At 39.1% G+C, this 144179-nt stretch overlaps 4 protein-coding genes across 6 annotated transcripts in view; 2 read left to right on the forward strand and 2 right to left on the reverse strand.

The window, feature by feature from the left end:
• The first annotated feature begins 1263 nt into the window (after window positions 1-1263).
• Window positions 1264-60649, forward strand: dgkb (diacylglycerol kinase, beta). Its single transcript, XM_036538644.1, has 25 exons — window positions 1264-1533; window positions 5388-5509; window positions 9437-9513; window positions 9766-9786; window positions 9881-10028; window positions 11325-11468; window positions 16101-16150; window positions 16758-16832; window positions 16996-17115; window positions 18706-18823; window positions 19432-19520; window positions 19826-19942; window positions 21217-21315; window positions 21484-21588; window positions 22634-22707; window positions 24666-24740; window positions 27502-27587; window positions 28815-28904; window positions 29255-29415; window positions 34699-34763; window positions 47210-47300; window positions 49439-49634; window positions 55922-56042; window positions 56485-56545; window positions 60321-60649. The coding sequence occupies exons 2-25, from the start codon at window positions 5440-5442 to the stop codon at window positions 60426-60428; spliced, it is 2361 nt and encodes a 786-aa protein (XP_036394537.1). The 5' UTR covers window positions 1264-1533; window positions 5388-5439; the 3' UTR covers window positions 60429-60649.
• Window positions 60650-65580: 4931 nt separating this feature from the next.
• On the forward strand, window positions 65581-85667 carry etv1 (ETS variant transcription factor 1). 3 transcript variants are annotated; one of them, XM_036539482.1, is made up of 13 exons: window positions 65581-65704; window positions 66118-66238; window positions 66673-66760; window positions 67103-67150; window positions 72890-72943; window positions 78242-78371; window positions 80092-80277; window positions 80589-80836; window positions 82901-82972; window positions 83147-83215; window positions 83491-83660; window positions 85003-85104; window positions 85219-85667. In XM_036539482.1, the coding sequence occupies exons 2-13, from the start codon at window positions 66194-66196 to the stop codon at window positions 85438-85440; spliced, it is 1434 nt and encodes a 477-aa protein (XP_036395375.1). In that variant the 5' UTR covers window positions 65581-65704; window positions 66118-66193; the 3' UTR covers window positions 85441-85667. The 3 variants fall into 3 exon arrangements, with proteins under 3 accessions (XP_036395375.1, XP_036395376.1, XP_036395377.1); XM_036539483.1 differs by having other exon boundaries at window positions 82904-82972; XM_036539484.1 differs by lacking the exons at window positions 65581-65704; window positions 66118-66238; window positions 66673-66760; window positions 67103-67150 and adding an exon at window positions 71458-71497 and having other exon boundaries at window positions 85219-85666.
• Window positions 85668-137159: 51492 nt separating this feature from the next.
• On the reverse strand, window positions 137160-139050 carry arl4aa (ADP-ribosylation factor-like 4aa). The gene is made up of 2 exons (XM_036539036.1): window positions 138907-139050; window positions 137160-138157 (listed from the first exon to the last, which is right to left on the reverse strand). Exon 2 carries the CDS (start codon window positions 138057-138059, stop codon window positions 137457-137459), a length of 603 nt encoding a protein of 200 aa, XP_036394929.1. The 5' UTR covers window positions 138060-138157; window positions 138907-139050; the 3' UTR covers window positions 137160-137456.
• A 1381-nt stretch (window positions 139051-140431) lies between these two features.
• Window positions 140432-144179, reverse strand: part of LOC118784478 (adseverin-like) — an 11815-nt gene continuing 8067 nt past the window's right edge. Inside the window, exons 9-16 of the mRNA XM_036538720.1 lie at window positions 143977-144098; window positions 143278-143368; window positions 142500-142670; window positions 142046-142223; window positions 141537-141658; window positions 140995-141072; window positions 140835-140895; window positions 140432-140604 (exon numbers count right to left, since the gene is read on the reverse strand). Coding sequence (XP_036394613.1) covers window positions 140432-140604; window positions 140835-140895; window positions 140995-141072; window positions 141537-141658; window positions 142046-142223; window positions 142500-142670; window positions 143278-143368; window positions 143977-144098 — 996 coding nt within the window. The remainder of the gene's footprint in view (window positions 140605-140834; window positions 140896-140994; window positions 141073-141536; window positions 141659-142045; window positions 142224-142499; window positions 142671-143277; window positions 143369-143976; window positions 144099-144179) is intronic.

The raw sequence follows: 144179 nt of genomic DNA on the forward strand, positions 1-144179 counted from the left end.
TTCCATGATGTTTAATGTTGAACAAACCCAGACCATTGAACTGATTGAATTCATTCACTTTGGTTTGATACACATATTGTCTGGAAGCAGATTGTTTTGTTCTCTTTTAACAGACTGTCCCTCTGGCTCTGCCGGCTCCAAGTGTTGTTGTGGTATTGTAATTCTACCAAAACCTTCAGGCTCCTTCGCTGCATTCACTGCCTGCTTTTGTGACTTGATCTTTCTGTCATCAGTGTTTGAACATGGATTTATTGTTTTTGTTGTTAGCTCAGAGGGACTCGCTTTCTTGCTTCTTGCTTTTTGTTTGTTGTTTTGTTCTCCCTGCCCAAACCATTTCTGGAAATTTTGCTTTGTCTGTGCTTAGAATTGTGTGAGTCTGCAGAGAAAAAGACATTTAGGCAGTCCTTTTTAGCTGGTACACTGACACGACAACAATATTCTTGTAGCAACATCAAAATCACCCTAATTCAACTCTCATCATTTCAGAAATCCAAATTCTTGTGCCTCTCATAAGGAGCACGATAGAGAGATAGATCCCAGGTGACATAAATGCTTTCATTGGGTGCACTGGTTCAGGGTTACCCTAATTAACTCAAGGCAGGAAAGACGTATATGCTCTCTCAAGGGTAAAGGAAAATATATTCAATTTATATTTGCAGGTGGAATCCACACATCTGTGTTCAGCCTGAATAATACATTTTGTTGAATATGGCAATTATTATAAAACTATTTTTAATGAACTGAGCCATATTTATCACTATTTTTGACTGTACAAAATGTTGCTGGAAATTACATATTCATAATTGCCAACATTTTAGTGAGAAATGTGCGGAAATTGCCTATGCTGTGGCTTGTAAGCACGTAAATGTGCTCTTTGGTGTGGGATTCAGGTTGGAGCAGGATTCATGCCCGGATGCAGCCCTGACTCAGATCTGGTCGATCTGGTGTGTAATTTGATGTGCTGTGGCCACAGCCTGTCGTGTGGCATGTTAATAGGGATGCTCTGGGATCAGGATCAGGAAGTGTTGGAGCTCAGGACATCAGTGATGAGGAGAGAGGGGCCTCCAGGAGGGAGGGAGGGAGGGAGAGAGGGAGGTTGCGTGTATATGTGAGTGTCAGTGATCGTGTGTGTATGTGTGTGTGTGTGTGTGTGTGTGTGTGTGAGAGAGAGAGAAAGAGAGAGAGGGAGGAGGGGGGAGTGACGTCAGTCGGAGTGTGGGAAATGATCGTTGCAGAAGAGCAGAGGAGAAGAGTGCTCCTCTCCTCTGGCTCTGACTGCCTCTGTGTACACATGCTGTCTGCAGTGGAGGCTGCCATCGACACCGCATCTGCTGACACACGCACACACACACACACACGCGCACGCGCATGTTGTGCTCGGGCTTCAGGACTAACAGGGAGATCACAACGTGTGGTGTGAGCACGAGTTGGTGTGCGCGTGTAGCCCATGTGGGCGTGTGTGAGCAACATCTGTAAACATCTGCCTGGAGGACAACCCTACCTTGCCTGCAGCTTGTCTTGGTTTGACAAGAGGTGAGTGTTAATCTGCTGTTTCATGGGTCGGGTGAGAAAACCCTCTAATTCATTCCTAGTGCCAACGCACAGCAGCTTCAGATGGCTTTTTAGTAGCTGTGGAACTAGTGGGACTGCAGCATGCTTCCCTGCTGGGATAAATATTGCAGTTAAATTCATTGAGAGGGAGCACAACAGTACAAAAAACCTGCTGTTGATTCTCCCCATCGCACCAGCACCATTAGGGATTATACAGCTTGTGGAAGTATTTTGTGTACGTGTTTATGTAATTGCTCCAATCTGAATCTCTTGTGGATACACTTTCACAGAATTAATATAGCCATTAAGACTGCGCTATAATTCAACTGTAATAAAACTGCTACTGTAAAGGATGGATAGATAATTCATCAAATAAATGCACTTGATTGTCCTTATTTTGATTGTTGTTATTTTTTACAGTCTGTATGCATTATGTACTGTATATAAAACAGAAATGTCAAACCTAAGAAAAAATGAATGTGATTATTACACTACATTGTAAAATAGACAACTCAGATAGCAAGGCGATCCTTGTAAGTTTCCTGTTTGTGTTAACATTTCTCTTGCTAGAATTGTTTGTACATTTTGTGAGAGCAGCAGTCCGAACTTTCCAAAAGGGAATACCAAAACATTAGATTCTTTGTGCATCCACTTGTGTGATTTTGCGCAGTGCCAACTCACTGTACCCAGAAACAGAGAGCAGAGCAGGACTGAAGTAATCTGTGCATATTGTCCCGTGAGAAAATCATTCTCTGTTGTGTTCATCTTTCTTTTTCGTGATCAAATAATTGAGCAGTTCGCTCAAGAGCAAGAGACTAAAACAAGGTACAATAATTCTGATAGGGATTTTGCATTCTCTCTAATGTTTTGAACTAATGTTTTATGATGTGTAAAGAACACAAGCACACATGCACACAGAATGGAATGCTTAGAACTGAACTGGCAAACTAGAGCATAAAAATTGCCTGAATACACTTGTTGCAGTGTTCCTTTGTTGCGCACTAATTGGGTTAGAAAATTTGGATGGAGTACGTGAGACTCACACAAAACAAACACAGGTGTGGTGCAAAGGTAGAGCAGGAATTTTTGGTAGCATTTTCAGAAGTAGATCACAATACACAGAAGGCACAAGTCACATATGACATCAAACAATCAAACTATGTGAACCTTAATAACGCTAATGAAAACATACACACACGCTACATAGCATAATATAAGTCACGTACAAAAGGGTTCATTTAATCGGTCTTGATGCCTTTTATTTCAGAAGAAAAACTATAAGATACGGCAAAGCAGAAATACTTCTGGGTGACTTACAAGGCAGTACAGAATATAACAACAAAATGACAATTTAAATTCAGTTTGCAAAGTGCCAGCACAATACACAGTCAAGAAGTCACCCTAACTACAATTATTAAGGAATGCTTATACATCTCTAATGCTAATTACACTGACTGTTATAGTGTGAGAGTTATAGTTCAACAGTGCAGATAAAAGACAGATCCAATTTTGTGAAACCCAGACATTGTCTGATTTGTGAAGCTTCGGAAGGCAAATGTAGACTCTGCTGTTATGATTGTGGGTTTTTGTGTCTCCACTGTGGGGCCAGAGATGAGCATTATAAGGTTTTTTTCTTTGGTAGACAAATGACAGAGATGCATGGAGAGATGAGAGTTTGTAGACACATGGGACCAGTGTTGTTTCAGAGATGATACTGGGAGAAATGAGGGAGACATCTAGTCTTCTGGTCATATTGATGAATAATCGGTAGCGGAGTTCTGGATGAATGATGGGGAGCAGATCACACTGACAGGGAGGCCAGCCAGGAGGGACATATCAGACAGCCAGATTAACAGATTAACCCAGAGCTAGATTCTATCAACGCTGGACAAGAAGAATTGACAGGTGCTTCTTTGTATTACAATGGTATGGAGGAAAATGAGCATACTATTAAGGGATGTATGTTTCTCTTTGGTCAAGGAGGGGTCAGTGTGGTGGTCTTCAGGGAACTGAAGACTTCTGTACAGGGATGTACAGAAGTCCACCTTGAGATAATGCTTGAGGGTTAACAGAAACAATAAAACACTAGGTGATATAGTGGTTTTGCACATATCAGTGTGTTGGCTTTATTGGCATAAAGAAGCAGCCAGTGTTAATATTTGTAATCAACCTGTCAAAGAGTCTAAAGGAAAATAAATTGCTTCCTACCTGAGCCCACTAGACCTCTGTAGCCATAAGTGTAAATTTGTTTGATTGGTCTGAGTAATTTGTCACTATGGAACCTGTACACAGTATCAGACTGTGCTGTACTTTATTATAGACAGAGAATCCTTGTTCAGTTAGGTGGAGATCTAAAACCACACCAATTTCCCATCCTGCTTTGGAATAATGTAATAGGTCAATGAACTATATTTGGATAGTGTCCAGTATTTACTATATGCCCCACCAGCCTATAATTCAACAGATGGTCTACCTTTCACCCAAAGAGCAGATGCATTCCACAAAGAAAACTAGGTCTCATAGAAGTTTGTGACTGTGTCTGATCTTGTATATGTGATATAAGTGATAATGCATTGTATTCATTACATGTTTCCATAGTGACATAATAAATACAGTAGAATGTATTACCAGCGGTCAGTTATCCCTGCCAGGTTATATGTCATGCACACCTGCAGTTGGAGGTGCTAAGAGGGACTGTTCACTGACCCTGGACCTGTGAAATGATATGGACGTGTGGTTGTGGCTGCCCATCCCCCACCTCACATACACTTTTTCTAAAACAGAGTTACCATCTGAGAAGGATTTTGGGAGGCAATATACTGTGATCCAAACTCCATCACAAGGTTGGTTGAAACCAGTAATACATGGCAAACAATGTATGGCAGAAGAAGAGTGCAGCATACCTGTTCGCAATATAGGAAAGCGTTGCAGTGCAGTCTAACTTAGAAACATGGGAAAAATCCTTTTATAAGACTCTAGATTTCTAGAATCATAAATATATCTAGTAGAAATTGCAGAGGTTTAGAGCATCTATAAAGCATTATGCTGAGTTATTTGCATAAAGATTTTCCCCCACTCAAACTACTTTGCATCAGTAATACTACATTAGCTTGCTAATGTACGGTACCTCACTGCTTGCTCATATGCTATCTATCACATTTAGCTAGCTAAAAGTCTAGCATTTTTGGCTAAAATGAGAGCCAGTGAAAGTAGTCTAGCTAGCTAGGTTAGTCTAATTGAGATAATTGAGTTTACGACGGAGATCCTTGTCTCAGAACATCCGATTGTATCCTCCAGCATCTGTTCTGTATATGTTTTAGATGTGACCATTAGCTAGTTAGAAATAACCAAACAGGTGAAGCCTTGTATCAATGTATCGTTTGACTTACCAGATATTATTATGACATTATTATATCAATAATTATATTATTATTATAAATACGATCTGTAGTAGTAGTATTGGAGCATGAACAGAAAAATTCTGTCATTTGCAGTGACAATGACTTAAAGGAAAGGAATGTCGTCAGAAACGACCTAAAAGCCATTTTTTAAAAATACAAAAACAAAACACACAATAATCACTATTTAGAGTTGTCCTTTCTTTTGTCCCTTTCATGACCATGATATTTTTTCCACATCAACTTCAACAAGTCTAATGATTTTTTTGAACAACAAAAACAATCATTACACTGCTTTATCCTTGCTTTATTCTGTGTTGATTTTTCTTCATTTTCACAACACTGCTTTGGCCACATCACCATCATTCTGAGAAATGCAGCTGGTATGCGGAAGATCGATGCTTCTCAGTGTTGGACCGCTGTCACTTGTCTTTCCAGGATCTGATCCAGTGTGGATTTATGGGATGTGACAAGAGAGGGTCCCTCCATCATGACAAACCAAGACAAATGGGTCACACTGAGCCCGGCAGAGTTCTCCCAGCTCCAGGAGTATGCACAGTGTAAGTGTGGTCTTCATCATCCTCTTCCTCACTTTCCACTATTCTAATGAACCTCACTGAACTTAACTAACGGAAAATCTGTCTTCATTTGAATGTGGTGAATCTTCGGTCTAAACCTGATTCGTTAATAATGTTGACCGACAACCCCGTCTTTTCGTTGTGTCTTACTGTACTATTACTGACAAGTGGAACTCTACCTGTGTAACTCCTCTTTTTGAATCCATCATTAATCATTAACTTCCTGTATCAAATACAAGTATTTTGTCCCTGAATGAAAATGATACTTTTAACAGCCTCAGGATTTTATGACGTAAATAAGCTCTGATAAATATTTCCTCTTCCTCTCAGACATTAAATTGAGGGATGTCTGTTAAAGTTGAGCTCCCAGAACGAATGTATTATGTCACTCGGCAAAATGTGACAGCCCTGGATAATGTCATCTGTTGATGAGGAGTGGTTCCTCAAGCCAGAACACCTCATAGAGAATGTGTACATCAAAGAGGCAGCAGCCTGCCATGACAAACTATCTGAGCTGCTGATCCGAATGAATGTCATCTATACAAGTTAAAAGTGTTTTTAAAATGGAATTATATAGCATAGTATATTTGAATTAATATAGTTGATCATTTATTGTGGAATCTAAGCAGGGCCACATCGATACTACATGTATCTGAATGGAGACTTACCTTAAGCAGGATGCTAATGTTAGCCAACACCATGCAGAGATGTTAATGGTACTAAATAGAGTCATCTAATATAATTGTCTCAAGCCTCTAGGTAGAGCCCTGAAATAGTTCAGCTGCTTAGTCATCAGTCACAGTGTGGACTTGAACTTCCCATCTGGTAGCAGCACACACACACACACACGCACACACACACACACACACACACACACACACACACACACACACACACACACACACACACACACACACACACACACACACACACACACACACACACACACACACACACACACACACACACACACACGCAGAGCCTGACTCTGGACACTTTCCTGGTTTATGACATCTCTCTTATCACATCAGTGCTGGACATGTTTAATAGATTCTCCAAACCTCTGCATTTTGGACATGCTTCACATTTCATGTAATGGGCTAAGGAGCAGCACCCTCTCATCTCCTTTTCGGGTCCATCAGGGTATTCCTCTCCATACTGAACTCCTCTATGGCTCTGAGCCCTCATCCCTCTGCCTCAACAACATCTGCAGTCATATATCAGCGTAACAGTAATGATTGGGACTAATGTTTACTGCAGAGGCTATTACATCTCCGATGCAAGCACATTTCCCTTATTAGACATACAAAGAGCACAAAGAACATCTGAATAATTAGTAGTCCCTGGTCGGACTATCTTATACAAGGGAAATGTTAAGTTGGTGGTGACATTGCTCATGCTAATTGCTCTGTGCATTGTGACAATGCGGTCTGTCTGCCTGTGAACAGCTCTCCAGCTGCATCGTATTGTGTCTGCTGGAGAGAGTGAGAGAGAGATGCTTGTGTAATTGCGTTTCAATGAGCTCAGTGAGCATTATTGTGCGGTGCGCAGGTAGCGAAATGCCCACATCTGAGTGCCGTAACAAACAGCTCCCTGCTGCGCCTTCTTTCTCTCTCTCCTTTCTCTTTCTGTCGCTCTCCGTTCTCCCATTCTTACTCACATTCCCATTTTCTTTCTTCTTTCAATTCTGTTGCATTCCACTAAGGATTGCTCTCATGTCTAACTGGGAAGAATATTGTGTATTGAGGTGATCCACAGTATTGTTAACATGCACATGGGGTCAGAATCTGATCTCTGTTCAGAAGCAGAAGACCATGCAGATAGCTTATATACAGTGCATTGCAGCATCAAATCCTGCCTACTGTATGGTCACATGACTTCTGTAAAACCAATTTTTGATGTACATTGCTGCCTTTTCCAGGAAATATATGTATGGGCAATTATAAGTGGATCAATTTGACCAATGATGTAATATGGATTTCTGCAGTGCTGGCCAAACAGTATTGAAGTGTTTGCACACTTTTAATCAGCACTTCAGTGATCACCAGTTGGTGCTGTTAGATGCTGTTGATAAGCCGATGCCCTAATGACCGTACTCTCTGTAAAAAGGAGCAATTCCAGTGGGTCAGAGATGCCATTCCTTGGATAATGGTTGGTGTAATGCAGGATAAGGAATGGTAGTGGAAAAAAAAACAAGAAAAACAGTAAAAGAACTGGAGATGACTGAATAATGCACTGTCAATTTTTTTCATATTTTGTCATATTTACAGTATGCTTGAAAGTTTTATTTACTTCCCTCAGCTGTACTCACCAAATTATCTGCCTGGCCTTGAAATTGTGAGTTTTGAAATAGGTAGTCCATGTAAATGTATTACTTGTAGCATATTTCTGGCATACTTCTAGCATATCGATAAGGTGCTTGCCCTGCCTTGAGTTGATAAATACATTAATGTAATACTGTAGATGCTGAATCAAAGTGACAAGCTGATGTTGTGAATTATTAATGCATTACATCTTGTAATATTGGAAGCTTTGATGTCAGTCACTATAGATTGAGCATAGAACCTAGAAGGTTAACAATAAATTGCTATTCTGAAGAAACTGGTCCCCTTAGCATTTTCTCTGCCAGCATTTTAAAAGATCCTCTGGTATTTTTTGTTAATCAGATAAGCATCTTGCACCCCCCACAAAAAAGGTTGTATAAGTTATAGGGATGTTGTACTATGATATGGATGGATTCCAGAGTTTCTACAGGCGGTTTTCCATTGGACAGCTCTTCAAGGGCAGGTCCTTTGTTGTGGGGCGTGGTGTCATTGCTCTCTCTCTGCATTTATCTAGCTGTATCCAGCAGCCCAAGACAAAACTGACCCAGTGGACCTGCTTTACAACATCTCATTAGAGTGAGATTCATGGAGGAATGTGAGCCACATGGGTCTCAGAGCTGAGAAAATCAGCCCTTTTATCTCTTCTCAAAGGTCTGATGCACATTCAGCACTGTAGGCTAGATAATACATAATAGAGCTGCTGTGTTAAGCAAGCCTCTGACCCACAATCCAATCATGGATTACAAATCCAGTGCCTACCCTGGCTCAGTCAGGGAAGGGCCCTCTGGCTTGTGTGATCATGTATATTTGGGCAGAAATGTAGCGTAGTGTTAAGGAGCAGGACTCCTAACTGAAAGGTTGCCGGTTCGATACGTTGCTGCGGCACTGCTGTTGTACTCTTGGGAAAGATACCCAGAACTGCCTCAGTAAAGATCCTGCTGTATAAATGGGTAACATGCAAAACGTGTAACCTATGTAAATCCCTCTGGAAAAGAGCATCTGCTAAATGCCAATAATGTAATGTAATTAAGCACCGTGTTGATTGTGGCAATGCAGAACAGTGACTGGGGAACTGACCAAGGTCCAAATCTTGGGTGGAGCAAAGATGTTGTAGCCTTGAGCAAGTTACCTTGCCTGTCTTATGTCAACCATCTGGCTGCTACCTCACCTACCACTGTAGGTCAAATTCTGTTTGGTCTGGACTATTTGCAATCTCAACAGTCTTTCAAAGGACATCAGAAGCACATGCACATCATGCATTTCAAGTTATAAACTGTTATTTTGAACTGAAAGAATTGGGAAAGGATGTAGAACTAGCTCCTCTCTGTAAGAAGTTAATCTTATTTGCCTAAGAAATACTGAGCTTTGTTAGGGCCTTCACTAAAAAAATAAATATGACTAATAATTTGTCATTTCTGATTAATTGCGTTGTCATGAATTGTCCATGTGTTTATTTACAGTTCAGTTTTAAATGTTAAATATCAGACCTGGCTTTCATGCTTTAACCTAACTAAATTTGAGTTCATTAATGAATCAGATGCTAATGTATATCAACAGTAATACATTGCAAACAATGTTGTTTTAGACTCAAGCAAGAAACTGAAAGATGTGCTGCAGGAGTTTCACAAAGATGGGGTGCTGGCCAAATATAACCCAGAAGAGGTACGTCAGTTTCAAGACTTTTTTTTCCTTTCTGCTTTTACTTTTTTAAACTTTTAGTCAATTTCTTTTTACTCTTTGGAGTGTGGATTACTTCTTCTTCCAAAAGTATTCTGTGTGACAAAAAATGCCAGGGTTGAGACAGATCGATAATGTCTGTAATTCTAGAATCATGTGAAATTCATTCCAATGCTTCTTTATTTCCATCCATATTAATGATCACAACTCTTATGCTCTTTACTGAATGCTGCATAGAAGCAGGAAATTCTCAATCAGGTAATGTTCTTTCTGGAACTGATAGATTTATCATTAACTATGCACAGAGTGAATGGTAATTTCAACAATTATTGGCTTGATTTTTTTGCCTCAGGAAATTGACTTTGAGGGCTTCAAGCTCTTCATGAAGACGTTTCTGGAGAGCGAGCTGACTGACGAGTTCTGTCAGCACCTATTCCTGTCCTTTAGCAACAAGGGGCCCAAGCCCAGCCCCTCTGCGGCAGACAAGTCCCGCGTTGCTGGTGAGTACATATGTCCTCAAATCCCACATCTGTCCTGGAGGATTCTCATGTCATTTTAAAAATAATACCCTACTGTGGGCGTATCAGGAATCTTAGCCTTAAAGGTAGAGCTAGTACAAGAAAATACAGGAGAAAGAGATGCTCAAATGAATTGTGTGACTATGAATATGTCTACAGCACCAGTCACCTAGAGGCATCTACTCATAGAAGGTTTTTTCTTTTCATTTACTATTTTCCACATTTTAGAGTAATAGTGAAGACATCACAACACACATGGAATTATGGAGTGACCACAAAAGTGTTAAACAAAACCATGTTATATTTTAGATTGTTCAAAGTAGCCAAAAAGTATTTTTCAAAATTCATACATAGGTATCCACTTCACTACAAATTTCAAACATTTAAGCATAATTCTTTGGATAAAAATGTCTTAGAAAGTATGCTTCCCATTATTTTAATCCGGTGTGTACAATGGTGTTTTATTGTCTCTTGTTATTTTATGTTTGGGATTTGTGCAATGCCTCTAAGCTCTTTCTGCACCCAAGTTAGACCCGGTTTCACAAGGGAGTAATGTCATCTGTAATCTTCCTTAAATTGATTTATGCCTCTATACTCCATCTGGCAGAGCTCACATTTTTCCACCATATAGCAGTGTGTCCCAGCACTGGACCTGGGGGTACACCTTGTAAGCTGGTGTTCGTTCCAGCTAAGCTCTGTCTTTATTAGGCTTAATTGAGCTGTTCACTGAATACTGGTTTTCATTTGACATTGGATAAAAAAGTGCTGTTTGAAATGTGTTTGCATTTAGTAATGTAAAGGGTTTTTTGTATTTATGTGAATCTCTTGAACACATTTTAGGCTGTTGTTTTGACTCAGGTTTGAGCTTAATTGACTGTTATGGTTTCCATTTTTCATATTTTTACTCTTTATAAAGATGTATTGTTAATTTATTAGGGGGCCCAAGTGAGTAAAATTACTTAAAGAAGGTATTTTACTTATATCCCTCTGTTAAGACAAAAAGTTCATATCTGTAACAAAGAACCATCTATGGATACCTGTGCTGCGAATGTAATGCTTTGTTAAAATATTGGCTCAATGAAACCAGTACAGTCCCAATAATTAATTGGGAGCTTAGCTGAAAAATAAAAACCAGCTAGAGTGTATGGCTACCCTTTAAAGATTAAATTGATATAAATCCAAAGGTTTTTACTTTTTTCGCCAGTGGTGCAAACTTGTCACAGTTGGTCCTCCAGCAGAGAGTATTTATTTATTCTCTTGTTGATCTTCCTTTCTCAGGTCTCAAGCTGATCAAAGGAAGCTCAACCCCTCTGAAGGTCCCACACATCCCCAAAGTTGGGCCTCATGACATGGTCCAGCTGAAAGACATAGTCTGCTACCTGTCCCTTTTGGAGGGGGGCCGTCCTGAAGACAAACTCGAATGTAAGTGAAAGTTTGTTTTTCATGTTTGTTTTAATAATGAACTGGAATTACTTTATGTGTGACACAGCCATTTGAGGAGATATTTTCTTGGCTTAAAAGAAAAAAGGAAAAAAAAAAAAAAAAAAATATATATATATATATATATATATAATTTTTTTTTTTTTTCCCCTTTTTCTTTTAAGGCAAGACTGGAATAAAGTCTTGTCCCTTGACAAGCCCTTTCAATTATTAATGAAATGTTTTAGGCTCACAGCTGTATTATTATTTTCAAAGGGACTAATTGTTCTGTCCCAAGCCCTAACTCGTGATCACAAAATAATGCTACATTTGCAAATAGGTTTGATCTAAATTATGTGTGTTTTCTAATATGGAACACAGTGTATTTCTCTTGACAAGACTCATACACAAATTCTTATGTTGAGCATAGTATTTGTCATTCGTTATACAGTAGTTATTTATTTGTTCAGCAGAAGCCAATACCAAGTGTGGCTTGCAGTACAAATGTATTTATATGTTATGTATCCAGGTTGGTTTTAAAGGAGTGCCAGTATGTCATCCTCCTGGGTACAACAGCAATGTCCAACCCAGGATTAAAGTCCTTGATCCACTTGTCCAAAGCACAATATCCTAGACCTTACACCTAGGGATGCAAGATACTGGATTTTTTGACGATATTCGATATGCTGATATTTTCAAACTCATTTTGGCCGATTGCCGATGCCAATACCGATATAGTGTAGATATCTGTTCAAGTCCGCATTCTCTCCTTATGGAGCTGCAATATTTATTTTGAATGAACAGAGACACAATAAAGTTACAGTAAACTTTATGTGCTGTCCAGTGTCATTGTGTAAGTGTAGGCTACAAACACAAAAATTGCGCCCTCTGTTCGAGTCCCAGAAGCAGGAACTCAGCAATCGCGGGTTGTCTTGTTTTATTTCCCATTGCCGTCTCTGCTTCTGGAGCCCTGTTATTCAAAATTTTTCTCACTGCCCCTCCAGAAACAGAGAAAAGCTTAGCAACACACAGCTAGCATCATCCCAGGGTGAGAAACTTAGCTAGGGGTCAGTCGAAACCATTAGGACCTCCGTTCGAGTCCCAGAGCACGAGCTCAGTGATCGCGGGCTGTCTTTCATTTCAAATCGCGTTCTCTCCTTACGGAGCTGCGTTATTTAAAAAAGGTCTCACGGCCCTCCAGAAGCAGAGAAAAGCTTAGCAGCACACAGCTAGCATCCTCCCAGAGTGAGAAACTTAGCTATATATTTTACCCCTCCTCGCATCACTGGCGCTTTAGAAGCATTGCAAATAGCAGTTTTGTTATCTGTTTCAGATACTGCGAAATAGGGTATGTCCATACAGAGGACATGTTGAAGCTTGTTGCTGGCACTCATAATAAACATTTAGCATCATTGCGTGCGCATAGTTAACGCGTCACCTTATCAGCCAGGCACAGCGGCAGAAATTTTCATATCTTCCGATGCTGATAATTAACTTCTTTAGTTTTTATCGGCTGATACCGATGTTGTGCCAATATCATCGTGCATCCCTACTTACACCATATGTTAATATAAGAAGCAGTTGATTGCATGCTTTTCCTGAGCTTTCTCTCTGGATTCTTGTACTTGTCTCTCTATGCTGAGGCTGCTGTGCTCTGTCATATATCTCCATCCATTGCCTTAGCTCCTATTACCCCCATGATCCCCCATACCACATCCCTGCATTGGGTGTGTCCTCATCATTCCATGTGTAATTAACAGCTTTGTCATCCAAGTTTATCTGGAGCTTGCAACCAAATTAGATTTCAATCCCATGGATTCTGCATGAAACAGTAAAGTAAAATGAGGGGAATGCTGACATCCTGTATGTGTACTGAAAGGCAGATAGGGTACAAAGCTTATTGCTGCAAGAGCAAATGTTCAAAGCCCAACAGTAGTACCCTTGGTACTTTGCGGTACTTCTGACAACAGCCTGAAATAGAATCAGATGCTTTGTAAAATGGAAGCTATCTGTTCTGCTATCTGCTATCTGCTATCTGGAAGGTTTCTGTTCAGTAACAGTAACAATAACAGTAAGTAATGGTGTGTTTACATTTTTGTGAAGGTACAGTATACTGTATACTTGTTAAAAAGGGTGTATATCATTGAATTGAAACATATGAATATGTTTAATTTAATTAGTTAGACAAGAGTTTTATATTCTTGTGGTCCATTTTACACTCAGAAACTGTAGCTGAATTTATAAAATTCTACATGTAGTGGTGTATAATTTAAAAGAGAAAGTAGAGCGTAAAGCAGAGAAGGCATAAATAATTCTACTTGAATTAAGTGATTTCCCCATTTTAACCACTTAGCCTTCAATGTGATTCCTTGTGAAATGAAAATTCTACCTTGCAGAGCTGTGCCCTCAGTTACTGAAAACATTTCGAATGGGCAGACAGTGCCCTCTGCTGGACACATCCTTCCTATTTCCGTGATCGTTAAAAACTGCTCATGAAAAGCTCGGGACAAGAAGTCAGTGGTCTTATTGTCCTTGTAAACAGTAAATGAGCGTAGGTAGTCCGAACCTCCCTGTTAGAAAATGGGAAGTGGTTAGGGGTGTGTATTATTCCATTTGGAAGAACTTGCTGACATGTGTGAATTAGGCAGCTACTCATAATGAGCCAGGAGGGATCTAATTTTGCAGCGTTGCAATAAAAAAAGAATGCCAGGGCTTTCCTCTCCAGTGTAGGTCTGTGTGTCTTAATGATTTGTTCCCTCCCTCTACATGCTTTCATTTTTTTTTGCATACCATAAAAATGCAGGTGTTCTAAATGTCCTGAGTCCCTCATTACAAAACTTAAGTAGTAGGCTAAATTAAATGTGTGTGTAACTGAGAGGAAAAAGGTGGAATGCAAAGAATTTCATTCTTGGTCTGTTATTCTATAATGTTTATGATATCTTTCAGCTTTCTGCTTCTGCCTAGTGTAAAGAATTTTAAATCAGATATTTATGTCATCTTGGTTATAGTGTCTTGTACATGAACGGGGTATTTTACCAATACTTAAATATTTTGTCTGTAATAATAGGAAAGGAAGGAAAGTACATCCATGCCTATTTCTGAGGCAAAAGAAAAATACAAGCAGCATAAATGACAAAAAGAAATTACCCTCCTCTACTGGCAGCTTAACTTCAACTTTATTTAGGTTGATCATGCTTTCTTTTCACTTTCACCAAAATTAAAACCTGGTTTATTTTTCTTAAATAAAGGGGACAAATGGCAGACTGACTGTTGACCCAACTAACACTGGATTTTTTTGCACTCCAGCGCCCCCTGTGGCTGCTTTCATCACTGCGAGTTCTTCCTAATGACCTCAGAGCAACATCACTTCCTTTCACGCCTGCCCCAGAGGGCCGACCTCCTCTGGGAAATTGTCAATTAGCACCTAAGTGAAACCTGACAAACAGCAACTAGCCTTCAGATTCGTATGACACCAAATGCCTCCCTCTGTCTCTCTTTCCCTCCCTTTCTCTCTGTCTCTCTCTCTCTCTCTGTCTCTCTCTCTCTCTCTCTCACACACACACACACACACACACAGACTCACGCACACACAGACTCACACACAAAAGCACACAACACAGCTGGCTTTTCAACATCCCGCACATGTTGCATTACTGCATGTGCTAGAGAAGACACACTGCATAAAGAGATGCCTCTAAACTCTGCATCCCCCACAGAACACACCTCAATGCATGTGAGAGTCTCCTTCTCCCATGCTTTTTATTTGGTTATGGTGCTGGACTGAGCAGTATCAGCCTGTTATTTTTATATTCCATTTTATCCGCTCACTTTACCTGTATCTGAGCCGTCTGTTTCCATGGTGATACAGTAGATTTGCACGACAGCAGGAGCAGTGATTCAGAGCAGACTGAAGGCCTGTTCAGACTGCAGCTTGCTGTAAAATCAGATACTCTCCTCATGTTCATTTCCAAGAGATTTGACTTCTCGTCTTCCTTTTCATGCAGCACAGTACAGGATATTCTCATGCTACTCCAGGATAATGACAATACTAGTAATAGCAGAACTCACGGTATCTGCGTGAGAAGGAACCAGCAGGCAGTACAAATGCTAAAAGTGTTGCCCAAGGATATTCCACAGATTTTGTGCTGTCTTTAAGTTTTACTCGATAAATCTTTTCAAGGATAGAGCCACACATACAGTTTGTGTGAAATGGTGTAGGGAGATTTCAGGTCAGCCTCTCTTTTTTTGTTTTAATATTATTTTTTAAGACGGAAGTGAAGAAGACTGATTTTTAAATTTGTTTTATTATTATGAGGAACCCCCCCCCCCCACCAAAGTGAATCTTTAATTTTAAGAAATGCTGTATGTTAATCAAAAAAAATTCTTATACACAAAAATGCATATGCGTAAAAATAAGTGATAACAGAAATATGTTGCTAATATAAGAAAATGGATGACTTAATATTATATATCATTATTTCATATTAAAAATTGTAATTTTTGTTTGACATAGTATTATATTGCCTCTTTATGGATTCTCATAGGTTTGACAATAAGAAGATATTGTTCTTTTTTTGCACTTTGCATTTTGAAATACGTATTTAATTTTCTCTAATGCTTTTTTTATATTTTCAGTTATGTTTCGTCTGTACGATACTGATGGGAATGGGTGCCTGGACAGCTCGGTAATCCTTTTTCATTTCCTCATGTTATTCTGAATCTTAATGCATAACCACACAACCTAGATACATAGATAACACATCCTGGGCTTGGCAGTGAACTATGAGAGGACCTTTACAAAGCAATACAGGGAAGAATGCTAGGATTTCACAGGTTTTCACAACTTGATCACCACTCCAATGAAAACCTAGACCTAAGATGGCTTCCTTACATTGTGCCGTCCTTTCCAAACACAAAGTGCAACAGATAATGGAAAGGAAGGAGCAAGAGGTGCCTCATGTATTCCACTCAGCGATGGATGTCAGCAGCACGACGCTGCAGTTGAAACTAATTGAGCTCCTGCAGTGAACGAGATGTAATTAAATCATCAAACATGGATCTTTTGTTTTCATGCTGTTCTTCATTTTGTTTTGTTTTTTTTGTTTTTTGTTTTTTTACAAGTTTGTGTTGTTGGGCATTTGCATTTATTGTAGAGAGACCTGTTAAAGCTTTCATATCTGAAATGTATTTCATTTATAAAAAAATAATTTTGCAAAGTATGATATGACGCAAAAAAAATTCAAAACTGAAAGACTACTTGAAGTAATTTTGCAAAAATCATTTTTGTTTTAGGAACTGGAACAAATAATTTCCCAGATGATGCATGTTGCAGAATACCTTGAATGGGACGTCACAGAACTGAAGCCAGTAAATAAATCAATTCAATTAAAATTAATGTGATTTCGGAATTTTTGATAATGTGTTGTGTCTCGTGCTTTATGTCTTGGTGTTGTATTTGTATTCTGCCTAATATGATTTTGTAGTGGAATGAAGGACGTCATGCCTTCTTGTCTGTGATTGGTTGATATAGATTCTACAGGAAATGATGCAGGAAATCGACTATGACCATGATGGCACAGTGTCTTTGGAGGAATGGATCCAGGGTGGCATGACAACCATACCATTACTGGTGCTTCTGGGATTAGAGACAGTGAGCATTTGGAAAATTATTCCTAAAAAAAAAAGCCGTTTTGTGTTGGTCATCTGCATGCAAAGCATTTACATATATCACTAGGGACTGTAACTACGTCACATTTTGCACTTATGGGTGTATTTAGTATTGAACTCACCTAGAATGAATACATAAATCCAGGAAGCGTTTGGTTGATGTAGTAGGAATTTTTTCAAGAAACCTTGTTGTCCCCTGTATGTTCAACCAAGAATTTTCCCCTGGTGCAATTTTCAAATGCTTCTTTAAGTGTATTTTTATATAACACATAAAATGTTAAGCTTATTGCTTAGCTGATTAAATTTGGTTAGGTTTTTCTTTTCCCATTCTGGCCATATTGCTAAATATTTTAATAAGTGCAAATGTCATGTTAGTTTCAGTGAAACACTATACAAAACACCAAAAATTGATTAAGAAAATCAGTAATACAAAAGACTGGCGCATGAAATTCTAGCGGTTTTGAAATGCAATTGAACACTTCAACCACAGGAGGGCGTCTAGTGGTAGTTATTGTCATGGTTTTAAGTTGGTGTTCTCATTTAAGATGAACATAGTTTATCAGTGTGCTGTCTGAAGTACATCTGTTACGTTTTCTGGGAGTACAGGTGTTTCAGGTCAACAGTGTTTGATTATACATACATCTGAAATGATTTCTATAAAGATCAATCTTCATGATTTATTTATTTAGAAACTGATCCTATTAACGATGTTTTACATAGTGTAGTTTACACTGCACATAATCCATTCACACCAGACAATATTTTCCATGGATCAGTTCAGATTAAATATTCATTGAGTATCTTTACTCAATGGTAAAACTCTTGAAGCTGTACCCTTCTGTTCACAATTCTATTGACTGACCACTGCTCGACACAGCCACTATAATACTCATTGAATAATAATACTCATTGAATCCCCCTTAAATAAAATAAATAGCAGAGTAGAGTAAACAAAGTAGAGTATCAAAATACAGAAACTACACAGAAACTAGTCATGGTGTTAATCACATCTGTCACCAGAGCTTAGTCTATATGGTAAAAGCAACGGGGATTGCATGGGTTGTTGTTGTAATGCAAGATCACACTGAAGGGCTAGGATAAGAGTTAGGTTTAGGGTTAGGATAAGGGGTTTCGATCTGATCTGAACACAAGAATATTATCTACAACCTGTTAACTGTGTATACAGTTGGCAGGCTTCAGTTCTGCCCTGCAGTGAGACCAATCTCCCTTTAGTGGGGGAGAACAACCTCCACTAGATGGAGTCCTTTGCCTATGTGTTATTGGGATGCTTTTTCATTTCAGTCTTATTACAACATTATTTTTTTTTTTTCATTTTTACTTTGTATGCTTTCACAATTAACTTTTTCAAAGTCGTCACTATTGTTTAATGTAATGTTTCAGTCTCATGACGCGTTCCAGAAAAACAAACTAGGACTGATGACTGGCCTGTGTGATGTCAGCGGTTTGGCCGGACGGATAGAACGGCAGCTATAAACTGACCATTCTCTCCATCTCTCCCCTGAAATTAAGTTTTATACAGTCTCCTCAGCTGCTTTCTCTGGTCTGCCCTCAGAATGTGAAAGATGACGGCCAGCACGTGTGGAGACTGAAGCACTTCAACAAGCCGGCCTACTGCAATCTGTGCCTGAACATGCTGGTCGGACTGGGCAAGCAGGGCCTATGCTGTTCCTGTGGGTGTCACAGCATTTTCACAGCCAATATCCAACAAGGGTATTCAATCAAACCGGTATGACACTTTGCACTTAATGTCATGTAGAACATTTCAGCATATGTTACGCTATTTAGATTTATATACCTTACAATTTTTACATTTAGATTTGTACTTGTACAATTTTTATTCATGTCAGTAGTTCCTGATGAGGAGTAAATGGCCAATACTTGATACTGAAATTTAACAGCAAAGTGTCAAAGCAGTTAGATTGAATGCCCCCTTGTTCTGTCTGTTTGTGTGTCTATTTATTTCAAGCTGTTGTGTGGGTGTTTGGCCTTGTAGTTTTACATTAATGCAATATAGTCTTTTTTTCTTTTGCATATGAACAGTCATGTTTGGAAAATGTGAAAGTTGAGACATTGCTTAAGAAAATAAAACATGCAGGTATATTTTTCCATTTTATGATAATTGGATACTTTGTTCAGAAGACCTCATTCGAAGGCCACATTCAAAAACTTTAAGTCTCTGCCCTCACACCCACGGGCCAAAGCGGGCAGGCCCAGCAGCGCCGCTGGTTGAATTTTATTTGAAATGGAGTGCTGTATTAAGATGTGCATCCCTCTTTAGTCTGCAAGTACACCGTCCACGAGCGCTGCGTGGCACGAGCCCCTCCGTCATGCATCAAAACATACGTCAAGTCCAAGAAGAACATGGAGGTACGTCCGATTGAAGTGTTTATCAGTCCACACGCTCGGATCAGCGGCGTTCCACGGAGCTTAGACCAAGGGCTCCTTCTCAGCTAATGGAATTAGCAGCAAACGCTTGTATTAAGCAGAACTAATTACAAGATTAGGTAGGTTTAATAAGCAGATGCCCAGCCCGTCGACAGCATTTCCAACAAGTCTCTCTTTGCTTGATGTTTCTTTTGTTCTTATTTTATCCTCGCTCGTACCTCCCTTGTTCTGTTGGCATTGTCTTTCTTCCTGACATTCTTTCTTCATTATTTCCTTTCTTTATGCAGGTGATGCATCATTTCTGGGTGGAAGGGAACTGTCCGACCAAGTGTGATAAGTGTCACAAAACCATCAAGTGCTATCAGGGCCTGACGGGGCTTCATTGTGTGTGGTGCCAAATCACCGTAAGTCGGCTTGGGGAAATCAGAGTCTCACTTACCTGGATGAATAGGAAGTTGCATTTTGTAGGTTGTGTCAGTCCATCAGAATTTTGTATTTTGATACCTGGTTTAGTAGGAGGGGCTCTTTAATTACTGCAAAATATATTATTATTGAAATCACAACTCACAGCAGAGTATGTTGGTTCAGCCAATAAATATAATGAATTTAATGTTATTTAATCTAAAAATACTCAAGCAATGGTTTATTAGCATTTAATGAGTGTCCATTTTGTGTATCCTGTAAATGACCCCAGGTGGTGATTGCACCAACTAAATGAGCAACCTCAGACAGCAATGAAAAGCATATCATGTGCAATTGCAGACAACAATGAAAATACCCACGTTATTAAATTTCACTTTAAATTGACTTAGTTCTTTGTGTTGTTTCAATATTTCCATATCAAGTCCTGTGCCTCTTAGACTAGTTGTTCAAATTTAAGACTAAGCCTATGGCTAGGAGATTTGCTGGGAGGTGAAGCCTTTGTCTAACATGTATTCAGCAGGAAACACATACCTTTATTTCCCCCCATTCATGGCAACATGGCTGTGATTTTGATGAGAGACCTTACAGAGTAATAACGAGATTAAGCGCTTTTTTCCCTTCTCACAAACGTAAGCGTCGCTATGGAGGCGCACTGTTAATTATCAGAGCATTTCAAGCACTTATTCAGATATGTGTATTTAATGTTCCAGGGCCCGGTATGCATTCATTACTGAAGTAGTTGCCATGCTGCGAGAGGTGGGAATTAGCATGACAAGCGTGCAGATCGGCCTCTATTTAAATGATCTCAGTTCAGCTCTGACACCACACGAGTCAACCCCGGGAAGAGAAAACACCTTCCCTCCCAGTAAGCAACACGAATTAAGGCACAAAATAAGGCAGAGACCAATGCTGTGTGCTTTGGTTGCAAATGGCTGCTAAAAATATTGTTCAAGGTGTACTTCCATTGTATGAGTTGTGAAAAAAGTAGTCAAAATTAGAAAAAAACACCCAAAGAAACACATCAGTTTTAGAAAACTTAATGAGCTGAAGAAATCTCATTCTGTTATAATATACGATGTACAAAATATAATGAGAATGGGAATTTCTGGTGGACTGTTTGGTTCAACATGAATTAACACAAAAACCTTAGACAAGTAACTTAGGTGATATAAATCAGTTTGGGATATTAAGCAAATGTATTAAATATTCTATCTATGTTTAAGTGACCGGATATGATACTTAATCACTCTTTCAGCTTCACAACAAGTGTGCTTCTCACGTAAAACCTGAATGTGACTGTGGACCACTAAAGGACCACATACTGCCCCCCACCACAATCTGCCCCGTGGTGTTGGTGAGTGACCCCTCTGATACTGCCCCTCCCAACACAGTGTCCCCCCCAGTCTATTGGCTCAGTACTCCAATGCATTTAACTGCACTATAAGTGATTTTATGTGAATATCTGACTGTGGACATGTCTTCATTACAGTTGTATTAAATGATGTACCTTATGAACCTCCAGGAAAGACAGGCCACTGTAAGGAAAGATTCCAGAGCCAGTCAGTCAGGAGGCAGAGGGAAGATGCAGAGAGCCAACTCTGTCACTGTGGATGGACAAGGGTTACAGGTGAGTCAGGCTGTACACTGGGGCTCAGCCAGATGCAGCATTGTGCAGTACATATAAATAAAGCATTTCCTTGGTTACTTGAGCAAGGAAATGGGATATAGTGGATAGAGTTCTTGATTTGCCATACCAGACCATTGTTCGCTACTATGTTATCTCTTTTTTCTGGGATATTATTGTACATAGGTGGCACTGGATAGACTAATGCTGAATTACATTCAAACGAACTCCGTGTGGTAGCTAAAAAAATGAAAAGCAATCAGGTAAACTAAAGTTAACAATGGCAGTAATGGCTCATGTTCGGTGGCATTGAACCCGTTGTCTCAGTGACAGCACATCTGTGCATGACATGGAGAAAATGATGAATCATAGCCGAGGACATCCATCTCTCCTCTCTATGGCTAACCAGCAGAATAATCAGGATTATTATTTATAATTAGAGGAAGTAATAGATCACTCCTAACCTCTGGACAGGAGCTCATTAATTCACCTGGCTCTGCTGGGACGTTCAGACCAGGAGTTAAGCGCTTCATCTGTGTCGCGGAGAACATTGTCATCGTCATCGACATCCACAGAGTGCACGGGAAGGCCACTAACGTCTCGGATTAGGTGTGCTTATGTCTCATGTGATCGCGGTCTACAGAATAACATTTACTGGAAGTGTTTGGAAGGCTGGGGAGACATTTAATTGGTAGTCTGTCACGAAAGACAAATTGCCTTTCTTATTAGACCATAATGTTGTCTCAAATTACTACAATTAAGTTATGCAGTCAGGCTCTCGAAAAATGAATCATATTTCTGTTTTTCTGAAGCAAACAGAGCAAACAGCAAGATTTTCACATTAACATCCACATTAACATAGATACAGAGCGGCACAGACAAAGTGAACAATGTTTCTGTATTAGGGTCCTGTTAGCATCTATTGCTACTAATCCAAAGGACAATTGATAATATCATTGCAATAGTCATAAACTGCTGTGTTCACCTCAGTCAAAATACTCAGTCAAAAGGTTTCATTTGAAAATGTAGATTTTTATTTTTCATGCAGATCACAACCATAGAGGGCACTCATCCCCTGCTGGTTTTTGTGAATCCTAAAAGCGGCGGTAAGCAGGGAGAAAGGTAAGATTTATGGCAGCCATGTCATTTGGCCATAATCACTTCCCAGTGCTGTTTCGCTGCATTCAGTTAAAAGAATGGATTGTTCCCCTCAAGCACAAGTGTTTGCTCGGTGCACTCTGCTTATAAGAATCACATCCGTCCTGCACGGATTGTCTTGAAAAGTGGGGTTCGAAATAGAGTGGTAAAATATATAGTTTATGTTGTAAACAATGTTTTTTCTCTTCATCAGCTGAAGAATGTCTTTCAGACATGGAACACCTAATTGAGGACTTAAGTATTTTTATGCAATCCTTTATTAAATAACATAAAAATGATAATGTATCACGATTATAACTTGAGGTGGTGATGTTGTGCAAGCTACAATTCTGTAGCACAGTCAAAGTCCTTAACTGAGTTAAAACATAAAATAATAGCTTGACTCATGTTAATTATTTTTGAATATCTCCATGATAATTGGCACTGTGGTGCCTTGCTAGTTCGCATTTGTTTTAATGATGTGACACCTCCTTAATTCTTGATAGAGTCTTAGAAAGCGTAGTCTATGGAATACCTAGTTTCACAGCTGCATTTTTTTTTCATTGGCCATAACATTATCGAAGATGCAAGAAGGCACTGTTGTCTGTTGACAACGTCTCACCCGTTCCCGCCATGTCGACTGGTACCCAGGCACTTAGCTAAACTTCTTCAGAAATATTTGATGTGTTGGGTGCTTTGGTAATTAGTGTGAGATAGTAGATAGACTGTATTTAAATATACCTGCCTTATTCATTAATTATGCACTTTTTGCACTCCTATGGGTACCATATTACAAGAGCCAAGACTGATTTTTCTAAGCATATTCCTTGATTCTTTTTAAGCAACATTATCACAGGAATGCTTCTGTCAGTGGTGTTGGCCATTTTATGCAGCTGATTCCTATATTGGTATGTCTTATAGGCAGAGTGCACTGTAGAGCATGAGCTTGATTACACTGGCAAGCTAAGAACTCAGTTACAATGAAAACTAATTTACTACAACCCTTCAGGGCTGGGGTCATGCAGCCCTGACATTGGTTAGCATATCTGCCCAGCAGCCTTTGCCTGGCTCCTTATTGTGGCATCGCCCACGGTGACACAGTCCTATTGTCACTCCTCAGTGTGGCTATATACCAAGGCCTCTACCACCCTGCTCCTCTCATGGACTAATTGGGTTATTACTGAGCGTATTCATTCCCCTCCTTATTGCTTTATTACTCATCTGTTTAAATTATGGGATCAAAATATGACTTGACCCAGTTGTTATAATGAAATAGAAATTTGAATGAATTAGTCTTTCTAATGAGCTCTCCCTGGAGGGGGTGGGGGGTGGGGGGGGGGGGTGTATGGAGGATGACCGTCCCTTTTGCCTTGGCGCTGGACGCTGGGTGACAGGGAAGCTGGGCACAGACTGCCGTTTGCTTTTTTTCTAAGCTCATTTTAATATCCCTGTAGTTTCATGGATTCTGTTTGTATTTGTTGGCTTTTGGTGGTTGTTTGGTTGACAAGGATGCCATCAGATTAATTTATCATGAATTGTTACTACCTTTTAACACTGTCAACAGAATTGGCTCACATGCACTGTACACAATGTTCTAGCAAATAGAGATGCTGGGTAAGTACTTTATGGCTGCTTGGCAGGTGCCTTGGTCCAGGGTGACTCCTCTTCAATTTTCCATGTTGTTATTTGTATGTCTGAGCATATACTGAGGCAATCATAGCACAAAGGTGAAAATAGGGAGAAATGGCACTGTCCCATCCAAAATCCCATCATTCAACTACTGCCTTCCCTGACCACATCTCCACAGAAGAATCTTAAGCCTCAAAGGCTTCCAAAATCACTCAGTGGATTGGAATTGTTGCATTCCATTACATTGCGGAATGGGTTCCATGTGGTCTACCAGGTTGGGTAACCTTAGTTTTTCCTCTTCCTCGCTGATCTAGGATATACAGAAAATTCCAGTACCTTCTGAATCCTCGTCAGGTCTACAACCTTGCCAAAAGTGGGCCAATGCCAGGGTAAGTTCCATGCTGTCTCAATGGTCACAACCACTTACAGCTGGTTACAGTGCCTTCAGTCAAAAGCAGAGTCAACAGAGTGGATTCATCACTTATTTGGCATACAGGTGCAAGCCGCAATACAAATATGTTGCACTGTTGTCCAGCACTGATATTGTATATCTTATGCAAAAGGAAGTGCTTCAAATTGAATATCTCGACAAATCAGGAGATGATGCATGCATTATTAAAAGGTGACTTCGTACATCACAAACTCTTGGAGCAACAATTCAGTGCGGTGGTTAGGTGGGTGCGCGGAGATGGCGGTTGGAGCGAACGCGCGCATGCTGGGCGAGAGCGGGAGGCATTTGCTCCAGATGTATGTGTGATCGCGCATACCAACGACAGCCCCCACGCTACCTCAGTCAGAACAGCGTCGGGCAACCGGTCACTCCCATCTGTGATCGGGAAGAGGAGCAGGTCATTAATGCTCCGCAAAGCCAATATTTATTTCTTGAACGCATCATTCCTCAGAGAGTACACAAACTCGCGTGCGTTGAGATTTGGAAATATTAGAGTAATGCATTTTTTTAAAGGTGGAATTCAAATGATTTATTTGAGGGAGACTTCTCCTCTAAAGTATGGTGTGTATGGAATACATAACCTGAATAAAATTTTTGAACAAAATCTTGGGTTTAACCTTGGAGGTGTGTTATGCTGAACTATTGATTTCACTTAAGCTTTGTTGAGTTGTCATTGTCAGACGAGGTCACATGCGCAGTATCGACTGCTCTCTGTCTGAAGGTGAGTGACGGACTTGTTGCACGCGAGATCAGCGCAGCAGTGCTGTGGGTATTATTCCAGATGACCTTACCACTGAATAACCTTGTTAATAATTTGTGAAGTGTACGTAATGCAGCCCGCCCTGACAGGGTGACTGGTCACAGTGGTGCTTAAGGCAGAAACAGCCGCACCCTCTCCTGTCAATTAGTGGCCACTGTAACACAATTAGAGCAAATTAAGTGTTTGTTTTTTCATATTTGAATATCTCCAAAGTTGCCTTTCATGTTTGCGGCCGTCTGTTCTGCACCTAACTTGGTTAACGGTAGTTACAAATCCCAGTCGGAGAGTAATTGAGCGACTCATTTCTCCACCATATCATGATCCAAGGCTTCCTCATTCAGTTATTGGTTTATTATTGTGAAGGAACGGAAACATTTGGGCTGAACATTGCCTGCCTTGATCCGATTAGACTTTGAGCAGACTGGTTCTACGAATGCATAATTGTCAGTGCAATTCGAGTGTAATTTAGCAAGATTAGAGAGAGACCTTTGCTGAAACAATCAAAAACAGTCTGAATGGAAAGAAGCAGTAGTTGAAAAATATATTAGGATTAGTTCAAGATGTCAGAGTAAATACATCTGCAGTAGATTTTTTTTCCTCAAGATGTTTTGCTTATCGTCTTAATATAAAACATGCCCAAACAGCCCATGCAGGAAAAGTTGCCTAGTGAAAGGTTTCAATGACAAAAAGAAATGTTACTTAAATGTGAGCTGAAAAAAATAGAGATGTTTTATTTACAATAGTGCAACTCAGAGTATATTTTGAAAATGTAATTTTTAAAAATGTTTAAAAGTATGAAGTAAAAATATGAAGCGGACCAAAGGAAACATCAAATGATGGGATGCTATACATTACTGCTGCTAGATACTGACTAGGTTGTCACATGACAAAAAATAAGTTTCAGTGACTGAATGGTTTTTTTCCTGTATTTCATACTGTATGTAAACCTAAGTAACACAAACACAATCTCAAATAAATCAAAAAAGCGAATCATCACTGCTGAGCCATCACTCATTTAAACCTGATTGGAATATCTTATTAGCTGTTTTGGTACTTGCAAACCATGTGACAGAGGCATTGTTCATCATCATAAACATCATCATCATCCTCATCATCATCACCATCATCATTGTTATCAGTGTCATCTTCTTCTCATTGTTTGATTTTTATTTGTGTGCTGGTATAGCTAAGGGAGAATGCTGGTAAAGATGTGAACCTGGCTAATGAAAGCTGGTGGAGGTACGCCTCGAGGTGTGATAGTTCACACTATGTGGGTGGCATGGAAGCTCAGAGGGGGACACCTCAAGATATCGGCTGCTGTTAAATAAAACATGTTAGTTCAATTTGTTTTTGTTTTCGTAAAAACACCTGATAGTGATGTTTTATTTTCTTGGTTTTGTCTCACAGATTCCTTCATCACTTGACTCAGTTTAGCTCTCTGTGAAGCAGTTTGGGACAGTTTCTTTGTTAAGAGCTTTGTTAAATTTTAAATCAGATAAATTTGATTAGCTGATTGGTTTAAAACACGGCTAGAGGTAACAAGTTATTTGCTGTCACTACATAATCTGTGTCCACCACACCACACATTCCATAGAACTCAGCTCTGATTAAAATCAATCTTTATTCTTTTGTGTCGACTAGCAGGACAATTTATGTTGTAGGAGTTGTCACCGCAGGTATACTGTACAAACCTTGGTCCCTGCTGAAATATTTTACCTCTAAATCAATTTGAAAGCACACTCCTTTCAGTTTATTGTAACCCACTAATTGATAGGCACTAACATTAAGTAATAGGAAATTAATAGATGGTTTATATTCAAATAATCACATCTGGGAAAAATTAAATGAAACAGCAATAATGGTTTGTTACGGGAGCTTTCAGTGTTTTTCTGTTTGTTGGCTGTCATTGTATTTCCTTGTGGACTCTCTGGTGTTGCAGGCTCAATTTCTTCCGAGATGTCCCAGATTTCAGGGTGCTTGCCTGTGGTGGGGACGGCACTGTTGGCTGGATTCTCGACTTCATCGGTAAGCTGTCCAATTTGTCCAAAGTCTTTACCTTTTGTGTTATTATATGATTTGTACTATTATAACACCAAAAAAGTTTACTGCTTAGATTACTGTAAAGTTTTGATTATGCATGGCTGAAATACCGTGGTAAAGAGATGATTACCGTGATTTTATACAAGTGTTACTTTAAGCATAGCATAAAAGCATGTCTTTTTAAACATTAGTCTTTCCCATAATTACAGAATTAATGTTATTATGATCAGTGAAATGGTTTTAGAACTATAGAATTGTGAACTATTTGTATATTGTAACTGGTGCATTAGAATTAGATATAGAATTCAATAGCAATATGCCATTAACATTTTGAAATAGCAATGAGAAATTGTTTACCGAAATTGTTTAAATCTACACATTTAGGGCCAGCAAAATGTGCCATGAAAATGTCTTTTTAGATCTGTGTTTTAAGAAACTTTTTTTTTCATTAATTTCAGAGACTGAAAAATCCCATAATCATTTATAGGAAATTGAAAAAAGCATTATAATGCTTTCTTATAGCCATCATTCAAAGATCAAACCACTTTGTGATTAGATTAGATCAGGTCATATGTCTTATGTACTCTCATCCTCTTTGCTGGTTGGATGCAATCTGGTAAATCATATCAGCATGCTTTTTTTAGTTATCATTGGCATTTAACTGGTTTGCTTACTGTTCCTGAGTCAGTGCAGTAACCATGATGTTTTGAGTGAGCTGAACTGAAACCATTTCCAAATGTATTTATTTTTCTAAATTGCATTTATTCGTTTTACTCTTGCTTTTACTTTGTGAAACAAATTTGTGGTCTCGTTATTTTGGTAAAGTAATGTCAAATATAGTTTCTTGTATATAATCTTTACTGATTGAAAGAATCATTTCTATTAAATTCAAGCTTGTATTTATCCAAGGAGAAAAATAGCATTATTATGTCCTTACAAAAACAACGAAAATTGCTTCAATTTTTTTTTTTTTATCTATCATCACAAACCAAAATAAAATTGTAAACAGAAAGCTTCTTCTAGGTCTGGGTGTGGTATGGACAACAGTACAAAGCTGTGGCCAGAACCACAGTTTGGAGCAATGGTCAGGACAGCAGTGTGGAACAGTGGTCAGGGCAGCAATGTAGAGTCAGATTTGGAGTGCGTGTAGAGGTCAGATTTGGGGTCTGACCGAGGCATAGAGATTTGTGTCTGCCTGCCGTCTTTTAACAGATAAAGCCAACCTGGACAGGAACCCCCCTGTGTGCGTTCTTCCTCTCGGCACAGGAAATGACCTGGCCAGGTGTCTGCGATGGGGTGGAGGTATTATGAACACTCTCATGTATAATCATTTGCATAGGTCTGTATTCTAGTATCCACTTGAATGTGCGTCCTTACATGAATCTTATTTTGAAATGGTTTTTATATATACCATTACAGTCTATATTGCAACAATATATTCCCTCAGTGTCATGTTTTGTGTTGTAAGCTTTTAGATTCATAGCTCAATGGCCGATAAAGTCTGTGTTAGAATACCTAATTGGGGATTTTAATAAAATGATATTGTATAATTGGTAGGGATGTTACGGTAGATTAAAACACAGTTATGCTTTGCGGTCTGCAGCTGTGTGTGCATGTGTGTGGTGATCTAATCAGGGCTGTATGTGTGTGAGGTTACGAGGGAGAGTGCTTGCTGAAGATCCTAAAGGACATCGAGAACAGTACGGAGGTGATGCTGGACCGCTGGAAAGTTGAGGTGACTGCAAATGACAAAGAGGAGAAGGGGGACCCGGTGCCTTACAGCATCATCAACAATTACTTCTCAATTGGAGTGGTGAGTGTCTCGTTTCCAGTGAACCACTGGCCATTCATTTCACACACACACACACACACGCACAAACACACTGTTGTCTGTACATCTGGCTTTTCAAACACAGGGATACAGTGACCAAGCTCTCCCAGTCAAGCCAACAATTAGTTCAGTTATGACTTTAACCCTGCTCTTTGAGAAGCTGTCAGAAGTTCATTCAGAAGTTACATTCATTTATCATGCATAGACAAACTAGAGCCTGGAATAAAGGTGAAAATTTGTGGGAAAAGCTGACAGGTATTTAAAATTGAATGGCAGGGCAGGTGTTGACCCTGATGGTTTTTGCTTGATGTTGGTGCTCAAAGTCAGCAGTTGCACTCTGCTCTTTTGTATTGGGGACCTTTTGTTTTCTGCCTTCACCTAATTAAACAGGGAAATATACAAAGCACAGAGACAAAATGTATCCTAAATGCCAATAGTATTTATTCATTTATCATTATTATTAAGCCATTTTAGATATTTTAAATGTAATCTTTGGTTTCAGACTCAACACCATTAATATCTTTATTTATTGCAATTCCTCCACCGTTGAATAAAAGCCCAAAGGCCCTCGCCATCTCCATCTGCAAGCACCACACCACAGATCTCTGTGCATCTTAAGTCTAATGATGCCGATTACACCTTTCGCATGTTGGCCATTACTGACAAATGTCAGTGGAAATATGGTAATTGACATTTGCAGGTCTGAGGACAGCGCTGCCATCGCGCTGTGACATTACAGCATTATAGCGAGATGCGCGATGCATGTCTTCACAAATGTTAGTCGAATGATGCAGCTCTTTAATTCTCCGACCTGTGAGGACGCAAGGCCACTTACCAAGTCAGGGATGTGACGGCAATTTCAAACTATGGCTGATACACATTACTGCCGGTTCAGCACTTCATAAAAGTAGTAAGAGATTAATTTGCTAAGTAGACCTGAGAGGATACAAACCCACTTCTCAGGTTAGAGTTGTGATGGAAATTTAAAATTGTGCATGCATTAAGCATTATTGTGAATTCAAGCCATCATAAAGGTAATGAGAGATGTATTTGGTAAGTAGACATTGTGTAGTAGTACAAAGGAGTAGTACAAAGTGTAATCGTACAAAGGAAACATACACAAATCCCATTTTCTCAGGTACCATACAGAAAGCAACACATCAAAGACCAAAAATCTGCACACTTTTTCTTCCAAAATTTATTTCCTCCGATAATGTACACAGAAAAACATTTGACAACAAGGTGGATCATTGTCCTGTTTACCCTAAGAGAATACATTTATTTTGAAAGCAGATTTGCAGATTTTGGGTCTTTGGTATTGTGTAGACAGTTAACATTAAATATACAATATGCAAAATATTTTGCTCATGAATAACAATTGTGATATGTGGACAGGAACAGTATTTTGTGACATTGTTATGTGACAAATATGTTATGTGATGCATGGAAAATTTTGTATACATCCCTGAATCTTTTAAATGAAAGCAATATAGGAGCTGAAAACATTGAAGATCTGGTTTAGGTGACACAGAGTATACGCTTAGAATGATAATAATCATTTCACAAACTGTGCATACAGTGATACCCATAGAAACTTGTACATACATGTGTGTTGTGTTTCCTCAAATCGTGATAAGTTAAATGTATTCTGCTTCTTTGAGAGCCCATGACATTTTTACTCCCCTTGAGTAAAATCTGATCTTTAAGATCAAATCTATGATATATGTTCTATTAGGGGGATAGTATTGGGCCTGGCTATGTTTGCATCTGAATGTGTTCATTTTATTGTGTCTTGATACTTGTGACACGGTCACATTTTTTCACCAAAAATTAATGACAGTTTATGTCTGCGTCGAGTCATAGCATGTGTTGGGCAATGGATTTGCTTGTCAGGCAGAAGGTGATAGAATTAACCTTTTGCTTACTGGATAACATTGGAAGACATCAAGGCAAGGCAGAATTTGACAAAAGTCTGAGATGAAACGTTTGTCAAGTTTCATCCCAGCTAAAAGAAAAAATTAAATCTCCAACAGAGCTGCCGTGCTTTAGACTAAAGACATCACTGAATGCCTCTTACATGATGACTCTTTGTGTCTCCAGATTGTGTTTCAGTATATGAATTTTTTTGCTCCGTGCATTTATGTCCAAGTATGTTTAAATAGGCTGAATTATTGAAAGGAATAAAAGATTGGTATAACTACAGAATCTGTAGTTCAGATTTGCACAGTATCAATGAAATATCTCTATGTTTGATTTCTTGAAAACACAGTAATCACAGCATGGAGGCTACTTCAGGAGGACAGGGCATTTGGCCTGCTGTAAAAGGAGACACTGTGTTTCCTCTTGTGTAAATGCACTGCATCAGACAGCAGATTGGACAGATGAAGTTGTTTATTCCAGGATTACTGAAGATTCTGAAACCTCAGTGGAATAATGTGTGATATTTTGTGTTACATTTCACATCAAATTTTGTGATACGTTTCAAAAAACTAATATAATAAAGATTACAGAACAAGTCAAGCTGATAATTACTTCAGAGATTATGCAGATATATAAAGATTACATCTATAATAACAAATCTCACTGCTGAAGATCAGAAGTAAGTTAACATTGAAAGCGTGCAAATTATTTTAAAGGGATATAGATATGATGTACTTTATCTTTATATGTATAAAGCTTTTCACTTTTTATTAACTTTTGTTATTAGCTAGATTTTTTCAGATGATCAAATGAGGAATATTCTCCGTTAAGAGTCAAAACACTTGTAATAGGAACCATAAGCAAGAAGATAATTAGAATTACAGTAATTAGTTTGTGTGCTTTTATCTCTTTTAATGTAAATGGTCTGTACATAGCTGTCTGAGCGTGTGTAAATATTAACAGTATTTGGCAGCATTATTGTATATTGGCTGTCATGGGTACAAGTTAAATATTATCTTTTCCACTTTTGTTTAGTTTTTACATGTGGTATCTGTTTTGATGTATTTATTTCAGCTAGTAGTGGTAGTGAGTTGATAGCATACAAGGCTGATAATGTGGCAACAACAGAACATCTGTCAGATACACCGACCCAGTCTCCAAAAGTACAATAGGGCAGCGATTGCACTGAACCATCCTGGACACATGAATGTCGGTCTCAGTTGTGTCCAAACAGGTATGAAGGACATGAAAATGTATGCATGGATGCTGGAAGTGTGCAGAGTCCTGTCCAGCTTTTCCAAGCACAGCAAGGAAGGTGGATATTTCAGTGTGTCACAATGAAGATGCATTCACTTCCCAACTGGCAATGAGATCTAGTCTCATCAAAGAAGATTCTTCTCATCTCAAACAGGCTTTCGAGAGATTTTCCGATTTTTTTTGCTAATCATGTACCATTTAAATACTAATCCTGTTTTATCCAATTTAATGTAACTGGTTGAATAATCCCCCATGAGGTACCATAATGATCCCAATCAGCCAAGGAGTAAGAGACTGGGAGCTAATCACACGGGACGCCCTAAGATAATGTAGTCTGATTCCTAATGACCCTGTACTCATGTCAAAGTCATTACTCTCGCTGTGAAGGGACATCATCTGCCTGCCAAACTCATAATTGGACTAAACGTTGAGCTATGAGGGACATTACATATGTCCTTTATTAATTTGGGTGCTGAAGTTCTGCAATGGTAATTATTAGAGCCGTGCTGAGAATGGATGGTCAGTGAGCTGAGCTCCCTCCATCCTGGTCCCTGTTCAGGAGGGGAAGTTTGTCTTCGCACTGCAACATGACCAAACACACTGGAGAACTTTTGTACTTGCATCTCACTTTTATAAGTTAATACACACATACATACTCATGTGGAGTATGAACAGGGCTCATTGCACTAGTTGTACAATAAGATATTGTATGTTGTATAAATATATCTGTGTGTGTGCATGGGTGCATGTGCGTGTGTGTTGTTGTTGTACAGCAGTAGCAGGTTTCAGGACTGAAACCAATAGGGAAATGCATAGACTCTTATCTTTTTCTTTTGTGTTTATTGTACGGTTTTGTAAGAAATCAAGTAACACTCTTTTAGATGTATCCATCATTTCCCATTTTTTGAGTGTGTTGAGAAACACTGAATCATTGGGGAATCGCACAAACTCTTTTGGTCTATATCTAAGAGAGTCCTGAAAAGACATCAAGAGAAAGAGAATTGATTTTTTGCCCTCTCCTAAATTTGGTCCTGTGAACTAGCAGGGGGTCTTCCCTGTGGCTGGTGATTCAATAGCCGATTTCAAGAAGTAACTGGTCAAAACAGATTTCTTGGGAGTGAGAGGAAAAAAACAAGTAGATCATGAAAAAGTTTCTTTAACTTTTGTTTGTTTGTTTGTTTGTTCCAGCTCTTATGGGGCATGTGGCTCTATTTCTTTGAGTCTTTTTGTTTTACTTTAAACTCACAATCATACATATTTAGTTGACAGATTCACCTGAGGTGAGTGAGGCAAGTAGTGAGCTACTGCTACTGCTAAGGGATTCATGGCCTGTTCTCATTTTTATACCTGCGCATCTTCTGTGTTTCTTGGTCTTATGCCCCATGTATTGAATTTAGTTTTTGAAATCTGCCAGATTTTCTTGCAAGCAGTAGAACCCAGATGCTGTTAACGGTTGTGTATGCATGTTGAAACGTAATTAGATGCATCACCATTCTTTAGTTAACAGCATAATGTAATTTTTCAATTAATATTAGATGCCCAGATACAGCAGGAGCCTTGTCGTCACCCTTGCCACAGCAACACAGAGATACACACAAACATATGCATAAACACACACACACACACACACACATACACACACACGCACACACACGACTGCTCCTGTAGCCCGGGGGTCAGGGAGAGAAAACAGCTCATTGTTGCCAGGGGAGCCGGTAGCATCCTGTTTGGCTGCGTCCGTGATTACTCGCAATGTGTGTTTAATTAATTAGGCTGCGTGGAGAACCCGTGCTGTTCTGCCTTTTTGTCAATACTGCTAGTTCTGGATGAGAGTGCAGCCTTGAAATGGCTAAAAAAAAACAAGACATTATTTGTCTAGAAATTCATATGAATGTGCACTCTGCTGGTGCAATGTGCGATCAGTTGAGACAGACCGCCTCTGTGTTCTCAGAACGTTTTGGTAATGTTCGTCCAAAACCTCAGTCTTATGGGGGGAGGGGTATTATGACATCCATAAAAAGCATGTTGAGTGACTGACATTATTATTTTTTAGCCTAACTGTGTTTTATCTTCATTAATCCTTTCAAGGATGCCTCCATCGCACACAGATTCCACATCATGAGAGAGAAACATCCAGAGAAGTTCAACAGTAGGTGAGTTTCCTCAATTTCACAAATTTCTCCTCTTTTCGGCCACCACTCACGTGTTACACTCCTTACTGTATATAGTAGCTCTCGTCTCTTTGTACAATTTTACGGATCTCACACACTACATAGGTTTTCTAAAAATAAATTTAGATAAATAGAGTCCCCTGAAATCTGGATCATCTTTGAATGAACACATTTAAACAAGAGTCTTTTGTTCATTTATCACACAGGATTTCTCATGAATTTCAACACTTGTAACCATTATAATGTGTAACAAAAATCAAAGAAAAAGAAAATAAAGAAACAGAAAAATAAGAGTTTCTTAGTTAAATTCTAATCCAAATGTAATAGTCAACATTAAGGACGAAGCAGGTTGTAAATAGAGTGTAATGTAATAGGAAACAATATATGATACATGATTATTTAATGAGATACATTAAGTGATAGCACCATCAATTCATTGTACTAGTATGTCCATTGCGTAATATTCTCAATTTAATTTAGAATATTGGTAAAATTGTTCAGAAAACCGATGGAAACATAAAGAGTAATTTAAAGGGCAATGAGGAAATACAACCCAGGGAGTGTTTTATTGAATGTAACAAGCCTTCATAACAATTCCATAAATCAAAGGCCTGATGGCTAATTCTATGTTCAAAAACACTTACTCTTAGGTTCAGCTTCAACAGCTTATCGAATTTTAAAAAATAAAATAATGCTGCATGCGGTGAACTGGCCCAAGCATGGCCTCCAGATTAATGAGTGTGGTGGATTTGTGAAAGTTCACTGGAGTGATTGAGGAAGATACAAGACTGGCTCATGCAAACTTCCTCGTTGAGGACTGTGATTAATGAATGTGAATCATTTGCAAAGCACTGTAAACTGCCCTGCATCTCTCTTTTCTTCTCTCTCTCCTCTCTCTCTCTCCCTCTCTTTCTGTCTCTGTTTCTTTCTCTCTCTTTCTGTCTCTCTCTCTCTCTCTCTCTCTTTCTCTCTCATCTTAACCACATGTCCACAAAGACGCATCAAAAACAGGATACGTGAACATGATTCTTGGCACTGTTTTCTTTATCTAGTTTTAGATGTGTACCATTAAATACATTTCAGCGCGTTTTCTCATGGGCATGAAAAGAGCAGCCCCAGGAAATGCCAAGGTCTAAGAAGATGGATGAAGTATGGATTTAAATTGAGTGGAATTTTAAAGTAGTTTTTCAAAAGTGAACAAAAACAATAGGGTGCATTTCATCATAACAGCCCACTCTATATATTTCAGCCTCCAAATAGATATACACGATTGCGATTTTGATTGAAAGGTAAATTACCAGTACTATTTCAAGAGCAACTCTACTTTAGTGGCAGTTTTATGTTAATAATGCCCTCGAATGAGGTTGCCACAAAAAACAAGGAAAGCTTCATGCATCGGTCAGAAATGTCTCTCAGGCTGGATATTCAGCCCTTGTGTCCTGGCTTCCTTGTATAGATGCATCATAAACATATTCAGAAGTACAAGGAGAAATACAATAGTAGTTAATTGTTATGTGCTGTTGATTCTAACATTGCCTGCAGGAGGCTGCTTATAACTCTATAAGCCCTGGTGAGGAGCATGTCCTCACACTCGTCTCATTAAAAAAAAGACTGTGCAACAGATGATGTTTTAGGTGTTGTTGAGATATTTTCAGGAGGGTTATTTCTGCAGAATGTTGATGATTCACATTGTCCATCTGTGTGCAGCTCAAATTGTGTTCACCTTCTTGCAATGAACAAATTTGGCATCTTCATCTCCATCAATAATTAACATCCCAATAAGTCATTTCTAACAATAGGGAGTAATTGGTTTGGTAATTGAATTTGCTTGGGTAGTTAGACATCATTTATCTGTCAGCGTGATGACACAGGACCTTTAACAGAGACTCCTAATAATCATATTCATAATCATAATCATATTTTACATGACCAGGTTTATAGTTCAGCAATTTGCCTAGTAAATTCTCAATGTATTTTTCCACCATTGTAATGAAATTAATTTTTTAAGATACTCTGGTTCACTGTCGGTTCTCTTGTCAAGTGAAATATTGGCATATATAATGATAATAAAAAATGATTAAGGAATGCTTGTGTGTGTGTGTGTGTGTGTGTGTGTGTGTGTGTGTATATGTGTGTGTATGTGTGAGTGCACGTGTGTATGCGCCCATGTCTGTCTTTGTATTATAAAGCATAAATTAAGCATCCATGAAACACTGAATTCATGTTGCACCTGCATTTATAAATGAATCCTGTCCATATATACATTTTTATCCAAAATGATTTATTACTTAGGAATGGATTTGTATTAATTAGTGTAGTTTTGCTTTTTAATTGAACAGGCTGTGCTTACAGTATATAAAGAAATGAATTATATGTATATATAAATATATAAAACATTAATTAGCTAAAAGAATACAGACAAGGTACATAACTACTTTATGTGTGTAGATATTGTTTTATACCATCTTGAAAAATGATTGAGATATTTTAAGAAAATTATACCATCTGTTATTTGAATTCGATGAATAATTTACTGGAAGGAATGGGTTTAGGATCTTTCTATTACACACTATCCTTTCCATGTGAATAATGTATGATTATAGTTCTTCAAGGTATCGTAGCTTTTGCGGGATTTGTCCGAGGGGCCTCTGTCCCTTTTTGTAGACAAGCAGTGGCAGAGATGAAGCTTATTAACTGTCTTAACATCCTCTGTTTCCCTCTTTCTGCTCAAGCGACCAATGATCACAGTAAAACACATTGGACAAAGGTCTGGACTTTGTTTGGGGCACAGACATTTCTCCTGATACAAACTCAGAACAATATGATGAAAGCAAAATATGGGGGCAAAATATGGGGGCAAAATATGGGGTTGTCTTTCTGTTCTGTTCTGCTGCCGGGCGGCAGTGTAGCATAGTGGTTAAGGAGCAGGACTCGTAACCGAAAGGTTGCAGGTTCGATCCCCGCTGGGACACTGCTGCTGTACCCTTGGGCAAGGTACTTAACCCACAATTGCCTCAGTAAATATCAGTAAATTACTTTATTGTAAATATCCAGCTGTATAAATGGATAACATTGTTTAAAAAAAAAAAAATTGTAAGTCGCTTTGGATAAAAGCGTCTGCTAAATGAATAAATGTAAATGTAAATGTTGTTGGGGGGGGCGTACTGTGAGCTTTGACATTCCTCAATGCATCAGTGAGGAGCAGGTAGGCGACTGATGATCCATCCTTTGTTCCATCCGAGCTCTTAATTACACAATCAGAACAATTAAGTGACTAAAGTAATGCGGGTGGTCACATGATAGAGGTGCTCAAACTATGTAGAGGGACAATAGCCTAGACCCAATCAAACCCCAAAGAATTTTGCCCTGAGCTTTCATTCAGAAATGTATGCAACTGTTGTTTATTTTCATTTCTTACATTAATGACATTTGTCATTAATTTTGCCCTCTAACAAACTTGTGACATTGTATACAAAAAGTATGCAGACATATAGGTCTGCATAACAAAACCCGCAGCATTGCAGAAGTCCGGGAATAGGGCTGCCTTCCCCTGGTGGGGGCTGCGTCACACAGGACTTCCTTTTGCAGGAAGCTGAGCAAAAGCAGTATGCTGCACTTTTCTGTACTTGTTTCTCTCCATTTTTTGAAGCAGCATTAATTATATTTGTCATAGACTTGACCTTAAACAAGACATAAATATTTGATCAGTTTTAATTAACAACAAAATAATGGCATATTCGTTTTTAATTATGAAAAGAGAGGATCTTGTTGATGAATCCACAGGCCTGGCCCGGCTTTTTTTATTTGCACCTTGGGTGATTATGGGGGAGAAGGTGAGAAGATTTGACACTTTGCAGATAGATTAATTTACTGCTGTAGCCAGACCAGGAGGTGATAATGAGGTCGAGGATTAAAACCAGACAATCAGGCCGCTGACGACTCCTGCCTCGTTAAAATATACTGTTCAACTTGTCACTGATCTCCCATGTAATTACACACTAATCTCTGCCTCGGAGAGACTCTCTCATGCCTTTGTGTCAACCCTCGCTGCAGTTTGCTTATTTTGTCATTGCTGTGCACCTGTCAACATTATGCCAACAATGAATCACATTAATTATTTTAATGTTTGTGACAATCTATATTCACTTTTGACAAAAAAATTAGCATTGATTTCTTTCATAGTACAATTCCTTCTGTTTTCCTTTTCTCATAGTGGAAAGGGTAAGGTAGTGTAATAGCGCTCACATGAGGCCTTCACTGCTGTGCTGTTTCCAGAGAGGTATTTCTGCAAAGCTGCAACATATAGATGCTGAATTTCTGTATTATAGCTACTTCATTTCCGCCTCAGTAAGACAAAATAATTGTGATTTATCAATCTATGCATAGCGTCACTAAAAAAGTTCAAAAGGTGGTTGAAAAAACATATTGAGCTTCTCCAAGGTGATGCGCATGTACAACCCTTGGTAGCAGTCCAAAAGCAAGTGAACAAACAGAATGGTATTTATTAATAGAGTTGTCAGATTTTCTATAGCATTGTTGCTTTCTTGCTTATGTAAAGCAAGATCTTAGTCTTGATCTAAGATAGTCTAAATCTTAGTCATGATCTGGGAAAAATGAAATACAGAAGGAAGAAACATCTACCTAATCTGCTTTCCTCACACCCACTGTTTACATATCCTACAACATATAAAGTTCTGTCACTCTCTCCCATTTTCACACCAGCTCACTCAGAGTCTGCCTGAGCTTTAAGATATTCCTGAGTTAACCTTTCCCAAAGTCGGAGGGAGTCCAAAACGCGGAGGGGCGTTTAGCATAATGAGGATCGTCATCAAAGCGAGCCGTTGAGCTGGGCCCGATTTGACCCACCTCAGTGTTCAGTGTGAGTGCTCAGTCCTGCAGGAGTCCCGGACCCAGCCGGCAAAGTGCTCGCACCTAATTTGAGAAGAAATAATTTGTCTAAGCGGGCTGTCATGTATAATTAATGGCCACTTACGAGTGTAATTTACTGAGCTCTCACCTGTGGTCCTGTCTGTCCCCTGGCTGGAAGTCCCCATTTACACCCACTCCACCAGTTTAAACAACGCCGTGGCTTTCTGCCGCTCTGTAATTATGAGCATGAATACTGTAAATGAATAGAGGAACTAATGCATTGAAGTGCATGAGCAAGACGGCTCTGTGCAGGGAGGCGTCGGATAAAGAATGTGGAGCAAGTGAAGGAACTTTCTTATGGATGACCTGCTGTGCATGTGTGTGCATGCTGTGTGTCTTTAGATGGATCTTTATTGCCATTGTTAGTATACTTACTACTGGTTTTCCGCTTAGCATTCACTTTGACTTATACAGGTTACAATTTTTATGTTATCACTTCGTACATATGTTATCATTTCATGCAGGGTTTCAACTTAGTTAAGAGGCTCAAGAATACAAAACAGCCTAGGACTGGAGATGGCATCCATCTGGTTATGAGACCATTTCCCTCATTGCTATATCATAGTAATGTCTGTAAAGAGGCTTGGTGTGGGCATTTATTCTCATGGGCTCATTTAAGGCTGCCTCTGCTGGTGCCCATGTCAGTCTGCCCAATCTCCCTGGACCTGCCTCTGTCTCTGTGTTGCTCTCCTTCCACTGGAGCTACCATGGTGTCCACCGGTCCACAAGTGTCCCTCAAACCAGCTCCCACCAGCCTTTATCAAGCCACCAGCCCCTGTAGTGCCACCATCTCCTGTTGAGCCACCAGCTGCCAGCATGTACTGGTACCCCTCCCTGTCACCATCATTATTATTTACATGGTGGGAGGTGTAAACTGAACCTGTTCATAAACCGGAGCTCATTCTGTGGCCTCTTTTACTGTCTCTGTCATTACCACAGTGGAGGCACAATTCTGTCTGTGCATTTCATTCAGAAAGTTAAATGCACAGCCCAGCATGCTCCAGCCAGAAATGAAAATTGGTTCCTATTCTTATAACTTAATGTAAATGATAATAAGGCTTTTATAATATGTGGTTGTGACAGCATCTAAATGCTTTTCAGTATATAGAACACACATATAGCTCCATAACAAGTGAAAACAGCCATTGATATTCTGTATGTAGTTTCTGATGTGTGTCTTGTATATATATGTATGTGTGTATGTGTGTGTGTGCAAAAAATAATAGATGGATGGACATGAATCAAATAGAATAAAACTGTAGTGGACATATGTTTGAGAACATTTTTTTCTTGTAAGGACGAACTTGAGGTACATTTACCCACCACTAGGTGTAGCTATAAAACATACGTTTCTCAAAGTGCAGCAAATGGCAACAATAACGAAAACACTGCCACTCAGGTCTCACCTTCAAAGGTCAAAGTAATCTCATAGTCTTGTTTTTAAGAAATTCATATTTTTCCAAAATTAATGAAAGGGATATAATTTTAATGTATTCCTATGGAAATATAATTCACGGTAGGTTTTGCTGTAAACATCATATGGCATTAACAAGTATTTACTGGCCAGCCTCCTACTGAATAACTTTGGGAAAAAAAAAACTTTTGAAATCCCCCGCCACCCCCCCCCCCCCCCCCCCCCCCCCCCCGAAAGTGTTGATGTGGAAATACTCTTTCTCTGTTTTTTGCTTCCCCAAAGAAAAATAAAAACTGCCTTGTTAACTATATTAACTACAAACTACACTCACTGAGCACTTTATTAGGAACACTATACTAATACTGGGTAGGGCCTCCCTTTGCTCTCAGAACAGCCCCAATTCTTCATGGCATGGATTCCACAAGATGTTGGAAAGATTCCTTTGAGATTCTGGTCCATGTTGACATGATTGCACATGGTCAGCAACAATACTCAAGTAGGCTGTGGCATTCGAGCAATGATTGATTGGTAGTAACGGCCCCAAAGTGTTCCAAGAAAACATTCCCCACACCATTACACCACTGCCACCAGCCTGGACTGTTGACACAAGGCAGGTTGGGTCTATGGATTCATACTGCTGGCGCCAAATTCTGACCCTACCATCTGTGTGCCTCAGCAGAAATCTAGATTCATCAGACCAGGCTATGTTTTTCCAGTCTTCAACTGTCCAGTTTTGGTGAGCCTGTGCCCACTGCAGGCTCAGCTTTCTGTTCTTGGCTGACAGAAGTGGAACCCGACATGGTCTTCTGCTGTTGTAGCCCATCCGCCTGAAGGTTCGACGTGTTGTGCTTTCTGAGATGCTTTTCTGCTCACCACAGATGTACAAAGTGGTTATCTGAGTTACTGTAGCCTTTCTGTCAGCTCAGACCAGTCTGGCCATTCTCCATTGACCTCTCTCATCAACAAGGCGTTTCTGTCCGCAGAACTGCCGCTCACTGGATGTTTTTTGTTTCTGGCACCATCCTGAGTAAACTCTAAAGACTGTTGTGCGTGAAAATCCCAGGAGATCAGCAGTTACAGAAATACTTGAACCAGCCCGTCTGGCACCAACAATCATGCCACGGTCGAAATCACTGAGATCACATTTTTTCCCCATTCTGATGGTTGATGTGAACATTAACTGAAGCTCCTGACCTGTATCTGAATGATTTTATGCATTGCACTGCTGCCACACTATTGGCTGATTAGATAATTGCATGAATAAGTAGGTGTACAGGTGTTCTTAACAAAGTGCTCAGTGAGTGTATATCAAGAACATACTAAGTGTGGTCATTCGTACTAAGTCATTCATTCACGAATGGCCTGAAAAGAACCGAACTTTAATCCATGTGTTAACATATTCCTTGCATCCTGTTGAGGGAAGATAACAAACCGTACTTGGCCCTTTAAGAGCAATTTAATGGTGATGGAGCCCATGTTTTGCCCTGCTAGTCACTGTGCTCCTCAGGGTGGTGTCATGTTATACAAAACAGTGCACTGATGCAAAGCGCCGAAAAGCTAGTTATGTCAATGTGATATTTATCACCTCTTATCAAGACAAAATTAGTGTGAAAATAAGTTCATAGATCATCTCAGGTTAGATTAAGTGTCAAAAGAAAAATCAATGCCAGAACGCCTTTTTTCCTTCTAGGCTACAGGAGTGAGTATAAAAACAGTGCCGCCTGGGGACAGCAACGCTGTGCTGAAGCAGGTGCCTGCAACACTTTATTATTTGGTGCCGTGACAGTGTTTTAACGGTCAACACGCTGACTGATGAAGAACAAGCAGTCCCATATATCTTGTTCAGAAAAAAAAAAAAAAAACACCTGGCTGGTGCCCTGAGAAGCATCTGACGGTGACATTGAAAGTACATGGAAAATGGAATCCCTTGCATTCTTTTCTAAAAGCATGACTAGGTTGAAAGAACATCACTGAATCTGCAGCAAATGCTGACTGAGCCTTTCAGGTTTCCCTCTGCAGCACGGCTCCCCTGCTACTGCACCTTGTGGATGTGAGTATTCCATAAATGGCCGTCCTTTGCCCTGTAAACACACGCTCGGACACAGTAAACATGAAACGAAGAAAATGCTCTTGAGCTTATGATTTTGATTATTTATTGCTGGCAGAACACATAAAATGCTGCCTTCTCAAAAAAATGCCACAACATAAATTATATGTCAGCGTAATGAAGTGCTGTATACTTGCAGAATCACATGTGGTGCTGAGACAGTCCCCGTTTGTTTACATTCACAAGAGCAAGTCTCTAGCCTCTGGCTGTTGAAGCCATTTCCATGTGCAGCGTTGCCTGCCAGCTCCATCAGTGGGCCTGGAGCCCATGGCCAGTTTCAGCCTGGAGGCTACCAATGGCGAGCAGAATAAACAGACAAGACGCTCCCAATTACCTAATGAGAAATGAGAGCAGGGCCATGATTTGTCGCGGGAGCTCTTGTTAGGTTAAGTGGTGGGAATCGACTGGAAGACTAGGACTTGATCTGTTCATGTATACTGCATCGTGAAGCGCAACATAGAGCTATGTATTATTCTACATAGTATAAAATGTAGAGCTATGTATTATTGTATATAGTAGATTGATATTCTTTTTCCCCTGCAGACTATTGCTTAGTGTTTTGTAGTGTAGCATAGTGTAATGTGGAGTACCTTACAATGTTTGTTGACATGTCCTGTGCTATACTGTAGTCTAGTGCAGTGCTACTTTAGCATGTGCAGAGAGATACAGTGATAGATAGATGGTTAGGTAGATAGATACCAATTACAATGATGGAAAATAATTTACATGGATAATGGTCACTTTTACTTACTGTATGGCCAAGGGAACAGATACGCAAAGTGCTGTACACTAGAGTGTATAGTGCTGCAAAATGTGCTTACTTTTGTTCATGATACATATATATATATAAGAATGGGAATATGAGATTAAAGCAGAGTGTGGTGATGTGCTGAAATTGTCTGCATACAGTACTTAATAGGCCATTGAACCGCTGCCCTGACTGCTTTGTGGTCAAAACCAAAATTGTTTTGTACCTTGGGCCAAGGCATGTTAGTTGTTTTAGATAATATGTGTGATGTAAATCCAGTATTTCCATGTTAAAGCTGTGACCCCAGGATAATAATGTGGAGTAGAAGTTAATGTCTGAACTTGAAACTAAAATGTGCTGCCATTGTACTTCACCATCAGCGTACCAATTTTATCAAAAGAAATTACATATGCTGTGTAAGCCATTCTGGATAAGGGCATCTGCTAAGTGAATGAAAAATGTTCTGAAAACACAAATCCATTATGGGTCATATTTCCAGATGAATCCTGGAACAGGGGTTTGCTGTTCGTGTTTGAAAGCAGAGTGTTGTTGAGTTGGGAAGATGTCCTTAACGGGCTCTGTGTTTTCCCTCTCTGTGCTCTGCTCCACTATCTATTGACCATGTTGCACATGATAAATCAAACTGCTGCATTTCTCCTGGAAGTAGCTAATGAAAGCTCATTTTTAAAGTAGCTAAATGGTGCTGACAAAAACCCTAATGAGGAAATCAATAATTTAGTGATTGTTGCTCTGCTTATACTAATACATCCTGCTTGTAGAGGTTGATTCCAACACACAAAAAAGCTACTTCTTCTTACACTGTTTAGTTTCTCCTTGATTGTATTTTGGTTCTGCTTGTCAGCAACTTTTTGAGATTTTTTTTTCAAAATATAATGTTTTCGGTTGCTGTATTTCAAACAGAACTTAAATAACTGCATTGTGAAGTCTATGCTTCTTAACAAACTTGGTATGCGACATGAAGAACAGCTAAATATCAAGCCTTTTTCAAAAAATGTTGAACAACACAAAAAAAAAAATTCAGAAATCACATTTCCAATGCATAGTAGTTTGAGCCATTCCAGGTTTCGTCAGGAGGAAGAACTTCTTGAAGGGCCTGGATTGGGAAAAACTATACACTAAACTATGCACAGGAAGTTGTGGGGTGTTTTAGAAGTAAATGATGTCCTCAATATCTGTGCAGATAAAGCTGTGCAGATGAAATGACCTTTCATTGGATGGTCGACATCATGTTCTCTGCCAGTGTGCAGTCTGCCTTGATAATATAAGCATCAGTTCATTGATACAGGTCTTGTGCAGGCTTTGTATGCAAGTGGCAAAAAAGCAAGAGATCTACTTCACGTCCAGATTACCTGGTTCAGTTGGAGACAGAAGTTAGCAGTTATATTCCTTGGTGTCATTGTCCCCCTGATCATGTTGCTTAAACTAAATTGCTTAGGTAATAAGCTGTATAAATAAATTATGTAAAACAAATGTATTTTCTAATTCATCCTGGATGATGCTAATATTCAATAATATTAATACTAATATTGCCTTCTGACAGGAAAGTGAAAGACCACGTCCAAGGATTATCATAACTCAATTTGTATTACCAATTAAATTTAAAATGTCATTTAGAATACAATACTAACAGGTTTTAATAATACAGAATTCTTTTTCTATATTTATGATTTCCAAAAAGGGGGACTATTTCTTGTGTTGTTGCTAAAGCCATCTGTTGTGCAAAAAATTGCCTAACATAAGTCGGGACTTCTGTGCTCTGTACAATTTTGACAGAAATTTTCTATTTACACTTTATTTACCCTGAAAGAGACAAGCTATGAAAGTTATTATGAATCCTTCAAGGATCACTAACTCTCAACAGAGTGCAGTAAGTCAAGACATGTCATCTTCACTGGCTAAACAGTGGCTACCAGGCCGCCTGGAAATATTGATTTACCTCACAAGCCATTTAGACGGAAAGCACCCATCTTGATGAAGAGTTCTGCCCTGTGTTTTCAGGTGTATTTACCCCTCTGCTCCACAGAGAAAAATTGTCAGTAAATGGACATCATTCCAGACCCTTTATGTATTTCTTCTCCATTTTATAGACCATATTGAAATACACAATTTTGAGATATTTATATATACGGTTGCATCAAACATTCAAGGAAAATCAATAATGTGAGTGTGATTACTTTAAACAGGACTCTAAGAATATTAGAGTAGAACTGCTGTATATTACCAGTCTTAAAGGTTCATTGAATATTAAGTGTTAAGATTGTAAGGCATTTTTGTTTGCCTATTTATTTAGAGAAAATATTGTCATTATTTCCATTTACAATGAGATTTAAACAAATGAATTTGACCAGAAGAGAACAAACTCCCTCAAGAGCAAAGAAAAATACATCATATGTGTCCAAACTGTTACCTCCACATTCATTCATATTTGTTATAATGCTGAACATTTTTCCCCATCATAATCATATGTAATGTTGTTATTGATTGGCAATTATCTCATTGTTAATGATATTGTTGTGCAGTGCAACAGGCGTATAACAATACAAATGCAGCTGCAAGATGTTTTCTTAGATTGTTTTTTTATGTCTTTAGAAGATATCCACTCTAGATTGTTTTTTTTTATGTCTTTAGAAGATATCCACTCTGCTATTGAAGCATCCTTATTTCTTTTTAAATGTTTGATACCCCATCACAATAAGTTTATACCATACAGTTGTAATGCAGACAGATGTTCATTTTATAACAGGGTAGTCCATCATGCAGTATGTCTCAAAGAAAGCATGTGTTTAAGGAAGCCAGGGGTCTCTGACCCCGCCCCTGAGTTAATTGAAGGGCAGCGTGATTGGGTAATCTCATGCCCCTTGCTGTGCCATAATGGCGGGCACTCACACCGTGTGCTGTGGTTAACCTCTCTTAATGTGCCACCTGCAGGCATCTGCTTTGGCAAGCTTTAGCTTGCTTTGTGATCTGGTGACAGTGTAACTACACATAACTGGTAGTAAAGGGGTATAATTACATAGTGGTTTTATTATGTAATCACTGAACAGTTTTCCATTTTTGCTGCGTATTTGCGTATTTGACTAAAATTAGGAAGTGTTCCATTTTTGCCAAGTATTTGTAGACTAAAATTAGGAAATGTGTCAAATTCTCATTTATGTATTAAAATGCTTAAATGTTTCCATTTGGAGTATTTAATGTTTCTCTGCTTTCAGAATGAAGAATAAACTCTGGTACTTTGAGTTTGGCACCTCTGAGACCTTTTCTGCAACATGCAAGAAGCTTCACGACTTCCTGGAAGTGGAGGTAATCAGATCAAATAAGATCAAAATCAGACTTACTCAGTTTAACATGACGGATTCTGAACATCATTTTTCAAATATTTGATGCATTAATCTTTCTCAGTTGATTTGAGTTTATTCATAATGGTCAATGTAATCATAACAATGATGAATCTGCACTTGTTGAACTGATAATTATATTAAAGAAAAAAGGCATAACTCCCAACTTTTCATACCCCTAGACAGAATCGGTGTGAACAAACACACTTTTAACATTATCTGTATGGACGCACAGCTTCTATTTTTAAAATGCTTTTGATGGGCAGTTCCTAATCCATCCATACGTCTGTAATCCTTGTACTGAGGAGGAGACAGAGAGGGACAGTCAAAGGAAAGTGTGGCTTCTCCTCTCGGTGTCTCTCAGTTGAGCGCACGGGTAATTATCTCTGAACTACCTGCTGCTTGTGATATTGAGTGATAATGAAAGTGGCGCTGGTCCGATTGGTCTGCGTCGCGCAACCCTTGTTTGAGCAACTCAGAGACCGAAAGCCTTCATTAATTAGCTGCGGGGGTGGGGGGGGGGGGTGGCAGGCGTTAGGGGGGACACACCAAAGGTAGCAGGCTGGAGCTGCAGCTCTTGCTCAAACAGCAGCGCTCTTTAAAATGTGAATAAAGATGTGACGAACGGCGGCGAGGCGGATCTCAACAGCTGTGGGTCACGCCTGGCAGAGGACCCCCTCCCGGCTGACATTTCCAACTTGTCAAAGATCAAATCCCTTTCATTTAAACTGTAAATTATAAGGAGTTAATTCTGTCTGCTGGGGATTCCCACTGGGTATCAGTTTTTTATTCTCTTCTTGTTTTATGGTGGCAGCTGCCCGTCAGTCTTGAGCAGGCATTGTGTTTATGCAAGCGAGTGCAGGAATATGTAACATCTCATTACGCAAACAATACCCTCCTCACTGAGGCCAAAAGGGGAGGGGCCCGGGACTACTAGAGCCCTTTTGATCAAAACCTTAACCCAGCCACTTCATTTGCATGGGCAGTTTTTAATTATGTTATGAATTTCTCTCTCCCTTGTCAGACACATTGGTAACATATGTTTCAGTTTCAAAAGCAAATGCAATGTTGAATAAAGATCCTGACAGAGTTTAATCAGCCAAGCTGTACATAATCACAGTAGTGAGGAGAACCAAAGCCTGTCTCTTTTAATAGCACTCACATCCACACACACACACGACACTCACACACCCACACACATACACACACTCGTGCACAGAGACACACACATATGCTCATGCACACACATACACATATATATACATGTCCACACACACACCTGCACACACACACACACACACACACACACACACACACATACTCATGCACATGCACACACACTGATACACATACTCATGCACATGCGCGCACACACACACACACGCACACACACACACACACACCCAGACTCATGTGCTCATTTCTTTCATACACTGATACATAGATGCCCACACACAAACCTACACACACACATACACACACACCTGTATGCTCATGCATACCCACATGCACTTATTCCTTGTGATGGCTAAGAAATACTGGGAAGTGGATCAAAGTGCCTGAAAAATACTAACCAGGATGGTACAATAACACACAAGCACCCACTCATACACACATACTTGCTCATGCTCACCACTTGCCCATACACACCCACAAACATCCACACGCACCTGCCCATGCAGACCCACACCTACAGGCTTGCAGACATTTATGTGTACCATATTTCAGTTTTTTGTTTTTCTCATAAATATCTCTGAAACATAAAACCGATGTCACCTTAAAATAACTAATTTAGAGTTTTAGTGTTTTTAAATTTAAATCTGACAGAAGAAAATGTCAATGTATTTATTTGTAAGTCGGTAAAATGTGAGAATCTGTCAAGGGTCTGAATACTTTTTGAAGGCACTGTATGTGTATTTGCCCTGGCCATTTAAATCATTAACATTAGCTGTGAAATCAGTGAAATCAACTGCCCTGCATATTCAAGATAAGCCTGTTCTCATAGTCTAGCTTTACATGTGTTTTGAGGAGCCATTAGTGGAATGTTTAACAGAACACCTCTCCTCTCTCCACTGTTCTCCCCTGTCCTTCCATATCCTAAAGTGTGATGGCATCACCTTGGACCTCAGCAATATCTCCCTTGAGGGCATTGCTGTTCTAAACATTCCCAGCATGCATGGTGGCTCCAACCTGTGGGGAGAGACCAGGAAGAGGCGGAGCCATTGGCGAACTGGGAAGAAGAACACTGAGAAGCGGACCACATTGGTAGACCCCAAAGAGCTCATGTTTGCTGTTCAAGGTAACAGGAAAATGAAAGCATGGCTTGACAGTGTAGTATATATCATAGATTAATTAACCTATCTAGAAAGGGCAGTGATATGTATGCTTCTATGCGATCTATGAACTGGATGAGAACCTACATTTTGCACAGTTTTTTCTGAACAACAGAATGTGGAGCACACATTTTGGTTACTGAACTAACCAGAACTTGTGTGTTTGAACCCTGGGCAAGTCAGTTCCGAAGAGTTTCCTCATTGTGGTAATTACCCAGCTGTATGAATGGATAATTTAAGTATAGGTTCTGGAAGTTATTCTGCATAAGGTTGAAGAACACTAAGAGTGGGATATCCAGTTTAATTTTGGATCAACCACTATTACTTCAACATACCAAACAATATGACACCATTATTAAAATATTCATGGACTTTTTTCAACACTGTGTATGGTAATACCCAGGTGAACACTGACAAAAAGTGTAAACTTTTTTTTCCAGGAACCACAAAACAAACAAAAGCAAATGTCAAAATTCTTATGAATAAATCACTAAGAAACAACAATGCAGTACCTTATAAATAATATTCGGTAAAGCAATTAACCTTTTTTGAATACAATACAAATTGAAAATACAAATGAGCACACTCTCAACAAGTCATCACCCCTTTGTTTGTTTAAGAGGTATATATATGCTTTTGTCAGTAAATGTAGGCGAAAGCACGTACCCTGGCTCAAGCAGGAAGCTGGCAGCACAGATGCACCTGCGTTTCTTGGCGAGTTCAGAGGGAGCTGAGTCTAATTATTCCTTTATTGTTATCATTCATTCATTATTCTACTGTCTTTCTCCGTGACTGTGCCGTGTGAAAACAAATCACTAAACTGTTCTCATCTGCACTTGTACTGCAAGCAAAACACAAATAACTGTTTATTTTTACCAATACCGTTTAATGTCTTCTGCTGAATTCTAAGAGACCTTATATCTATACCTTATATATAAGATACTGCCTATGGTGAAAGCTGTGTCACAAAAATCTCTCACTGTGCCTAAACTAAAAACTCCTTAATCTAGCATTTCCAGAGCAGTATGAACACTGTGCCTGGTTTGATCATTTGTCTGACCATTAACATATTGTAACTGGAATATTTAGGAGGTAAAAACTGTCGCTAACTGGAGTTCTGCACATTTTCCCACATACGTATTTATAAAGTTGAAATTTAACTGTGAAATAAACTTTCTAAATTAGGCATGGGCTGTCACTATGCACAATCCACAATCAATGATGAACTATAGGTTTGTGACCAGTGTATTGGGTATTCAGTGCAAACCAATGAGAATCCACTGTCACTGACTGTAATTGCATACAAATGACAGTAAGCAGTCAGACACAGTTTTGAGAAACCCTGTAGCTATGCCAGAGCTACGATCCTCTGCAGCTTCTTTGCCAACGCATGTCAGTGCATTCTCAAAGCTCTTTTGTGACTGTCTACATGCAAGCTGAGTGAGTTGTTGTCATAACTAGCTATATTTTGGAACATTGTGTTACATTGTCATATCTCTTTTTCCACACAATACCAGTGTTTACAGGGTGCTCTAACTGTGAATTGAAATTCATAGAACGACTGGCCAATGGGCATGCATTATCTGTGTTGATCTAACACTGGCTAGGATCTGCAGTGCAAAATATGGAAAGGGGTACACTCAATACATGCTCAATACATCATTTTACACTACAAACATCAAAATGGTCTGAGGGATGACCCCCCCCCCCCAAAAAAAAAAATGCGTGTAGCCCGGGGCAGGTATACTTGTCCTTGTTCACGTCTGATGAATCAAAGAGGAACTTTTGGGAAAGTTTCTCTCCGCTGCCATTAATATTTCACCAATGACAAGCTGAATCACTGCTCTGAGGTTTTGTTTGGGGTGAAGCGGTAGAGTTTGATGTCACTGTTTCGCACTGTCACCTCTACGGTAATGGCTTCTCAGGCAGGCCTAACAGGGACAGACTGAAGTGATCCAATCTGATTTCTTCTGCCTCGGTACAATGCGCACCCATGAATGAATTTAGTTCACAACTGGTCTGTCAATGAGTATTAATCATTAAAGCCCACAGATGTCTTTTTTAAAGCCCAAGACACTCTGCATTATTTCAAACAATTTATGAAATGATTCACTTAATTTTCTGCTAGTTTTTGCAACATGCTACCAAGATTCAGAGTGTAATTGTTTTTGTTTACCATAATGTTATCAGAAATACTGTTCTTGTATTTATTGTGTTGTTCTTTATAAGAACATTGAGGTCCAGTAACTAAAGTGAACAATCACCTTCTCTTACTTTAACATTTTTTTCTTGACAGGGGTTCAATAGGAAGAGAACACCTCTCTTTACAGAGTCTCTGAATACAGCTGTTTCCAGACAATAAAAGGAAAAAAAATCTGGAGAGATTTCAGCATCACAGATATCTGACTCAAGCCTTAGACCTGTCGAGTGTTGGAAGATCCTTCACCTCCTTGTGATCCCTGATGAGATATCACAGGCATATAAGAACGGCTCTGAAAAACAGGATACCTTAAGCATTCTCTGGAGATCGAGCCACATACGCTATTTTACATCAGATACTCACTCTCTTTCAGAACCGTTTTAAAGGAGCACACACTGTTTTCCCTGCTTTCCTTTCTTATCCTGTGAAGAAGTTCAAAGATCACATTGCCAACTGATACCTAATTGAATTAGCTTTAGCTTAGACTTTGCTATCCTTGCACATATTGTGAAATTCTTGATTTGTAATAAACTCAGTGGTGTGTTGTGAGGACATCTTGCAATATGTTCACAGGACAGAAGCCACTATGTTGGAAGCTGCAGTCATCTAATGGGTACTAAGTCATCCATTTATTAAACGCTTTGATCCGTCCGTTTCAGTTAAAGCCACTGGATGGAATCCATTATCTGGCTCTGTGCCACTAGACTGTGGACATTTCAGGAGTTCCCTGCTCTTTCATCCCAGTCAATACAAGTCAAGCACTGATGAATGCACCCATTTGTATCATGCATGTTCTTTCTAATATCCTCCGGCATCATCCATTTCAGGATCTCTTCTTTTCAAGGACTGGATTAACCAAGCAGTGCTGGGGCGGGTAGGTTGGGGGGTGGGTTGGGGATGGGGGATGGGGGGGTGGATGCGTTTGTTCAGGGTTGACCGGGATTGCTTAGAAATTCTTCTACATTAAAAACAGCAAAATAAAAGCAGATCTGGGTGATCAATTAATACACTGCAACAGCAGTGAATCTAATCCATTAATCTCTCTCTCTCTAAAAAAAAAAATCAATTAACTGGTGTAAAAATTCTTCTGGCTGTCCCCGAGAAGGCACTTAGAGCACCCTGTCCTTGTATGAGGTGTGCTCAAGGTTAGAGCGTGACTTGTCCTATCAGAGAGTGGGGTATTACAGGGCCCAAAAAACACTGAGTGCATTAGCCTCGGGCTGCGAGCAGAGCACAGATCAAACCCTGAAAACTCTGACCTTTCCGGAGCTGTTAAGTCACCCGCTGGTGACGCCAGGAGACAAGCTCCTCGGGTGGAAAGGATTGGCTGGGGGTGAATTATTCAGCATGGGTGCAGAGTGCTAGGGACAGGGGGGGCACTGATGTCCTATGACAGCCCCTGTGGAACTCTGTCAGGAAAGAGCCCCTCTTTACCACGTAGCCCCCCTCCCCAATCCCCCCACCCCCGTCATTCTGGGTGAGTCTGGCACACAATGGACAGACACGACGTCTGCACAGGACAAATTCAAACCGAAACACGAAGGCACAATTGTCATGTGCGGACTTCTAAGAGAACCTTTTAAAAGTGCACAAAGAACTCGTAATATTCAGTCACTATTTCTTGAATTTAGAGAACAGTTTGGCTGCAATTCAGTCTGTGGACATTGCTGTGCATCAAATTAAGGAATATCAAAATGTGTTGTTACTCGCCGTGCTATTTCACACTCCTGATTCTGTGTGAGAAAGTACTAAAAATCATATTTGCTTAAAATCATTATTCAGAGCGATGCATGTATATGTGGCAGAGTGAGGAATTTGACTTGTTTTAGTTTCATAGTACCAGACACATGTTTATTGTTTGGAAACACCGGGTTGTTTATCCACTGTGAATGCCACAGCTGCAGAGTTCTTGATCCTGTCGCTCTGCTCATTCCCGTGCATGCAGAAAGAAAGCCTTATATGGGCATTTGTGTTGGGAGCCCCTTTCTGCATGTGAACACAGCCATCGGTCAGCCAAACCAGGGGAGAAAAAAAGTCACACTCAGAGTAGACTGCAGAGCAAAATGAAAGGGCTTAAATTTGCTGTTGGTTTAACTCGCCTCTCCTAAAGAGCGTGCCCTCTGGTTAAGCACTGTTTCACCATCGTCGACACGCTTCTGCTGTCAGTCGGCCCTCTGCTCTCATGCGTACATCACTCACAGTGCTGTTGTCCTTTCTTCTCTGGCTGCTGCAATTCCCCTATTTCTGGGGCAGCTGAAATCAAACCTTGGCAAATGTGTTCTATGATCCCCACTGCTACCCTCTTCTTCTCCTTCTCTCAGTCTATGTGCATATCCTAAGCTGCTTCGATGAGGTGTTCAGTATTTGTGTTACGTTTGTCTTTTGATATGTGTTTTCATGTATCTTCCAATGACGTGAGTCACTGTAAGGCCTTTGTTATGGCAGTATTGTCTTGTAATCTACACAGACCTCTTTGAAGGGAAATCGTCACTATGGCAGGTGTGCTACTGAATTCATTTTACAGTTTTGTTGTCTTGAAATATCAAGGGAAAACTGCTTACAGAGTATCGAGTAATACCTGAAATAATTTGCATGCAACAAAACGTAATTATGGAACACATTTGTGCATTCACGTCTACACCTGTAATTCTCAGGGGCCTGCATCCACATGGCACAAGTAGTGTATAGTTTCAGTAACTAGAAGCTTCATTGATTCAAGACATGCTTAAATACAAGAAATCACTGGGGCATACGATCTTTGTTCAGTGCCAGCTGGGTCTGAACCCAGGTACAGGGAAGGCTGGATTCCATGCTGTCCACTCACACTTATATACATACACACACACACACACACAAAATTTAAAGACTACAGTTAACCTTTTACCTCAACCCTCATGTGTTTCATGTGGGAGCAAACCAGAATAGCAGGAGTAAGGTCACATGGACTAGGTGAATATAACCTGGGCCAGGTACAAACCTGGGACCCCTGGAGCTGGTGGTATTAATGTTTCCAGCTATGTTATCCTGCTGGATATTGAGTAGAGGGATGCAGTACTCAGCAGGCTTGTTTCTAGTTTTGCACTCATCCATGGCCTTGACTAGCACCATGCAGGTCACTTCTGTTTAGACACTGTGCACGAGTACAGCCGTGTCCGTCCATTCAGCAGCACCGTCGTGTTGGCATTAGACTGTGTGTTCTGCTTGCACCCTGGGGAATCCCTCCATCACTTGCAGCAGAGCTAACACTGCCCAACACTCAGCAAGAGCTGGGTTGCGTTTCGGCGCTAACCTGAGGAGACACGCTGGGCGGGTCTGAGGAGTCAGGGACGCTGTGTACACATTCCCACAACGTGTGGCGGTTCCTTCTTTCGCAATGGGGGAGGGGCTCAACTCATCACCATGGTTACAGCTGGACACTAAGCCGTAGCAATATTTTGAGAAGCATTGCGATAATAGTTGTGCGTTTACAAGAAAATTATAGCTGGAAAGGACCCAAATTGATCTTTGTTTGATTCTGTACCTGGATACTGCCTGTCCTGGGTGGACTTATTAATTTGCTGAGATGAGTGGTGTATAATGTCTGTGAGGGAGGACTGGATGAAAAACAGGCCCTCTGAAACTCAGCGGAACAGATGGTCCCAGCGCGACACAAGGCCTCCAACAGGGGAAAAATCAATGCTCATAACTTCAAAATAAAAAGAAATTAATAATTATATATGAACACAAGATTGCTTAGCATCAGTGCGGCAATCTAATTAATAGGTGTTTTTTTTCCCTCAACGGGGAAGATTTGTGCTTTTAAGAAAGGAAGTCAGACTGCGAGTCTGCAACACAGCACTGTCCTCATCCACCACTTCTATCTTATTGTTGTTTTACTACTACCTCTAATACCAGTGCTATGTCTGAAACAGTAATGCTCTTGTGACAGTTATTTATTTAGGGTTGATTACTGTTGCAGAAGTAGCCAACGGGGCAGTTTGCTGGGAGGTGTATACGTGGATGTGGTCCCATTACGATGAGGTAAAGGGCAAGCTCTTTCTTGTGTGATTGCAGAACCATCAGACCAGCTCCTAGAAGTGGTTGGCTTGGAGGGAGCGATGGAGATGGGACAGATCTACACAGGCTTGAAGAGTGCTGGGAGACGCCTCGCTCAGTGTTCATCTGTCATCATCAGGTGACCAGACTCAGTCAGTCAATAACCCGGGACTGGCCTACCTATGAGTAGCCTTCTTAGGGAAGTCTCAGGGCCATTCACAAAACTGGAGTACATCGGGAAGGCAGAAGCATTCATTTGATCTGATATTAATTTGAAATTAAAAACAATGGAAGAGAGAAACAAATTTAAACAGCACTTAAAATCTCCTGTGAATAGCAAAAAAGTATTATGTTAAATACTTAAGATATATATATACAGTACATTTGTTGTATCCAGCCAACTACAGCATGTTGCCTGAGATCTGTGCTCTCATAGACCAAGTCAATTCCTAGCTGAAAACACAAAGTACAGATTTTTTTTCCCACTGTAGCTGTATATTCAAGCTATAAACTATACAATGAGGTAGATCTTCCCGTCACGTTGGGGTGATAATCACTGGTGTTTTCCTTTTTTGTGGCAGGACCAGCAAATCCCTTCCCATGCAGATAGATGGAGAGCCATGGATGCAAACTCCTTGCATTGTAAGTCCAGGAGCAGCACTAGGCCCACTATTTTGTGAAACATAATAACATGCGTCATTATACAGGAATGAAAGTGTTTCGTTATGTTTAAGGCTGATTTAAAAATGATTTAATGTTCCTTGGTCAAGAGCTAAAAATCCAACCAATGTTGCTGGATCTAAAGTCTGAAAATCTCAAAAGTCTAAAAACTTTCAACAGGCAATTATACAATTTAAAGCAAAGGAGGTACATTCATTAAGTTTTGATTTTTTTGTTTTCATATATTGTATGACGTTAATATTCACAAAGCATCATCTGATGTCAATCTTTGTTTACATTACATTTTTGTGGAGCTATAGGGAGCTTTACTGAAGTTTACATCACAATGTTATGTTGTCAACAACTGACTCTCAGCAACTCCGTTTTACAAGTTCAATAAGGCCCTAAAAACAGTGGTATATCATAAATATTCAAATAGTGTGTTGCTGGTACATGCATTGTACCTCAGAACATTATGTACATTTTCATCTTGTGCTACTGCATCTCCTACCTCATTGCTTAAATATAACAAAGTTGATAGTAACTCTATTATAGACCATCCTTCGTTACCAGTTATGAATATTTGATGGCAAGACCATACATCGTTGTCTGCAGCACACATTTTCTCTGTTAGCATAAACCACATTCATTCTTTCCTAAGCTTAATACTTTTAATTTTGTTTGTTTACTGATGCAAGATGTGCCATGACTTAATTCTAAGTTTACTTTTTTCTGAACATGTACTTTAAGCCTCTTTATACACAAGTGCTAACTTGCAAAGCAGCTTATTTTCTGTTACATTTCATTCACTTTTTAGAAATTGCACTTCATTTCTGATGATTAAGAGGTGTGTTTGATTTTAATTAGGATATATGTTCTCCTAGAGCATCACTTTTGAAGAGCGACAGAAATTTACATATGGTTTATTCAGTGCTTGTCTGAGAACCAAAGCATGTCAGCTCTATTAATTTAAAAGTGTACTTGTACCTGTTTGTAAAAACTCAACAAAGCACAATTAAGCAATGGCAGTGTGTAACTGCGGTTTTGTGATTTCCATGGTGACTTTAAAAAAGTGAAGATAAAGCTGAAACAATTGGCCTGTTAAACACTTACGAAAACACCAACATTGAAATAGGAAGTTATCAAACTAATTATTAGCTGCAGTGGTTATGCTGATTTCCCTATGCTAATCTCTCTGGCTCACTGTGTAGTTTCAATATCATTCTGCTCATTCACACTTAGGATTTCTGCCACTGTTTTCAAAAGGGAATTTTGAATGTGAACTGGATACAAGGCATTCGTTTCTATGTCAAGTTTATAAGTAGAGCAATTGGCACAGCACAACACAACAATGTTCTATGATTTTTAGATAGCTGGGTCCTCTGCATTTCAGCTGCTGATGTGGAAAATCCTGGTCTCTGTTGAAAAATATGTTTTGGAATCTGTAGATCATAAACAAATTACATTCACATTGCTGAGGACTCTGCAAGAAAAAAAACTTTTTCTAGAAGAGAATTTAACTCATTTAACTTGAATGGATACACTTATGTTGTATTGTGCTGGAAATCACTCTGGATAAGTGCATCTGCTAAATGCATGTAATGTAATATGGGAAGGCACTTTGTAAGATGGAAAGTCATGCAAAATTACCTGTTTTGTCAACCTTAAACATTAATTAACTCAGGGGAGGTTCAGGTGCATTGTTTTGATAAATGAACCATAGATACAATAATAATACTAACAATAATAATTACAATTCACTATATTTTATAGTATTATCCCTCTCACAAATGGTAGGTTTTCTTTCCATATTTTCTTTCCATATTTGGTTCATATGGAAATGAACCAAATAACCAAAAAAAAAAAAAAAACAAACACCACCACATTACCTCACGAGTCAGTTTTGTGATGATAATTACTACCATTGACAAAAATGATGACCAGGTGATCATTCTAGTTTATCTTCGCTGGCTATAAGGTGACATCCAAGTTGTGAAAACGGTGCTGCTAGCAAGGCTAGTGCTAATGCCAAATATCAAATGAAGACTGTGCGGTCAATGTAAACCAATTTGGCTTTAAATGCAACATTATACAAGCATTTACAATATTTAGTGTGTTCACCTCCCTCAATTGGAGCAAATAATTATTTGAATTTTAATTGACATATCTTTCTAAAGCAGAACTATTTGCATTTACATTTGTGCACCGTGAACAACTTTTGATTTTGTGTATGGATCATGATCTATTGTTTTAACATTGTGACATGGATGCCTTGGGGCCTTGGAGATTATTTCTGGACTAATAATCAGTAAAATGAAAATGTGAATGTATATTATTCAGTTGGTAATGTAATTCAATTTCATTTGAACCTAAGGCATATCTATCTGTAAACATTTGAAAGTTTAACAGCACTGTACCTCAAATCTACAGTATATTCACATGCTAGATACAGTGTTTGGATAAGAGTACATGAGTTGTACTGTATTTTCAGAAGTACTTTTATAAAGTAACTGTTCCTATTATTTATTGTATGAACCTCTAGGGATGTTGAGTGGCAGAATCTAGCATACATGACCAAACAGTATATTTGGTCTCGCATCCACACGCAAAGTCCACGCGCAAATGCATTGTTTGAAGCTCAACCTTTTCACTTTCTGCGCTCATTAAAATCTGATTTTCCAGTTGTTCATAATGTAACATTTATGTTCTTAATGTCAAACACAAGGCATTGCACATCAAACACATAGAACTTCATTTTGGGTGAAATGGTGTGACACACTCCTTAATGTTATGATTTATGAACAATAAATGTCATATTTCTCTTTGAAGTCAAGGAACTAAGGAAATGAAGGGATTCTTTCAAGTAATGAATACTATACAGTCCAGTATATGTATTAATTATGGTGTTTATGTACTGAGAATGCTTTTATGAACCAAATGCCATATGGGTGGTTCATATCCAATTGCTAACTATTATATTACTGTTGTTGTAATAATAATGATGATAATATTCAGTCATGCAATGCAAATCACTCAGTAACTGATAGTGACTCCCTTGAGATGAGAACCCACTACCTGGAATGCAGTGACCTAGTAACTAGTACAACACAGACTGCCCCTAAGGCAATATTTGTACTTTTTTCATTAAAAATAAATCTAATTTATTAATGTATAAACTTGAAGTCAGCATCACCATGTCACCTAATTAATAGGTTTCCATTCATTTTGATCTGGTAAGGATTTTTTTCATATTTTCACACATTGTACTGTTAGTTACAGTCTTGTTTCATTTTGCAACATATTATGTTTTCTAGCTTTTCAGTTTTCAGTGTCAGCATGGTTGATGAGAATATTTGAGAACAGTTGTGTATCAAGCCCATATCCCTTCTAGGTATAACAGCTTTGATAAAACTGCCAATATAGTTATAATCTGGAACTTTAATTTTGAACGACGGTGGCTTTCTGTGTCCGCACCTTAGATGTGTTTTTGCCATGTTTGTTGGTCACAGGCAGCATGTATTTGTAAGTTATACTAAGCTGTCCTCAACAGCTGCCAAAAGCAGAGGGAAATGTTGGATAATCATGTCAAAATCATTTGTGTCCTATAAACAAGAATGACAGCATGTTTCTCTCTCCTGCACGCATTTACCCTTCCTCTCTCCCTCTCGTTTCACTTGCCCTCATCTCTTCGCTCCCTTGCTCCCGTTCCGGATTTTCCTCTTTCTCTCTTTCTCTCTCCCATTTCTTACGTTTTCAGATAGAAATAACGCACAAGAACCAGGCTCCAATGCTGATGGGTCCGCCACAAGGAACTGGGTTCTTTTCCTCCATCATCCGAAAAACGCGGAGTGAGAGCAAAGAGTAGGAGCGCTGTGACACTGCATTTTCAGAGGAAAGAGTTGAGATATCCTGCTGTTCTGTTTCCCTGAGCATAAGAGAGAAAGGGGGTTAAGGCTGTGTTACTACAGAGGGAGAGAAGCAGAAGCTACTCTAGAGTAGCCACTGTGAGTGTGACCACTGAGTTTACACATACACACACACACACACACGCACGCACGCGCGTGCACACACAGACACACAGAGACACACACACACACACACACACATGCACACGCACACACAGGGTCCTATTTCAGTTCAAGGAGGAGTCCACACATCAGTGTACACTACTAGCAGAACAAAGAGTCAGGTTTGTGGAAGCATATGCACACTTATTCAGCTTGTTTATGAGTGTTTTCAGTCATTCCGTCTGTGATTGTTTATGTAGGAAAAGTCGATGTTTGCATTCTTCTAGGTCCAAGGGATGCACGAGATATTCCGTTTATGGGCTGAAATCTTCCACTTGAGAGGCAGAGGAGAGGAAATGGGAGTGTTAGCCATCAGTGGGTGTTCAGCTTTGAAAGTGGCAGCATTGGTTACGGTGCCCTGGATCCCACTGTTGTGCTTGCTCCACAGTGTTTGTTTAGGCTTTGACTTAAAACTTCCTCTTTCAAGAAAGATCCATGAAGTATTTACATTTATAGCATGTGTTGCAAAGTTGTAGTGTCTAACAACCAGAGATGTTTCAGTAATGCTTCAGCAAAGCATTCAAGAGTGGCAGGTACCGTAAATGCAAGTGAACTCCTCTGTAATTCACCAGTCCTTCAGCACCTACTCTTTCCACTGCCGTGTGAATACATTCCTCAAAGATGCATGATGAAACAGTCATTGCTGTTAATGTATAATCCGGAATCTAAAATCCTTTCACTTTTTCTTTGTTAAACACAAACACAGTAACTTTCTGGTGTGGTCCACTTTTGATTATGTAGTCTTTGAATGCTCCTTTTGTTAAGCAGCAACAACTCATCCCATACTTTTGTCTAAAATATAAAGACCAAATTTATAGTTAGAAGTTATTGCAGTTGACTTGCAAAACGTGTGGAAACACCTTTGTTTGACAAAACAGATACATACTCTGCTGCCACCAGTAAATGAATGATGTAATATTAAGTAAGCCTAGAGTGTTTAATGGGTTTGCACATAACACAAACAATGTAGTTGTACATATTTACTTGAGAACCTTTTATGAACATAAAATGTGACCAAACAGGAAATATACCCAGGAACATTTTATTAAGGAAACTTCCTGATGTATGTGTATGAGCTTTGAAGTCATTTTTAGCATTTGTATTTGGTAGTGAAAAGAGCTTTTCTGCCTTTGTGAATTTGAAAATAACAGTTTATGCTTTCCTATTTTTCAATGTAGCTCCTTTTCACTGCTGGAATATGTATACTTGAGTGCAGAAAAGTTGGATTTTAAGCTGGTATTTTATGTGAAAATGTGACATAACTGGCAAAAGACAAAGTGCTTCAGGGGTGTCAGTGATTGACTGATCTGCATGCATTAAACTGTGCAATTTGCATGATTGCTTGCAACATATACACAACACACAACACAGCACAACTAGCATAATGTTTTATTAACCATCATTGGTGCTGTTTTCTTTAGTTCCTTTTTAAATCTCTTTCAATTCATTCTGTGCTCCCACCAGATGACACTGACCAATCAAAATGACCATCTATCATTCGTAGGGATCATTAAGGCTCAGATTTAAATCCTATATTGGAATTTGCTTTCCTGAACTTGATTTTACAAATGGACAAGTAGGTTGTACACAAGATAAACAGATGAAATCAATGGAAACATTGCAGAGAGGAATTCTACAATTGTTTATGGATCTCCAGAAATTTTTGAGGGCAATGACAGAAGCACCTAACAAAGTAGTTAATTACTTGAGAGCTAGCTATTTATCAGAATGATTAATCATAGCATAATTCTGCTACACTGCTACTTTGGAGTTTACTAGTTATCTAGCCAGCTAGATACCCAGCTATACATAGTTGCAAGGCAGCTATTTAGCCTTGGTTTTCAACTGAGTGTTTTAGACTTTATTTACATGGAATACTAACTTGATCTTGCTGTATGGATAGCTCTTTTGACTTGAAGCCACACATTCACATGATCCTACAGTACTATTCGTATTAAAAAGATAAGCAACAAATGAGTAATAAGCAACTCTACCTGCAAACAGAGCCATACCAGATAATTTTCTACAGTGAGCAGGGATGTTACCAAGCATGTAGTCATTCATAGATTTCAGCTGGCATGTATAAGTAACAATTACCCCAAACATACCATTGTATAGGCAGCTAAATGTTTTAATACTTGTGATAATGATTATTGTCTGATTTTCCATGCATATAAAGCACAAAGTGTAAAGGGGGGTCGCTCTTTCAGATTACTACACCCCTTTGTCCTTAACTTTGCACCATATTATATATAATATAATATATTTTAGTATATATTATAATATATAATATATGTGGTGGTTACATTGAATGCCCCCCTCAGAATGTTGTGGTACACAATGGCTTCAATGGCTGCTGTATTGTACAATTGTGAGGTTTCTCATTGGATATGAATGTGCATGAAAATTATGGGAATGCTGAATTAAAAACAAAGCACGGGTTGTAGCTTGGAGACAAGTGCAGTGGCAGCTATTAACTTGGTGATATTTTCAAGAGCAGTTTGTGAAATCACTTTCAAATTGTCCCTCTTATTTGCTTCTGTCACTACCTGCTTTGAATGAGTTTCCTTGCTTCCTATCAAAAGCCTTCTGTCTAAACAGGAATTTCATACAGTGAACATGTTTATCAGTGTCTATTGACTTTTGTTGATAAAAAAAACCCAATTGTTTTATTTTTTATTATTTTTGTATCATGTTTTTTATTGCTGAGTAATTTTTTCCGCCCCTTACATTCATTGGTGCACAAAATGTCTTCAATAGCAGTGAAATGCTTTACAGTGTATGTCTCTATAGGATTACATCAAATATTTGCTATCATAACTGCTGTAGGTACATCTATCCCCATTTTGGAAAAGTGTATTTAATTATTCATATTGTATGATGCATGCTCATTAGTTTTGTGTTTTTCCTTTGTTTTGCTGAGTAAAACGCTTCAACAGTACATCAGATCATAAATATCTCTTGCTGCAAGAAAGAATAAATACATACATGAATGAATAAGTAAATAAATTGATAGAGACATAAATATGATCTGGAGGTATGTGCCAAGAAAACAATGTTTACAGTTTTAATATATTTATTTCTCAATTTCTCAGACAAAGCAAGAGCTTAGTCTGACTTCTGCAGAATATCATATTCACCAAAGACAAATTACAGTGATACCCTTTGAGGTCAAATCCAGATCTGATTTAATGCCGGAAAAAATATCTGCCACAATGGAAAGTGCAATTTTTGATATTTTAGTACTTCAACTAAGTAACATCAGAGTATTTTCTGTGTTCTATATATTGTTTACAAATTGAATGCATCCATGCATGTTGGAGCCATATCTGTTTTCAGCAGACTTTTAAAATAGTTTATATTCATATAATCTAGCTCTGGTTGCTTTCATTTGCCCCCATACTTCTAACGGACCACCCCTTGTAGCAACTCTAAAATCTGCTTGATAATTACAGTAAATATACAGTGGGGCTGTATTTTTGTAAACTGAATTGGCTGTCTGTGCAATGCAACACACCATTGTTTACATTACTGTAATGCATTGGCTGTTTGGAAACTGACCAATTTTAATAGATCTTGAAAAAAAAATAAAAGGCTTTCTTATATGGAAATGTTCTTGCTTGGTGTCATGTCTGAACCTTTGACCTTCCACAATACTCCACACAGCTGTCCCTCTTTATCACAGCCTATCAGCATAGACTCTAGGTGGTTTTTATTGACAAGCAAAGGACACACACTAGCATGTAAGAGACATTATGACAGGGAATCAACCTATTTATACAGCAGATACACTCTAGAGAGCAGATGTTACTGCCATAAGGTGTTAAGTTGCATTTTGTGCCTTTCATGAGAGGGAATGTAAGTTTGACCAGGCCATAACCTTTAAAATTGTATGTGCACTTTGTACACATCTTGGGCTTGTGCACCAATGTGGTTGGTTTCATGGGTGAACCTTCACTTGACCTGTGCTACTCAGGGCCCTAGGGGGGTTTAAGTGAGTGCCAGTGAATCACTTTAGGATTAACTTAATGCTTCACGTTTCATCTGCATCAATGTCTCGCAATGGATGCCATCTCTTTTCTATAAGATGAAGTCTTCAAGTGCTGCTGACACATTGAAAATTTGTCCAAATTTAGTGTTGGTTCATGAAAATAGAACACCCCCCCCCCCCCCCCCCCACACACACACACACACACACACATCTTTTGCTCTTTAACTTTTCCTGGTTATTTCTTAGTCAGTTGGAGTCAATCTATGCCAATCGAAAAGAAGACAATGTAATCTTGCGAAATCTTGCGAATCTTAATGTGTCCCTTACACGTCATTAGGAACAGCTGCAATTGACACTGGAAATGCTTCAAAATACCCCCCTAGCTGACACAATGTCCATGCTGTTTTTAATTTACTTCAAAATCTGCAGTCGTGTACATAAACCCGATTGCATACGACTCAGCATCGAAAAAAAATGTGTAAGAAATTAAAACGCATCTGATTAAGCATGTTTTACTCTGGTGAAACAATGTTTCCCCAGGAATGACAAGATTTAAAAACTAATGCGGTGCAAAATCATCTATTGACAACAGCCTGAAAATAAAATCGATTACTTTCTCAGTAAAAACGTAAACTCATGTAAAATGTACAAAATGTACTCAGTTAAATGTTGCTGATATTCTGCATGAATATAACAAATATAATAATGTCGAATGCTAGTTAACTTTGTGACAGTAGTATGCACCGATAATAGCGATGAGAAAGAGGGTGGGCCACCTGCAGGCAACACAGTTTATTTTCAATAGGCGTTTCGGAACCTGGTTATTTAACCCCCGCCAAAAAATGCCTGTGATTGACAGTCAGAAATCTGATCCAGTCAAAGAGACTGGCAGCCAATAGGAAGCGGAGCGCAGTCAGTTTGGATTGGAGGCCCCCGGAGGAGCAGCGTCGGCAAAACCATTGAACTGAGCGAAAGCACCGAGCTGTGAGCTCCGGGGTGAACTGCACAGCGCAAAATTCACAATTCTCTAACATACTGTAATTCAGCGGGAAATCAAAGGTGAATGCGGTGCATGTTACTTAGGTGAGTGCCCCCTTTAGATTCTCGAGTTTGGCTGGACACTGCGTGAGTTTATAATCATGAAAATATATTTGTGATGAGTCCCGATAGCAAGCTAGCATACGTGAGAGCAGGACATGTTGATCGCCATCATTGCTACTGTAGCATTTAGAATGCAGTAGCTGGCTGCAAAAGAGTCAGCAGATTTGATGCTTACTATGTACATGTATTTACAGACAAATGCATTTTGGATAAATAATTTCACCTGACTTGCTCTCTCATTTAGAATCCTTATTGCAAGGTTAGGGCGGTTGTCTTGAGATGTACTGTATTTTATGAATGGAACTGCTCCAGACTCCTGTGCTAGTCCGGCAAGTTCAGTCGATTCATTCATGGTTTTCCTGCTTATTTACCGCTAAAGTCATCTTGTCTTTAAGGGTGATCGGACGGCAGACTCAGCGGAGAGCTCTTGCTAATTGCTCATCAAATAAACTAGAACATTAGAGTCGCAGAATGGACGGATTTTACGACCAACAAGTGCCTTACATGATTTCAAATGTGAGTGAGAAAAGTTCATAACTTTTACATAGTGAGACAGTACAGCGACCGATAGGAAATATTTTATGAGACAAAATGAGTTTCATGCTACAACTTTGCAAATAGGGTATTATTAGCGTTGTTATTTACATTAATGCTAAGCTTAGCTGTATATTATTGGTTACATTAGTACTGACCCTGGCGAGTTTCTGGTATTTCGATGTATAGGATCATCTCGATAAATGAGTCCTCGACCTGTGCCAATTACATGTGGTTTGGACTGTTCGAGACCATTTTTGCAAAGAAACACCTGAGCCAGGTTTAGATTTAAGGAGCTTTTCTTATTGAACCTGTAGATTTTTTTCCCCCCATCTGTTTTCTGTCAGTAAATGCACTCCGTGGCAGAGAATCATTCCATTGACAGCAATTGATTTGTGTTCTTTTTTTCTCTTTAGAACCCACAAGAGCAGAAATTTAATGAGAGACCAACAAGTGACAGAAAGAGAAAATTCATTAACTCTGACCTCGCTGTGGATACCGAAGGTGAGTTCGCTGGTAAAAGAGAGAAGTTCATTTCACGGCTTCTTAACATTTAGCAAAATGCAATTTGTGGACCCCTGCACCCTTATGAACACATTTCTTAGAAATCTCAATTAGAAGACACACAGGTTTACACGAGTTTAGAAACAAGTTCTCCCTCGGTTGTGGATCCAATTTGAATTGGGTGATGATTTATCTCTGGACATGGTGGGTGCATTAAGACTTCTTTTGCAACAGAAGAGTGTTAGCACTACTAACTTGTGCGACGGAAGAGCTATTTGACAACAAAAGCTTTCATGTGTTCCCCCTCCCTCCTTCCCCCCCCCAATCCTGTCTTCCTCGTAGAACTGTTCCAGGATCTCAGTCAACTGCAGGAGGCCTGGCTGGCTGAAGGTAAGTGTTTGTAGGGCGTTTGTAAAGGCTCGTGCTTGCTTTATGGAGAGGAAGAGCGAGAGAGAGACAGAGAAAGACAAGCTCAAGAAGAAAAAATGTCTGAAGTTACCTTCCCAATGTGTAGTCCAATTAATGCAACTGTGGAAGAGGCACCTCGTGTGTCATGCATACATTAGAGGCTGTGATGAGCGCTGGTCTTAAGGGAGGCTGAGGAGGCTTTACCCAGAGTGTCATCACAAATTACCAGGAGAAATCTCTCCCCGCTCACTGTCTCCTCTGCTTTTGGCAAGAGCTAACGCAGCGAGCCTCCATCAGCTCTTTCCTCTCCGCTTCCCTCACCGGCTTTTCTCCACAGCTCACTCTCTACAGCTGTGATTGTTGGTCTCGCTTTTTTTTTCTTTTAAGTGGATTTATGTATTCAGAGGTGCGCGAAAGAGTCGGTCCGTGACTTGTCATTTTCTTTTTTTTTTTTAAATTATAATAGTTATTATTTTTCTAATGGCAAGAACTCGTCCTTGTGGTTTGATTCAGACGTGATGCTTCAGGATTTAAGTGCAAGTGTCTTTTTTCCATCCTATTTACAGCACAGAAGCTTAGGTTGGTGATGAGTATTCTCTTTTCTTTGTGTGTTTTCAGGCAATTTGTGTTGCATTTGTGTTAATGTGTAAGATTTTCGTGCTTCGGTCTTTTAGACATAAATGTGATTCTGACCATCTTTAGAGATTGTCTGGTATAAGTTTGTTGAAAATTCTTTTAAACATTGAATTAACAAGGAACATTTTTTTTTAATACGGTCATAGTCTTGGTAATCTATATTTCTTTTAAAGGCAACTTGTATGTACATTTGTCTAGCTAAATTAAACATGAAGTCTGAACTAATGATAAAAATGTGCAGGATTTAGTATTAGTTTTATTTTATATCTTTACATGACTACCATTACATGGGCTTGTAGCTGTAAATAGTTAAGTAGTCTTTTAAACATATAATGAAAATGTGGATGGTGTTGAATGTGTCATCTTAGAAAGGGGGATCAGTTTTGCTGTTAAAATAGAGATATGCCTTGACATATTTCCAATATGAAATTTTATTTGTACATAGTTTTGTGAAAATGCTGGTGAAGCAATTCCCAGTTGTGTAACTGTGCCTCAAACTGAGTTTAGAATGAACACTTCATATAAGGGTGAATACTTAGTCAGCTTGTGGGAAAATTATGTACCTTTGGTAAAGACAGGCATTTTGTCCAGGTCAGTAACTTTTTCATTCATTAGTACCTCAGAATTTGCTGGTAGCCATAAACTTGGAGGAGAGTGTTTTTTCCATGATTGAGAATTGATTTAAAGATGTATGTTTCCATTGCACAGGGTAGAAAAACATAATATGAGATAGTTTGATTCATTTGGAAATTTGAAATAAAGAAAATATACCATTGTCAAGTCATAGGTAAAACAGATTAGTGTAAATATATAAAAATGGTGGTCTATATGCATATTTTGCATGATTAATATAATTGTATTAACACATAAGTATTATGTTATTTTTAAATGCTTTTAAAAACATCATAATATCCTGTAAAAGTTGCCTGTTTTGTAGTTATACTCCGGTATTGTTGAAGCGCATTATATATTATACGCTATGTTATATAGTTAATTTCATCTTGGTTCTTTTGTAAAAGTTAATTTGCTATGGTCACCATATTTAAAAACCCAGGTTTTAGTTGAATAAAACCCTGTGTAGTTTTCTTAAGGTAGATAGAACCATCTTTTCATTTGCTCTGCTGATCTGTAAACAGAACATTACGCATTTTTTCTGTGGTCCGCTGGTCATTGTTAGAAAAATGGTGTTGAATGTGTAGACTGAGCAAACAACCTAAGTAAGCAAAAGCTGTAATGGCTATGAAAACTAATGCAAAGCACTTTGTGAAATTAAAAGAGAAACCTTGCTTTACATCTTTGGACCACACAGTCACCAGGATTTGTTTAACATATTAGGTCATTTATTTATCTAGCAACCTAAACATGAGGTTCCTTGCGTGTCTGTAGTCACACAGGGAGGGTCTTTGTGCGTACCTGCTTTTTCATGACGGACATACGGCACATGAGGATGATGTCGCGAGATGTTGGCTGTGCATGAATGTCCCAATCAAGGTGTTCTAAGCACCTTTCACATTGGATTACCCCAGCTGGGTGGAAAAAGATTTTTATGATAAAGGAAGCAATGACAGAACCATTTGAAACTAGCGTGTCAAATGTAATTAGACTCAAAAGGCGTAAATTCCTTAATTTTTCATTGCTTTTTATAGACGTGTGTACCTGAAAATTCTGAGGTGCGCCACTATCATCTCTGTCAGTTTTTGTGTCCTTATTATGAAGTATTGTTGCATAAAAATGTGGACTTAAACTGTAATGTTCCTTGTAGTTGTGAATAGCATTCGCTGTATGTGTTTTATCAACAGTAATGTTTTGGGGAGGGTTTGCTCGAGTGGGTGAAATATCTCTCACTATCCTTACATAGGTGATAAAGAAACTCAATATTTTATGACCTGAGAGCACCTTCATCTATTCTTTAATACATTTAAAAATGCTTGCAATATAAATTAAGATTTTTAAATGAAATTTATGTTTTAAAATAGATGTTGGAATACTTCACCAGTACATTGGGCTTATAAGATTATGAAGTATATACCGCAGGGCTTGTAAAAGAATAAGACATAATTTTAATATTTTAGTGTTTCAGTCAGAAAAAAATGACTGTGTCCACTGAAGTAGATATTACTGTAAAGATTACAATTCTACCTGTCCTCGATCAATCAGAAGTGCGTTTCAAGATTCTGGATTTAATAAATGACTTCCTGTCCATTAAGATAAAAACGAACACATACCTATTTCAAAGATTTATTAGTTCAGGTAATTGGAAATAAGAGAAAGGATTATATTAGACAGAGTGAATTTCCGACATCATGGATGAAGGAGTTGATTGGTCAGTTTTCAGGAAAATCTTCTGTAAAGGAACAGGTTATGTATTTATTTTCATTATACACAATTATTCACAAATGTGTTCAGCTTTTTCAAGAGGCTGATAAGGCTCTATTGTTGTTTCAGAAAGTATTTGCTCACTTTTTAGGAAGTTTTGCAAGGTGCATATTGCCTAAAATGCGTAGTGTTTGGAAATGGTGTGAGAATTTTGAATTTAAAATCTAACATTTTTCCATTCTGCTGGTAAATATCTGCGTTTTCAACAGTAGCGGTTTGGTGAACTAGCCAACAGCATTATCGGTTTGGAGTATTCAGCTATTTTGTCCAACCCATTTTTGGTGCAGGAAATTCATGTGTGAAGACATTTTCCTTTCCTCTTTCTGTAAGCTCTCTGTGCTTGGAAGCTGATGTGATCAGACATAAAGGGAATGGCGAGCGTGCGTGCTGGAAGTTTCCAGTTTCTTGTTTTAGTCTTGCACAAAGGGTGTGCCACTCCAGACGGGCCTCTGTTTTGGCCAGTGCCGCTCGCTTCCCTTTATTTTATTCATTTTTTTTTTTTTTTTTGTGAATGGCGGCAGAGCTCCAGTTCTCCCGCTGTCCTTGGGAATTGTTCCTGGGATCAGCTGTCCCATTCAAGGAGGGAGCGGAGTGACTCACATCCTGCCACCCAGCCTGTCTGCAGGTCTCTCTTGATCATGCTCTCTCTCTCTCTCTCTCTCTCTCTCTCACTCTATCCTAGGAGCACACATCCTAGCAAAGCCAACAGGCTTACGATTAAAGCCGGGGGGGGACAAATCTGGGGCCATTCCAGCTGACCACTGTGCCGCTTTGTCCTAAGCTTTAAGTTGCAAATTTAAGCAACTACTACTGTTCTTTCAGTTCAAGAATGTTTGCGGTTAATTACAGCTACTGCCAAGCTTGTGATGTAAGATATAAAAAAAGCAAATAATTGCTTACATTTTTTTATTGAAGCTGCGGGTGAAGCGCCCTAGTAGTTTTATTGGATGCTCCATACCCAACTTAGATATCTTGAGTTTTTTCTGATATACCAGTTTTTAAAGTGCCAGAGTCTACGTATAGATGAAGTTCAAATTCAAAATCTGATATGAAGAGCACGTTGGTTACTCAGGTATTGTTATTATGTTTGTGTTTTGCTTTTGTTGTGTGCTCAGATGTATGGCCTTATGTTAAGAATGTCATAGTGAGAGACACGTCTTTGAAAAGTCCCTTGGATGACACTCACACTGCAGGCTTTGGTCCTCACTATAATGGCCATGATGGTTCTGAGAGCTCAGTGCTCTCTCACACACACACACACACAAACACACATACTGTGCTAGAGCCTCATCATGCTACCAGGGTTACCATCTGTTGGTAAGCAGGATATTATACTTTATTTTATTTTAGAAATGGTCTGTTTTTGTACTGTCTAGTGATAGCAATGCAGATGAATTAGCAATTTGGACATAATCGGACCGAATTTCTTTGATCGTGCAGTTACTGATGGGTACATATTGTAGCAATGTACAGGGCTGAAGAGCAGAGCCATAATGGTGGCTGTAAGGTCTAATATCTTTGATCTTAAATTCTGTTGTGCACGTTTTTAAGTGGGTTTGTTCTTGCAATGTGCAGAGCGTACAAAGCCATATTATATTAAATCGTCTGGATGGATTCCAGCTGGTCTAAAAGGTTTAATTTGTCCCTTCATGCGTCGAAGAATTTTGTTTTTTGTATACTACTTATTATAATTTCAGAATCAAATTAAGTAATTTGTAAGATCTGGAAACCAAAGTGTATAGTAATATATATGTTAATAATATATTTCTAGTAAAATCAATTAATTTTTACTCAAAAGAAAAAATGATTGTGCAAATCAATCTAATATGAGTAATCATAAAGAGATTTCGTTGCTGTAATGTTACTGTTTAAGTACAAAATTTATATATATTTCAGACATTTCCTTTTACACTTCTTGTCCTTTTCTTTTTTAGTGTTGTTTAAAGAGAAATTCAGACATATCTGCATGTCTCAACATGTCAACAGTTCTCTGCAACATTCTCAATAAAACGTCTGAAAATGAGGTTCCGCATGTCTTGTGCTTATAAATAAATGTGTTAATGACTTAGCACAGTTAAGTCTCATATCGCTGCTTTCAGCAACTCTTCAGGTTTGGCTTGAGGGACATAACAACTGGCTCAAAGTGTAAATATGTACGATATATATATATAATACACACACACACACACACACAGCTAGTTGATGGAGACTTCATCAATTCATCATTTTGGCTTTAACCCCTTGGAGGAATGTGTGAACGACAAGTGAATATTTTTGTTTTTATCAGACTGAACATTGATGGTTCAGTTCAGGTAGAAGAGGCATTTTTACCTTTATGTTCATTCGCCTGAAGTGACATTATTACTGGAAGGTGAAACTTTCCGGGGAGGGGGGGGGGATGACAAATATGAGTGGTGGAAATCATGATATCAGAGATTATATATGGACTATGTCAATTTCATGATTAGTGGCGGAAATGTGTTTAACCCACTTTTAAAATGTCTTGTGTTAACATTTCCGATAAAGGATTAATGTCTATTTAGTCAGTTTTAAGATAATGCGGGTAGCATCAGAGTAAAACATGTGAAGTCTGAAGGCTGTGAATGGCTTGTCAACGGGCTGACGACCCCGCCGATGGTTGACATGCATTGTTGGGTGTCCTCCTTTGCCATCTAATCCTCTACCCCTTCTCTCTTGTTCCCTCTGTAGCTCAAGTTCCAGACAATGATGAGCAGTTTGTTCCAGACTTTCAGAGCGAAAACTGTGAGTACGCCTCCCGAGATTTTGTTTCTCGCTCCGTCTTTCCGTTGTCTCACCTGTGCTTTCACATGCGCCTCCAGGGATCCGGTGTTGCTGTGATGGGGAGAGGTTGAGATCAACAGAAGTGAATGAGGCGGGAGGCAGACCTGCACACTGATTTGGTCTCACTTTGATTCATTTATGCTTTAACCGTGTCCCCTCTATTGTTCGTTTAATGTTTTGTAGGTGCAGTTGTAACAGAAAAAGAACAATGTTCCAGTCAAAAAGTAGAATTTCAACAATGAGCCGCTCCTTGGTTGATGCGTGGAATGTATTGCAGCATTCTTATATGCAGTTTTTTGTCCTCATATTCTCTTATAATATAACCTCTGAAACTGTAGTTGGTGTATGTGTATATGTGTGTGCATGTGTGTGCACATGCATGCATATCACTAGGTCGTGCCTTTGAACATGTAGGGAAGGCACTAAAATCATGTCTTAATCTGGACAAATAGGTTGCATAGTGTTACATTGTTGGATGACATTTCCATGCTTCAATCACTACATAATTGGGTTTTATTATTATACTTGTTATGTACTCAATATTTCACTATTGCTGAGAGGTTTGTGATTTAAGCAGCACCACAGGTAATACATGGTGAATTCTTTAAATGGATTTTAAAATGGGTAACAACTTTGCCCATTATGGTCATGATGGCCGTTATGCCACAGAGTGCCACACTGGAGGCCACTGTTTGTATGTTTTTAAGGTTGGTCAGACACTGCCTTTGCCCTAGAGAATTACGTAAGTGAATATTTCCTTCTAGGTGTTTAAAGCTGCCCCTTTACACCTTAACCTTTGTCCATAGTCCTCCATTTTAGCCGAAGTTTCACATTTTTAGATTTTTGTAAGGATGTGTGTGACCTCCCAGTTAAGGAAGACTTGCCAGGATTCCTTCAAACATTACCATCACATTGAGCCGCATTATTAGATTAAGCTTGTGATGGGGATAAATCAGGCTTCAGAAGACATCCAGCATAGACTAGCCCTCATTTCTGGAACTCTCCGTTCATCACAGTTATGCAGTTCTCTCCAGCTAGCCCCCGCCACTCCCCTTCCCTCGTAGTAGGAGAGTGCTGACTATATACTCCTGGCATGATGGAGCAGGTTGGGGAGGCAGAAGCAGATGGCGGGAGGGCGAGGGCACCGTGGCTGGGCTCTTGTTCAAGCGTCCCAGCCTGCAGCAGTCCCATATGGGCTTTGCCCAAGCCGGTGGGGGCGTTTCCCGTGTGTCCGAGCCACTCTTCCCAGGGAGCTCTGATGGAAGTGGTGGGAGAGCGTTTTTATTTCTAATCACTTCACGCTGTTTGTTGTTTTTTTTTCTCTTCAGCGATTTTAGCTACATATGTATACCACAAACCACACCTTTTCCCAGTTTATCAGTTCATCATTGAAATGACTTTACTGGCTGTATAAATTAAATTCACAGGCTGCGCTTTTTTTTTTTACTGCAGATGAAATTTGATCCTGCTCTGTTCATGAGCAGCCTGCTCGCCTTGTTTTGTTTAACTCTACACAAAGGCGTTTGGAGGGCTACCTTGTACAGACAATATGTCAGAATCTTCCCTCTTTGGACACCTAATATTTTTCAGTATATCCTGTCTAAATTGCCTTTAAACCGGAGGTAGGAGATATGTCATCAGAGACCTCATTAGCATTACTAAAGAAGGTGCAGAAGCTGAGGTGAGAATTCATACAACCATCAGGCAGAACCTTTGGATGGAAACGTTGAACCACAATAGCAGGCGTGCGAATTCATTGTTGGTCTTTCATCTGATATGCAGTGATGTCACCATTTAAAAATCCCACTGTGGCTATACTGTGATGTGGACTTCCGCTTTGTGCCAATGCCAAAAAGAGCAGGATTATTTTTATGAATGAATCCTCAGAATGCCTGCCAAAGGTGGGACATAAATGCCAAAATACACCATTTGTAACTCCCAGTGCACAACTGTTCCCCTCCAGGTCTTTTCAGTATCTATGAATGATGTCTAGTTTCTGCTTAGCAAGACTGGTGGTTAGCTTCAAACAGCTCTTTGTGATAGTATTAGTCAATCTTTGGGATTCCTTTAAATGTAGGAATAATTTAAATATAGGTTTCATTTCTGTTTAGCAGAAATGTGTTCGCTTGTTATTATTCTTACTTACAGAATTGTTTCAAGAGCCGTGCTGCTTTGGCAACGGCAACAACCACATGGTTTAATTTAGACCCGTGTACATTAATTACTTTAAATCCTTCATGAATATATTTCATGAATCATGAAGGCACAATACACATGCAAGTTCAAAAACCCGTTTGTATTTTATGCGTGGAAGCACAATTGCAGATTAATACCTGTGACAAAAAGGCATGGCAATGCCGAAGAGAAATTGAATTCCTTTTGAGATTTGTTGTTTTGAATGGAAATGCTTAGTCACATCGTGTTTCCACAGTTTCCCCCAGCTGTTTTCCCCACTGTGTATATCACAGCCCATCTGTTGAGAGAGGGAGTGGATGGAACATCCTGGCCATGTTTATACGTGTATGATTTGTGTTCATGTTGAAGGTGGTGTAGCTCAACAATCAATCATTGGGCTGTCACTGAAAGCTGTAGGACCAAGGTCCAGTCAAAGTGTTGGGGCATGTTTTAAAGAAAGCTGGTTTTCAGAGTACCATGGATTAGTATATGAATTTTATGGATGATTTTTGTGAGGCACAAAGAAGATGGGTCAGCAGCTTATTATAAAATAAACAAAATGGAAAATGGAAAAATATGTTCCTTAACATATTTGGCAGCATGGACTGATGGTGAACTGACTATGTTTGCATGCATTTGTAATGAGCATCAAGACTGCGGCAGCAAAATGCCGTAATGTGTGTGCATCTTTTAAAAAGCAATAAAATTAGTTATCATCACAATCTGATTCTGATGGTAGAACCAGCATCTACTAATACACAGGCCAGTTTGGAGAGGTGGTCTGGTCCTGGTGAAGGGCAATGTATTCTCCATCAGTTTGTGTAAAATCTATGCCGACATTTTCGGGTCTATTTTAGGTGCTCCCGTTTATATCCTGGTTTAAATATTCACAGTTACAGTGGAAAAAATGAAATACTTTCTAGTTGAAAATTTAACATAAGAGAAGATAGCAGTCTGATGGATAACTGACATTTCTTACTCACAAGTGACAGAAACTTTGTTGTTTTTTTATTTTTTTTTATGTGTGTCACAATAGGATGGCAGTAAATTCTGACATCTCTACATGCCAAATCTATGGGACTTGCTGTTCAGAAGTTATCAGAAAGTTAAACATTTACTTTGATAAATTTTTATATTCAAGTGGTCACTTGGGCCCACTTCTTGGTTATCAGCTCCAAACTTTCACCACTAAAAGATTTGATTGTCAGATTTTACAGAGGGAAATACAAAAAAAAAAAAGTGTTGTCTTTAATATATTATTGTTTACATTTAGCGTAAACAAATGTGATGTACTTGAAATTGAAACTAATATTTATTACATTATTACTCAGATTTGATTGAAGTTAGATTATTCTAAATCTAGATTATTCTAAGAAGTCTAAGAAGAATTTCTACCTAGTTTAGCTCTACAACCCAGTCTGTTATGTACTCTTGGTAAGCAATAATACAAATACACTTCTAATAGTAAATTAGACACCAATAAACAGATGATAAAAAGATGTACAAAAATACTCATAATTACTCCATTTGACACTGTATATGCAAACATATATACATTTTTTAAATAAGCTAATAGTCTTTTTGTGCTCTGAACTTTTTGTTACCTGTTTAGGGAGTGCCTAATTAGGTTAATAAGGAGGCTGTTGTGTTGCTGCAATGGTGTTCGACCCAGTCAAAGGTCTCCCCTCAGGAAGTGCCGCTTTGACCTTTCATCGATGACCCGTAAAGGTCGCGCCCCACAGAGGGCTCTGAACAATTCCTGTGTTTTGAAACAAGCGCCTGCATGCGCGTCCCCTGAGACGGGCGCTGGATGTCGTGTTGTCAGATTGATTTCACAGCGCAGACTCCCACACAAGGCATCTGTCAGCATGTGGACAGGACAGGGGAGAAACATCCGCTCTCTCACTATTCACAGATTCTGTCTGCGCCTAAACGGTCTCTTCCAGGGAGAGCACCTTGACTGGTGTCGGTCAGTCTCTTTCTTACAGATAACCTGTAACAATTCACAGGATTTGTTGTAACATTAACGCTGTCTCCTCATCACTTTTTATTAAACTTATTGTACTTTTATTATTTATTTAAACTTTTTATTGTATTTAAAAATAAAGATTGCTGTGCAAGTTACAGGAAAAAAAGGCTCATATTTAAACATCACTGTTTTTTCTACTTAGTTTTCAGAAGCTATTAGTTGTGGCCATGCTAACTTCTGAAACACTTATCCTTCTCTACAATCCTGTGACAGGGCCTAATTCAAACAGTGCACTTGTGCATTTGATGTAGATTTGTATGTCTTTCAAATTAAATAGTCCTCATTTTACGGAAAGCAGGTTCTACCTTTATACAAAGGCATAGTTACAAAGCACAACAGGCACAGGGGAAGAGGGCACAAGTTTAAGTGCCATTTTAAGCACCGCTGAAGTTCTGTTAGACACAATGCATGTTTGTACACTGTTACCTTGAGCTTGGCTGTGCTCAGAATAAAACAACCAAAAAAGGATAAACCACTGATGTCTGGTGACACGTTTGAACCCAGGCGTGGCTCTTCTTCAGACGAGTGCTGTCCTTCTTAAAACCTGTGCATCGGCTTGTGATGTTTGTTCTCAGAACACTTCATACGGTGCGGCTCGGAGTCTTGCTCAGTGTGGACAATTCAATTAGCGTTGATCATGGCTCCAGATGATGGAAATTCAATCAGGAATAATTTGTTATTTAACAGCCTTTTAAATACACCAAGGGCTGTGTAGAAGTAAAGAAAGATCCTGAGATCAATGGCATTGTTATTGTCGGGACGGTATTGGCAAATGGCTGAAAGTGGATACGAATTTGGGGACGTTCACCAAAGCTTTGAGGCTGTCATATTTCAGGATTAGTCTCCAGTTATGTAATGGCATTGCTAATGAGGTTTTAAGTGAGTGATTGAGCGCTGTGGTCATTTCATACCCTATGACGTGGATGCCATTCTACAACCATGTACAGTGGGAATAGTCTGTCTCTGTGCAAATACCATTATGCTGTGAGTTAATCAGTCAGTGATGAATGAGTATTAATCGTCCAGTCCCCTCTCTCCCTCCTGCCCCTGTTTAGTGGCGTTTCATGGACTGCAGCTGAAGATTAAGAAGGAGCCACACAGCCCCTGTTCAGAGCTGAGCTCTGCCTGCAGCCAGGAGCAGCCCTTCAAACTCAGCTATGGGGAGAAGTGCCTGTACAACATCAGGTGAGGGGGGGGGTTGGGGGGGGGGGGGTGGTGGCTGAGGTCACTGGATGGTTGTGGGCTCGAATCTGGTAGGGGATGGTTTTGACAGCACTGTCAGTTTACTCCCAGTTTATGTCACTTGAATTATTCCATTAAAGAAAAGCTGTACACATGGTTAAATAATGAAATTATGTACCATGTTATATGCATGGCAGGCATTTGACATAGGGTGAGGATGAAAAATATAACAGTTTCAATCACAATAATTCTCTACTGGGAGTCTTGGCATTGCAGAATTCATGAAAATTCTTATTGATTGGCAGAAAAATGGCATTGCGCACAAAGAATTAAAGATGAAATAATGCTATTCACAGACAACAAACACAGTGTCCCTGAGGAGAATGCTCCTTTCAAGGAAAATAAAATCTCAGTCCAATGCCTGAGGATGTCCCTACAGGCAAGAGGTCAAAAGTCAACAGTTACCATATGCTGTGTTGTTATTTCAAGTTTGAATGATATTTTATGTCAGGCTCTGCTTCACATATTAAGACTGGTCTCTTTAATGACACTACTCCATAAAGATTGATTGACTGATGATTTATGGTATACGGTGAGTTAACATCTTTTTCTTGACATTTCCCAAGCTTTTTTTATTCAATTATAATCCAATGAATTATTTAAAATGGTTCATTTCACTGCTTTTTGAAAGGAAAGAATATTGTTCACCTTGATTGCTGCAGAAAAAAAAAACCTGTAAATTCTTTCCCTTTGAAAGTGAAGTAAAAGCTAGCTGAACAGTTTCAATGTAATGTAGGCAACATGTGCACCTGAAATGAAAAAAATAATGTGATTTACTATACCTAACTTACCACACATTAAATGAAATGAATTGCTCTTTCAAATGTGCAAAAACAAACGTACGCTAAAGACATGGTTGCCTAGCTACATTCAGCCCTCTATTGATTTGATTTGTGAAGTGTATGTGGCATTTAACTTTCCCATATGCTTCTGTAATTACGCAAGCAGCAGATCTGTTTTTATAAGGCAAATGACACTTGAGTGAAACTTCCACATTGATAATAATAATGACAGTTTCTCGAAAGCAGCGCGGGGAAAATGTCAGGGCTCACATGGTTCGGTCCCGCCTACCATATCATCCCGCTAAGTTCTGAGGATTGAATGGTACATAGCTTAACTGGTGCTGATTTTTAAAGTTTGGCCTATTACAGGTGAGACTGATAAAATCTTTCTTTATAAGTGTATTAACAGTTTTTAGTATGGAGTGTGAAATAAGTAAAGCAAAATTGTCAAAACCTCATAAATGTGCGAAGGGCCAGAGAGCCAAAAATGAATGGACCTATGACACGTTACTTGATTTGACAATTTATACTTTGATTCTTAATACTATTTCTGCTAAATAAGTTTTGTTTGTTTTCTTACTAATGGATTTGCTGTGCAAGGAGAAGTGCTGAGTGCAGATATGTAGCATTGCAAACAATAAAAGGTTTAAAAACATTACCTCTGAAACTAAAGTCCTGCAGTTTTTACAGGTCAAGACCATGAAATAATCAAGTATGGAAAAACTTAGCACCTTTTCATGCAGATGAGCTGATAACGGAGCCACTTAATTTACCAAGCGTTTAAATGACCAAGACCGGGGATACTGTGGCAGTACAGAACCCTTAATGGCCTAGTGGTCATGGTTGTGCTAACTGTGGCTCTTCTCTCTGGTGTGTCCTAGTGCCTACGAGCAGAAGCCCCACTCGGCAATGAAACCAGCCAGTCCAGCAACTCCCGGCAGCACCCCTGTGTCCCCGCTCCACCATGCCTCCCCGAACTCCGCCCTTACACCCAAACCGGACAGGACGTACCCCCACCTCCCTCCGTCGCAGCCCATACCTGACAGCTCCTTCACAATGGACCACAGGTATCGTGGTACTGCAGTGGACAGGGCTGGGGAGAGCCGTAAGGACATGGGCATATGAGTACAAATTAAGACTAGATATATATTGTTTGTCTTGTGTAACCTGGGTTTTTGATGGAGCAGTGATAATTAATCGATGCACATATGGAATCAGACTGGTTGCCTTCTGATGTGGGATGTCAGACGTGATATATTTGAATCACACGTTATTGGCTGAATGTGTCTGTTTAATCTGCCTCTGAAAAAGGCCCCAGCTATTACTGAAAGTGTGGGGAGTTTTTTACAGTCTCTTTTTTTTCCTCTTGCACACGCAGATTTCGACGCCAGCTGTCAGAACCCTGTCACTCTTTTCCTACACCACCTTCAATGTCCCGGGACGGGCGTCCGATGTACCACAGACAGATGTCAGAACCAAACATCCCGTTCCCCCCTCAGGGGTTCAAGCAGGAGTACGCTGACCCCCTGTTCGAGCACCCAGGCATGGTGGGGGCCCCCATCCCTCAGACGTACCCCCCTTCCATGATGATCAAACAGGAGCCAAGAGATTTCACCTATGACTCAGGTAAGAGGATGGCCTCTGCAGCTGAACCTCATGATGAATGTGCTTTAAGCAGCAAAGCAGAGAATGACTAAATATATTCATCCACCACTGAAGCAAACAGGAGGAGCAGAATAAAGACAGCTGTTTTATGTCAGTAAATGGAATTGTTTGAAAGTTCAGAAGAAAATGTAATTTCCAAAATCTCTCGTAAGTGTGGAGGCAGATAAGCGACTTCCTCCATTTTTTGAAGCAAATAGTTCCCGTTTGAGGAATGGAAATGTTTATAGAATTAAAGCATTATTATACTCGTGATCTGGTTTGTGCGGTTGTGCGGGGTCAGACGGACGTGTGTAATTTCCTGTGATCCTGGAACGGAAAGTGGACCTGGGTCCGCCTCAGCACCCCCCTCTGTGGCTGGGTCCTTAACACCCCCCCCACCCCCACCCTGGGCCCCAGGGCCGCAAGCTCCTTGAATGAAACCACAGCCGCCTGCCGTGTTCATTCATAAAACGGAGACGCTGGAGAGCCCGCTCAGACAGGAACGTGGCTGCCGCACAGCTGCTTCCTGTCCAGATTTCCCTGATAAAAACAGCCGTGGCTCCTCCTCCACCCTCCTGCAGCTCCTAACGCGAGACCTCTCCATTGCCTTGCTCTGCTCCGAGAGAGCGTGCCTTCCACAACAACAGTAGCCCTTCAGTGGCCCCTCAGATGCAACTCATACCTTTGTACCTGGAGGGATTTGCGTAGCATGACATGAAATGACATGTTTTAAAATGTAGTGGATAAAAGTGGTTATCCAGTACCATGTGGACAAGACGTGTCATATTCCTACATTTAGTTGTAACCTAAATTGTAATTGTACCATTGTAATTAAACTTTGAGCAAACCTGTATCAGCTTTGAATGAATATGAATGCACAGAGAGTGTATTTGAAGTTGCATGGATGACGGTCCCTGGCCTTTTCAATATGTTTTACAACTCAAATTGACCATTTATGGGGATTTATTAGAGCTCATATTGGTACTTGTCTTCTGGCCACTGCCCTGTGGGAAGAAGAGGAGGGTAGCTGGCAATTTAATTAGCAGTAATTTCCTCCACCAGCCCATTACTTTGATGAATCTCAGAGCAATGTTTATGGCCCCAAATTAACCGGGGTAGTCATTGTATTGAGCAGTCACTTTGTAAATGTTTCTACAGTTTGATTATAATGTGACTTATGACTTCAGTGATGGAGTACCAAAGAAATCAAATCAAAATGGGGAAATGTAAACCTAAAAAGCAACGTGGAGAGCATATTGCTTCCCAGAGAAGCTGCTAACATAAATACCCCTTTATTTTGAGCGGTTAGCCGAAATGTACAAAAATTTATCAAACGTGTCAATGTACCTTTAAGATAACTGTATATATATTGCATTTCCTTAGAATATACGACAGAACTAATTAAACAGAACCCCTTAGAATTGACCCTTTTGGGCATTTGCATTTTTTAAGGAGATGTCATTGGCAAAAACATACATTACAATTTATGTTTTGTAGGAGATATGAGCCTTGGATCGCTGTTGTATTATGATTGACTTTGATTTAATTCAATAAGAATAAAAATGTTAACCACAACCAGTTTTACCAGTGCATTTGCTTTACCAATACATTTGTATGTGATTCAAAATAATGTCGGACCTATTAGCAGCACAGAGCGCCACTGAGGCAGTAGTGAGCCAAACTGAGAATCAGTGTGATACCTGAAGGGGATGTTGAATAATTCTCTCAATAAATGGGTTTTATTATACACGTCAAGCATTTCAAATCAGCCTTGGCCATCATCTGTAATTGCCATTCTCTTAGTGCATGTCTGGAGCATTCAACTAAAAACTTCTCCTGGACTTCATTTACTGAAAGTGTTCCAGAGGACATGATTTTGACTGTCCCCTGATATTTACAGTACATTGGAAGTGCTAATAGTGGGGAAACTATTGATATTTTTAAGTAAAACTTTTACAGGTTAAACTTTTGTATGTTTTTGTATTTGTTCTCCTGCCCTAGAATTGTCTGCTGGTGTCTTTATTGCTCTTTATTTTGTATTTCCAGCAGAAGTGCCTAGCTGTCATTCTGTCTACATGAGACAAGATGGGTTTCTGGCTCATGCCAACCGGACTGAAGGTGAGGACATTTGTGGTAACTTTAGATTTTATAATTATTCATTGTTAATCTTTATACTCCTGTCTGTTTTGGTAGGTCCTAGTAGTATTAGAAGCTTAAAATAATTGGATACTACTCTGTGTAACAATGTTTGTATTGAAGGTCTTTTGATGTTCATTTTTCTCTGTTTTGTAGGTTGCATGTTTGACAAAGTTACTAGGCATTTTTATGATGACACTTGTGTGGTCCCGGAAAAGCTTGAAGGTAAGATTTTTGGCTCAGCGTTTACTCAAGTAAACAGTGAGAAGAGCTTTTGCGTTGTAATCAGATTCATAACAAAGTGCTTGCGTAATTACATCCTTACACATGACTACAGTAACCACAATGTGCTTTGTCATTAAGTTTGAGTAACAAAAGTTTTTTTTTTTTTGTCCTGTTTCTTATACATTAAGAGTGTGGTCAAAATTAATGGAAAAACACTGAAAAAAGCTTTACTGTACTGACTGAGGTCAAGCACTGTAACTGCCCTCTCCCCCTAGGTGACATTAAACAGGAATCCGGTCTATTCCGTGAGGGCCCCACTTACCAGCGGCGAGGCTCCCTGCAGCTTTGGCAGTTCCTTGTGGCGCTCCTGGATGACCCCTCAAATTCTCACTTCATTGCCTGGACAGGGCGTGGCATGGAGTTCAAGCTCATAGAGCCAGAAGAGGTGAGCTTCAGTTACTTGGATGAACCGGATAAAACTACACCAGAGTAGTGCACATTCACAAAAACAGTCAGTGTTTGCTGTGAATGATTCTAATAGTTGTAGGGACACCTGGGTCCAAGTAAATCCAAGTGAACAAACCTGAACAAATCACTGAGACATTATAAAAGTACGGCTCGGATTCAGCATAACTTTGATGTATGTTGTGCTTGACTTAGGGTAGCAAACGCAGCAAGTGCTGCATTCATCTGACATCTTTAGTTAAATGGCAAACTTGAGGTTTTGCACATATTTTTAAAAAGCTTTATTTTCACCGTATGAAGGACAAAGCATGTTGCCATTAAGCTGAATCTCAGCCTGTGTCTTGAAATCATCCAGATGGTCAACCAGAGAGAGTCAGTTTAATATTTTGATATGTTTTCCACCAAAAACAAAAAAAAAAAACAAAAAGGGTGTTGATTTTTGACCCTTTGAAGAGAGTCAGGCCGTGTTCTGTGCCACGACTTCACGGACAGAGCAGCTCAATGTCCTCTGTGCTGGGGCTGGAGAGGCAGGGGGAGGTTTGGCATCCTGCCATTGGCCAGCTGCAGCAAACAGGGGGGCCATTCATGCCATCAGGTGACCAAATGCGCTCGGCTTGTGCAGTCGGCGGCCATAAATTCTCCCTTTGGCTCTGGCAGGTGTAAAATTTGAATGAGCGGTGAACCAAATAATAAGACATACAAAATTCTCTGTACAAAGTCTATGGAGACAGAGGGAAGTGAGTTATAAAATGGGGGGCTGGTGGGTGGTCCAAGAGACAGGTGCTGGAGCATCTGCTGGGCCTTGAGCTGTATCCATGACAACTCCTAATTAGCACTTCTCTAATGAGTAGTGTGGAACTTTTACAGTTTTTAATTTTTGTTATTTTGAAATGTTTATTTTTAACAATTATTTCACTGATGAAGATACTGTAACTTCTGTTGCTCTTTTAAGCAGTTAATCACTGTGTTGTGTATTAGTTATTGTAGCATTTTTGAATGCTACATCCCAGTATTTGAATATAATTGATTATGAGCCCAAAGCCTTTCCTCAGTGCTTTTCACAGGGTACTAGTAATAACTCCTAATTGACTAATTAAACATAACTAAGGTTATACTGTAATTGTCAGAAAAGGTGGAGGGAGTAGGGGTTAACCATGGCTTCACAGTTTGGCTAGACCGTTGAAGGAAGATGACAGGCATGCATAGCATGAGGATACAGCTGAGTTTCCAGGCTCGCTACCTTGCTACTTCATGTTCTTTTAAAGATGGTGAATATTTTTTTTCATCCTCCTTCTCTCTTGTTTGGTGTGTGTGCCTTTAAGGTTGCTCGTCGTTGGGGAATTCAGAAGAATCGTCCAGCTATGAATTACGATAAGCTCAGCCGATCATTGCGTTACTACTATGAGAAAGGAATCATGCAAAAGGTGAGATGCATCAACGTAACCTCTAAATTAATGATGGCCTGCTTTAGAAAGTGGTTACAAAATTTGGCATCACGATCCAAAATTAATCCCTAAGTCTGTATTCTGATCTTCAAGGTGGCAGGAGAGAGATACGTATACAAGTTTGTCTGCGACCCCGAGGCCCTTTTCTCCATGGCATTTCCTGACAATCAGCGACCTGTGCTGAAGACTGACATTGAGCGGCAAATCAACGAGGAGGATACAGTCCCGCTGTCGCACTTTGATGAGAACATGGCGTACGTGCAAGAAGGAGGCTACTGCAACCCCCATCCATACAGTGAAGGCTACGTCTATTAACGTCTGCCCAGGGGGATATTCTAGTACTGTGTGGTTGGAGACTTAGACTTTCAGGCTTTTCTGACTCCTTTGTTTTTACATCACAGCCATTATCCAGGATGGAGAGTGCACTTTATCGACAAAGACTGACAGTGTAACCTACCGGGCCAAGTCGAACATTTATTTCAATTGTTTGTTTATAAGAAGGGAATTTATTAAGGTACGCCGAATTCTTGCGAAAGAAGAGATGTCTTTTCAGAAAAGGTTTGCAGTCTTTTAGAGGGTTGGTTGTTTAAACTTTTTTTTTAATTACTGAAATGGTTTTCTTTATTTGTTTTAGGCCATTTTCCTCAAATTTGTGTTTTGTTTTCTTGTCATCTCTTTTGTAACTGATTTAAATAAATAATACAATGTATTGTTATGAAATGCTTTTAAAATACTTTTATGGTGAAGTGAAATAATTATAGATATTAAAACTGTATGTTATAAAACTGAGGATTTATTTCACATTTTAAAAGATGTCTGCTTAGCTGCCAGTTTAAAGGTACACCTTAATTTTGGACGCGTATGCAAGGTTTCAAATATTAATCAGCAAAATGTTTTCTTTTAAGTAGTTTCAACCTTTTTAATGTAAATGATATAATTTCACATGTACCATTTCCTAAAATATGTCAGAAAATACAGGATAAATACGGGATAAACAATCAAGTGTTGGGATGTAGGAAATACAATACCTTCATTGACAATGATTGACTGAAATCTCTATAACAAAATGGCATGGGAAGGTGGTGGGCACTACATGTTCAGGGAATCTCTGGTTACCATAGCATTTCAGGCAGGTACCTATTCCTACAGAACTAATTCTGTAGTATCTCTCTTGTGTCATGAATGGACAAATATGGCGGAGCCACACTCTTTGGTGAACCTTCCCTGAACTTGTTGAAATTAGAGAATGGCTGTCACTGCTTAACTTCATTAGATGGCTTACTTGAAGTGATTGCTGTGTTGAAAGACACGCATGCTGCGTGCATCATTACATGTTCAACATGAACGCAAAGGGTATCAAGTCACCGTCAGAACATTATATCTTTTGCCAGAGCCGAGAGTTAAACAAATGTAAATAAACACAAGACCTAGTAGTGCTGGCACTGTCATGTGAAATTACTGAGATTCTTCAATATAAACGTGAAATTTGTTTTCAACCCATTTGTGCTTTTAACTTTCATCAAAAAAAAAACAAAAAAACTGGCAACTGATGAAATCAGTAGTATTGCATGAGTCTTGGAAATAATTGTTTTCTGTAATGCTCCAGCTCCAGCATTGCACAGGCCCTTTCATAGTAAGCAGTGTCATTCTCACTAGCACATACAAACCATTTGTAAGGGTTATTCAGGAGTACCCTAGTTAATGGCCTACAAAACTAAGGACTTTAAGATAAGCTACAGAAATAAAATAGAGAAGAAAATTTTGTGTAATGATTTGAACGTGTCATGTTGTGCAGCACATTCTTCAGTAGTTTCATAATACCTTGTACCTTTTTATCCAAAAGGGTATGCTGAAAAAATGCTGTAAAAGGGTGTGAAGGAAATATCTGGTCCATTTTAAAGTTCACTCCACCTCTATAACACTGTTGCTTTTTTTTCTGTGAGTATATATTTGACACATAGAAGTTCAGAGCTTTCGCTTACTACCATAACCAGAGCTTATAAAAGTTTTGTTTGTATTTCAGATATCTTACTATTCATAGTTGCAAGATGTACATTTTGCATTGTGAACTGAAAATACAACATGGACATGGACTTTTTAAAGAAAAAAAAAAGCACCAAAACAAGATGTCATTTTATAACGGTACATGTTGCAACAAATCTACACTTCGCTGTCATTGAATGTTCAGTTTTCATTTTTAAAAGGAAAAACATGTATATTCAGGTGAACACACCTATGTGAATGCTGCTTCTGTGATTTCATAGGCAGATAAATACAAATGGCAGCTAAATTCTGCAGAATCTGTGTGTATTTTCTTTTGAGGAAATAAAACTATAATTACAGTCAGTGTGTAATAAGTGTAAAAAAGTAGACTTTGACTTGGGTGGGTGGGGGGTGTTGAACAGTTTAAATAATTGTGTAATAAAATAGTGTTGAAATATAAAATATGTTTATTGCATTTTCAAATATTTTCTTTCCACCAGCCTTGCCAAAATATCTTATTTCATACTGTTAAACTGTGTCCTGACAGTCCTTACATGTCTGTAAGGGGACCTTTTCTATGCCTGAAGATTTCACAGTCTGAATCTAGGCAGGTCATACAAGAAATGAGAGTGAGAGCATCATGTTCAAAGGTTGCCATAAAATAGGATATGCATTGCCTGTATTGCAATGGAAGAGTGCATTTCAAACAACCACAAAGCCTTTAGCCCTAGCAATAACTTCAGCAAAATCTATTGCTAATTTACAGCTTGACTTTTACCGTATTTGGACAATGTGTATATGTGTGTATATACATATATATTTGTGTTGGAATGAATTAACCCCTACCATGGTTTCCTTAATAAAACACACAGGTCAACACTGGGGAAAGAAAAGAGGACCATAAAGAAAAAATGAATTGGAAAATTTTATATAAAACTTCCCCAATATTATATATGCAATTGGCGATTTAAGTTAGGCATTTTGGGGGTGTACACAATTTTTGGCTGGGGGGAGGGGTTTACGTGCATTTATATTATGGGTGTGGCAAGTATTTATTATGCTAGCTACTTTTGACTACTAGTATTGTAATTAATTTTTAGTTTTTGTACACAAAAGGTTTTTTTTTATTATTTTATTTATTTTTATATCGAGCTGAATGTGCCTTTCAGCTGTGCGGGAGGTTGGAAACAAAATTTAAGGCAGCAGTAGGACCAAAGTACTATAAGTTTGGCAGAGTGTTCACAGATCAATGGGAGTAATAGTCCTGGAATGTAATTCAGCTAAATTCCTGTCAGTTATGTTTATTTCTTCAGTCCTTTAAGAATGTGTAGGCATATATTCTGGCATACTCATTATTTTTGTAGTTGCATAATGCAGAAATTTAGAATTAAATCGAAGTGCGAGAACTTACCAGCTATTGTGGCTTAGTTGTAAAAGTCATCTTTTTTCATGCCAAGCATGGAAAAAATATTTATTTCTTTGCCATCTTACTCTTCAACAACACATGCACTGCAGCTTCTCCATAAAACAGATAGACTGAGTTCTGGAAAAAAAAAACATTAAGTAACAGTTCTTGAAAAGTATTATAGCTAGCTACAGTAGCTACATAGATTGCAGATTGAAAGTTAGCTAGTTATCTAGCTGATGTTACACAGCTTGCATTGCATATTTCAAATTAACTAGAAATCTGACCTAAGATTATATGTGTCCTCATGTTACAGATGTAATATATTTAAAGTTTATTTTAGTATTAAATTGCATTGTACAAACTCACTGTTATTTTTTATTTTTCGCTTTTTGCTGTTCTTTTTCCATTTTTCTAATGTAAGTGTGTCCTTGTATTTATTTTAAACAGTTCATGAGATTATGCACTTTTACCATGCCATTCCTTATTGTTTTGGAGCTACAAGTAAGTGTTTGAAGGTGTCTGGTTTTCTGATTTGAGTATGAGTGCAATTGTAAGTATGACCTCACTGAATCGGGTATCTACATGAATATTAGCTATTCTGCACACCTCTGATTTCTGTGGCTTTGCACCACCAATGTGAATGATACTAAAGCTATGATGAACGTTGGCTAACAAAAAAGCGATGGTCATTAGTTTAGAAAGCCAGCAGGACACAAATCCCTGTGGTTTATTCAAAACTGAGCATTGAAATCCCATGCAAAGATGTGTGTGTTTTAAATGTGGTATCATCTTTTGCCATCAGGGAAATGGTTGGGGCTAGTGATCTGCGAGTTCATAAAAAGGAGTTTCTGGTCACTTTGATTTCCAATGAGCTATCAAACAAGCAGAGAATTTTTTGACAGGAAATCACTGTGGCGATCCTGTTCATGAGGATGTTACTTGGAATAATATCTCAGCTGGTAGCTGTCATTAATAGTCATTGCATCCTCTGTGTTACAAATGGTAGTATTTAGGGAAAAAAACCTTCTCTTTTCTGTAATATGTATCTTGCTATAATATGCTATGATGCTCTCTGAAGCTACCAGATGGCTGTTACTTCTGGAGTCATCACAAATCCATTACGGGAGTGGCTGCCATTTGTGAGGGTCAGTCATAATTTGTGCCTAGTCCACACTTTTGTTTGCAGAGGCTCTTAAGCTCTGTTTTTGGTTATGACATGTCGTGTTTGCCCAGGGTTAAATGGTTTGTGTTGCTCGCTCCTTGGTCTGATTGGCTGTGACACTGAGGTATTTGTTAAGTGAAATGAAACTCAGCTGCTCTGTGTAGCAAATCTGTTTGAACCTTCAAAACAGGTTGGCTTTTAATACAGTGTGTTTGCCCACTAAAAAAACCTTTAAGTGTGTATCTGTCTATCCTGTTGGGGTCTGTAAGTGGCGAAGCCAGCGAACATAAATCATTCAGTTGTAATTCACAGGAACAACAAAGATTGCTGGGAATGCCAGAGGAAGTGGCTGAAAATCGAAAATGGCTTTCAAAATGGGCTGCATATTACAGCTGTTGCTAAAGTTTTACTGTGCTGCTACTTTTGCAGTATTCTCATGATGGTAAAAATCTGAGAGATTTTAAAGTGGCACGTAAAGGAACCATCCACTGTTTGGGGGACGACGTTTAAACCATTACAAGCACATACCATGATGTATATAGAACATGAGATATATATATATATGGAATATTTAGGTATAATGATTCATCTTGATCTTTATTGTGCATTTAGCAGAACATAGTACAGAATAATGTACACAGCATATTAAAAAGCCAGAAGTATGATTTCTTATATACCACCTAATTGTTTTCTATAGAGCTGCTGCAGAAATCATACCCAAATGCCAGGCAAGAAACTGCTGATTGTTGAGGCAAACATCAGTTTGAATCATTTGCAATGGGCAGATTAATAGAAAAATATTTTACAACAACACAGTTGTATTGAAGCACTGCTAGAGGTGGTAATGCATTACATTTTACTACAGTTTTCCTGTTGTTTTTGTTACACGTCAGTGTTTAGAAAGCTGTTAATTTGCTTGTAAAGATGCTCTTTAGCTTTGGGTCCAAAAATTTCAATGGTACAGGTTTAACACCGTGTGGTCTCTGCATACAGTATGTGAGGGGCAATCACCTAAAACTTTTGTCCAACTTTGGCAGTATTTTCTGGTATAAAATTGATAGCTTTCTATACTTATTTCCCATTTGTGCTACTTATTAGCTTACCTGGAATTACATTTTTTGTTCTGATAATTCAATGTGACATGCTCTGAAGCAAACTTGTCAAAAGATGATTTTGTGTGAAACAAAACATGAATTGTATTATTGCACACAGTCACCCTAATATTGACATATGCCTATGTGTCACAAACAATATTTGTGGCATTTTGGAGCTACTGTAGTTGTATGCAGAGTTCAATATCTCCTACTGTATGGATGTTGCACACACATTAGATGATGTTTGGGAACACAGTGTTCTGTGACTGAGGTTAATAACACTCGGTTGCACATGCTCAACATTCACCATCAACACACCTTGTGTAGAGTTTGTGATTATATGGGAAATCAAATTTGGCTACAGAATGTATCCTTGTTACTGTGATTATTATTAATAATTACATAAATGATACATTATTATTATTATTATTATTATTACTATTATTATCATTGTATGGAATCTGCATTTTGAAACATATTTTGAAGTTCTAAGTTCTATATCTGAACCTGTAAGTGATTAAACGGTAGAGGATTCGTTTGTCAAGCTGTGAGACCGGAGGGTTGCACACTGCTAATTCGCTCTGCTAGGGTAAAGTGTATATTACCTTGTACGTGCCCTCTGCCAGAATTCTATTCCATCATTTTGTACACTGAATGGGAGGCAGTTCGAATCACTGGTGCTCTCAACGCTGCCATTCCACTTCTTTACCACGCGTCACACAGTGTTGCTGGCGCGCAACATGCCTCTTCACCTTCCACAATGTCGTTTGATCTCTGATATCCTCTCAGGCACAATGAATGTTACATTAGACTGTACCCAGTCAGGTGGTGAGCCATCTGTCGCCAGGCCCTAAGACCTGACAGGGAGAGGGGCGTCTGAGGCTCCCTAAACATGCGTGCCCTCGCCAATTATCTGTCTGCGCAACTTCTGAGGCGTGCCGCACCCAGTCGGTGTATGTTCAAGCATTTAGTTCATTGTGCATCCATTATTCATTTCACTGTTAGTGGCGCTCATCAGTGTTTAACAAATATGATCATTTTCACTTTAAATTATTCAGCTGTGTAAATGTGATCAAACAGCTGCCATAGACTGGACTATTTAAAATAACGTCTCTGGGCAGGCTTGGAAAACTGTTATGAGAAGGACTCTCTCTTTTATTCAGTAATAGTCTGAGCTTAGATGAGAGAATTGTACATTGTGCTCACGTTTTTAAAATATGGATTTTGATCATTGTAGAGTCTGGGATCTGTAGGCCACTAATTCAGTCCAAGGATGATAGATGCTGCTGAGGTAAATTTAGACTAACACACATTTATAACTACCTTAGTTTCCAGAAATAGGCTTAGCAATAAAACTGGAAATAGTTCCTGTAGATTAATGTAGTTTCTCTCTCTCCTTTAGATAGTTTTAAGAGATATTGATTCTCTGTATTAATATATAGCTTAGGTGTCAAATGTAATAAATAATGCACTTACTACAATGGCACGCACTTTCAGTGCATCACTTCTCTCTGAAACATTTTTCTTTACTTTTTCTATGAGCCTAGTACTAAAAGGAAGAATGGTAGAATTTGCATTTAATTACAAAGTGTACAGGCAAACAAATTCTCATATAAACATGTCTGGCTCATATTATCTAAGAGCAAAATAAATCTATCCACTGTGGAGAGAGTATTATATTTGGCAGGCTAGCTTAAAATACATGTTGTGATAACCATCTAAGACAAAGATGTCTCTTATTTCCAATTTAAAGGCACAAGCTTGCACAAGATGGAAAACAAGAGAACCCTTCTTCTCAGCCGTGATGTCAAAAACAAAGAGCTTGTGTGATATTGTGCATTGCACATTACTCCGCAAGTTGAAATGGAATAATTCTAAGTAAATAGTTACATTTTAGATGATCTAAAAACAGGATTTGGACGAAACCAGTAAACCACACACTTCATGAAGTCACTGAAGTGAACCTTAATTTCACTAAAGACCCCTGCTGTCCTGTTTTGGCCACAGAAGGGCAATGGACTGAATGTTGAGCCAAGACAATATGTTTTTTCAAAGACCTCTTGGCTATGGCCAGACATTATTTTATTGAGTATAAACTGGTAAACTTTGAGACATGAGCATGTTTTAACCATGGAAATTTTGATTCTAAATGAGAACTGGACATTAGGGTTCAAGACACGAATTTGATATAAAATATATCGGTAGTCATACAGAAGAGTGTGTTCCTGTGTAAATTCCAGCCAGAGCCAAATTTAATCTGGTTAAAACACTTTTCAGTCACCATTCATGATTATGTCAGATTACAAAGTCTGTGAGGTAGATAACAGAGAGCAGTGACCATATATATGCCAAAAAGCAGTGAAATTGCTTAATGTAGGACAGATGAAATAGCTGTTTTGGAAGGCTATTTCTGTCACATACTGTTGCTAGAAAACATGCCAATCATCTCCTAACCCAAAAGAAAGCTTCTGGCCAGTGTGTCACGACAAATGAAAAATAATACTAAAACACTGTTTACTGCAGCACTGCAATAGGGAGAGGAAGCGCTTGGTATAGAAATGGCAGTTATTTATTTATTTGTACATTAAAACAGATGGTTCCTTATGTGATGAACGGAAGTGTCTGTTAACTCACTTGGCTTGCTATTGGTGGCTGGCATCCAACGACAACAACAGAATCGGGGAGTGCGAGCAACAGTGCAGTTTGCTATATTCAGATGCACTGCGAACAGAAGGAACACAGGGTGCACATACTGTTGCACGTTGTTCCTGCATTTGGTGCCAGGAGAAGTTCGCAATGTGCACTGGTTCCTCTTGGCTGTTACAAGTCCAGGCATGTGGAAGTGTGTAAATTAAAAAAAAAAAAAAAGATAAATACAAAAAAGAAAAATGTGACGATCACAACTCTTCACAGAGAATGTCAGCCAAAGATCTCAACTTCAAACCTGAAAAATATGCAAATTATAATGTTTTGTTCCTTCTCCAGCAATTATAGCACGTGTACATTCAGATTCGTTTAAGGTGTTTGTGTTAAGAAAAATCTTACAACAGGTTCTGAAATTGTGGGTAGGTAAGTATCAGGTCTAACAATAGACCCATAGCAGTGGTTTTGCCTCATATATATTGTGTTAAGCTGCTAATTTTAGTGGGTGTGGTGGTAATTGTAGCTTAGGATCTATGCAAATAGAAAAAAGCAGGCAGGGACATGTGGAACAGTAGACATCTTTTTATTTGCTACGAAAGACATTCAGAAGATCTGGCCAACCCATGAAGTTGCTTGAAAATGATCTGATACACATTTATATTTAATGATTATGATTATGTTGTTAATACATAATCATGGGTGGGTGTATGTATCATGAAGGACCAATTTAGTTAGACCAAGTTACAAAAAAATCATCAATAAGAAATACTAAAGACTAACATAATGCCACAACTTCATGGTCAGGCATTATGCTGATATATTTTAGTAACGATTTTTCCTTTGCAAAAAGAGGGGAAGTATAGATGTCCATAGATCCATAATGGATTTCGTATTTTGGTTCCTTGACAAATTCTTTTCATTATATTATTTTGGTCTTCAATGAGAAAATCTGAGAAATTCTGATCTACAATATCTACTGTAGGAAATCACATGAATGGTCTAAAAATTGCAAAAAGACAGGAAAAAGAGTGTGCCCCTAAATAATACTGAAATATAGCAATGTTACAATATTTGCCCCCTCTGCAGTGCTTTGGGACTTCATCCTGTTAAATGTCAAAATTCTAGGGGTCCCTGAAATTGCTTTTCAAAATGAAAGCGACAAATACACGCGGGTTTCTCCTCCATATGGTTTTATTTGTGTGCATCTGGCACAGTAAGTGGCATACAGTTACCAACCTATATTTCCAGTTGTATTCTCACCTTACAATGAGAGCGAAATGTGAAAATTGAAGGCAGAAGGCTTGTGTGACGGGATTAATTAGACAAGGCCAAGTGGAGTCACACTCCTCACGGCAACACACTTGAACCTTCAATTACACACTGCACAAGGCAATTAAAAGCTCCCTCTCCTCTCTGTCCTATGGAGTTACCTGTTACTGGATCTTTCTCCCTCTGTCAGAGCCCCCTGGGGGCCCCTGTCAGACTGCAAGTCTAATCTGCAGGTAGGTAATTGCAATTGATCAATTGTTGTTTGAGGTGAAACGATTCAGCTGTTTTAGCAAGGGGCCTATTTTGAGTGTCCACTTTTTGAAGCCCATTTATATATAGAGCCAGTCTGGTCAAAGGAGATTTAGACATTTCAGCTTTCTGCAAGGAAGTAATTGTTTTGGTATTGCCTCTGAAACCCACGTTTTTGGATTAACTGAAGATGGAATTGAAAGTATATAACAAATATAAACAATTCTCCCAAGAAAAGTCTCATTCTTCAGCCTGTTGTCAGGCGCAGCTATGAAATGCACCATATTCAAAATCAGACCTACTTTGTGTAGTGTTTCATTTTACACATCTGTAATGCAGTGTATTATTTATTTGGCAGATGCTCTTGTTCAAGTGCAAAAGTGTAGTGTAGAACAAAATACAATATAAATGAAAAGAATACGCAGGTACAGAAATGTGTTACAAATTACAAGTGCTGAAAATGATTCATACCAGCAATAACACACAATCAAAGCCACACCTCCAAAATCTTTCAGTTTACTGTTCAAAAATATTAGAAGGTACAGACTTGGAATAGCAGAATCTAGTTTTGTAAAAGGTGTTGAAGGATGCTGAGTAATTCTGTTGTTCAGACAGTGTCACACAGACTTCTCACAAGAGAAAGTCCAAGTGGGGGAGCAATGGGGACAGGACCTCTAGTTAGATAAAGTAGACTAGGTGGAAGGAAATAAGTTTACTCCACAAATATTGGACATGAAGACTGAGAAGGTTTGTTGTCGGGAAAATGGTTATGATAATGTTGTTGGCAGTTTGGGTAAGTGTCATCTGTGTAATACACAACTGTCCAGTAACACTTAGAGGATGGGTTGAAGGTCCTAGGGAGATGGGCTGAGGGGCTATTAGCAAATGTCCAAGGACTCAACGTTTTAGTAGATCTACCAGCGAATGTCTGAGATCCCAGGCCCAATCTGGGAAAACAAAATTGGCATTATAAATCAACTGATATTATAAATAATATTATAAATAGTATTGCATTTGCCTGAGAAATATATTTCAATTCCTTACATGTTTGATGCACAATGTATTGTATTCTAACTTTCAGAAATAATGAGAGCAATCAACCATACTTCCATTAAAAATTAAACCAAGCAAAAACACAGTCAAAAAGGCCCATCACTCCTTATTGTGGTCTTCAGGTGATGGAACAGATCACTTTAATAACAGCTTTAATTTCAGTAAATTATATGGTTTGCTGTGCTGGAACACTCCCAATGAATCAACTACTGAGGTCAGGAAACAAAGCTAATATATAAGAATTAGTATTGCTTTCACTTATTGAGGAAATCTTATTCAGGAATGAAGTGGGTCTATCCAGGTAGAAACATTAGCAAGAAACAAACTCATTTAAAACAGATATAGCTGAGGATACTTTTCTTATGACTCTGCTAAAGTCTCAAATATATCCTGTGCTCTGTGATCCTATTTTGTTCTTTTTGCTGCTATACAGCAGTTATTTAAAAACTCCATTAATACAATAAGGGATTACTTCCTAATTAAATTCAAATATATCAACTGTTCAATGCAAGCTTTTTAACATTGTCTTGTGAAGACTTTGATAACAATGCTTTCCTGTGAAATCATGAAAGGTTACTGGTTTAATTCATTTGTTTGCCAATCATATATTTGAGTATTTTTATTTCAAAAGAAAATATATATATATATATAACCAGACCTTTAAAGCCAAGGTGCTATATATCAATTATTGGCCACATTAAATTTTAGGATATATAAAAAATGTGTTCTGACATTTGTAGCATTCCTTAATATTTTATAAAAATATTAACACAACAACTACTCTCTCCTGTTCATAAGTCTGTACTGCGATTTTCCTTCAGATTTTTACTGGACTGGACACCATGTGGACCCACTCACCATTTACAATCAGGCCATTTACATTGGGCAAGCCAGTCCTCCCCCCGCTGTTCAGAGCTCTGGGATGGGTACACCCTGTTACTACCCACCTCCACACCGGACGCTGGATTGATTTAGATTTATTTCTCTGTTGTTCTCGTGCCACTCAGCTCCTACATCACATGTACACGTGGCGATTGACCAAGTCCTACCGGATGGCACGGACGATGTTTACTTGATCATGAGCTTTGCCAGACTCGATTTTTTTTCCCCCCTCTCTTTGTCTACTCTGTCCCGGAGCGGCTTTTTGGCCGGGAGCTGTTTGCAGTGACTTTCTCCAACAGTAACAGAAACCCTGGGGGTGAAATTTAGTTTTCATTCCCCGTCCTGCCCCAGGGCAGTGTCTTCTCCTGTGATTTCAGGAATCTGATATGTCCAGCCAACAAGGGCTCATTTCTACACAGGTCCTTTGAGCCTCTCGTATCATTTTATAATGGTTACATTCCAGATTGCAGATTTTTGTCACTAATTCTGGTTGGTTAAGATAAATACCTTCTTGGGGACACAAATATGTGTTTCAAAGTTGCATTAAATGAAGACACATTTCTGTAAGAGTTTCACTGCCAACAGAATACAATAAAAATGATCGTAAATATTAATATTTACAAATATTATAGATGACTACTTTTTCCTGTTAATATTGTTCATAAAATATTAGAGTAATTTAGTAAATTAAAATTAACATCACAAATTCAGTTCTGCTGGAAAAAGCATAGTAAGTTGTTCTTTCATATGGTCATATGCCTTTAAATGTAATTTGATATAAAATATTCCATTTACTGCACTTGTTTGTGCTCATTGAGGTGCAGATTGTAATACAATATCATTTAAACCTGAATAGTTGGTATTTGAAGTTCTTTGAAAGGTGACATAATACATAATTAACACCTTTGGACTAAATTATCATCAAAAACATGTTAAATGAGACCATATTTCATTGAAAGAGTAGGGGAAAAGAGGGTTCAATGGTATCACTTCACTATTATATAATTGGATTATAACGTATTTCATACTGGTAAAACAACCTGTGCCATTTCTCTCATGTTGCAAATCCATTATAGAACCCCAAACCATATTATATCGTGAATGTGCAGACAAACAGCTGGTGAAAGATCTACTGACAATGCATTTTGGGACTTCACAGCATTACACAAGATTTGGCTTCCCTCTCAGATGGCATTGCTAAAGAAATGCAGGATGACAGAAAGATCCCAAAATGACCTCACTTGCTTTCTACAACAATAAATTCTAAGTTGAGCATGTGTCCCATGCACACTGGACAGGGTAGTGTACTAACATGTTTACATACAGTATAATTTATATTGATGTCATCTTTCCCTGCAGGGGTAGTGTGCTCATTTCACAGCATGAGGTAAGCATACAGAATAAGTTATTGGGTATAAACAGCATGATAAATGCTAACTTTCTTACATAAGTGGAGCTCTCCTTCAAGAGTAAGTCAACCCTTCAAGCTCTTATTGGTTTTCAATGATAGTTGGGAAAATCAGCAGCTGTTTGAAGAGTCCATGAGAAAACACATCCAAACAACCAAAATAAGAACCAAAATGAGGAAATAGTATAAAAAATGTTTTTATTGACAGAACAATAAAATATTCTGTTTTCTTTATTATAATTATTCATATTGTGCTTATTCGTAAGTTTTTCTGCTTAATAATACTCATCATCATCAATTTGTTTTCTACTATTGTTGTTAGCAGAACCAGAACCAAGGCTACATTTTGGTTGTCTCATTGGTCTACTTACATATTAGTGCCATCCTTGAAGCATTTATTTTGAACCAGGTTTTGTATTACAGAGTAACTAAAATACGTCAGAATGACAAGAAGGTAGCAGTTTATTTGAAAAAAGAAGACCTTTAATGATTTCTCAGAAAGCAAATATTTATTTTTGTATTTATCAGATTTAAGCAGAAGAATGTTAAAGATCTGTGTCTGTTCTCAAGCAGTGTATGTTCTTAACAAAATTACATCCCCAGAAAAACAGACCGAACTTGAGCAATTCTTGCCTTAATTCTCATTGAAGCAGCAAATTGACAGACTTCCCTTAAGATCTTGTCATATTATTAAGATTTAATGTTGGAATTATGATCATTAAAACAACATGACTGATTCAGAGGGCAGATGATGAGCTATTAATTTATCCTACTCTTCCTGTAATAATATTGAGACAGACAGTCTGCCAGTTATTAGATCATAATTAGCTTGTGCAATCTGTATGAAATCCGAGGAACTGGAGCCAGGTTTGCAGTTAGTGGAGAGATGACTGTTCAACACAACACTGTCTACTCAAGGATGATAAACACCAGTTTTAGTAATCAGAAATTTCTGATGGAAAAGTCCCTTTTGTGTTCCAAAAAAGCTTGGAATACCAAATTCATAAAGAGTGTTTCCCAAACAGAGAAATATCTGATGGTCCAGCAAGGAAGTCATGACAGACACATGATAAAGACAAAGTAATCCCCTCATCAATAAAGCTGAACTTCAGAGATTGAGCCAAACCAATGTAACAATAAAGCAAACAGTAGTTTAACCCAATATGCACTCTATAGACTCTCAAATTTCAAACACAATTCATTGTAGCTATTGCTTTAAACAATCTTTCTTCCAACAATCGTGTTTGTTCATCAATGATTGAGTGTCATAAAGTACAGGTCAGTTGTGAATGTCTGCGAATATGGACATGTTTTTCCACAGCTCACCCTACTTCCTGTCAGTATTATCCTCTCTCTCTCTCTCTCTCTCTCCCTCTCTCTCCCTCTCTCTCCCTCTCTCTCCCTCTCTCTCCCTCTCTCTCTCTCTCTCTGTCTCTCTCTGTCTCTCATGCATGGCTGACTGGCTCTGCTTTGCCCCCTGATTTCCCTACAGCAGTGCATGTGTGTTGACTGTGCCAGTTTGTAGAGGAGAAACTGCACCCTCAGCACTTTTTTACGTGCACCCACACCCACACACACACGCACGCACGCACAGACACACACACGTGTGTGTGTGTGTTCTATCTCACATTTAATTTTCTTCCAGTACTCAGATAGGCAAAATGAATGGCAATTATTACTGCTAAGCAATAGCAGTACAAGTGTGAGTAACTGGTGTAAACGCTGTATGGGTAAAAAAAAAAAAAAAAAAAAAAAATCAGCAGGCGCTACACCAGAAGTCTCTTGTGTGGGTGAGGTAGAGCTAAGGGGTCAGAACTCCGTCACACGCACCATCCACCAGAAAAGAATAATACTGTAGTGTAAAGAAGAATTTTGGGAATTAATCTATTTATTAGATACTGTATGGTACCTATCTGAGTGCTCCCTCGACAACAAGTACCAGGGGAAATTCAGTTACACAGAAGGCTATGTAGATTTGGTCTTTACTTTGCATAATAAATGAAAGTAAGTATTACAATTATGGACTCATACACGATTTTTGTAGGTAATTTCAGTAACTGTCAAATTTATGATGTAGTGTCTCCTTGATAATAAAAATGAATACAATTGTTATTGGAATTGGAATACAATTTGTTACTCAATGGATTTATGTTAACATAGTGTTTACCTGATGGCGTTTTTTGAAATTATTACTACATGCATGTGGGCCTGCATACAGTGTAGGGGTAACATGCATGTGTGGGTGAGAGAGTGTATATAATGGTAGGCAACGGATTTGGTTGACATTTCTCACCAAACAATTATAGCCTAACAGTTATGTTTTTTTGTTCTTTGTTCAATGAAGACTTGTCAATAAGATGTCTTTGTGAATGTACACGCTTTGCCCTTGTGCGTCACTGTTGGGAACGCTCTGAACGGTGCTGAGCGTGTCCTGTTGATTACAGTACTGACGGCCCACCGTTTGTCACCACTCTCTCAAGCCTCATCGCTGAGCAGCAGGGATCCCTGATTACTTAATTGCTTGTAAGAGCTCATTAAACCTTCCTATCCATCATAGGACGTATGGCGAATATCACCCCGAAGTGAGAGAGGGGGAAGTAGAGATCCATCACTTCAGCAGCCAAGTCTTCAGTCTTCTGAAAACAGAGTGGGAATTTCAAACACAAAATCCGATGCGAACTTTTATAAATATTCAACAGCATCCATGCGCTGATGTGAATCATGAACATAATTGTGGCACTCGGGCTGTTGCTGGGAACATAAATAGTTGAGTATTTTTTTTTCATCATCAATATACGATATCAGTTCTTTGGCTTGTCATTAACAATGCTTACAAATGCGACAAGGAGGATGCGAGTTATATCTTTCTGAAGACACACGGATAACCTCAAATAGCACACAAGCCACGCTGAATCAACGCTCAATCCAGGCTTTGTCTCTGCCTGTATGCCTATACAGTGTATCTGAAGCTATAAGTCTGCAATTTTCAGCAATACAAACCTTTGCGGTGATAGTACTGAGGAAAGCGAAATGAGAGAGAGAATTGGTACAGATCTCATATTCGGTGAAACTCACAAACTTTCACAGGTGCAGCATGAGAATGGGATGCTGCTCGTATTAATTGGTGATCATTTGCAAAACGGGTGGAAAAAGGTCTTTTGCCAAAAGCAAGTCTTACAAGCCTCCAGCTGGGGTTGTCAAGGGCAGGCTTGTTGGCATTGTGGCAGCATATGTTTGGTGCCAAGAACACCACAGATTTGCATTTCTTTTATATCAATTTTACAAAGCAAAAATGCTCCCTCTTGTTTAAAAATGATCCAAATTTGAGCGTTGCAATTAATCACAAGTGAAATATATCGGCTCATGAAAAGCCCTAATTCTGGTTGGGAAATTTTGGAGAGTGGGAGCAATCATTTACATGTGTAACATCTGCACCCAGCTTCCATTCTGTTTGATGAATGTTCCTTTAAGGCGGCACGGATCGGCTTCATTTAAACCAGCTTGAAGGTTTAAAAAAAAAAGATTACAGCAGTATGATCTGTGAGGTACTGCAAACACTATCCGTCATTTAGGAGAAAAGGCATGTTATTTTTCTCGACAATACAATTTTAAATGCATTTTAGAGTATTAGAGAAAGACTGCAATATTTTGAATGCATCAGTGTGATTAGGTTTTTAGCCCTATATGGTACAAGCCACATCCTCCCAACATAATATGTTATTTTATATTCACAAACCTTAGAAACACATTTGTTCAGAGGGCATGGCTGTACCTGGTTAAAAATATGGGAACACCTCATGCCATGCTTAGATTAATTAAACCGACTGATCACAAAGTATTTTCCCCTTGAAAATAATTGTTCATACATTGCGCTGCCATTTTCACTTTATAAGATGTGAAAATGGGGAGGTGGATCATTTATTTGACAGTAATTATTAGCAATCATCAGCATCAGTAGGACAACAGACTTACAACAACAGGAAAAACCAAACTAATACTTTTCAAGTAAACTTGTAAATGTTGTGTTCATTACCTGGAAATAACCCAGCTCTCTGTAAGTTATACTACTACTATAGTAATGACTCAACCATTTGGTCATCAGGACTAATTAAGATTAAATTATCTAAACATGAAATGTTTTGGCTGAAGGAGATATCAATAAATACTGTGTCCTTCCATAGCTAGAATGGGCCATAACAAGACCCTCACAAAAAGTCCAATGAAATTAGTACATGAAGACAATACTCCAGTGTCCAGTTATTATTTTTGTTGGTAGGGCAAAAAAATAATTCAATTGTTGTAGTTATTATGTATCACAATTATATTTGTTGGACCTTATAATAATGATCATTGACTTCATTGGTTATCTTTCTTAAACACTAATGACCAATCTAATCGTTCATTGACTAATTAAATGCCTCTCTACCTAAACTGATGTGCTGGGAAAGTGCAAAATGGCTACCATGTTTTCTCTAGGTGCATGCTGCATATTGGTGGTGACTAAAGTAAGTTAAGCCCTCATTACAGTAAAGAGGTTAGAAATATGTATAATGGGGCAGGATACATATATTCAATTCACTATCATGGTCATCATTACTAATGATAGTAAAAACAAGAGGAAAAAAGTATAACAACAGCAATAAGATCATAAGAAGAGAGAAGAAGGAGGTGTTGAAGAAGAACAAGAACAAGAACAAGGAAAGGTGTTGCCTATGAAGACATTTTATAAAATGAATGAGTTCATACTTACTATCCACAAGAGCCAAGTGCTCTTCTCCTGAGAAAGAAACGGAAACCCAAAGAAATATCCTCCAGCTTTTGGGCAAGGAGTTAGAGGGGGACCTCACTACCACATCACAAAACTGTCCTATTGCTGTAATAAGGCAATTTACAGCTGCTACGCATTTACATATGCCTCTGGCCACATACCTCACACATTTATGTACAAGACGTGAACAAAGCAACTTTGTTAATGAGCAGCATACCTTTATATTCATAGCATGGAGCCAACAAGTATCTGTGGACCTAATAGTAAACATCTATAGAGGTTTCTGTCATGAATCCGGTAGAGTCTTCCGCTCTCACTTTCTGTCCTCGGAAAAGTCCAGAACATTCAATATTTACGAAGGGAAGGACAATGCTTCACCAAAGGCATGATGGTGTACCTATTCTCCCCAGGATTCTGATGAGCTAAACTGATGCCGTGAGTCAGATTCACTTAATTAAGAACGTAACTCTTTCAATGCTGGCGCGTCCCTCACGGATTCCAAAGAGCAAGTTGCAATAATTGCAATGGTGAAAAAAATTAAAACTTTTCACAATGACCCTACTTTTCAACTCCAACTTTTTCCCCTTACACCTAGCATTTTCTGGTTTTAGGGGGCAAATTCTAAACATTTTTTGAAGGATAATGATTACAAAATGCCTCTCATCAAAGAATTCATTAACAACGAACATTAATTAAAAAATAAATGAGTAAACATCAATATCAAATCTCAGCACTGTGGAAGTGAATACATTATGTGCTGTAATGATGTTTGAGAGGGATTTGAGCTCCTCTGTGGGACTCGTTCAAACCCCTTACCTCTTAGGCAGTTGCTTATTTTGCAACCCTTTGTTGTTAAACAACAAAGAGAATGAGCTCTCATAATGTTATATTAATCAGCAGATTAATATTTCAATTTGATTTTCTTTATAGTTGAGGTGCTGTTGGCATTTCCATTTTCCCTCCATATGTGCAGTGATGTTAAGTGGTATCATTACCATTTTCTACCTGGGGGTTCCACAGATAACAGGCACCAGTGATAGCTCTATTCTAAGGAGAGAGAGGAGATTCAGGGAGCTCTCATGCATTTTTAAAGCCCTGTTTGGTGCGGCTTCACATCCATTATTTTATAATACAGCCTGCAAACAGCTGAGTCACAGACTTTTCTGGGTTTAAGTGGGGAAAAAAATCAAAATGTTTTCTCCAAACTGGAACGCCAGACACAGAGAAGCCAGGCCAATGACAACAGTAGCGTCCATGCTACCATCTAGCAGACGGTAAATTGTATTTCTATCATGTTGTCACACTGAATGGTAAACTGTAAATCTGTGTGCTGCTCAGAGAATGGTGCCAGTGTGAACACGATGACCCAAATTCTGACACCCATGGTGAAAGCATCTTGGTGGGTGGCGTAATGTACAGTTGCTGTCACTTGCCAGCCCGAGGGCCTCACTGAGGTGGCAGAATAAACTGAATCAGGGAGAGATTCCCATCTGCAATGCCCTCTCATGACCAAGCTCAAACTTACTTATCTCATGGCACAGAGAAAGAGGTCATTTCCAACTAGGAGGCACTAGACAGCTGGTCCCAGTCCACTCCAATAACCTGTAATAGACCTTTACACATTTAAGCAGGTCTTTTGTGTTTAGGATGCTACTAAAACTGATCTAAGCAGCTTGACTTGCTGGCTGTACCTAATTTGGGTGGACGGCAGGCGTTCTGTTATGGCGAAGCCACCTGGCACCTCTCCCCTTGTCACCTTGCACATGGATTCAGCTGCTGCTAATGAACAGAACAAAACTAAGCATATTTGTTATAATTCACACAACCTTCATCATCACTAACAATTTCACATGTACATGCTTCTCAGGTGTGGAAGTTAAAGCAACTTTTGGATAGATTATCCATTTGATAATTCAAAACGTGAACTTCTCTGTTCTGTATTTTGCCATGTTTTTCTGTATTTGCTGTTTTTTCTTTTCAGCAACTGTAAACTTTTGTCAGTTTGAGTTCATCATTTCAATCATACTGCCATTTAATCATACACCTCAAAAAGCATATATTATTGCAATTACATAATGGTTAATTTGTCATAAACATCATTCAATCTGAAGCAAAAATAGCTTAATTGCAAAACAAAAATTGAATGACAAGTCATTAGATAATTGTTCACGGCAGCTGATTAGTCTATGACAGGCATTATTCAAATATCACAGCATCTCCCTGGAAACATTACCAAAGCAAGCTATTGATAGCATGCAAAGTGATATTTCAACACATGTGCAACTGATACAATATTAGAGCCATTAAGTAAAACAGCTACACAATAACACAAAGTAACACTTTTCATGAGGATTATTAAAACTGAATATATATTTCCTGTGACAATAAGATGTAATAAAGGGGGAAACTACACAACCTGCCCATAAGTACACCTGAATATGCACAGAGGCACTGTTTGGAATGACATTAAATGTCTGACCCACATGCTATCCTTCTTTCCAAACCTAGTGCAATGCTTCAGTTTTCCCTCTGGTTTTGCATCATAGGCTACCTGGGATTTGTAGTTTTGCTACAAATGCTATTTGCAGTGTTTGGTGATTCAAAATTTCTATTCCAAGCCCAAGTCAAAATTGTGCTTGACATAGAGGTTTGCATCTGACAGGGCTTTGACATTGAGACTAGCTCGCCTCGTGACTCCCTGACCCCTGATCCACTCTGTTTATCAGGGGCTAATATGGCCATTAGTGGCTCCTAATTCCCTCAGTGACCTGCACGCTCCCGTTCCCCCCTGCATAATCAGGCCCCTGATAAGCCCCTTTCACAGTGAATTGCCCACAGCTGCGGGCCCCCTTGTTGCGCTGGCACTGGCGCACTGTCATCGAGCGCACCGCCTATCTGACCTGCTAATTTGGAGCATATGTAAGTGCTCTCCAAGTGGCGGGGCTTTTGACATGCCACAAACAGCAGCTGTGGCAGCTGCCCTCAAGAAGCTTAATTTAATTCAATTACATCTTTGGGAGATATGTAAACGAGGAGCCACCGAGAGGGGTGATAGGAGGGAGGGGTGTGTGTGTGTGTGTTGAGGGGGGTAGAGGGGTGGTGTGGGTCAGGGAATGTTGAAACACCCAAAGACCCCCCAAACCCCCCCACCCTACCCTCCACCCCCCAAGTCCCAACCCCCTGCATCCAATGTGGAGGCCCAGGTGGCTCGATCAGCAAATGATTGGGTGAACATCCAAAGCCCCTTTCTGCGGGGGGAGACTGGAGGCTAATCAGGGTCAGGAGCTGCTATCACACTGATCAGCTCAGCTCAGCCCAGCCCCTGGGCAGCTCTGCAATTAATGCAGCTTTGAAAGGGAGAGAAAATATTCGCCATCTGGCAATTAGGGGTTCCTAGACTCTTTGGGCTTAAATGCAATTGTGATCTTATTCTTACCAGTGCGCGAGAACATAATACTGGCCCAAGGCCCAGTCGTGGCTCCACAACTCAGCACTGGAATGAACGCCTGTAATCCAGGGCAATTCAGCAGCCCTTACACAGTGGAGAAGTAATAATGATTTCTTTTTGTGTGAAATTATTTGCATCTCTGGTTCTCAGCTCCAGCTGCTTCTTAGTGAGTATCTGAAAGGCTCGCATGTCATCATGATCAAATTAACTTAGCGCTTGAAGGGAGCAAAGGTTGTCAATTGCGTGCCATTGTGTTTTATACATCATTGATATTGTGATTACTCATTTACCCTGACAATGTATGCCACATGTATCTGAATGCCCTCTTGAACTGAAAAAAGAGAAGTGAAAGAGTGATTTAGTCCAAGTCCAGATACTCTGCAGCTTTTTTGTATGCATCGCAAAGTTGAAACATGCAAAGGACAAATACGGTAATTAGCGACGTAATTAATCTGTTATTAGAAGTTCCGATGAGTTATTTGAGCTGTAAATCATAAACCTTGACGCAACACTAAAATTTGAATGACATGAGCAATGACTGTAGACAATTGGAGTGCAAACAGAATGAAGCCAGGGTTAAAAACCCATTTTTTACAGCTGTTTCTTGACCATGGATATAAAATATGTCTGTCTCTACTTTTAGTCATCATTCATACATTTTCTGCTGCTTCTCTGCAACAAATCCTCAACTTTCTCAAATCTTTTATTCACAGCACTTGTAGAGTAAAAAACACAAGACATGAATTATTTTTAGATTTTGCATAATATTACCTATAATTTTAATTATAAAAAGTTATGTAACATAAAGGTTTACATTATTTATTTGCTGGATTCTTATTGAAGCGATTGAGGGTAAGAACCTTACTCGGGAACAACTGCCTACCTGCAAATCTACAATGTTCTGGGTACAAACACTGCTTCTTGACCACTAAGCCACACTGACAAGTGAGAGTTCCTTCGCTGAGTCAAAATACAATGAATCTCATTCCCTCTCAACATCAAGGAGATGCAGGGAAGTAATTCACCTGAGTGCAAATCTTCCTCGACAGCAATGCCTTTCACTGTTCTGGTCAACATTTTGAATGTAACAAGACAATGAGAGGACCTCCCTGATCTGATGACCTGATCTTTCACTAATTGCCCACATCCCTAAAGCGTCCCGCCACATCCACGGTTTCCTGTAAAGGGATAATTACACACATTGAATTATTAACAGTCATTATCAAAGCTTGTGCTTAACTTGTTTTGCTGTAGTGTAAGGATCCTCTGATCTTCGGCAATCATTACTTATTAAAAGCCTGAATGCTTTTCCCAGTTGGAATGTGTAGACGTGTGGCTTAATAAAGCAAGTATCCTGCGTGCCCCCATTTTAACTCCCACTAAACGGCAGGAAAATATTAGGGTTATTCTGCACTTTGGAAAAAAACAGTGAAAATGTCGATTTGTGGGCTCAGTTGAAATCATTATCATAACAGCAAATTAATTAAACCAGTATTTTGAATTTACTGTGTACATAGCTGAGAACTTGCCGTCTCTGGCCCAATCTGCTTAATTTCTCTGTTACTCCAGGGCTTGGGTGAGATGTACAGTAGCAGGGAAAGCATTCCAGACTTATTCACCTCATCCTCACAAGTCACACCACTCAAATGTAAATGCAACAAACATGTTCATAGAAGAATAAATGCATGTATTTTGTTAAAACGTTAAAAGCTTTACAAGTTTTACTTGTAGCATATGTGTGAATATAGGTTTTCTGCAAAGAAAAGTGAGTCAAGGGAGATTGTTCTGAGCATTCTGGCAAGGTTCCATGACTCTTCCCTTGTTGTTCTAGAGTTGGCAGAATAAAGACCATATCTATGGGTAAAATGAAATCAAAATAATCAGTGGATTACACTTAACAAGGTAAACAGTAAATAGCATCACAATTTTTGTGGATAGGCACAAAAGTACTGCACTTGCCAGCAAATTATTTTAAACAAACTCAGCATAAAATGTATTTTTGTTATTTCATGTTACTCATGTTATGTTTCCCATATTGTGTCAATAGCATTAGTGGTGGCATATAATAACTATAATTAGTTATTCAGGTTTCATTTAAAAGTGCAAAATGTCAGCAAAAGTGGTTTAAAACATCAACCTTTAAATATTAAATTAGGTACATGGACATGCCTACCTACAGTAGTATGCCAGAATTACCTCGCACACATTCAATAATAGCAGTCTGTGGGTCTAATTTCAGAGTTTTCTAAATGTAATCAGTTATGTAAAGAGAAAGAAAAACATTTCAGTTAAAAACCTGTTAGAGGCAACTGTGACCTCTGCTATTTCTGGCCCACCTGGATGTATTTTAGCCAAGGAACAGAGCTGAAAATAACACGTAGCTCAGAAAAGATCTGACCAGTGCAGGTATCGCATGTCAAAACACATAAACCAATGTGAGTAAAGGGACCTTCATGGACGTTTATACAAAACATACACAGAGAACCGCACATGCATATGCTAAAGGTCCATCACCGCAGCATATCATGCAAAACTCTTGAAAAATGCAAATACGATCTGACTGCGCTCTGTCCGCGGCGCTTGCCCAGCTGCAGCGCTGTTGTACGCCCTGTATCACGCGCCAGCCCTCACCTGCCGGTTCGATCGCCTCTCCACATTAATAAACAACCGCTTTGTAACTTTCTCCTCTCCGTTTTTTTTCTAAGCGAAAGTCTGATTAAATAATCATTTGAACTCCGCAGAGAGCCGGCGAGAGCGATTCCCCCAGATTCTCACCTTGGGGACATATTGTCCCCTGTCACCAAAACCTCGGGGACAGAAGGCGGCGCCGCGGGGAGGCGCAGCGGGAGCGCGAGGCGCTGATGAAACGGAGCTCGGTTAATGAAGGCATGGCCCATGGCTTCCGTGGCTCCGCCATATGTTTCACCAAATGCAAATTGCCCCCAATTCAAACAACTTTTTCATCTTGATATATGCAAATGTGTTTATAAATACTATCTTATAAATATAGCATTACATATTTAAAAAGCGCTTAAACTCCCTTCGCTTGTTTTGTGAGCGCGGCTGTAACAACTTGTGACCTACTGCTGTTTAATCGGGCCTCGCGGGACAGGGGAAAGCTAATTCAACCCCGCTCATACCAAGTAAAACGGCTGTACCCCACTACTGTGTAAACCTCACGGTTTCCTGGCGATAGTTTATTATATTCTACATGTGATCTTTTACTGATAATGCAGTCGAAGTGAAACTTTACACTGTCATATTAAATGATTTATTGTTTTTTCTCATCAAGCAAGCCAGCAGAATTATTTCTTTACATATTAATTTTCCCTGTTAACCTCCACCTTCGGAGATATCACCTTAGCTGTAGACATCGGTAAATTTATATGACGACTGTAGGAAGAACGCTCCAAAAAGATCAACATCACAGAAGTCACACGCTAAAAAATAAGTCTAATCTCCAACAGTCTAATTAATTTAAGTCACCTTGGTGCTTGAGATTCCAATAACTGCAGTAACTTCAACACACATATAATTATATGAATAAAACCAAGTAATGTAATAACCTTTTTAATAATTGTATGGAGAGGTGAGGCTAGGAGAGTAGATGGGGATTATTTGATGACAGATGAATCCTTTAGCCTTTGCAAGGTGGGGTTAGCAGTTGTCTGTAGGTAAAGGAGTGATCATATTGTCACAGCTGTATGGTCACCTGTCGAGAGTGCACCTGAAACATTTTTCTTGTGCCAATGTCTTCATTGTCACCCACAGCAGCTCTGCAGAACAGAGCTGGACCGACCACATAGATGACCAACAAGTACAGGAGTAGTGGAGGTGGAGGTACAGGTGTTCAGGTTTAGGGCCTGTAAAAAGTTTGCATACTTAAGTATAAAAGCGAGAAATATAGACGTGAAACAATTCAAGTTTTTTACTGGGTGTTTAAATTGTATGTGATAATAAGGAAATGACCTTTATCAGGGTTCCTGAAGTGTATATTTCTTGTACAGAATATTTCTGAAGTGGCAGTTTTCTTGGCCAAAAGACTGTTTCTTTCTGCAGAAGTGTAATAGTGCATTCTCTATGAAAAATTAAAAACATACAGGTCCATGGGTCAGAAGATGGGACTTCTACAGTGCAAGTTTCATAATGTAACATTCAATTGTTCAATGTAATTTTCCAATTTAGCCTTTACAATCTTTGAACCATCACTGCATGTCTCCTTAATTTCTAAATTAAGAACAGGTGTTAAATCCCCTACAGGGAAAACACTGTGTCTCATACAAGTGTCTACTTTTATCAACATGTTTCACACTGTTTTCTGGGAGTCTCATTTGCTGTTATTGGGCATAGCAGGTTTTCTATTTATTTGCCGGCATATTTATGGTCAATAGTGCAAATTGCAAGTGCAGTTCTTACATGACTTGTGTGTTCTGGGGTCATTCATAATCAGATTGTTCTTGTGAGGTTTCTGTGCATTCAATTCTACTCAAGCAGAAATGAATTATGTCCAAATTCATATGTAAATCAGTTTGATTTTGCATAGAATGTTTGCAAAAGGGGTGTGGCTGGCAGTGCATAAGGTCAAAAACAGTCAGACTACAGTGTAAACAGTGTTGACCAGCTCAAGCTGGTCCAATATTTTATGGGAGGCCCAATGCAAGGCTGGCTTAATGTAGTTAGTGAACAATTATACAAATATTTACCCAAACATGCACACGCCTGGGCTTTAGCTCAAGCCAAAAACTTCCTATGGAAATTACTGCATTCTATCTGTCTCTGTGTCTCTCTCTGTCTTCTGCTCTCTATCATTTAGTATAAAGATTCATATTCTCTGACAGAGAGAAGGTATACACTGATGAATGGGTGTGGTGATTATTGTAACCTCCAGGTTCACAGTGAGCTCATTAGCCTGTGTGCTCTAGTGCTAATTTGGAGGGTTATGAACTCAATGTTAATTAATCACGCGGCTCACAGATATCGGTGGCCCAGCGCGCGACTGTGAGCGTGCATATAAAGCAGGCCTCGGTGCAGAGACTCAAGTGTTGTTGTTTGTGGGAGAAGACCGCGCTGCAAGCTGCACAGTGTTACTGTGTGGTGTGCCAGGTCGAAGGGGGGAAAAAAAAAGAAAGGAAAAGAAAAAAAAGCATTTTCACTTTTAGAGATTTAAAGGGACCAGGTTAAATTGGAGAAATCCGCACCTGCTTGTCTGCCTGAAATCTGAGGCAGTTTCTTTTATTGTATATAGCTGTTTATTGTCCTTTCATTAAATGCATAGTGCACACATTGACACACATGTTGATAGATTTTTATACAGTATTATATTATCTTGTAAAACATTATATTGTATTGAAACTATATTCCTTCCATCCTACTTTAAAAGTCCTTTTAAGTGACCTGAATCAGGGAAAATTTTTGCTCCTAAATTATAAGAATATATTTCCAAATTGTAAATTACAAGTATATACTTTCAAATCATAAATCATCTTTCCCCACACATAAAGAAGAGTTATTAAAGATATAAAGTATATGCGTTTTTGTCTTCATAGATTAATTAAACTGGAAAAGTCCATTCAGTGACATGTTTTTGCAGTTTGATTATACCTTATGATATCAGCATTGCTGCTTTTTCTATTTCCAGTTTTATTCAATTTCTTTTGCTGCAGCAGATTCAAGCACTGTTTTTATCCAGTCCTTTAGCCAGCAGCATGTACTGTCATTGGATGAAATTAAAAAAAATTATTATGAATACCACCTGAGGTATGTGCATACTGTAGGTTTACCTGGCCCACATCAAAGTACATTTGTACACTATGTTATTACTACTTTTTCATTCTCGTTTTTATTCCCATCCTGGTTTTCTGGGGATTTTTAATTAATATAGGTTTATCTGAGCTATTCCACACAAAAAAACTGGAAATACAGAATACAATTTATAAAAAAATTACAATGCTGCATACGACGCTCATGTTCTGTAGAAGTGCAATTGCGCCCTCTGTTGGGTAAGACAGATGTTTAAACTGGATCCTACAGTACAACGGACAAATCATTTCTTCAAGTGTATTTACTTCATTTTGTTTTCTTCCTCTGCCTTGTCTTGATCTCTCTCTCCCTCAGGCATACATACACGCGCGCACACACACACGCTTGTGCTGTATATGGTCAACCACATGCCACGAAATTTCAATATGTGCATTCCAATTGTATAGCACACAATAATAACACATTATGCTCAGACCTTTAACATATAAATTACATATTTTTATTAATCATACTTTATATGCGTTGGAAAAACATTTAAAGTTGCAAAAATTCTCAATAGATATAAATATCGGCCAATAGAAGTCACGATGATTGTAATTTTATGTGTTCAGATTAAATTATATCTTGTATTACAAGAAATCAGAGGTTGAAAATCACTCTAAAATGAATTGGATTTTTTTCTTTGTTATAACCAATATGACTTTATGAGAAGTGCAACAGAGCTACCACGTGATGTTAATAATAATAGTAGTAGTAGTAGTAGTAGTAGTAATAATAATAATAATAATAATAATAATGACATCAATGCGTGGTTTTCTTGGTGATCACGCTAAACAATCTAAGATGTTCAGGATAGTTATCAATTACCCCCTGTCACAGCTATATGTCATCTGTTCAGGCTGTATCTCTAGCCTACCTTCATCTCTACCTATGTCTATCTATCCCATGGATAGCTATTTTCATTTAAAAAAAGACATTCTACACTAGCCTAACACTTAACTTTGTATCTTACTGACCTCTTGTAATACTCTGCGATAACTACTCTTAGCACAGTGATGCACTTATTTGTAAGTCGCTCTGGGTAAGAGCATCTGCTAAATGAAGTAGCCTAATGTAATGTAATGTAGACGTCATGTGCATTACAACAAATATTACAAGAAATTAACCATTACTCTAGCTGAAAATAATGTTTGCAGCACCTCTCTGTGGATAATAAGTGCATTACAACAAAGTAGTAGAAGTGGAGAGACTTCATGTGCAAACCACTAAGATTTTGCAGTTATTCTGTTTCTATGTATCAAACTAATCGACTAAGCTTTGAAAGTCGGGACAAACAATTATGCAAAGTAGCCAGAAAATGGATAAAAAAAATAATAACACACGAACTGAACAACCAGATATTCAAAACAAATAATTAGTCAGTATGCCATGCATGTGTTTTGCTTTTATACTCAAGTGATAGTTTCCGCTTTTAAGCCTACCTATTGAAGCCTCTTGATAAACATATGGTATTTCTCCATAAGGTTATGATGGCAACATTATAGAAAATACAGTGCACTCCACTTATAAGAAATGCAGAGAATGATAAGACTCCGCCGGAAATCAAAAACACCGGAACAATATCATTCCCACTCTAACTCTATTTAAACACTCGCTCGTAATAACCAAGCAATCCGTTTACAATAATAATAATTCTGAGCACACACACAACATATAATTTCATACTCAATGGATTGCAATGGTGCACAATAAATGAGTTAAATAATAACCATAGCGATTTGAACACAGTAAACCTCCCACCAAGCATTAATTACTGAAGCACTAAGAACTAATATTGACAAAACTGAAAACAGTTGGAAATACACACTTGCTTCAGCTGAAGAAACTGTCGTCATTAGTCTTACCGGCGTCTTAAACCCAGTCAAAAATGCAACTGGAAGACTAGGCAGTCCCCAGTCTACACTCTCTCAGACTGAAAATTCCAAGGATATCGTGAACAGCGAAGGAGGCGTCACAAACAAATGGCAAGTCATCTTTGAAGCCTGGTTATCACAGAGCCAAAAGGCGTGAGTCAAATTATTTACTTATGTTTATCTTTACTTATATTTTATCTTTTCTTTCATATGGAACTCGATCAACATTTAATGACCAACCGCGAACAGTCGGGATGAAAAGGTATTATTGTATGTAACCTTTACCATACATTTCCACTTGTCAACAGCCAAAGTGTTCCTGGGCTATCCTGCGTTTCCATTTGTTTTAAGAAGCCTCCGTTGTGAACACTCAGAGCCACACTGATTGTAAAATACGGTACAGAGAGGGCATTTTCCCAAAATATTTCTTCACTCGGTTTATCAAAAGCATAATATGTTGCACTGTTAAGTAGGCTATAGAGGATGTTATCTATAAAAGTAACAATTTATTTCATTCAAGTTACCTTTCTGGGTAACATGGTTTTATTTTTGCCAAATGGACAAGTTCATTGTTCATTGTAAATGCATAACTATTCGAACAACCTGTCAATTTCCCTCCTCCTGATGTATTGAGACTGTCCCCACCAGGGGGCAGTGTAGTATTATATGAATGACATTACTTTAGTCAGTGCCTCTAGGATACAGCCTCATTGCTTAATGCCCACACCAGTTTTATTTTATAAAATATATTGCCTTTAGTTTTTTCTAAATTAAACTCAAATTAAATTTTCATGTGTTTTAGCTATTGCGTTTGCAAATCTTGAAAGCAAGAAGTAATGCTATGAAGGGATCATGAAAAAATGTTTGCCGTAACCTCATAATTGAAGAGGTCACTAGAACACCACAACATGCTCTCTCAGTATTAGGTAACTCCTGCAGTGGGAGTAGACACAGACCTCTCCAGACAGATCCTGAAACATGACATATCCATATCCCTCTGTTTATTCACTGTCTGGAAGTTTCACGTAGGGGAAATCTGAGCACTCTTTATTTTAGTAATCAGCACATGATAATCCCCTCAGGGGCACAGTGTTGGAAATATGGCAGGTCAGCCACATGGAACAAAATGAAACACAAAATACACCCCTGGATTTCTGGAGTTACAGAACCCTTAACCTCGACTACTCGCCCCCAAGCTCATTTCTTCCTGTTTCCATGCATAGGGCCTGTTATATACTACCAATGTCACCACCCCATTATGAGAGCTTGCTAATTCCTCTCTTCCTCCCTATCTGATGCATCAAATTATTCACAGCCATTAGCACACAATAATTATGGAATAAATTTCTCTGTAGCAATCAGGCAATATTTTTGGGGGACCCAAAGGTGATCAGTTTGGATTGTAGCACATACTTCATGGTACTGTAGTACATACTTCCATTGTTTTCACACTTTTAGAAATTGCATTTATATTTGCACTTGAAAGCAAATTTCTATTTTTGGATTAATATCCAAGTGATTTGGCTCTGAGTTTCATTCAGCATGTAATGGGAAAAAAAAATTGAGGTAGTTTTACAAGACTGCAAATTTTAGAAATGCAGACATTGAACCTGTCTGAGAGGCAGAGGTAAAGAGAGGGAAGAAGGTGTAGAGAGACACAACGTTGTGTAATGGGTGTTTGCTGAGTACAGAAAAAGAGAGTAAGGCATGCGTAAGTTACTCATGATACTAACCACCCTTTAAAACACTTGCTTTCAAGTTTGCTAGGTCACATACTGGATGGAATTCATGTAACATTCACATAATATATTTACAAAGAAACACACACTATACCATCTTAAAAAAGAAAGTAAAACAGGATTTTAGTAAAGTAGTACAATGCAGTGAGATCTGGGAGCATGTCAGTGTTCAGAGAAACAAATTTGCAATGTATTATAGCCTCCCAAACACCCAGAGAGACTCCCCCATATAAATCCCCACAGACTCCAGCGTGTTAAGTAAATTGCTGTGCATCCTCGCTGAATTCCCTGTCTTTATTTACATCCATTTGAGTTCTATCAAAGATCAGTCCCAGCGGCTGCAACGGCCTGCGTCCCCACGAGAGACAGAGTATTTACTCATGCTGTAATTGCCACACATTAAGCATTCCTCCACAGCACTGTTTATATTTCTGTCTCCAATTCTCCAATGCCCAATGTTGATATCAAAGGGATTATTCCTTGCGCATTTTGCTCTTACATGATATTATATCGTTCAGGGCCCTGTGCTTCAGAAGTGTCTGTTAATTGGGTCTCCCACTAATTGATGGAATTTTTAAGCAAGTAAAACTTATTGTTCTCCTTTGCGGCGTTGCGTCTCCTGTTGAAAAGGAGATGAATGCACAAAGCGCGGAGATCTGTAAGAGAATGAGGGGAACTATAAACAAGAAAGACCTGTCAGTCAAAATAAGTCTTACTCTCAAATCTGGCAGGGCTTTCAATGAGAATTACTTCACTTTTGGTATTTTCTAATGCAAAAAAGATGTGAATCATCAGATGAAAAACATTATTGCTTTCAAGTACAATGCAGACCTAATGCTCAGAAAGACATTATGTTCCTGAGAATAGATCCCATGGACTCTTCGTTAGTAACTCATTACTGTTATTTGAACACTTTGCCCCTGAGTCACAGGACCTGAACACAGCTGACTCACATCATCTTAATATCCTGAAGAATAATGTGGATTTCAACATGAAATGACCCATGAGCCTTCCATTTACACAATTCAATGTTATGAAAAAGACACACACATCACACTCAGTGGTTTAAATTGGTGGAGTTATACTCTTTGATGTTGAGATATGGTAACAGCCATTGCTAGGCACCTTGCGCATTGCTCTGTCAAAGACTTTCCAGTTAAAACCCATCAAACACTGTGATATACAGAGGTATGCCCATACTCCTTCTGGTACCAGCCACGGGAGATTACTGTCATTCCTTCCCTTCTGGGAGTCGGAGGAATGTATAGTCTGTCATACAGATCTGTTTTATAGACTTAAGCAATGTTACATATGCAGCTTTTCAAGCTTTATCCACATGCCAGAAACTTTAAGGATACATAACCATAAAAGTGGTCATGGATGCATTTCTTTTGGTCTTGTTTTCTTGTCCTGGAATTCTTCTGAGTGATTTTTTTAAATTTTTTTTTATTTTTGTGTACTTAATACTAGCTTAGTGAGAATGAAGCACTGTATTCACATTCAATATACTTTTTTCTTTCAAAACCTGCTTATTAGTATAGTATTTTTAGGTAGTCAATGTTGTATTACATCATTTAGTACAAAGTAGAACAAGTAGATTATGTACAATGTCATGGTTAATATAATATGTAAGTTATAATATAATATTTAGTTATTACAGGCTACATACAGTATATGCTACAGCTAATGCAAAATGTATTCACCGTCTTTTAAGTGTTAAAATGTGAACTGATTTCAAAGTGAGTATGATAAAGGTTTTATTTACTGTATTCAGTCTGTATTTATAGGAAGCAGTGGTGCAGCAGAGAAGCCCATCTCCCATAATGTGTGGATGGTTGTTTATGCTCCAGGTGTGGTGTAGCGTGGGTCTGCTGTGGTCTGAAGTCTGACTGGCAAGGAAGAGAAGTGTGAGTCAGAGCTTTATTTAAAGTGAATTAGACTGTTTGTGTCAAATCCCGAACGTACATCCTGAGAAAGCCCTGTTCCAAACAGGAAATGAGGGGCTAATGGGCTGAATACAGACAGCAGATGTAGAAGCAGCCTGGAAGCACAGTGCTCGAACGTGTCGGATTTGTGCGTCACAGTCCCCTGCCCTGCACCACTGAGGGGGATTTGCTGTTGGTTTAACAGGCCTTAATTTGATCACGTTAATTTGGGCATGCTGGTCCAAAACTGAGAACAATCCATGCAAAACCACTTCTTGAGCTGAGTGCTTCATCTCGTCATTGTAATCATGTCACGTTACAACAATTCAGTCTATATGAGTGAGGGAAATTCCTACTCTTTCTCTGTGGACATTTATATCACTTTAATTATTGGTTTTGACCTAACTTTTTGAATGCTATTACAAATGCCAATGTGCATCATCTACTGAAGTGTTTGACATGCCACTATTTTGTTGCTATTAATGCATTTATTGATTGATTGATTGATTTTAAAGAGCTTGATTCTTACTGATACAACTGAGTTCAAAGGCACAAAGCAGTGCCAAATCTTGGATCTGAACTTTCAACCCCCTGCTTCGAAGCCTATTTCCATACTCAAACCTATTGGACTAGATGAAAATCTCTCTTTTTTGCAGGAAACTGAATTTTTTAATGACTATTTGTAAACATTGATTGAAAACTGCTCAAAATCAGGATCTGTTCAAATGTCTAAAACTGGGATGATCCCTTACCAGATCTGAGAACTGAAACTGAAAGCAAGTTGATCAGAGCTCCAGTTCCAGATCATTTCGAGGTCTGAAAACATGCTTATCTCTGCATAGTTCAGCAGCACTTACCAGCCATGATAATTTTCAATTCCCACAGTTCTTGTTTTGCTGCTTCTATATGAATAGAGAAGAAGGTTTTGACTGAGGCTTTAGTACCCTGAGGAGAGGAGTTCCCCAGTCATACAAAGACCAGCTCTCTCTCGTGCCCATAAAATACTCTTCTGTATGTACATGCAAGTTATGCAACAAATTGCCTCAGTACAATAAATGCAACATATTTCAAATTCCTGTACTTGAACTGTTTGTTACCAGTAGACCTCTGCCAAGTGCCCTGCAAGGCACTAATAGCCTGTAAAGATCTGGAGCACATCTTTGGCCTTAACATATACTCCAGTCAATGAGACAAATGTTATGGAACTACTAATAATGTTAAGCTTACAGCCAGGGCTAATTAGATTAGAGGGATTTGGAAATCTGAGTTAGATAACCATCCACCCAGACCGTAGATCTGATTTCGACAGAAAGCATCCTTGATGATGTTAAATGCAATTTCATTGTGTGCTAAAGCTTATTTTGGAAATAATTAAATTCTTGGGTGAGATGCTTTCTTTGAACAAGGCCCTGAACTTTGAGCACTGCTGTTGGCAAAACACGTCTGAATATATGATTAGGTCTCTGTCTGATATAATTTGGTTTGGTCATATTTGATAGAAGAACTGGCCAACTAGATTACAATAACGACAAAAGTAGACATGGTGTGAACAGGCATTCAGTTTTGCTGCAACTGTACTCTGCTGCTTCCATGCAGAGTCATATGAGCACATATGACTGTTCCTATTATTATGGTTAGATGTCAACAGATACACTGTTTCTCTCTGGAAGCCTAGGGCAGAGGGCATGTTTGCAGTGCAGTCCAGTGTGAATACTTTTATAAAGGCAAGTACTTACTTGGAGGTACTCTTCAGAGACAAACCAAATCTGCTACACCCTATGTGACCAAGAATACAGAGGACACATGTACACTTCCCTCAGGACACCCATTTTGGAGCTCAGGAGATAAATTAAAGGTTGCTGTCTGTATAGATGAATCTATCCAATCTACCTGAAGCATACAAAAAGAGAAAATATTTCTTCTTACAGGAGAAGTTATATAATGTTTAAACAAGACTATTGGGGAATATGTAAAAATCCTGCCCTTGGTTCTGAAAGCTCACTGCTTCACATACAAACCAAAACTGCTTAGTTCTAAAAGAGTTTTTAAACCTCTAACACTGAGGCAATTCCCTCAACTGCAAGATGTTTTGAAGTAAATCAGACATTACCCTGAGAGCAGAAATATTTCACTCATTCCAGACGAAGCCTTGCCAGTGTTTTGATCCTGTAGAGCTTGACATTTTGTGGTGAATTTTAAGATGACTTGGTCATAACTTGTTGGAGCCTGTCTTCTCCAAATAAAAATCCTGTAAATGTGTTTTGAGCTTTGGGTTCTTTTGAGTTGTCTGTTCCTGCCTCATTGATTCCTCTCACTTGATGGATCTAGGCAGGGATCTTCAAAGATCAGACAGACTTGCTTTCTTTTTTCTCAGACCATGGAGTAAAGACTTTCACAAAGGGAATACGGCAGTTGGAAGATTTTTTAAATGTGAAAAATAGGAGTCAAGGAGGAGAAAGTGTGTACATGACAATGTTAACCTTGGTCACCGGTTTATATCCTTTATATCCTGGTGTAGTAAATAACTTAATAATAGGTGGAGTTTAGCCGGTCAGTCGTAATGGATTAAGTGTATGTGAATTTAAAATATTCCCCTCCTCTGAAAATCTGATAAGCTGTCACTTTGTGAAGTAACTGACGTGTCCTGGGTAGAAGTAATATTTTGGTTGCATTTAAGAAGGTGCAGTTGCTTATCAATGAGTAGTGGATTGGGTCTCTGTGTGCTTGAGATGAGTCAGGGTTGATCAGAAACATTCCAGGTCATCAATGTTTCCTCATGTTCTATCTGAATGTTCACTGGGCATTGAGGTCAGAATTGGGCTTATCTTGTCCAAACATGGCAGATGGGGAGGAGTATTCCAGGAAAAGCCGTCTGCAGTAGTACTGGTATGCTTCCATTCCCACTGTGAATTTCAGCCGGTGCAGAGCTTTTGGTGTTACATTCAATTAAGAGCTACATTTAGTTCATGATCTTATTCAGTGTCTTTATAGGGAATTTAGGAAAAAATCAAGCAACAGAGGTAAACACAAACTGTATCATTGTGCCCTGAACTGTCATTCATTCAAGTTCATTACCAGTATTCTTTGTGTAAACAGTCTTGTCTATAGCACGTTTAAAGCCCAGCACCTAATATGGGGGGATTAATGAGTCTGCTCTACAAAGGGTGACCACCCTGAATCACTGTGGGAAAATGTCTTCTTAAATCTCAGCTGAGTGGTACCAGAATCCTTACTTGTTCAGTTCAGAATCCTTGACTTGATCAGTTTAAGCGTTTTTTCAAAATGATGGTTCGTTACATACTCATGCACAGGCAACTGTGTCTACATTCAAATTGTCTAAATTCAGATTTGTTTTTAGTGATAACAAATGTTTGTGCAATCAAGCATTTTATAAAATGTGGTCAAACTAGATTTATGGACTAATGATGCAGTATAGTAACAACCATATTCATGCTCAATATACTTTTAGAAGCATTTCAGTTTGGATCTTTTCCAATGTTCTGGCAGTGTCGAATTTATCAATGTCAGCAGACGCACTACGAATCCTAAATGTCCATGAATCTACATCTGTGCAATAATAGCATTAACAGGAAATGATATTCTGACATGTCACAATGTTCTTATGAATAATTTAATCTTTCATTTAGGGAGAGCTCCTGCAATCCGTCAGAATAGAGGAACAGGGCGCAGGCTCCTTGCTATAAAATATTTTGCAGGATGTTCATGCACATTACAGTATTGTGTTAGTGTGTTATAAACAAAAATAGCCTAGCTCAGCTGAGAAACAGGGACATTACAGTGACCTGTTTTCTGTGCTCCCTTGAGTTTACGGTGATCCTCCTCAAAAGCCTCACGTTACACTGTACACTCAGGGATGTCTTTGATTTTAGATAAGATTTTAGATGTGTTAGATATGATATATTTACTATCCATGAGAATAATACATCCATCAATAGTCCTTTTAGAAGTCTCTTCATAAAGGTAATATGGGTACAGCTCAGAGCAATAAACAGCCCTTAATTTTTTTTGCGTAAATGAAGCATGCTTTTACTCGAACAAGAATACTGCATGGCTGAGACTTCACCTGCCTCTCTGGGCTGTCAGTGCTCACTTGTCTGGCTTTGGCTGACAGAGTGTAAAGAACAGGGTGGCCACTACATGGCCCACCTGCTGAGAAACTGCAGGGCAAAAACACACATTACCAAAACCAGCCAACATTTTGCATACTACATCATGTACTCTGTTACTGCTAGCAATTACAGTGGCGGTTAAAACCATTATTAACAACAAACTGGGTCTAGTCTGGGACTAGGGACTAGGGACTAGCATTAGACCCCAAAAGAGCAGATTGGAACCACGGTAATGCAAAGTGATGATAGTATTTTGACTGCAACATTAAAACTGATTGTGACTGTGATTCACTTTATTTAAAAGCGGTTTTGAACATGCAAAAAGTGTCCATGAAACTCAGCCTTAACACAACTGGTAGGGGCAGTTATATCCTTGAAACAATAAGCCATGCTGATCACATTGTATTTACTCATGAAGGAAACACCAACCGATAAAGAGTGCTAGCTACTCTCCTACTTAGTGTGCTATTTCCCCTTCCACAAAAAGTTTGCAAAAATAGTCGTCTCTGTTGGGGTAGTTGGGCAGTTGTATGTGACAGTAGTTAAACACAGACAGCACAGGGAAAATACCATGTATTTTTCCCAGTGTGTTGGGTTCATCTTCTCGTTGTGATCACTCTTATCCTTTCGGAAGTCTGATTCTAATGTTCCAGTATCTGAGCCAGCGACCCCAGTGACATTCTGGCAAGGAAGCACCTGGTCAAGTAGAAAAGTGCTGTAGCCCAGAAAGCGAAAAAAAAAAAAAAAATTGCAGCATAACCCACGTCATCTTATGGTCCACTGGAGACCCCCCCCATTGTTTGCACTACTCCAAGAGAAGTGAACTCAGATAACTCTCTCCGTCTCTTTGGCTGCACGATAACAATAGCCATATTCTTCAGGAGAAGAAATGCTTTCTAACCCTCTTACAAAACAAGGACATTTTCACTGTTGTAATTATAATGTCTTAATTCTTCATCCCCCAAATATGTTTGTTTGCACTTAAGTTTGTATTTGTCTGACAGACAATAAAGCACATGCCAACTGTTGACATTAAAACGTGCCTGTTGTTTTCGGTGTGATCTCGATGAAAGATGACGGATATTATGGGTGAGATTTCTTTTTCTGTGCCTCCATTTACAGGACTGCACTGAGAATGTCTCTTGGCTTGGCAGGCAGGACTGCTATACTTCTCTGCATCTCAGTGAGTGTCAGGAGGAGTGTACTGATATATGCTGCTGCTTTGACAGCAAAGCATTTACTCTGCAGTGCCAGGAGTACCGCTTTGCCAGAGAAGCCCTGTGGAGAGCACAGGGAAAAATGCATGTTTGGGCTGTGAATGGTTGCATCCACACACAGGCAAGCATACAGCTTCACAAACATGCATGTTCACACACACACACACACACACACACACACACACACACACACACACACACACACACACACACACACACACACACACACCTGCCTTTTCAGCACATAGAGGTGCACTCTCTCTCTCTCTCTCTCTCTCTCTCTCTCTAACACACACACACACATATGGACAAGCACAGATGCATGCACACACACACACCCTGGAGGCCATTACTGGAAGCAGTTACCTGCTGAAAAGCCAGGCCATTTCCAAGTCACGAGAATGAATCAGAGACACACTAGAGTTAGCTCTTTTAAAATGGCTGTAGGCATGATCCATGATGATCAAGGATGTAAACATTTTAAAATGTGAGAATGTGAAATGAGAAACCAGATGAAATTATTACCAGCTCAGGGGACCAATCATTATGACCTGGCAGGACGAATGGCAGGGATGACAGTGTGCAATGTGGTAGTACAGTGATTAGTGAGTGAGCAGCATCAATTTTTTTGTATGATACTGCTGCTGCACCCTTGAGGGAAGTACTGAGCATAAATTCCTTCAGTAAATACTCAGCTGTTTAAATAGGTAAGCTATGTAAGTCACCGCGGTTAAGAGTATTTGTTAAGCAAGCTGAATGCTATATTTAACATTTCAGCAAATGGGATAAAATAATTGTTGGAAAAAAAATCTCAGGAACTGAATTTAGCTTTGGGAATAGTGGATTTCCAAACTATAAGACAAGCAGGATTTTAATGATGGAATCTAATGGCGGCCTCTGCCTCGGAGCGGGAAAGAAAGGAGTGCAGAGCGGATGCAGGTGGGTTGACCTTCGCTTCCTCGTCCAGGGCCTCAGGCTCGCACGCGCTTATTTACGCAGCAGTGCCACGTTGCAAGCGAGTCCCTTCTGTGGGGCGAGGGCAGATCGTTGTGCAACATTTCCTCTGGACTGATTGTCTTCCTGTCCCAGTACAGTTCTCTTTCCTTCCATTCAAAGCTTTTCAATTACCTGCCAGACCATTGTGTTGCCGAGAGCAACTGGGCCACACTGCACAGATGCCCTGCTACCAGAAAGAGAGAGAGAGAGAGAGAAAGCGAGCTCCCTGTAAGCACACAAACGTGCCAGCACTCTGGTTCACTACTGCAGAGTTCGGAGAGGAGGGTGATCTAAATCTCTCTGATGAAAGGCAGTTTCAGGAGAAGCAGCACTTTGCAGATCATATACATATTTAATGAATAAACACACATTTAGATCAGCATTGAATAAATTATAATTGTTTTGGTCCTTGTAGAATGGATGTTGAGTAAGAATATGTTATTTTAACTGAACACTTGGACAGTGCAACATTTCGTTTTTTTTTCTTTACGCTTCTAATCCAAATGACTTGATTTGAATCTAAAATGACAGAAATTCAATTCAATTTACAGAGTAGTGGCCAAAATTGAATAATTCAGCAATTTGACTCACCTCAAAATGGAGACAACAAATGAAAATAGCTGCTTCAAACTTTCTGTTGGATTTTTCGCTCAAACAAAACACAGAAGTACATTTTGCGGAAACGTATTCCTCATGTCCAAAAAAGTAACGTTAGGAGGAGCATTACTGCTCGGTGGCTAATTCATTAATCTCTTATCTGCTCATATGCATGATTTTCTAACTGAATTAGAGAGGGGGAAAAAAAATCCAGTCAATTCCCCGTCAAGACTGCTTGGGGATCTTTGCAATTGCAAGTGCAGAGTCTGCCTGTCATGCATCAAAGCGCGAGAAGACAAAAGAGCATTGTGATTATCACAGCAAGAGGAATATGGCTAATGAGGTAACAGGCTCTGCTTGGATCTGATACGGCATGCACAGCATTGAGTTTCAGACGACTTCAAAAAGTATTTATCTGAGCTCTTTCATTTCTGCAACTGGGGAAAGCTCAAAGGAACCAACTTGTTTGATCTATAAATGGAGGTTACAGTTATTTCTGGAATCACAGATATCAGAGCGCTGTCAAAGAGCCCCCATCAATTCATTTATTATGATTATTTTTTTTTTCCTGAAAAACATAGGTGAAACTGTTGCTTAATGCTAATTTAATTTAGGTGTCATCTGATTAAATGTGAGAAGTAAATATTTATAGTTTATGAATTGTGTGTATGAGGGAAAAGGAACAGTCATGTTCATGCAAATGAACAAAAGGATAATTGTTCACAGGGAGATCAAGAAATCTGAGCTTATTTGAGAACTTTAGACAGACACTCTTCTTTTATTCTGGGGAAGTGAAAGGAGGTTGCAGAGAGCAAAGCAGGTGTGTGTGTTAGAGAGAGAGGCGAGAGAATTGCGCTTTTAGAGAAGAACACTATCAAAACTAATATACAGTATAAAAGAACATGTAGTCCTCTGTGACATTTTCTCTTCTATTTCATTTCATTGAATTAGAAGTCCTAAGATGGTTGTAACAATAATAGTTGAGGTCGACATAAATAGATCAGCTTTGTATAGGCTCCTGGCCATAAAAATTCAATGTCCTCGCTGTTGTTCAGAATTAAGCCTTTGATTGCAAAGTCTTCCCAGGGACTATTGAGTGTCTGACTTGGAAAGAAGGAACTCCTGGCTGAAACTGATCCCTCCAATTCACCTGTACTGTGTTTAACCATTGAATAGTGGGGCATGTCCTTTGAACGCAGTTTGGATAATGCAATGCAGGCCACATTTCCGTGGAATTAAGTAAAAGGTGAGGACAGTGAGTTTTTTGTTTTGTTTTGTAAAAATGTACAGTTTTGTCCATTGGGTCTACTCTTAGTTTAATGCACGCACATACATACTGTGTAAAAATGATTACATTCTATACTGTTTGTGAAATTGTGCCTGTGTTATCAGTGGAAACTGTTTTAGTTTATTCAGTAGAAATTAATTTACCAACAATCAAAAATTGCATTTGATGTGGTGATAGGGATACTTTTATTTAGGTTGGAGCCTGATGAAGGGATCTCACCTGGTCACAGACTGAGATTGTCTACCCCAGCTTTGGACATCATTAACAGGGAAAAAAGAGAGATGAAGTGGGAGAGAGATGCCATGAAAATCATATTAGGAAATGTGGAGGTATTTGTTCCACCTATGAATGTTTAAATTTAGACTTAAACAAAACTGAAGGTATACTGTATGAGTGACTATATGTCTGTGTGAGTGTCTGCGTTGTCAAAAAGGCATCCTCAGAAACAAATAAATGAGAAGCATGTTTAAGTGCTTTAATTTGTTTAATTTGAAGCGGCACATAAAAATAAACCACAATGGTCTCTGGTAGTGATTCTCAATTCTTACTCATTCTAACATGAGAGGACCAAACTTGCTTCAATCAGGTATAAAATTATTGTGCTGCTTTATTATTATTTCTGGTTTTGATTAGTTTTTGTACCTGTGCCGAGAGTCTTTACAGGGTGTGCGGATGTGTTTCATTTCCATGGGTGCAGCTTTACAACAAAAGCTGAAACATATTTGTAGCGATGACTTGCAAAGGGTGTTGGGTGACTCACATGATGCGTTCTACTCAGTCCATTTGGCCCACTTTGGTGAGTGTGTTGAAAAACACTGTTCATTGATCACAGAAAGTAGCTCTGGTAGACAAGGATATTTACCACCCTCTACTGAATCGGGCCTGTCATCTGTAGATGAGTCACAGATGTTTTGCCATTTTTTACAACATGGTAGCGCCAATGCACGTGCTGTTTGATTGTTCAGTTCTGTCAACATTACATCCTGTCACTGATAAGCACACGTTGCGAAAAACAACAAAGCCATTAAAAAGGACCATGCACTTGTTGTAATTGTTTTAGTGGCAGATGTTACCTGATAAAGCTAGAAGAACCACAAATTGTTTTCTCACATAATGTGCTAGCAAACACATGCAATTAAGCCATGCACAGAGACATCTACCCTCTGTACGTTACATCATGACCTTATGGTAAAGTATGGATGATCCAGTGCCTGTTTTCTCAAAGGGTATGGAATGTTCAAAACTGGGTCTTCAAACCAAGGCTCAACATTGACAGCTATGAACAACTTATCTTCTATACAAAGCTAATGCTGTAGACACAGAGCCAAGGAGAGAGCAGATGCTGATGATAACAAATGATGGCTTTGTGGTTTTTTCTGTCTTTTCTCTCAGTGGTTATCTGCTTTCCCTCATATGCTTCCAGCTGACAATGGTGCTGACTTAGGAACCAGAGTATTTGTTCCCACCATGCTTTGCTTTACTTTGAGGGTGATGGGGGATGATTTCAAGTCTAGGCAGGGAATCTGACAGATTCATAGAGGACATGATATCTGTTTTGGGACAAGCCTGGAATCCCTTTATTTGAATGTTTTAGCTTTAAGAGGCCACTGTGTTTGTGGACTGTGACAATAAATTTTCTTTGTCGTGTTATATATTGACAGTAGCATGTCAAATTTATATATGAGCTATAACAGCTTCTATTGAAAAAGCAAAAAAAAAAACAAAACAAACATGTGCTCAGAGGTGCACTGTGCTCCCACTGCTACTCAGTGCATGCTGGGAGTTGAGAGAAGAGCCTGAGGCAAGTGGAGAAGCTTTTGCATGCAGTCTGTACTCTCACTGCATCCAGATGAGAGCAGCCAGTATTTACTGCAGTTAGGTCTGCTGAGGGAGAGCTCTTTCCACACTGACTGTGCTAATACATCCCTTACTGCTGTTCACAGCACAGGCAAAGAATGTTGCCCTTAAAGGGGACATATGCTGTTTTAATAGCTACAATACTATGAATATCTCAGATTGTGTCCTTTCTTTAATTCAATGCAATTTTTTATATTTAAACTCATGGTGGTAGATATACATTCAAAGCTCAAATTACGTTGAATGGCATAAGTGGGATCTCTGGGGAGGAAATTCATATCTTTTTCTGTCCAATGTGATTAAAAAACACCCTGCAATTTTAGTAACTATACACTTAGAACAGTAAACAAATCTCCTCCAGTCAGCTCCCTGATACAGAATTATTGTTTGATGAATCACTAGATTTTTATTTTCCGTAAATACAGTAAGCTGTGATTGCACTTGAAATGGCTCATCAGACAGTAATTTATTCATGTCTACTAACACCTATGTATTCAAACGCAATACACTATTCAGTTCATTACAGTGCTATGACAAGCTTCCCTGTGCTCAAAAACAGAATGGTTGTGAAAGGAAACACTAGTGTAATCTAATTGCGTGCTGTGTATGAGTGTATGGAAAAGAAAAGAAACCAAAAAGACCTCCCAGTCCAGGGCAGCACAGGTGAACTTACTAACTCTGGGAATTTAAATGTGTGTAGCCCTAACCCAAACAACAGGTCTTTACAGGCATTTCTCTAAGGAAAAAAGTGTATTAAAAGATACAGCATATGTTTATTGCCTAAATTGAACCATGAAATTGTAATCTGTCTTTCAGGAGATCACTAAAAATGGGATAAATGTGACCTGCCAAATCAAAAAAGGGGAAATTACCATTTTTAGGTTTGGTAAAGAAGGTAATGTATCTTAGATATGGGGTGGATTTCACTTTCCAGAGAAGTGTGAAGGAATACTAAGTACAGGCAAACAGAAAGTAGTGAAAAGTGAGAGACATGGGTTCAAGTGAAATTTATTAAGGTCTGTTATGTTTAGCAAATGACATATTGCATGTAACTTTGCGATACTGGTCTCTATAAGATAATAATGGTGAAAAAGGACTAACAAAATGCCTGACATCATAATCTTTAGTTTCCATTCATTTCAGTTAATAATTTATGTTTTTTTTTGTGGATAAAGAGCATGTAATTCAACTGCTGCAGTTGTGGGACATTGCTGCTTGTTAAACACACTAACGTGACATTTCTGGTCCAGTTCTGTTCATGCACCTAATGCAAAGCTTTTAAATTAACGTAAGGTATACTCATGGCCTTAAAACCATGGCATCTGACTGACAATGCATTACAAGCTCTATATTAACAGGGAACAGACTCTCTGTCATCATGCCCCGATGAGAGTTCCTACCCCAGAGGTCACAAGAGCTGCAGAACAGATGACCTCACAAGAGAGGGTTGGTGAGCAATGAGCCACCCTCAGGGGTGGGCTCTGAGTGACCGCCCCCTTTCAGGGAGACACCAGATGGGCAGTGGGCTCTGACTTTAATTTATTGTGATTTATGATTCAGGCCTGTGCCCCCTACAGCTCCTGCTAAACATGTAGAGACCACCAGGATCCTGCCTTTGCTCTCTTCTTTAAAATTGTAATTATTAACAAGGAAGAAGTATGATCAAACTGAATGTGTGCATGCAGTATTTTCCACAAAAAAAAAAAACCCAGCTCAGATTACTGAATTAAATAAGGGAGTCTAAGCTTTGTATTTTCTGAAAAAGGTTCACCTCATGATTAGTTTTTACGATTTGGAAAACACTACAGAGAAAATGGACAGTTGGTATTCTCTAACTGGCTAACACAAAAAATGTACACAAATCCACAAAGACTGTGGAATTTTGACTGGCCATTCACTCTTTTCATGCTAAGAGCTGTAGAGACAGGCTCCCTTCAGGCACCTCCATCATAAAAAGAAAACACTGAGGCAGATATGGAGGCGTCTGAGACAGGTTTTAGTGTAGACAACCACAAACTGTGAGTTACAATCAGCTATATTCAGAGTCTCTCCCCTGAATTTTACACTGATGTGATCTCTTTTAAAGGCTGCGAAGGTCTTACTGAGAGCGTTACATAGACGTGGGGAGAGGCTGTAGTTGATGTAGCATCTGATCATAGATATGTACAACAATGTGCACTCTTGGAGACCTATAAAAACAGATGGCTCATGCAAGCTTCTAATTTCACGGTGTGACCATTAAACTGAGGCTGAAAGCTTGGCACCTACAGCACACCACCCACCATAACAATGTATTTATCACCAAAGTAACCTGAAACAGATTGAGAGACTGGAGTGCAACATCAATCCAAACGAATGTTAATAATTAAACTAAGAAATGCTGCCCCCAACTCCCCCCAACTCTTTTCTGTCCAAGGACGTGTTCCTATGCTATGAGATCCAAATCTTTTTTGTTCACTGAAGGGGGGAGGGGCAGATGAGTACAGCCTGGCTGCATAACTATTCAGCCCCTGTGCCCTGGAAGCTATTAATTATCTTAAGGTGGCATTAATTTTATATAAACAGACTGGGGTTTTTTATCCAGAAAATGTGGCAGTTACTTTAATGGTTCACAGACAGAGGCCAATGGTAAGGCAATTGTGTCCTCATTAGGGCAATTTTTTCATTTGTATAAACTTGAAGCTCCAACGGCACAGGTATTGAATATAATAAGCGTATTTCAGTTTTTTATTTTTTCTTAAAAATATTTTCTGACATAAAACCAATGTCGCCTTAAAATGATTCATTTTGAGTTTCAGTGTTTTTAAATAAAATATCATACCGAACTAAATTTAAATGTATCATTTGTAATTCAGTAAAACCTAAGAATTGTCAAGAGTCTGAATACTTTTGCAAGGCACTGTATGTATCTGTAAACTGTATTGAAGTACCATGGACCATGAACATGCTGTGCTGCTTGCATGGCTTGACACTTGTAGTAAAAGTCATGTCAAAGCAAATACCCTCATAGGACAAGGAGAAAGTGAAAATGGAGTAAGATTTAGAATACAAAGCCTTCTTACTAGTCCCTCAGTGTGCCAATACAAACAGCATGACCTCTCGGCTGGGCAAGACAAACAAATCTGACCGTTACTCAGCGCTTCCAAAATATTATGCTTGAGGCTGAGCATGTGATGTGTTTTTCTGTACTGAGGAAACTAAGACAAAGGAGAGCCCTATCTTAAAACAACACAGGGGGTCTGAGCGGGCGCATTGGTCTGGACACAGCAACCAGCCGTTAAAAGGCAGAAAATTTTCACTAGACTGGGATTTTAAGAGAGGAAAACCTGTTATTCTGCAACTGTGAGATTACATTAAACTAACCATTCACTTAATATGCTAAATCAAGGCAACTACATATTTTATATCCATTCAAGTGGCTGTATATTTACTGAATAAATTTGGGGTTAAACACTACAGTCATGGGTATAGCAGGAATTCAGGATTTAAAACTGATACTATCTGTCTACAAGTACAGTTCCCTAAACAATAGTCTACACTGCCACCACTTGAAAAACTGTTTTAATCATACTACATAGTTTTTTTAATTTAGTAAATAATATTACAATTCAGACCATTACAGTTATGCATCTCAGATATAAAGGAATGTTTGATTTCTTTCTCAATTTGATTTTATCTCTGACAGCATGCATGACTTAAGAAGCTGGAAACACAATTGACAGTTTGGTTTTTAAAAATCTCCATTTTTCTTTCAACCGAATGACAGTGAAGGTGTCATTACACCTAAACCAGATGAAATCACCCCTCCTTTCTTGCTGTGAAAGTGTGAATAATCCGTTTACCTCTCTAAACAACCTCCTGATGATTGAATTACAGCTCTAGATAGATATCAACAGGTATCAGTCTTTAGGAGGAGGCGAAAGAGTGCCCCCATCAACAGAGCTCACATGTTTACCTCAACTCCTATGACTGAATGGAACAGGATGTTGGGCTTTTGTATGATGTTAATGTTTGAGCAGCTGCAATTTTTCAGTTGGTTGGCAAGGCACAGAATTTTAGCAATGGCCAATTATTCACATGAATGTTTTAGAAAGTAAATATGTAAATTTAGATAAATTTACAGATACTGGAAATAAAGTGGAATAAGTGAATCAAATTAAAAGATAATTAAATAGAGGGGAATAAGTTAATTAAAAGTATATATTTTCCAACAGTGGCCACACAAACTGAAAACAATGGAGATTTAGAAAAAGCAAAAGAATGTCTGCAACTCAGGTCAAAGAACAGGCAGGCATCTTAAGACCAATCAAGCTTGTTAAAGCTACCTGGTGGGCATTCAGACAATGTGAGCACACACCATGATGTCTGTGGTGGCCTATTCTTACATCTAACTTCATCCTTTAAGGCCTGCTCCTTAACAGTTTAGCAGTTCTGATCAAGGCTTTGACAGGAAACGTAAGGCATTCCCACCCTCTATGCCAACAAAGTCCCCAGACAAAATAGTGGAGCCCAGTTCCTGCTGCATCTTTCTCAGGCAAACACTCTTCTAGTAAAACTGCTGTGTGTGCATTCATGGTACAAATCAAAACTGAAGAGTTTATTAAGTCCGGTCTAATGAATAAACCACATACAACTGCCCTGAGCCACAAAAGTAAGCATAAAGTAAAACTGAAGACTGCAAAGTTACGTTAATGCAGCAGTGTAGTGTAGTGGCTAAGGAAAGAGGACAGATACCACTCTATGTTTTGACTCCAAGGTGTGACATTGCTGTTGTAACCTTCAGCAAGATACTTAAACTGAACTACTTCAATTAATAGTCGGCAATATAAATGGACAAACTTTTAAGTTGCTATAGATAAGGGCATTTGAAGAAAAACCAACTAACAAATTATTACAGTCTTGATTCATTCAAAGGTCAAGCCCTACATGTGTATATTTTCTCTTAATGGATTCATTAAAGGTCAAAAAGCTCTTGTAAACCATAAAGGCATGTTTAAGGACAATTTATTGTACCAACTGTTTAGTATTGTAATCAAAAGGAGTCATTTATGACCTCTCCATCAACTACAATTCAGTTGAAGTGTAGACATATGCATTAAAGAGCAGAATCTGCATTAAATATTGAGCAATATATCATTTCAGTTTTAAAATAAGTTTGAAAAGGAACAAACTTTCTAAGTACAATCGAGTGAACAAACTGGAAGTGCTTTCATTAAAAAATCAAATGACAACAACCGTCCACTTAATCTGCTTTTGTTTCCCTGACTATTTTTCTTCCCTAAGCCTTTCAACTGGGTGAGGAGTTGCTGCCATAACTTTGAAAGAAAGGCCCGCACTTATTGAACATGCTATGGGATTTGATGACTTTTGTCTTCACACAATGAGCAGAAAACAAAGACACCCAGACCCGGGTCTGCCCCCATCTAAATCCTTCACGCCAGACTGCAAGCAAACGATGGCGAATGTTTCACTGCCATTCACTTCACAATAGTCCCGCGAGCATGCTGTTTGCTTTAGCACAAGCGAGGGGGGTTCCACTGCCCACAGCAGAAATACACAAGGGGTTTTTCTCTCTCTCTCTCACACACACACACATACTCACAGAATCTCCCATTCACTCAGCAGCTGCCAGAGACATGGCCTTCTCACAGACGCAGACAGAGAAGGAGCCCTCTCTGACAGAGTGGTCATCACCTTGACAATGAGACTGGAAGACAGCCAGGGAATGCCATCACACAGAGCGACTCCAAGATCCCAGTCCTCTGTCCTTAGAGCCTGCTGCTCCCTGTCCTGTCCCCCCAGATTGAACATGGTCTCTACCTATCAAGTACCTTTATGTATATTATGTATGTTTGTATATATATATATACACACACACACACACCATGCACAAATCCTCTACACATGCCCATGACAGTCTAAACTTCACAAAAAGAATAGTGGGCTGAACAAGATGGTTTGTGGCCTTGCTTCCTGTGTGAAAAAGTGACCAGTGAATCTGCTCTCTCCCTGGTTTTCATGTGTCTGTGATTTTGGAAAAAGCCATGACCTCCTGTACTGTCCTTAATCCCGTTAGAAACAGAAATGTACTTTGTTTCAATGCAGAGTACTCCTGGAGATAGCATGTGGACAAGGGCCGTGTCGCTCAGCTAAAAACCAAGACACCTTGTATCTACACAGTACTAATGCCTCAGAATAATTCATGAACACATTGAAAATACAAGTTGTCAGCTATCTGCACAAAGTTATGACAGCTGCCGTGCTGAATAGATAGAAAATATTTTCTCTGCCTGAGGAGTGTGCGTGCTTGTTTTACACTATAATGTATTCTTCCTTGGCACAAAGGGGTAGAGTGATGGTGATTGTGCAGGAGTCTGAATAGCTGAAGTTGAGGGACCAATAGCTGATTAGGCTCCATCTGCCCAGCTCAGTCGTGGGAGCTGTCTCTATGAGGGTGTTCAGGATTAATGCAGAGAAAGAGACCTACACTCAGCTACTTGTCTGAAAAGTCTGCAGCCTTTGCAGGCAGCTCCATCACAGAGGGAGTGCAGGAATTCACATGTAAATGGAGTGCTCACATGGTGACAAGATGAGGAAAAATGAGCTGCAGTGATGTTGTGGCCTAAAGTCCTTTACGTTGCAGTAAGGAGAGAACAGCAATTGGCTGTAATATCGATAAAAATGCAAGATAAGAAACCTGCTGGCCATATATTGTACTATAAACTGGAGTCTGTGACAAAGGTTGACTTTTTATTATTATCTGCTGTGTATACATGATGAAGGGGGGGCCTATGCAATACTTGACACAAATATGGGCTGTGTAGGTGGGTGTGACTCCTGACTCAGCAGTAAAGGGTGGGAAAGGAAGCCAGCTCGAGGACTTTCAATCCCAACCTCACTCCTAATCCCCAGTTAATTACATCACTGGATCAAAGGGAAAAGGCGATGCCACTTCACATCAGAGTTAGTGCGATTACAGCCAGGGAAAGAGTGAGCAGACGAACGGAACCAGCACTATCTGGCCTTTGTTCCATTGACCTCTGCTCTCCCACAGTGCTGGGAAACCATAGAATTTCAAACCCTGATACAGGCAAACTCTTGGGAGTAGCAGTTTTCCTGATACCAGAAATGGGGGCTCAACACATCATTGATTAATGTATTTTAAAGACATTTGAAAATAATTCTATAGATCCCTATCTAATGGGACTGTGATAAATTATACCATGTCAGCACATTGTCTCTCCAGAAAAATAACATAGTATATGCAGTATTTCTTTACCACTGTGACTGAGTTTCAAACTAAATATACCATTGAACTAACCAAAAATGGTGTAAGCCCTATGCCAAGGCAAATGAACGGGTATTATGATAAAATCAGCAGCAATGACGCAGGGAGCAATACAGAGGGGCAAATTACAGGTCAACTGCTCTGACTAATGGCTCTCTCATTTTGTGATTGTTCTAAGGAGGGGTGGTCCTGGCACAGACTATGATGTATCCCCTCCCATACACACTACAACAGTGCATCCCCTATCCCATCCAGCAGGGTATGGACTTTGTCTTCCTGTTGATAACTTACAACCCTGGTTTTCAACAAATTAAAACAAATCATCCTGAGGACCCGTTAAGTACTTGTCTTCGCATGGGGATATATAGAAATGGCCAACATCAACAAGTTCCAGTGTCCTCTGAACAACGTTATTCTTCCCCTGTTTATTCCTTTAGTCAAATTGCCTTTCACATACAAATTTGAAGCTGTTTGAGGATGTATTTATAGTGATATGACTTTAAGTGAAGAATTTGCTAAAGCTACATTACATTTGTTTGGAAGACAGTCTTATACATATCAAGTTAGATATCAAGCCTACATTTTCACATACCTATCCTTTTATACAGTTGGAGATTTACTGAGGCAATTTGGAGTAAGCACCTTGCCCAAGGTTGCAACAGCAGTGCCCCCCAAAAAAAACTGACCTGGCAAGCTTTCTGATTAAAAGCCTTGCTGCTTACCGCTATACCACACTCCCACCCATGGTCAACTGCCTGTCCTCAGTTAGTCATCAACTCTTGGGAGTTTTATGCCCTGGTTACAGCAAACATTTGTTTTCTAGTACCTGTTAACTTTTTAACTGAAATGAATTACTGCAATATTGCTTCCTGCCTCTAACAAAAGTGTTCAGTTACTAATGTCATCCAATATGTCATGAAAACCCTCTGTAGTTTTATTTGTCTTAAAGAAACCGCACGTACCCATCAAGTCTGCTCCCTTTTAATCCTGTCAAGGCAGCACTGAGACAGATTATCAGGGAGAATGTTATCCTCAATACTTCAGCATTTTTTTCAAAATGCCCTAATCTCCCCATTTACAGTTGGTTGAAGATGGGTTTTGTTCTGCTTTAGGCTTTGGGAACGTGGTAAGGTACATGGGATTATTCTGAAGCCGAAAATACACACACCCATTCATATTAAGTGTATACAAGTTTTTGTTTATTAAAGATTAACAAATTCCTTCACCTCATATAAATATGAACGTGACCAATTCAGTGACCAAGGAGCCCTTGCAAGGGCAATATATAACTTACACCGAGCTTTACCTGAAGCAACATTGTGTGATACATGTTCAAAGATCAGAAGAGGGGAAACTAAAGTGCATGAGTGTCCGCAGAATATGAAACCGTATTGTGGCCAGACAGAAGACCAAATTTAATGAGAAAGAACATGTCTCTCAAGGTGAAAGAAGTACTACAGCAACAGGCCAAGCCAACAGAATTTGTCAATCAACAAAACCGCATTACACTTCAGCCCTCACACAAAGCTCACCATATATATATATTTTGCATTAAGCAACTATGTATGCTTTTCATTACATTTAAAATCTCTAAAAAATATATATAATAGTAATAACTCATCTACCCATCCGTTACTTAAACATTTCCCCCGAATCTTTGGGTTGGAATCTTTTGGGTTGCTACCACCAGCCTAGAAGAGTACATCACGCAAGAAAAAGATGAGTACTGTGGCAGTCATATGCTACAGATTTTCAGCTAAGGTGACTTATGTAAACAACACCTTGATGATCCTTCATTCATTGTGCATCAAACCTTTCATGACATGACGTTGATGAACATGATACTATCAAACGAAAGATATCCTTATTGTGATTTTAACACTCAAGATAAAAAAAACCAGAAAGAAACATAAAGAAATTATGTTTCTGTGTTCCTTCAAAAGGTGCCACACCATTCAGTGCTAGTACTTTATCAAAAGATTTGTAAATGTTCCAGCTCTTCGGCATTATCTCCTCAAACAACTCCTTAATTTCACAGGACTGAGGCCTTCTGCAGTTCAAGAGGCAACTGATTACTGTTGTCTGAGGACTCAGATGTGTGGACACAGTAGATCTGAAGAGACCTCAATGCAAACTGATAAAACTCAGCTTACAATGGATCCACTATTGCTAAGGTGAGCTGGCTGCTGCGTACCTGGATCTACCAGGTGAGAGCAGACTGGGCGGAACTCTTCCTACAGACGGGAAGAAAGAGTCATCTCTTCTTTCTCTGCTGCCGGAGCATCTTTCTGCGCTTGACGATCATGTCGTGAAGTTTCTCGAGCCCCTCCCTCAGCCCGTCCCCGATGATGGCGCAGGCCGGCTGCAGATGCCAGGGCGAGGCCGAGCCCAGCTCGCGCAGTGCCAGCAGCTTCTCGATCTCGGCCAGCGTGAGCGAGTTCCTCAGGTCCTGCTTGTTGGCCACCACCAGGACGGGCACGCCCTGGTTCTCCGAGAGCCGCGTTATTTTGTGCAGCTCCGTCTTGGCCTCCTCCATCCTCTCGGCGTCCACCGAGTCCACCACGAAGACGATGCCGTCCGTGCAGCGAGTGTACGACTTCCAGAGAGGCCGCAGCTTCTCCTGCCCGCCCACATCCCAGAAGTGAAAGGTCACTGTCCTGGAACCACCCAGAGCCACTTTGATCTTCTCCGTGTTAAATCCCTTGGTGGGCACGGTGTTAACAAACTCGTTGAACTGCAGCCTGTACAATACGGTGGTTTTCCCAGCGCAATCCAGTCCAAGAATAGCAATGTGGAGAGACTGAAAGGATGGGAGGCTTGGGAAAATAGGGTGTTGTTCAGATAATCCATTCCCCATCTTTTAAGCCATGTATTAGGAGGATGAATGTAAGAGGAGAATCAGGTCACTGCTTCAGCGTGTATTTACAATGGCTGTTTTTATTTCCCGCGGATTCCCTAATAACAAATGTGATAACAAAAAGAGATGGAATTAGCTAAGTAACAACAAAGTAAAGCCTATAAAGAAAGCTCAGTTTTACGGCTGGAATACCTTCAGATTGTCCCTTGTAGCTATGATCACAAAACCAGTCTATAGCTACTAGGACCTCATTTAAGTCACTAGCAATGCATGACAACATGACTAACACAACAGCGCAGTTTAGACCTTAAAGCTACAGCAATAAGTGTGTTTTCACGTATTTAACCTGCGATACTGCAATATTCCGAGACTGGATGTGAAATGCAACCGTCTCTCATTCCTCCGGGAGGTGTTCTATCTAAGCTTGGACTGCCCCATATTCACCCTGTTCGTAAATCATGCAGTACGTAAGAGACCCTCTAACCTGCCTATGACAGTCCAGCTGCGTTCTCATGTACACAGGCGTTACTAAGTACTCATCGCACTGTAAGGTCCTTTCTCTGTGTGACCAGCATGTCTTCAGATTTTCAAAAACAAATGACAGCATCCTTAGTGAAAAGCAATACATCAAAATAGCTGAACCAGCAAATAACTATGTAGCTAGCTAATTAGCTGCCTATTTGCAACTATTTTAAGCAAAAATGAGCTATATAGCTAATTTAGCTGGATATACACTGAACCATACAGCCATCCTCGCAAGCTACATTAACGTTAGCTGGGTAGACATCTAGATGTCAATTTAACTTTCTAAAGGTCGTGGTTTATAATATGTTTTAAAAGCACTCACCTTCTAGGTCTACGCTCTATAAATCAGCACACAGCACAACACCGTCGTAACGTTATTTACTGGAGTCCCTTAAAGTCAAGTAGCTAATCCGCTTTCCACTTCAGCGAAGACCACTGTTTAGCCTCTCCCGCTTCGTCCCCGCAGTTGCACTGACAAACGTAGCAAGCTAACAAGATACTAATGCAACCCCAATCATCCCTTACTGCAGGTTGAACCTTAGAAATTAAGTGGGTGCTAATTGGTTGCGTTCACACGTAACCTCCAAAATTTCTCGTGTCTGATTGGTTTACTTTGACATCCGTCAACACACCCCACGACTACCCTCCATGACACACCCACCACCTGTTGCAGTCATACTACAAAGTTACGGGCCAGAAAACTTTGCAGGTTTGGATGGTATTTAAAATTGTAATAATAGGATCTTGCTAAGCAGCCATTGATGTTGGTGCAAAAAATAGTTAGCGTGGATATCTCACTTACTCGTCCAAGTTTGAAACGACACAAACGTCTATGTCAAATCATTGGAAATTAGCTAGGTTAGCAAATATAAGAATAGCCGCTAGATAGACTTATACAGTTGACACATTGGTGAAATAGATAGACACATTATGAAATAATGTTGTATGCCCACAAAAGGATTAATCTTACCTGGCAAAAATGCAGATTGCCAACTTGTTTTCACAATCGCCAGTCGTACAGCCCTACAACCACTACAAAAATGAATGCCTGCTTTGGGGAAACAGCGCCACCCCCCGTAACACGGTCTGTTTACTTTTAAATTTATTGGTTGTTTAGAATGTAAAGAACGGTCAAGTTAACAAGGTGACGCCCACCCCCTTCCCACCCCTCCACCTTCAGGCTGGCTGAAGCGATGCAGAAAACCTCTTTTGACCACAAACGGTAGTACACAAAGATCCCATGTAATTAAATGTGCACACACAATAAGTTGTTTTTTTTTTTGTAGATTTAAAAATAAGATGAAATAAACTACATATTTATTTTTAAAAATGTAATGCGATAAAATATTTGTTGAGTTCATGGTCACTTGTAGCAAGATCCACAATGAAAAGTCCACAGTTTTATTTATTTTGTTTATTTGTTAAGTTTTAATTTCCAGATGTTAGTACATTTCCAGTTTAATGGTCTGCATGTGACAGGTCATCTTGTTTTCATCATAAAATCCTTCTTGTGAAAAGACAAAAGTAAAGTCCTGACCCAGCCATGCACACAGTGAGACATGAGAGTGTCACATTCGCTTAGCCATGTATGAAAACTAAAAATGTTCATGTGCTGATTTCATTAAGTCAGATTTGATAAGTAACTTTTAATATGTTATCATTCCTGCAAAACAGTAGTGAAGACCCAAAAGTTGCTTACTTGTACATGAAACATAGTGTCTGCTCACTAATCTGCTATACAGTATTAATTGATATCTACTTTAAAAACAAATATTTGAACATGTTACATCTTGACAGTGTAACCAATTAAAAACATTTTCTGAATTAAAAAAAAAAGTTGTTGTTTCTCATGCGATTTGTAGTGATTTCATTGCTTTGGCAACATGGTCAGAGTCCCACCGTGCTGCATCCCAGCCCAAAAACCAGCCTGTGAATGTGGGGGGCTCATGTCCCTGTTTTACAATCACCACCGGGGTCCTTTTGTCCCGGCCTGCTGGATCTGTCTCGATGTAAGTCTTTGCTGCAGCGTGGAAAAGATAGTTCCCATTAATTATATATAAAAAAGAAAGAAAGCTGCCTGAATAAAGCTTAACAGCAATTAAATAAAATAAGTTATTAGATAAACAAGTTGCACTGAATACAAGCAACATTGTGGGCTCTCTAAGTAATTTACAAAGTGTAGTCACTTACACCCTGAAAGGTGTAAAATAAGGTGAAGGTAATCTGGGATAAAAATTCATGACTTCCCACCTGACTTCAGAGATTCTGTTTTCTCAGTTTCATTGGCATCTTTTCCAATCCATATAAACACCTTAAAAGAAATTTCAATAAAATATCACTGAATGTGCACAATTCAAATCGTCCCTGTAAACTTATATAAAGAGGAAAGCCACAATAATGCTTGACAGACCTGATCCCAGATATCTAACAGCATCACATCATCTTCAGCTAAATCATCCTGGGTAAAATCTCCTGGAACTTCTTCAATCTGCAAAATTGAAAAATTACTTTTTTTGTTTCTCAAACACTGTTTTCCAGATGTCTTTCTACCCTTGCTTTGGGGGTACTGTATTTGCCTCTCTGCATCTGTTGGAGTGTACTCTATGGCTGTCTGCAATGGTGCAGTAACAAAGTTTCACCACTAGAGGTCATGGAGCACTAGAAGGGGCAGCCTGTTATTGAACTTGTTATAGGTAGCATTCTGACTGATACTTAAATTAATTTCGTAGTTAACAGATGTTCTTATACTTTCACAGATTTCAATAAAAAGTTCCTAAGTAAGGTCCTTGCAGAGGCCATTAAGGGTCAGGTGTCTCCAGGGTACAACAGTAATGCCTGTGCTCGAACCTGCAACCTTGAAATTACTACAGCATCACAACTACTGCAGGGCCTCTCACCACCTTTTTGCATTTCTTCCCAGTCACATAAAGAATGAAGAGGTTACATACTTACAATGAACTTGCCAGTCTTGTTTGAGCAGGCGAACAAGCGTGGTGGGTGAATGACAGTTTTGCTCTCGAGCCTTGGTGATGTCTGATATTCTTTTTTCCCACCTAACTTCCCCCAGAAGTCAGCTGCACGAACAAAGAGAAACATTTTAAGGACTATTATGCAACTGCAGTCAAAAACTGGTGCTAGATGAACACAACTGAGGTGAGGTACAGTATAAACAATGGTTTTCTACAGCTCCTGTACAGATAGAAATGAGTGATATCAAATGCTATATATTGGTTATTGATGTATATTGTATATTGCAATTGATACACTTGTTGAAACAGACACTGAATTGAAAATACCATAAGTGTGGGAAGAGGTACTTTGAAATTGTATCCTCTGTTCTTCAGTCAAACTTCATCTTCATAAACTCTGAAGCTTTCTCCTCTATACATAGGTGTCTATGAGCTGGCTACCATGCACAGATCTGTGAGAGCTGGATACAGTGCTCAGGTGTGTGGCCTCACCTGGTTCCTGTCCCTCTGTGATCTTGCTGGACTGGCAGTTCAGCTGCTCACTGATGTACATTGCCCCTTGCACCTCCTCCTCACTCGCCCCCTTGCCTACCCAGATGTACCCTTGCCCCTGCGGCATCTTCAGCAGGTAGGCATCATTAGAGTTCAGGCTCTGTGCCTCAGCCTCGACCTGGCATACAGAACACATAGGAGGCCAAGAGATACTTCATTAGCAAAAGTCCAGTATTTTGTAACAACCATGTTCTGCAACAAGTAGCTTCCATTCATGTCTGCGATGGCATTGAATTGCCAGCAGTTTAATGCACCTGTTTTTAACCAATAAGCCATAACAACTTAGACATAGAGCAATTTTAAGAAACACTTAAAGCAATTATATTTCCTCAAATTACAGTATTACATGAACATGAAACTTGATAAGGGTCAACACTGCAGTTTCCATTCTGACCTCTGAGATGCGTGTGATGGTTGCCAAGTTATGACGCACTTGGAAGAGCCGAGTGGGAGCTGCGGATGCCTGGCCCCCTTTACGAGATGTCCCGTTTTTGAACACGATAAGAGGTTTCTCTTTGAACAGGCTCAGCAAATGAGCTGGCTCCTTGCCCTGAGACACTCTGACCTGAAAGAAACCACGACTTTAATGTGTAGCTTTCTGTGCAGTCCTTTGTACTGCCTTCTGAAGAAATTGCATAAAACCAATCCACCCTCTGAGCTGCCGCTCCAAGAGATTTCTATTTGCTAACATAGTCATCTTTCTGTCATCATCTTCTGTCATGAAACTACCAAAGTAAGGTTAAGTAAAAGTTATGTATGTGCCTGATTGAATGAAAGAGAATAATTGGAAGGGACTATTTCTTGACCTCTGTTCCAAACTCCCTCCTTCTAATAAAATTTGAGAACAAGCACTGTTCTGTGCAGCCACTAGATGGCAGAATCAAACAGTGCACTGAGCCATATTTAATCAACAACCATGGGTCCACAAAAGGTCATCAAAAAATCAATCTGGAGGCTTTTTTAATGAGTTCAACATCATGGGCTTGCTGAGGTGGAAGATTGGAATTCTGGGAATACTATCTGACACATTTACCAAATTTCCCCTATACACAAAGCAAATCCTACAGTAATGTAAGTCAAAAATAATTATGGAAGACATACAGTTGAGGATAAAAGATTAAAAATATCCTCTAGTGTCTATTCCCCACTGTACCCCACACAGAGAGTCTCACCTGCACAGCACACCCCCCCAATGAGCGGTCCAGCTCCACAGTGAGGAAGGCAGAGTGCGTGAGCTCGTCTCGAGAAGCACTTGAGCCCTGCCTGAATATAGGATATCGATTGGTTATGGTGGGGAATTTAGTCAGTAGTTGATTACCCTGACTAAGTGTAACAGAAACAAGAGACATGGCTCAGTGATATGGCTATCTGTGACTTGGGAATCAAGATCAGGAGGATTTTGACAGCAAACAGAAAGATAGTTTACCAGAATGCAGGAGATTATAATAGGTCTAATAGATTATAATAGTAACTATGGAATTAGTTTTGTTACCTAGCTAACTATGACATGTACTGTACATTTAGCCGAATGTGTGCTGGCCACCAAACATAAACAACTTTACATGGAAGGTTTGGGAAGCATATCGAGTGAAATAAAAGCTCAGTGGTTATTGATTACAGTGATGGTTCAGTTCTGGACAGTTATTTTAAAGATGTATGATAGGTTTGTGTATTAGCTATGTGGTGGGATAGGTGGGACACTGTTGTTGAATGTAAAAAAAAACATGATAGTGGTATGTGAAGATGTCTGTGATGCAATTTAATATTATGACAATAATAATTATGTATTTCGCTTTTCCAAATGGCATCCTTCAATCTAAAGGAGATAGCATTAAAAGTCAGTGATAACTTACAACATGAGGATGACTTACCAGGTGTAGATGATTTGCCCTTTGGCATACGTGTACAGAATGATGTAACAGTCACCACCATAGAACTGTCCGTACGTTTTTGGGTCAACTGGAACTCTGCCACTGCTTTCCACTCTCCATATCTGCAACACATTTTTAACAGGAGACCTGTGTGTTTCTTCTGAGGGTTAATAAAAGGAAAATATGCTGTACACATAGTGCCT

This window comes from Megalops cyprinoides, chromosome 10 (genome assembly GCF_013368585.1).
Source record: "Megalops cyprinoides isolate fMegCyp1 chromosome 10, fMegCyp1.pri, whole genome shotgun sequence".
In the NCBI taxonomy this organism is placed as follows: Eukaryota; Metazoa; Chordata; class Actinopteri; order Elopiformes; family Megalopidae; genus Megalops; species Megalops cyprinoides.

Excerpts from the sequence above, each read along its gene's own strand:
- dgkb (XM_036538644.1), top strand. The coding sequence starts at position 5,440 with ATGACAAACCAAGACAAATGGGTCACACTGAGCCCGGCAGAGTTCTCC. Across the intron at positions 27,588-28,814 it reads CTGGATTCTCGACTTCATCG|ATAAAGCCAACCTGGACAGG; the intron begins GTAAGCTGTCCA and ends GTCTTTTAACAG. Across the intron at positions 28,905-29,254 it reads GTGTCTGCGATGGGGTGGAG|GTTACGAGGGAGAGTGCTTG; the intron begins GTATTATGAACA and ends TATGTGTGTGAG.
- arl4aa (XM_036539036.1), bottom strand. The coding sequence starts at position 138,059 with ATGGGGAATGGATTATCTGAACAACACCCTATTTTCCCAAGCCTCCCA.
- etv1 (XM_036539482.1), top strand. The coding sequence starts at position 66,194 with ATGGACGGATTTTACGACCAACAAGTGCCTTACATGATTTCAAAT. Across the intron at positions 66,239-66,672 it reads TGCCTTACATGATTTCAAAT|AACCCACAAGAGCAGAAATT; the intron begins GTGAGTGAGAAA and ends TTTTCTCTTTAG. Across the intron at positions 66,761-67,102 it reads CCTCGCTGTGGATACCGAAG|AACTGTTCCAGGATCTCAGT; the intron begins GTGAGTTCGCTG and ends TCTTCCTCGTAG.